The 110,340-nt window shown below is 37.9% G+C and overlaps 4 protein-coding genes across 4 annotated transcripts; 3 read left to right on the top strand and 1 right to left on the bottom strand.

Annotated features, from left to right (window-relative positions):
* Positions 1-3,336: 3,336 nt before the first annotated feature.
* LOC105037940 (subtilisin-like protease SBT3.9) lies at positions 3,337-6,727 on the top strand. Its single transcript, XM_010913575.3, has 3 exons — positions 3,337-3,671; positions 3,770-3,867; positions 6,399-6,727. Exons 1-3 carry the CDS (start codon positions 3,439-3,441, stop codon positions 6,494-6,496), a joined length of 429 nt encoding a protein of 142 aa, XP_010911877.2. The 5' UTR covers positions 3,337-3,438; the 3' UTR covers positions 6,497-6,727.
* Positions 6,728-52,508: 45,781 nt separating this feature from the next.
* Positions 52,509-54,873, top strand: LOC105037941 (subtilisin-like protease SBT3.17). The gene is given in 4 exon segments (XM_010913577.4): positions 52,509-52,539; positions 52,542-52,686; positions 52,774-52,871; positions 54,600-54,873. Coding segments are annotated over 4 exon segments (345 nt in total). The 5' UTR covers positions 52,509-52,523; the 3' UTR covers positions 54,686-54,873.
* A 2,191-nt stretch (positions 54,874-57,064) lies between these two features.
* On the top strand, positions 57,065-69,950 carry LOC140855625 (uncharacterized). Its single transcript, XM_073251806.1, has 6 exons — positions 57,065-57,401; positions 68,061-68,252; positions 68,336-68,580; positions 68,659-68,862; positions 69,412-69,771; positions 69,873-69,950. The coding sequence occupies exons 1-6, from the start codon at positions 57,065-57,067 to the stop codon at positions 69,948-69,950; spliced, it is 1,416 nt and encodes a 471-aa protein (XP_073107907.1).
* An 8,115-nt stretch (positions 69,951-78,065) lies between these two features.
* On the bottom strand, positions 78,066-101,489 carry LOC105037942 (DDB1- and CUL4-associated factor homolog 1). Its single transcript, XM_010913578.3, is given in 16 exon segments — positions 78,066-79,047; positions 90,394-92,014; positions 92,131-92,249; positions 92,514-92,624; positions 92,954-93,505; positions 93,618-93,797; positions 93,886-94,265; positions 94,268-94,484; positions 94,607-95,027; positions 95,129-95,226; positions 95,319-95,657; positions 95,659-96,223; positions 96,307-96,482; positions 96,605-96,721; positions 96,822-96,903; positions 101,119-101,489. Coding segments are annotated over 16 exon segments (5,913 nt in total). The 5' UTR covers positions 101,346-101,489; the 3' UTR covers positions 78,066-78,339.
* Positions 101,490-110,340: the final 8,851 nt, after the last annotated feature.

Genomic DNA, 110,340 nt, shown 5'->3' with positions numbered 1-110,340 from the left:
TTAGGGAAAAAAGCATGTATATTTAGTAAATTTATATGACGATTTTGCTCGATATCAGTTAGCATTGTTCAAAAGGAATATATGCATACCTTGATCGATTTTGTATCGATCCTTGTAGCTAGATGAATAAAATCCTATGCGCATTCAGAGGCACATAGATACAAAATGAATATTAAGATGCCATCATCATGGAGCTTCCTGTTGCTTCTTGATTTGTCATATATTCATCCTCAAGCAAGCTTTTGATTCTCATAGCTAGATGAATAGAATCCTATGTGCAATCATACACACACACATACAAAATGAATTAAGATGTCATCATCATGGAGCTTCCTTTTGCTTCTTGATTTGTCACTAATCACCCTCCAGCAAGGTTTTGGTAAATCAATGTACTTGATCAACAACCTATCTGTAATTAAATTTAATATTTAAAAGTAAAATAGAAATTATCAAATTTTATTTATTGCACATGTTTGTTTCATTTAACTTTGTATAGTAGTAGTTGTCTTTTATATTTCTAAATCTTGCTCTAAAGTTGCGCAAAAGAATGAATAAATATGCAGTGCACTAACCCATCAATTGTGACACCCCACCCTATACCCTCCTGCACTTGTGGGAATGACCACCCAAAATCTCTGTTGAATACGAAGGATGGATGGAGGAAGAAAGATGAATAAGGAAGGGACAGATGGATAGAAATAATTTTCTTCTCTATTTAATATAGGAGGAATGAAATGGAGGATGAATGATATTTATATAATATTTTTATTAGACTATCCTTTGATAAAAATATTATTATTATCAACTTATAATATTTATTTATATTAAAAAAGTAACAATATATAAATTTATAATCATTATAATCTATAATTATATAAAAAATTATATAAATATTTAATTTAATTTAATAAATAATTTAATAAATTAAATATTAATTAATATATATTAATTATATAAATAACTAATTAAATAATAATTTAATATAAAGAGTTAATTGATATTATATAAATATTAATTAAAAATAATAAATAAAAATAAAAAATAGAAGATAATTCTAATTATTTAATTATGATTATCAAAATTATGTATTAAAATTAACATAATTAGTGATAAATTTTAATAGTATATGATTAATAGTATATATAAAAATTTATATATAAATAATATGAATAAAAAAGTAAAAAAATATTATATTTTTGTTAAAAAATTAATAAGGGATAATTTTATTTAGGGCTGAGTAAATAACCGAAATCTGAAAAAACCCACCCAATTCAACCCAATAAACATCGATTTCAATCAGTTAAAAGTGGAATCGGGTTGGGATTTATGAAAAATCAATTTTTTACAATTGGATTCGGTTCCTACACTTTTAATCCATATAAAACTAAATCCAACCGATTTAATATTTCATAAACTTACTTTCATTTTAGGATGGCATCATTTAGACTTCAATACTTCGTTTAGACTTCATTCTAAAGATTTAGGTCTTTTTTGCGTTATATTGATAAAAAGAAAAAAGCTTAAGTGGATCAATATTGACCTTAAAATCAATATTAGGTCAATATTGAAGTCCAAACTAACACAATCCATCCGAATTCGCTATAAACCGTTCACTTTAGTTTCAAATGGTTTATATATGATAAATGGTCAGCAGCGGATTGAATATTCTTCAATCCGATTGGATTCAGTCGGATGAAATATTTTTCTCAACCCGATCGAATCCGATCCGTACTCAATCCTAATTTTATCAATATAAAAATTCATCTATCAATGCATGTCCATCATTCTTTGCATCATTCAAATTTGAAAGGATGTAAATTAGTGGATCAGGATGGATGAATAATCTTTCTTTTCCATCCATCTTTTTTATAACTTTTTAAACCAAATAGTGGATAAAAGTCATTTATTCTTTCAAGCTCATCTAGCTATTCTCTCATGATCCCAACCAAATATAAGGTAAAGGTCATAATATATTGTAAATATGTTGTATGTGTAGTGGTGGATGAAAGGTAGCTCAAATTAGGGGTGGCAAAATCTGATCCAAACTGACCAACCTATATGGATCTATTCAAAATAAGCAGATTTATGTTGGCCATTTTTTTTGTTTGGGTAGGAAACGGATTAACTCAAAACCAATCTATTTATAATTGGGTAGTTTTGGATTTAGTTCCCAACCTTGGTGGGTTGCCTAAACCAAAATATATCAGAAATATGTCAAATTTTCAAAGCGTATTTAAGATAGTAATATAACTAGCATGGAGTTGTGGAGCTATCATCCACAAAACAAATTCTTGTATCTTTAATTCTTGTTATTGCAACTTGAGTCAGTTCATTTTTTCTTTTTGTTTATGTTGATTTGGTATATAATTGTTGGCTATTAACCTTAGCAATTGATCAAGCTGCCGACCTTAGCATCGGTCTGAGTTGCCAACTTGAACTGTCATATTGATCTGAGTAAATTGACCAACCGGCAGCAATGCACTAGCATCTCAGATTTAAAGCACATTTAAAGTGGTTAAAGCCTATTAAACCGATGGTTATAATCTTGCGCACTTATAAGGCATGCTATGAGACAGTTATAATTTATCCCATACATGAAGTTGTTACTGTATAATTTAAGCAGCTAAGATCCGCCATGTGCGTAGGTAGTCATTGTGCACCAAGCGGTTAAAATGCATGACTATTTATTTTCCTTGGTAATCGACATCAACCTCATTTTATGTAAAGAACATATGAGCACTTCCAGATATGCGCACTAATTCTAACACCCTTGCACTCTTGATTTCTCAAATCTCTGCTATACCCCGAAATCCTTGTCTTAGATATCAAAGGATCCCCACCAAATAAACTCTGGCAAGTATTATTTTTCTATGGATGCCAAGTATGACTCCAGCATATTTCTACATCTGAGCATGGTCATAGTCCACCACTCACCACTTGTCAGCTCGTTTGATCTTTTTCATTTGGAGCTCGTCCAACATCTTCAGTTCAAAGCTTGCTCAAACTCTTCTGTTTGAATTTTGGCGGCGACAATTTTTTTTCTTTTTTATGGTAGATGATGACTTGCAAGTTAAATATAATTTTTTTGTGATGTTTGCATGCAATGTGTTGCTTAACTTTTCATTTATATATATAATTGATGAGCAAAAATATTAATGGGATGGTGAGTTTCGGGTATATATATAAAATAAAGATTGGGCATGAGTTTATATTATAAATAGATTGGGTTCGGGTGATAAGGGTTTTTTTTGGATCCAAACCCGTTTCAACCCGATCCGCCAACGGATCGCCGACCTACTCAAATTGTTATATGGGACGGCTCGGGGGACCCACCATATCTCACCGGAAGGTGACTATATCGCAATCCATCTCCGATCTCTTTTCCTTAGCGACGAAGAGAGCCTCTATAAAATCGAGGAAACTCCTGCGATAAAAGCCATGATGAAAACTCCGTCGATCCGCATCGTCTTCTTGCTTCCCGCATTCGTCTTCTTTCTGTTGGTCTCGGTTTTGATGGCGGAGGAACCCACGAAGATCCCCGACCAGGCCGCCGGCGAGGTCCCGGAGGAGGTGGGCGGCGATGCCGCTGTCCATATCGTCTACGTTGACCGACCGGAGACCGAGGAGGCCGAGGCCTTCCACATTCGGACTCTCGCTTCGGTCGTCGGCAGGTTTTGATTCGTGCCCTTCTGTCTCTTTCGATTTCTAGGGTTAGGGTTTCGGATTCGCGGTGTTAAGATATTCTTCATGTTTTTGTCGGGATCCTTAGTGAGGAGAAGGCGAAGGATGCGGTGATCTACCATTACACGCACGCTGCCAGCGGGTTCTCCGCCAAGCTCACTCCGAAGCAAGTCGAGGAATTGTCGAGTGAGTTCTCTTCTATCTTTCATCCGTGTTTTCCTTTTGCACGGTTGGTGTTGAATCTTTGTTAATTTTGTTAAAGCTGAGATTTTGATGGATTATTGCTCTTCTATTACGCCCGTCGAACGATCTATTGCTTAAATGATGAGTAGCTGGCCAATTCTAGCGCTTATGAGTAAAGTCATCCAATTACTAAAGGCAGCTTCATAAGTTTTAAATTGACGCATAATTTCTTTTACAATTACTAACCTAACGTAAAGGTCAATTTTTTTCCTTTTGTTTTTTGATATGCTGTTGTGGGAATCTATCCAATCATTTGTGGTGCTGAACTGGATTGCCCATAGATGAAAAGTTGAGCATCATGTTTATGGCAAGGTTTTCAAAATGTCCTGCGTGTTGGTTTAGGCCATGTGGATCTGATTTGTGTGACAAGCACTGATAGTGCTATTTTTTTTAGAGCTTGGAATCTCCTTGTTTGTCTCTTACCTCATACTGTTGTTGAAGGGAGACTACAGCATCTCTTTGATTCCAGTTCTTTGGCTTGAGAGCAGACCTGGAAAGCTTGGTAGACTTCTCTAGTTCATCCAAGTTAATACCTTTCTCATTTCTTCCATTTGTCTTGTTTCGCTTACAGCTATTAACAACATCCCTACTTGTGTTACTTAACGAGTTTTGTCTTGATGTCTTGGATCATTCATCATTAGATCTCGTGTTTACAAGGTGCTTTTACCACCATGGATCTTTCCTTGTTACTTCTGTTTTATTTCAGAGGAGGAATCCAATATTTGTTTTTGTCAAATTCTTATCACCAATTACATATTTCTATCTCGACTATTTTTTTTTTCCAGGATTCTTTCTTTCATTGCTTGTAGGGGTTTTGTGTTAATCTTTTTTAGGCTTATCTTGATTCTTGAGGACTGTTACTAGTGACTAGTCATCTTCCCTGTCTTCCATGTTTGATCTCATTTATGTTTGATACGTCTTTACTTGGCCTTCAGCAGGACCCCTATCATTTCTAGTTTTTTTATACAAGATATATATCTGATATGAATGTGTCTTAAAAAATGAAAACCTAGGCTCCCAAACCCATGCTAGGCTTATTGAGCATTCTGCAGTTTATGGGGTTTTCTGACCGATCTACTAGTTTAAGTGTGCTTGGAAGGGTTTTGGGCAAAGCAAGTTTTCCAACATTCTCAAATAAAGAAAACAGTTTGGGGGCTGGTTCAAATGATAAGTTACTCAGATCCTTTGGTTTACCTAACATTGCCTATATACATCACTTAAAACATGGACTTCGCTCTTACAATTAGACATAGTTCCTTAAGAAGATATTCTAGGATATTGAAAGGATTTCATTTAATTTGTAGATGCACATGCCCTTGATTACATACCAAAATTCATTTAACGTAGTTCTGTATGTTTTTTTTGGTACAACAGTTCTATATGTTTTTAAACAGTTGGTGTGCTAACAAGTATTGGTATGTATCATACACAATGATGCTATGGCAATACTGCTTAAATGTTGTAAATTACAGAAGAAAATGTAAGTTCCTTTTGTTTCTGTATTTGTGCGACATAAATTATCCCATGTTGTATGTAACTTAAAAGCCCCTGTTCTAGTTAAGCAGTGGGGTGGTCTTGAACAGTGGGGTGGTCTTTAAGAGATTGTGCTATTGGCAAGATTTACATTGGAAGTCCAATTCCCTAGTAATAATTTAAAGCTATCTACCTAAAAGCTGAATACTTTTTGTAAGCTGTGGATATCTCACAGTTTGAGTTGTTGTGCATCGAAAGTTAAGCTATGCCTCATAGTCAAAAGTCATACTGTTAGTACAGATGATATGGCTCTTAATCGGAAGTTGTAAAATAAGGTGTCCCTGGTCCTAGTTATAGGACAATCTTTAAGAAGAGACGGTCATTGAAGTGAAGGAAAACATGCTATAAAGAGATAGAAGTGATTCTTCTCAGAGATCTATCTGTTTTTCCCAGCTTTTATGTAAGTGTAAGCTACCAGGTGTTTCACATAATCTTGGTGTTTTCAAGTTGTGATTCTATATTTTATATACTTTACTATAAGAAATGAGAATTTTTCTTTTTTTATTTTCTTTCCAATAATATACTATTCCATGCCAATTCTTTTTTTGATGAAAACCATTCTATGTTAATTGATTGGTTTAAAGCTGTCATACTTTTATTTGATTTAAGAGCACCAGCTGCCATAAGACCGAAATCTCAATTATAAAAGTTGGACAAGTGAAATTTAACTTTTCTATGAGTGCATTTACTGGCAGTTTGTGCATGCACTGTACACGCTGTCAATGTTGCTCTAATGGAAAAGTTTGCACTACTGTGCAACTTTTGTGCGCTAGAAATGCATCAATGCCAGATTAAGATTATGGAATCTTAAGGCTGCTTTCTTGTGGTTTTCATCTGACTTTAGTGGTGCTCTTATTGGTAAATTTGCTTGGTACCTTTTGGGAGCTCCCTTCCCTGAATCATCTGATCATCTTTTTTTCAAATTTATTTTGGTTGTGCAGAGCAACCGGGAGTTCTTCAGGTTGTTCCTAGTCAGACCTATACTCTCTTTGGACCTGGGGGAACACGAGGCGCCGCCCGCACCATGGGCATCCTGTGAATCCCTGTTGCAGAGACAAGCCTCTCTCATCGAAATCTGAAGTGTTTCTCCGTGCTGTGCATAAATAAGATGGCTTTGGAAACCTTAAAATAAGGATGTAAAATCCATAGAGGTGACTTGTTACTAAGCAATGGATATCATCAGTACTTTCCAATTGCTGCGTGGGATGTGGTTTCTGGTTTGATATATGGAACTTATGATATATGAATATAATTTTGATTTTGAATTGAATCTGCACCAATCCAAAGTTTTATCTGAAAGAAATTGCTGGATTGCAAACTTTTCTGCAGGCCCAAGTACAAAGCAATGCATTTGCATTTTTGCACCTCACAGGTCTAAAAATTCTCTGTTATAAGTTACCACAATATACCGACATTTTATTACGGGCTATGGTTTCATGCTGCCCATGGAACTTGCAAGCCAGTTCTTCTTGCAATCAGATTCCCTAGGTGTTGTGTGTCCTTGATAGTCGAGCACGCAAAGAGTAGCATTAGGCCGAGGGTAAGATATAGCACAGATAATTGTTAGAGACTTTTCTGCGAACACGTTGGAGGTGCTTAGGGGTGCAAATGAAACGAGCTTGATCGAGCCTAGGTTGGTCGAGCTCGGTTTGAAACTAACTTCGAGCTTGAAATGCTTGTTTGAGTTTGGTTTGTTTACTACTATTTGGAGATCAGTTTGAGCCTAATTTCAAGTTAACTGAACATGAGCCTGACTGAGTGACTTGTAAATCTTTACTCAAGTTAGAATTTAATTCATACTTCAACCAAGCAAGCTTGCATTAAAGCTCGATTTCTAGCTTGTTTAATCTATGTTACTATTTAAAGGATTCAGACCTGAAAACATATGCCAATTAAACTCTTAATTATAAAGAAAAATTTCAGGAAAAAAAAGATTAATAAGATCAAGCGGTCAAGTCATCCGTCCAGCCATGATCTTGTTACTGACTTGAGCTGGTATGCCCTTCTCCCTTTGCTAACAAAATGTGTTGCATAAAATGTCATTGGTCTCATCTGATTTGATTAAGAAACAAAGGCATCATCAGTTCTTCAAAATGCCGTCCTTTGTAATAAGAGCAAGCAGCTCCCAGCAAAACACCATCACAGAGAAGCAGAGCATCCAAGGACGGGACCCGCAAGTTCTCCAACTAAAGGCCAAGCCACTGCAGAAACACTGGTATGAACTTATTTATCCGGTCACATTCCTTCCATCTTTGCCATCATAAAGTTAGTTTGGAGATTGTTCACATTGGCATTATGCAGATCCATACAGATATATATTTAGTCCACATCGATTATTTATTGAAAAGATCTTGAGTACTTATACAAACTAGAGAATCTAAATAATACCTTTCGACTAATCTTTTTGGGTGAAGTCCTGAATTGTTACAATCATCTAAATTGCCTCTCAATTGTTTGGCTAGGAAGTTTTTTCTTAGCCGAAGAAATCTAAGATGAAGCCTCTTGAATTCTCATGCTGATGAACATCATCCGGAAAAAGACACGGTTGGCTTCCTTGCCATTTATCATAAGATCATTAGAAAAAATTGTCTATCGATCTTTTTCATCTTCATCAAATGACCTCAGGCAAGAGTTCTATTGCATGTACCATTGTAGCAAGTTGTGTATGATCTTTAGGGGTCAGTATCACTGATGTTCAAACATTCTATAGTACATGTCCCTCCTGTCATGTGGAAAGATCTTCAGGTAACTCACAGAAAAATGATCAAAGGAGGACCAAGTCTTCACATAGATGGTTCGGGTAGATATAACATTTGGCTCAAATATGTCATGATCACTAGTTTGTGAAGACATACTCAGGGATGTTACCAAAAAAAAAAAGTTGGTCAAGGAAGGATTTATGCATTCATGAGACTAGTGAACTGGGGGTAGCCAAAATATATCCCAAGCATTCACTTGGAAATTTTAAAGCAGAAAAAGATATGCTTTAGGAAACCCTTTGGACCTATGATTATATTATGAAAAGAATGATTTTAAACTATATGAAACCCATTCCTAGTTTATCGACCTACCAGAGAATAAATTTTTCTCATTAGATATGCCCTTTCTCAGCAAACACTAAAGCCAAATACTAAGAACTTAGCGCTGTTTAAATACTAAGTTTACATGCTTTAGTTGTCCCATTATCCTTCCACATGAAAAGCTTATTGCCATATGAAAAGTGTCGCTTTTATTGAGTCTATGTATATACATGGTTACAGATTATTATAAAAGGTATGAGTGAAATATGTCTATTATCGAAAATATGGATAAGATATCACTATCACAAAAGATATGGGTGAGTTATGGCTATCACAAAAGATATGTTAGGTTAAAAAACTAGAAAACCAGAGGATATATGAAAATTAGATAAATACAAATATTAAGTAACCAAAAATATATATGCAGCTCAAGATTCCCCCTCAAGTTGGTGTATGAAGATTCGAAATGCCCAACTTGTCAAGTAAGAAGTGAAAACGTTCTTACCTCAAAGCCTTAGTGAAAATATTAGCAAGCTGTAGTGAAGAAGATACATGACGTGTGATCAGCTCCTTGGATTGAATACATTTTCGAATAAAGTGGTAGTCAATCTCAATGTGCTTCATTCGCTCATGGAAGACAGGGTTAGCAGCAATATGCAGTGCAGCTTGGTTGTCACAATACAATATAGCTGAACCATGATATAAGACAAGTAGATCATAGAGTAGCTGTCAAAGTCAAATCAACTCACTAGTAATGTTAGCCATGGCACAATACTCAACTTCAGCAGATGACCTAAAAATAACTATCTGTTTCTAGGATTGCCAACAGATGGGTGCATCATCTAAGTAAATAATATATCCAGGGGTGGAGCGGTGGGTCATTTGGCGGCCACCCCAATCAGCATCACAATAAGCTCGAAGGAAAAGATTGCTAGTCGACGGAAGAAAAATATCCTATCTTGAGGCTGACTAAAGATATTACAAGACTCGCATGGTAGCATCCAGATGTGACTAGTAGGGCTCATGTATGAACTGAGTGAGTATGTGCACTACATAGCTGATATCGGGGCACATGATGGTCAAGTACAATAGTAGGCCCACTAGTCGTCTATATTGCCTTGGATCTATGCACAAAGGACTAGATTCACCAGAAAGATGATGATGTTATTCCATAGGGAAAGAACATCGCCTAGAATCTAGCATCCCACACTCCTCCAGAATGTCAAGGTTATACTTCTGCTGACTGAGAACAATGTCAGAAGGGGATCATGCCACCTCGATCCCTAAAAAGTATGTTAGACTGCCCAGATCTTTAATACAAAATTTATCATCAAGATAGCGTTTAAGAAAAATAATCTTATCAGGAGCATTACCGGTCACAATTACATCATTGACATATATGAGAGCTGCAACAAAAGAAGTGCTATGACAAAATGTGAATAGAGAATAATCTACTTTTGATTGGCGAAAATCAATCTGGATCAAGGAGGCAGTGAACTTTTGGTACCAATTATGAGATGCTTGCCATAGCTCATACAGAGACTTACATAGCCAGCACACTCTAGTCTCCCCCGATCTAGCAAACACCCTGTGGAATCTTTATGCAGACTTCTTTCTTAAGATTTGCATGAAGAAAGGTATTATTAACATCCAACTGGTGCAACTTCCAATTGCGAATTGCCACTACTATCAACAAACAATACACAATGTTCAACTTGGCGACCGATGCAAATGTCTCATGAAAGTCTACACCTCGATCTGCGTGTACCCCTTTGCAAAGAGCTGGGCCTTATAACGCTCAATACTATCATCTAGTTTGTACTTTATCTTGTACAACCACTTGGAGCCAATGGCACCCTTGCCTCATGATAAAGGCTCAAGCATCCACATATTGTTCTGTTCTAGAGCTGCAATCTCTTTAGCCATTGTCTTCTGTTGGAATTTGGAGTTCGAAATATGCATATGTGTTTCAAAATTTAATTTTCTAAACACCGCAGCGGAGAATAAGATTAAAATAATTTTAATCTGAATTTTGCATGCATAAAGACATAAAATCATATAGATCTATTTCATATGCTGAAATTGATATATACTAAAATTTAAATTGTGATCAAATCACATACCTTTTTCGCAATCTCTTTCTTCAAATCTGGATCTGGAAGAGACGAGGCTCTTTGTTAGCCGCACAAGTGTTCGGCCTTGCGTATCCACTCGGAATCAGTCTGGAATAGCCCTCTAAGATCTAAATTTTGATTCTTCAAAATTTAGCCTGCTGAATCTGAATGAAGCCGGGATCGCGATCAACGTTTTATCTTTCTCCTTGATCCTTATCTTCTCTTCCTCTCTAGCCTTTCTCCTTGCCTTGTAGTGCTACAAGAGACCAACAACCAGTAGATAAAGGGCCGCCCAACACCTTAGGTGTGTGCAACACTTGGGACACGCATCCCAAGTATGGGGCGTGTATGGAATGCCCAAGGGAGAAGAAGAGAAAGGGAGAAGGAAGAGGGGTGTGGGGAGCTTTTTGGGCGTGGAGAGGGGAGGCTTGGATGGTCTTAGAACCTTAGGGGAGGTCCTCTTTTAAAGGCACAAAGATTGAATTCTATTTAATCATATAATATAAGTCCTACTTGCATTAGGATTTCTATTAACTTAAGTTATCTAACTTACATTAGGAAGCCCATTAGGCGCCAACTATTGGAGCCCTTGCACCCATAATCAGACACCCTCTTTTGCATCCAAGAGACACCCCATATGAGAACTAAAGGCCCTTTAATCAATGGACACATCCAAATTGAATAATTTAAAATGGTGCCCCATAATAATTATCAAGAAGATTCATAAGGGACTTGCACCCTTAATTTATGTGATCCATAACCTTAGACACCCAACAATTGGAGTCTCATGAATCTTATTTATGTAGATAATTAGCAGGTAATTAAGTTAGAATTAACTTATCAAATAAGTAATCCCAACGGAAAGAGAAATTGGGTCCAACCATATGCTAGCAAGGTTACCATGGACCCAATGGATTACTCTAAACCTAATTGACACTTCATAAGCTCAATTTTTTATTTCAGGTCTAATCTCTTTGTTGTGTGATCCCATAGGTTCAATTCTATCTGCTAGTGAGATATACAATGATCTCTATCATTATATCATTGAAACTTTTTTCAATGGTTGGAACAATTTCACTCTAACTCAGCAAGGATTGTTGATTTGGAACAATCTTAGTGAGCTCTCATAATCCACCAGTGACACCTAGCAGTATGTAGTGGTAATCTAGTAGAACTAAAATAAATCTCTAGGTATAGTTAACGTGTGATTTAGTCCCTCTATCGTGAGTCCTGACTAGATGACAGATCATGAATAAATCGTCAAATCTCAACATCAGTCATATGATAAATTTGATTAGCTTAAATCCAGATGTGATGTCTATGAAAATTTTTTTCATCAATTACTCTACTGTGGCCACAGATTCATGGACCTAGCTTCTCAAATCTTATAGGACTACTCCTCTCTATCAAAGTTGATAGATCCTATCTTGATGCGCATCCTACTCCTACAGTGGACCAACTGTCGCCAATATCTATTACAAGGGCTCATTGAGACTTATGTTTATGTGTCAATCAAACTCCAACAGCCTCACTGCGAGCAATAGTACTATCTCAAGTCAAAAGATCAGTCACACAATTACAGCATCGAGACAATCACTGACGATTGAATAGAAATTCAAGTGATCTCTCGTATGGTCACGCTCAGTGCTAGTTGTTCCCTAACAACCATCCATACTCATCATCTTGTGTCTTTAGACAGTAGATTAGAGACCCATCTATCCCGAAGAAAGTGATTTGTATGCTAGTCTATCCGGATCTGTCATCGTCCTCATAATGATCCTATGATCGGGAGCCTTTAGGAATTAAATACACGTCTCTAATTTTCAATACCTTGAGAGTATGTATCAAAACTAATTTCATGGACGATTCAAGGACACATTACACCTGAATGAAAAAAAATTATCTTTTTATTGATCATATCAATATATTAAGTATAAAATTATACTCTAGATTAATTATAATGTGTCTGCCATATTGGCTTCTAGGACATATATCTAACAATCTTCCATTTGGACTAAAGTCAATTGGTCATAAATCTAAGTCCCATCTTTTCAAGATAGACTTTCATTTTCGATTGGCTCAGCTGCTTAGTCAGTGGGTCTGCCACGTTATCCGCAGAGTCTACTCTTCGCACCTCGATATAAGATAGTCGCATATATCGGTGCTCTATGTGTTTGGACTTCTAGTGAAATCTTGGCTCCTTAGCAAGGGCTATGATGTCATTGTCTTTGCAATACTGTGTCATGGCATAACATCCAGTTCTACAACTAATATTAAAATCAAAATTCATCCTACACATCTATAACACACTCAGCCTTCGTTGATCGATTACTTAGAGCCCTTCTAGTAAATCGAACAAGAATACACCCTCGAATCGTAACTCAGAATCACCTTCAAAGACCAAGAATAGATCCTTAGTCCTTCTTAACTACTTAAGGATGTTCTCTATGTACAGCTTTTGTGATAGGTTAAGCATTCATTTAAGTCTATCCCTATAGACCTTTATTTCAAGAATATAGGATGCTTCCCCTAAGTCTTTCATGGAGAATTCTTTGGACAACCATCTTTTGACCATGGTCAGCATGGGAATGTCGTTCCCAATAAGGAGAATATCATCCATGTATAATATGAGGAAGGTGATCATGCTCCCACTAACCCTTTTGTATACACAAAGTTCCTCTTTATTTTTAATAAAATAAATGATTTGATTGCCTCATCAAAATGATGGTTCCAACTCCGAGAATCCTATTTTAATTTGTATATGGATGTTTGCAGCTTGCAGACTCTGTGATCACTATCACCAAACGTAAAACCCATAGGTTGCTCTATATAGATATCTTCTTCAAGATATATATTCAAGAAAGCAATTTTCACATCCATCTGTCAAATTTCATAATCGTAATAAGCTGCAACAGCAAGCAGAGTACGAATGGATTTCAGCATAGCTATGGGCAAAAAATTTTTTTGATAGTCAATGCCTTCACACTGACTATAATCTTTAGCCACAAGCCTAGTTTTATAAGTCTCTACCTTACCATCAGTACCTATCTTCCTTTTGTAGATCTATTTACACCCAATAAGTACAATGCCCTTTAGGTGGATCCACTAAAGTCCAGATTTGGTTTGAGTGCATTGAGTCAATTTCTGACTTTATTGCATCTAACAACTTCTCAAAATCGATGTCAGACATCGTCTTGTCAAAGGTATTAGGGTCATCAGTATGACCCTTATCTTCCATAAGGAACATTTCCTTCACTTTCTCCGTAAGCTTATCCATGTACCTTTCAGGAGGTTGGGAGATCCTACTAGATCTATGAAGTGGTAGAGGAACATCAACTACTAGCTCATGAATTACAAGTTCCTGAGGATCTATAGCTCTGGACTCTTCAGAGACCTCTTCGAGCTCTACTAACCTTCCACTGCCGTCATCCTGGATAAACTATTTTTTTAGGAATACGGTATTTCGACTCATAATCATATTGTGATCTTGTGAAAAGTAGAAGTAGTATCCCATAGATTCTTTTGGATACCCTATAAAATGAGCTATAATAAATCTATCCTCTAACTTTTTTGCTATTTGTCTCTTGACATAGGTCGGACATCTCTAAGTCTTAAAATAACCTAGACTCGACTTCTTACCAAATCATATCTCATACGGTGTGATAGGAACGGACCTTGAAGGAACCTTATTCAATAAGTGAATGGCAATTAACAAGGCATGTCTTCAAAAAAATAAAGGTAGATCAGTGAAGCTCATCATGGATCGGACCATATCCAATAGAGTCCTATTCTTCCTTTCGGATACTCCGTTGAGCTGAGGTGTTCTAGGAGGGATCCACTGAGAGACTATACTGTTGTTCTTAAGATATCTCAAAAACTTTCGACTTAAGTATTCACTTCCTCGATCAGATCAAAGAACTTTAATGGGTTTTTCCGTCTGCTTCTCTACTTCATGCCTGAATTCTTTGAACTTTTCAAAGACCTCAGACTTGTGTTTCATTAGATACACATACTCATACCTAGACAAATCATCGGTAAAGGTAATGAAGTAGGTGTAACCACCTCTGGCCTGCACATCAAATAGTCCACACACGTCGGTGTGTACCAGGGCAAGTAACTCTGTGGCCCTTTTCCCATGTCCTACAAAAGGTAACTTAGCCATCTTTCCTCGAAGGCAAGATTCACAAGCTAGATATGGCTCTAGGCAAAGAGAGCCAAGGATCCCATTCTTTTTCAGTTTGTTTATCCTGTCCTCTCCAATAGGACCTAGTCTATGGTGCCATAAGTACTTTTGGTTAATTTCATCTCTGGATCTCTTTTGACCTATGGTACTCACTATTTGCTCGTTTAAATTCACATTCGTATCAACATGCAAGTGATAAAGATTATCAACTAAAAGATCTCGTACAACTAATTTATTTCGTAAATAAATGGAACAAAAATCTTTATTGAAACTAATTTCAAAATCTTTCTATGCTAGCACAGACACGAAAATTAAATTTCGACTAGCTACAGGAACATAATAACAGTCTTTCAAATCTAATCTAACGTCAAACGATAATCGAAGAGGGTAAGTGCCAATGGCCTCTGTAGCAATCTTTGCTCCAGTGCCGACCCGAAGGATCATGTCACCTTCTCTCAACCTCCTACTTTCTATCAGACCCTGCATTGAGGTGCATATATGAGTACTCAAACCAGAATCCAATACCCAACTAGAAGTAGAAGAAACTGTAAGATTAGATTCAATTACGAGCATACCTTTAGAAGGTTTATCACCTTTTTTGATCTTTAGACTCTCCAAGTATTTTGGACAGTTCTTTCTTCAGTGGCCTTCAGCATGACAATAGAAATACTTTTTCTTTGCCTCGACTGTCTTTGGACCATCCTTCTTTGGCTTGCTCTCTTTTTTCTTCTTCTTTGCAAATTTAGCCTTCTTTCTTCCAACAGATTTTCTCTTGGAAGAAGAAATCCGCTCCACAACAAGAACAGAGCCCCTTGAACTCTTCAAAGTACCCTCCGTTGTCACTAACATATTGATAAGTTTGGAAATAGTGTAGTCAAGTTTGTTCATATAAAAATTCATGATGAATTGACTATATGAACTGGTAAGAAATTGAAGGATCAGATCCACCAGTAATTTTTTTTGCATACCCAACCTGAGCTTCCTAAGCTCCTTAATATCTTTGATCACTGTCATATAGTGCTCATGGACAGTCTGTCCTTCACGCATTTTCAGATTGAAGTCTCTTGGATACTTCGAAGTGCACAGTATGGCTCTGCTCACTATACAACTCTTGTAGGTGAGTAATCATGATCCGAATAGTGGACATATGCTCGTACTGGCTTTGCAACTCGTTTGACATAGACGCTAGCATATAGCACTTAACCCGATTATCTTCATCCGTCCACTTCTCAAAAGTAGTTCTCTGCTCAGCAGTAGGACAGTTTGGCAACACAACGGGATCCTGATTGAAAATATGACTTAACTTTTCTGAAGTCAGGACAATCCTAAGGTTTCTAAGTCAGTCTTTAAAATTATTACCGATCAAACGATTGGTTTCAAAGATGCGAGCTAGAGCGTTTGAGACTGACACAAGGTTTAATTGCAAGAGTAGAGATTCAAGTTAGACTTTTGTACTTAATTTTTTTAATTTACTTCTAGAGATTTTAAGATGCAAATAATGACTCCCACTAATTTTTCAGATCCCTCCACTCCCTGGGAAGAAAATGAAAATCCTAACGTGACAAAGGATTCCTAGTAGATGCTGCGGTCCCATCGATGACATGCACCTCACCTAACAGTTATTAATAACATGCACACCGATACGCGGGCAACTCTTTGCCTAGATGCTTCACTAAGCATGTTGCAGCTACTTGGTCTCTAAGTCATGTGGGCTCACCTAACAGTTATTGCCCATACTTTTTAGTTAAGCCTGACCCACCATTCATAAGCAGATGTAAGGCCGTCATTAGATCCATCATCTAACAGTTATTGGGTCCAACCCCATCCTTACCCTGGAGCAACTCTTTACTAATAGAGTGGTTGCGTGTTCTCGATGCAACTGAATCACTGTGACCAACCGAGAACAATCAACGTTGGTAACATGCCCGCCATCTACAATGGTGGAAGACCTATGGACTTAATATTTGTGGGGAGGTTTGGGTTTAGATTTCATCTAATCAGTCATCATATGACTGATCTAACAGGTATGGGCTAAACCAAAATGGCAACCTAATTCAAGATCCAATCTTCCAAATTGACCAGATAAGTGGAGAACGATGGGGTTCGCCCCGTTACCTCCCTTAGATACTAATGAATTGGTCAGATTGGCTAACGGAACTAATTAAATAACTACGTCTCATTAACTTGCCTTAGACACCAATAGGTCGATTGATCAGAATTGGTTAGCTCAAGCATATCGGGGTCAAATCAATGAGCCAAATTAGGTCCTTAGGTTAATCGATTCTACATATGAAACTCAATCGATTTGATCAACAATAATTATATGATCAAAATAAATTTTAAAATATAAAAATAATTTTCAAATTTTAATATTCAAACATATATCATATATGTGCATGTATAATTAGATCTAAATAAAATTTTAGATCTAAGCATGATATCATATATCTCATATATTAGTCATTAATAAGATTAAAAATAAATTTATGATCTAAATATGAAATCATATATTATATATATAAATTAAAATTTAGATAATAAAAAATTTTAAATTTCATGCATGCATCTATATTTCACATGAATATTAACTAGAACTCTTTCTGGATCAAAATTCAGATCTATGCATACAACAACATATCAACTATATATTCTAAAATTAAATCCAAAATTAAATTTCAGATTTGAAGATCCATCCATATATCTTATGTATTAAGAAAAAAATTAATTTTGAAATCTTTTCAAAAATATGTATATCGAAATTAGCATATAAAAATTCGTGGCTTTGATATCACTATTGAAATTTGGGATTTGAAGCATGCATATGTATTTCAAAACTTAATTTTCTAAATACCACAGTAGAGAATAAGATTAAAATAATTTTAATCTAAATTTTGCATGCATAAAAATATAAAACCATATGGATCTATTTCATATGCTGAAATTGATATATACTGAAATTTAAATTATGATCAAATCATATACCTTTTTCACAATCTCTTTCTTCAAATCTGGATTTGGAAGAGATGAGATTCTCTATTAGCTGCACAAGTATCCGACCTCTATGAGTATTCATTCAGGATCAGCCTGGAACAGCCCTCTAAGATCTAAATTTTGATTCTCCAAAATTCAGCCTGCTGAATCTGAACAAAGCCTGGATCGCGATCAACGTTTGATCTTTCTTCTTGATCCTTATCTTCTCTTTCTCTTTAGCTTTTCTCCTTACCTTGTAGTGCTACGAGAGACCAACAACCAGTAGATGAAGGGCCGCCCAACACCTTGGGCATGTGCAACACTTAGGATGTGCGTCCCAAGTATGGGGCGTGTATGGGACGCCCAAGGGAGAAGAAGAGAAAGGGAGAAGGAAGAGGGGCATGGGGAGCTTTTTGGATATGGAAAGGGGGAGGGTTGGATGGCCTTAGGACCTTAGGAGAGGTCCCCTTTTATAGGCATGAAAATTGAATCCTATTCAATCATATAATACACGTCCTACTTGCATTAGGATTTCTATTAACTTAAGTTATCCAACTTACATTAGGAAGCCCATTAGGTGCCAACTATTAGAGCCCTTGCATCCATAATTAGACATTCTCTTTTGCACTCAAGAGACACCCCATATGAGAACTAAAGGCCCTCTAATCAATGATAAGTCCAAATTGAACAATTCAAAGTGGTGCCCCATAATAACTTTCAAAGAGATTCATAAGGGACTCGCACCCTTAATTTATGTGATCCATAACCTTAAACATCCAACAATTGGAGTCTCATAAATCTTATTCATGCAGGTAATTAGCAGGTAATTAAGTTAGAATTAACTTATCAAATAAGTAATCTCAACGGAAAGAGGAATTGGGTCCAACCATATGCTAGCAAAGTTACCATGGACCTATTAGATTTCTCTAAACCCAATTGACATTTCATAAGCTCAATTTCTTATTCCAGACCGAATCCTTTTGTTGTGTGATCCCATAGGTTCAATTCTATCTGGTAGTAAGATATACAATGATATCTATCATTATATCATTGAAACTCTTTTCAATGGATTAGAATAATTTACTCTAACTCAGAAAGATTGTCGATCCAGAATAATCCTAGTGAGCTCTCACAATCCATCAATGACACCTAGCAGTATGTAGTGGCAACCCAGTAGAACTGAAATTAACATCTAGGTATAGTTAATGTGTGATTCAGTCTCTTTATCGTGAGTCCTGACTAGATGGCAGGTCATGGATAAATCGTCAAATCTCAACATCAGTCATATGATAGATTTGATTAGCTCAAGTCCAGATGTGATGTCTATGAAAATTTTTTTTCATCAATCACTCTACTGTGGCCACAGATTCATGGACTTAGCTTCTCAAATCCCATAAGACTACTCTCTCTATCAAGGTTGATAGATCCTATGTTGATGTGCATCCTACTCCTACAATAGACCAACTATCGTCAATATCAACTACAAAGGCTCATTGAGACCCATGTTTATGTGTCAATCAAACTCTAGCAGCCTCATTACGAGCAGTGGTACCATCTCAAGTCGAAGGACCAGTCACACAATTATAGCATCGAGACAATCACTGATGATTGAATAAAAATCTAAGTGATCTCTTGTATGATCACGCTCAGTTCTAGTTATTCTCTAACAACCACCCACACTCATCGTTCTGTGTTTCTATACAGTAGATTAGAGATCCATCTATCTCAAAGAAAGTGATTTGTACGCCAGTCTATCCAGATCTATCTTCGTCCTTATAATGATCCTATGATCGAAAGCCTTTAGAAATTAAATACAGGTCTCTAATTCTCAACACCTTGAGAGTATGTATCAAAACTAATTTCATAGATGATTCAAGGACACATTAAACTTGAATGAAAAAGAATTTATCCTTTTATTGATCATATCAATATATTAAGTACAAAATTGTGCCTAGATTAATTACAATATATCAGTCATATTGGCTTTAGGATATACATCTAACACCTTCTACTAGTGAAGGTGCTTGATTGCCTGTGCAAAACTCCTCGACTGATTGCCGACTATAATGGCTACAAGAAGAGCATTATGTGCATTAGAAAATCTATCAAAGACAAAAAAATGAGATAAAGGATATACCACGAAGTTAGCCGATATTGCAGGAGGGCGAGATGATGCGAGAGATAATGGTAATTCAAACTGCTATCCATCCAACTTCTTAGAGACTGTCCAAATTTGCTTTGATCCAATAGCAATATCATTTCCCTCTACACCCTGACTTTGCTTTTGTACTTCCTCAGTGTCATCTCCTGCATTGCTCAAGCCCAAATCAATCTTGGTGGGCTTGAATTAGTTGCTGGTTCATGTCGGTCTGGGGAGGCTCAGTAGCACCATTCTACAGTGGACCGACCCCATTGGGTTTCTGATGGATTGGCTCATCAAGACAAGAGCTAGACCTATATTCGTTCCCTGTGCTTGTGCTATCAGACAGGACTACAAGTGTGCTTCAGCTGTTAACGGATCAACCCACCCACTCTCCATGACTGGCCCAATAAGAACTCTCTCCCCCTTACCCGTATGCATAGTAGTCGCCACATAGGAGAATATCTGCTCATGGAATTGAACATCCCTAGTGAACATATTGTTCTCCTCTGTATATCATAAACCCTATAGTCTTTTGTCCATCGGATAATCCAAAAACACACCGAACCTAGCTCTCGGTCAAACTTGTTTTTATATCGTATATTGTCATAGATGTAGCATAAACAATCAAAAGCTCTCAAGTGATCATATAAGGGAGGTCATCTTAAGAGCATCTTATATAGGCTTTTGTTGCCTAAAAGCCTCATGAGAGTTCTATTAGTCAAATACACCGCTGCAAGAATGCAATCTCCCCAAAACCTAATTGGTAACCCAGCATGAAAATGCAAAGCTCTAGTACTTCCAATATATGCATGTGCTTATGCTATACTACCCCATTTTGTTGCGGTGTGTTGGTGCATGAAGTTTGGTGAATTATGCCATTTTCATAAAAAAATAATGGCATTTGAGTTAACAAAAACTCCATTTCATTATCACTACGAACCACCTTAACATGACTCCCAAATTGGGTCTTAACCAAGTTGCAAAAGTGAGTTAAGTAATAAAATATTTCGGACTTGTATTTCATCAAATAAACCCAAGTTGTGTGACTAAAATCAACAACAATAGATAAAAAATAATATGCTCCCAAAAATGAAGGTGTATTGTATGCTCCCTAAATGCCACAGTGAACTAACTCAAACAACTAGAACTTTTATTCTCTCTAATAGGAAAAGGTAGTCTACTTTGCTTGGCCCTATCGTAAGCATCACAGATACATGAATGTCTAGAATTAAATAAGGGAGACAAACTCAGAATGTGTGTTGAACGTTCCAATGTGCATGCCCCATGCGATGATGCCAAAGAATCACATTCTGTGTTCGATCCACTACACATGCCATCTCTTGCCTCTACATGAGCTTCAAACAGTACAATCTGTCTCGCTCTCTATCCACCCCAATCAGTCTTCTCATTGGTAATTCCTATATCACACAAAAGTTCGAAAAGAAAGTTAGTGCATGGTTGCTATTCTTTGTTAATTGAGTAATCGATAATAAATTACAGCAAAAATTGGGGGACCACAAGGACATCCTCCAGAGACAAATCATTGGTGATTTTAATTTTTCCAACACCATGAACAGGCTCTACGACACTACAACAAAACAGATTATTAGCGATAAAAAATTTTCGTCACTAATAATCGATTTTCGTCGCAAATAATATTAGCGATGAAATTTTGGTCACTAATATTTCGTCGTAAATAATTCCGTCGTTGATAATATTTTACGATGAAAAAAATTTCATCGCTAATAAAAGATGTTTACGATGAATATTTTTTATCGTTAAATCTAATCTAAAAAAAAAATATTTATGATGAAAAATTTTCATCACTATTATTTGCTAAAGTTTTAACGACAAAAATTTCCATCATAAAAAATTATTTTTGTAATAAAAATAATTCATCACTATTAATTTAATAAAAAAATTATTTAAAAAAAATTAAATAATATTAGCGATGAAAAAAATTTATCATAAATAATATTATTTGTGACGAATATTTTTTCATCACTGTTAATTATATATTTATTGGTAAATTAAATTATGTTAGTAAAATATTTTTAGCGATGAATATTTCATCAAAAATAATTCTATCACTAATAATTTAATCATATTTTTTAAAAAATTATGAATATATATTTTAAATTTATATGTATAATATTTTTTATAAATTAAAAAAATAAAAATAAAAAATTTATACAATAAACTGATAAATAAATTTTATTATTTTATTATATTAAATTAAAATTATAAAATATTTAAAATAAAAAAAATATATTAGTAAGCCATCAAATATCGATATCTGGAGAACGAGCTGGGGATAAAAAGTGCTCAACGGAGCTCAGACCGATGATGGAGCTCGAATCGATCTGCTGTTGCCTCATCAGCTGTATCGTCTGCTCCATCTGCGCCATCTACTCTATCATCTGGATCTAAAAGCGCTGATAGTCGTTGACGCATGCAGCCAACTCCTGAGCTCGCTGTCGATCCTCGACAGCCTGTTGTCAATCCTCGGCAGCCTGCCTCTGCACCTCCGTCAGTCGAGCCTCACACACAGAATGGATGTTCGCCCTAGGTATGCGTGAGGATGAAGGAGTAGTGATCCCATACCCTAAACTTCTAACATAACAGGATCTCGTATCGAGCACCCGATCACAGATCTCATCATCTGTGAGTGCGGCGAGCCCTTAGAGATAGGCTGGGATCTAATCTCTGTCATACGATCCTGAAAATTTAAAATTATAGTTATTTTAATTTTATAATAAAAATTAAATTATGAATAAAAAATAATTAAAAAAATTTACAAAGAGCTCCTGGCTCCCCATCGTCCACTCCCCCAACCATCGCTGGTGGATCCGCTGGTAGATATCGATCCTACAGGAAGCTCGCCACTCTCAGCATCTCTCTGCAATTTGAGAATTAATTAAAAAAATTTAAATAACTAAAGAATTATATGCTAAGTAGAAATTAAAAATTACCTACCATGTGCTCCATGTGACGAGCAAACGATCTCGAACCCCTACAATACGGCACGGTCTGTCTCGTCCGGTTCACCGCATTCTAGGCACATCGTCTTTGTAAAATTATTAGTAAAATTAGTAGATAAAAAATTTAATTTAAGAATAAATGATTAAGTCATTAAACTATAAAAAAAAATTTAGATGTGTAACTTGATATGTCGGATTCTCGTACTGTCGGCATATAGTAGTCCAATCATCTATGGTGATGCTGCCATAGGACTGCTGCCGCGCTGCCTTCTCTCCATGATCCTGCACCACCTGATACCAATGCTGATGCATGTGATGGCGATAGTCTTTAAAATGCAACGATAACTGAATGTTGATGGCTTGTCTCACACGATCCTCTTCAAAATCAGTGATATCAAATACACCCTATCGATAACAAATATTAGAAAAATACTATACAAATTAAATATTCACAATATAATTTATTTTACCTGTAAGTGGGTATAGAAAATCTCTCTCTGAGTCGGTGGAACATGACGCCAATCGAAGAGCATCACGGGGGCATAACTGCAGTATATGATGCCCAGCTCAGTCTGTCATGGGTCACACCATTCCTAATGGGTCTGGTGTAGCCGGTCGGTATCTCGATCTAGAGATACTATCCTGGGTGCTCGCATCTTCAATGCTCCAGAGTGAGGTTCTTCGATAGACCTCGCCCTCGCCTCACCATCGATGAGGACTCATCTGAAATAACAATAAATAAATCATTAGTATGATCCAAATAAAAGAATCAAATTTTATTATATATAAAGTGTAATGATTAATACCACTGGAATCTGCCTTACTTGGACTTGCCGGTGCAGGACCCTCTGACGGTGAAGTCGGTGCGACAACGAAGATCGATGGAGGTGCCTCAACCTCTGAGGCATCTGCAGGGAGCTGTGAACGCGAACGTCGTCATCTGTTTTCTGCTGTCATATCTGTAGGAATTGAGATACAAATAAATATAATGTTGAATAATAATAGTAGAAATCAAATAATATTTTAATAAATACAATTATATTGCATACCATTATTGAAAGATAAAATTAAATGAAGAATATAGATCTACTCATCAATATTCATTTCTTCCTCAATGTGTAGATCCTCATCCGAATCACAGTAATCGATATATGTATCATTTTCTATCTCATCATCATTTATGAACTGATCGTCGCCCTCCGACTCATCAAGATTAAATACAAAATCAGCTTCAACTTCATTGGATAGAAGATCAGACCTATTCAAAGGTGCCGTTACAAGTTCTTCATCAACCAAAAGCTCGGCTAATATTTGTTCTTCTTGCTGAAAAGCTTCTTCTTCATGTAAATCTGAATTTTCATCCATCTCTAATCAAGTTGGTATGTCATATACGCCTCTAGGTGTTATTTTTTATACAATATGCCAATTACCTCGATACTTTAGATCTTTCAAATATATTACTTATTTCGCTTGAGTTGCTAATATATACGGCTCATTTTAGTACTATATTCATGCAAGATTTACATTGATAAATTGTGAATCGATATGAATCCCGATCTTTTTATTACTAATATCCCACCATTCACATTGAAATAAAAATACAGAATTACTGGATCCATATTTTAGTTATATGATATCTACCAGTACATCATAATAATCAATCTCTTCTTCTCCTTCATATCCTATTGTAGCAATTTCACTATTCTGGGTTCGTCATTGCATCTCAAGCTTTTTTGTGTGAAATCTCATTCTTCCAATGATACAGGATATGTAGTGATTAACCCTTCGATCGGGATCACATGCTAAATTGTGCAACTCATCGGTCGCACCCACTTTTTTATTGAAATAATCAAGTTTCATCTACATCATAAGATAAAAAATTATGTTGGTTTAAATAATATTATTTATAAGCAAATAAATAATATATCACTAATATTACTTATAAGATCACCAAACTATTTTGCAAATTTTCTCCTATGTCGATCATCGGCATCCGTATTATTCTCTCTACATAGTACTCTTGTGCTCACCATAAAAAATTATGATTTTTAATTTTATATTGATATAAAATTTTTTTAAAAAATTAAATAGTATGGTAAGATGATATTTACTTAATAAAATCTTTAATTTCTTCATAATTATTTAGAACGTAAAAGTATGGTTTGGATAGCTCGTTTACGTCCATAAATTCATATCTCCTTGCATCAGTAGGTCGAACTGTTTGTTTAAATATAGACAATGTCGGTTCATTGTCACCTCATTCACGGTCTGCATTACAATCCTCACAATCTGCACGATTGAATCTTATTTCGATATCGTCAAGATACATCAAACAGAACGTGACACACTCAGTAGCTACATATGCTTTCACTATAGACCCTTCAGGCCTTGCTTTATTACGCACATATTTTTTTAAGGTACACAAAAATCTACAAAAAAAAATAAATTTAAATTTTAAAAATATATTTACATCTTATAATTGATATGACAAAGTATGTATAATTTTTTTTTCTTTCAATAGGATATATCTATCGATAATGTACCGGTCCGACCAAAAGAGCTTCCTTTGAAAGATGAACAGCCAGATGCACCATAACATTAAAAAATAATAGTAAAATTTTTTTTTCTAACTATAAAAAATGAGTACAATATCCTTCTCTAATCTCTCAAGTAAGTTAATCTTCAATTTTCGACAATACAGTTCTCAGAAGAACACTCTCAGCTCAATCATTGCAATTTGACCATCACCACCCATGCATGACCATAGGAAGCAAATGTTGCATCATCACATGAGAGTCATGACTTTTCATATCGGAGATATTGCCATCGTTGTTCCCAACACACCGCGATACATTTGAAGCGTATGCATAAGAAAACTTTATGATTTTGAACCATCCACATAATTTTTTTTTTCCTCTCCAAACAGTGAATAACATGTGGGTGGTATAAAAAATCTCTCACCTCACCGAACTAAATGCAACTCCGATCGGATTCTCATTTTTTGCAAATCAAGATGAGCTTTTGTACCATCTTTTTTTTTTCTGAAATATTCAATACAGTACCGATGATATTATCACAAATATTTTTTTCAATGTGCATTACATCCAGATTATAACGAAGTAATAGCTGCTTCCAATACAGTAGTTCAAAAAAATGCTTCACTTTGCCCAATTCAGCTTAGCTTCAGTATGCTTCCGCTTGCGAGTATCCGATATTTTTCTAAATTGGATATTTCCAATGACTTCAAGTTGTTCTAAAATTTTTGCTCCACTTAACTCCTTAGGTGGCGGACGTCAATCAGACTTACCATCAAAATATTGATTATAACGGATCCTCTAAGAATGATTAGCAGGAAGAAATCGTCGATGACCCATGAAACATATTTTTCGTCTGTGCTTTAAATATATAGAGGATGTATCTCTATTGCATATTGGACATGCAAGATATCCTTTGGTGCTCTATCTAGATAAATTTTTATATGTCGAAAAATTATTTATGGTCTATAGAATCGAAGCATGCAACTTAAAATTACTTCGACTCATAGAATCATATGTCTATACCTCGTTTTCTCATAACTCCTTCAGATCATCAAGTAAAGGTCGTAGATATACATCAATTTCATTACCTGGTGCTTTCGGATCCGAAATTAACAGTGACATAAAAATAAATAGTTCTTTCACGTATTTCCAAGGTGACACATTATATACAACTAGCATCACAGGCTACATGCTGTAAGAGGTACTCAGATTGCCAAAGGAATTAAATCTATCTGTCGCTAGAGCAGGTCGGATATTACGCGGGTCACTCGCAAAGTGCGGATGCTTTACATCGAAGTCTTTCCACACTAAAGAGTCGGCCGGATGGCTAAGTATGTTCTCCTTCGAAACTCGCTGCTCGTAATGCCATCTCATTTCTTCAGCTATCTTTATGGACATATACAACTTTTGAAGTCTTGGAATCAATGAAAAATATCTCAATATCTTTTGAGGTATCTTCTTTGCTTTCCTATTTCGATTTTGTATCTAGGCTCATCGTATTTCGGACATTCAGTTGCTTGTTCATTATCCTTATAAAATAATATGCAATCATTTTTGCAGACATGTATAGGAGTATAGCCAAGTCTCATTTTTCGCATGTATATTTTTGCTTCAGAATATGATTTTGGAAGTCTCTCTCCATTGGACAGAGCTGCTTTAATCAAAAATGGTTCACGATTTTAATATGAAGTAATTTTATTAAAAACTCTAACTTAAAAAATTTTATACAATTTGGATAGAATGGCTCTCGTGAATTTCTTACAAGCTTTACAAACTATTCAGAAGTCCCTTCTACCTCAAGCCGGATGTTATGCTCATGATCAGAATTGCTTTCAGATACAGCAGTATTCATGCGTACATTTGAACAAGCATCTTGATGTAAATCATCTAACAATTCTTCAATACCACTATATTCGACAGGTCCAGCACCATCAGTACTATCATCTTCAGTATCGTCATCGTCGCACACCACTTCATTCAGATCACCCTCCCCATACCATATTCAACAAGTATACTTCTTATCCATACCATATTATAGCAGATGCTCCTCAACAAGTGTTATGTGACAATATATCATATTGACACATCTCTTACATGGATACTTTATCCGACTAGCACTATCAGTTTTATGCCGTGCAAAGTTAATGAAATCTCGAACTCCTTTTCGATATTCAGGCAAAAAAATACCTCTAGCATTCATCCAACTTTTGTTGATATTCATCTAACAAGAAACACAAAATTATTAACAATAAAAATAAAGTTTAGTGGTATTCTGGATCCCGATATGAATTTCAGACTGAATCGCATTTCGAATTCCAGCTAAAATCTCGATCCGGATCCAGATCACTTGATACAAAATGCATGATCCTATCCTTTTCAAATCATTACTAACATGTGTGGCTCTATCCCTTTCAAAAAAATAATAATTTTATTATTGTTATTAGTGAATATTTCACCTCATTTTCATGAAAATTACAGCAGCATCTCCCCATGGTTCTCCAAGTATACGATGTGGATATGGTGCCTACGCACCCTATCCACCATATATCCGGAGAACAATAGACAGATAACTACTGAATACCACATAATAAAATGAAGTATCAACTATTAACAATAATAATATTATTATTTTTTCAAAAAATTTAAATACGGGACATCCAAGTTTCGATCTCGATGAAAATCGAAACTTGAACGAAAATCTATGGCTCAATGTAATTTAAATACCATCTTTGAACGTGCATTCGAAGATGAATTTCTAATTTATCAAAAAAGAATAACTTCGTATTAAAATTTTTTCATTAAAAATTTCAATAATTTTTTTTAAAATAAAAATATTTTTTATTTATAATTTTAGCAGCATACAAAATAGCACATAAAATAATTTAATTATAACAAATAATAGCAATGTACATTGTGTTAGTGAAAAAATAATTAAATAATTTCAGCAGTAACATTAAAAAATAATATGCAACAATTATAATAATTTTAGCATCATATTTCATTCTCATGAAGACCTAACCTGACCCACCCCATCCCAACCCCACCTGCCATAGCCCGGCCCAGCACGGACCGGACCAAACCCGACCCGACCCGACCCGACCCACCCCGACTCCACCCAACCCACCCCAGCCCGGCCCGACCCGCCCCATCCCGCCTCGAACCAGAACCGACCCAGCTCGGACACTACCATCCCGACCCGACCCGCCCCAGCCCGACCGGACCCAACCCGGCTTCACCCGACAAGGCCCAGCCCAACCCGACCCTGACCCGACCCGCCCCTCCTCTGCTCCACCGTCCCCAGCCCCAACCCGACCCTACCCGGCTCCACCCGACCCGCACCAGCTTGACCCGACACTGCCCTACCCGCCCCATCCCAGCCCGAATCGAAACCGACCAGGCCCGGACCCTACCATCCCCGACCCGCCCCAGCCCGATCCGACCCTACCCGGCTCCACCCGACCCGACCCTCCCTGACCTGCCCCGCACCGACTCCACCATCCTCGGCCCCAACATGACCAGACCCGGCTCCACACGACCCGCGCTAACCGACCGGACCCGGCCTGACAGGCCCCATCCAGGCCCGACCCACCCCAACCCAGGCCTGACCCATCTGAACCCACACGTGCCGGGCCCGCAGGCCACGGGTGCCTGACCCCTCATCCTTGGCACAGTTGCGCCCTGGCTCGCCATTACCGGCTCCGACTCTGGCCCGCCGGCCTCTCCCTGGCCCGCCGGCCTCGGCACAACCGCTACCCGACCCCATCCCGGCTTGCCATCGCTGGCTCTGGCTCCAGCCCGACGGCCCCGGCCCGCTGTCGTCGTCCCCAGCATGCCTCGGCACGCCCCGGCACGCAGGCCCCATGTGGTTGCGGCCTGCCGTCCCGACCCAGGTGTGCCATCCTCGGCACGCCCGCCCCGTGTCGTTCCCCATCCCAGTCCCCAGCTCGAACTCACCCAAAAAAAAAAGAAGAGTTGACGTCGCAGGCTCCGGCTCCAGCTCACCGGCCCATCGTCGCCATCCCCGGCCCGCCATCACCATCGCCGTCGCGGCCCGCAGGCCCCACGTGGCCTTGGCTCGCCATCGCCATCGCATGCCGTCGCCGTCGTGGCTCGCAAGCCCCATATGGCTGTGGTCCACTATCCCTGGCACGTCGGTCCCGGCATGTTCCCCGTCCCCGACCGAAACCCACCCAAAAAAGAAAAACAGAGATGAAGTCGACTCACCTCGATGGTGGCGACGGCGGAGGAAACCGGGATGATAGAGGAAACCGGAGGCGTGCAGGACATCGAGGGGGGGAGGAAGCTCGCGGGAGGGGGAGGAAGCAGGACTGCCCCGAGGGGGAACACGGAAGAAAAATGGATTTCCGATGGGATTTGATGGGATGCGGGGTATTAGCGATATAAATTTTTGTCGCTAATAATCAATTTTTATCGTAAATAATTCGAATAAAAAATATTTATGATGAAAAATTAATTTTTATTGCTAATAATTTTCATCAAAAAAAAATTTCACTAAAAAATTCAGTCCCGAAAAAATATTATTGATGACAAAAATTTTCTATTTCATCGCTAATTACGTAATTAGAGATGAAAATTTTTTCTGTCGCTAATAATTAATAAAAAATAATTTTTTATTTAAAAAAATTTCTCCCGACCAAGTCTTGTTCACCGTATTATTTTCTTCTATTCATTTTTCATTCATCTCTTAGCCACAATAATGAAATAATATATGTATATATGCGTGTGTATGTGTGTGTGTATATATATATAGCTGATGTAGTAAATATATCAATTTTTCAGAATATTTTAGTAATGAAATGGATGAACTATGTTAAGAATAAAAACTTACAACAATTCTGCCGCTTCTCATTGACAGTCATCTCGACAAAGCATGGGTGATGCAATGCAAGCATCCACTCCTAAAGGGCCTATACCACCACCTATTATAGAGGACTCGTAATTATTCAATGACCTGATTCGACAGGTCCAAGCATTAACCAACACCGTCCAGTATTTATAGCAAACCATAAAGCAATGACAACCTCCATAACATGCTCCTCAAACTGTGCCCTCTCTGTGTAGCCAGCAAAACTACTTCTAGAGAATCCCCCTCGAGGTGCGCATCATTCTGTCCTGATCAATCGACAATCACCGTCCCATCAGGATCAGACATGAAGAATAATACCAACATTCTTCAATCTCCTCCAATGGAGATTCGACCTTGGGCTACTCTCCGTGCCTCACAAAATTTCGTCGGGAGGAGGACCTCGATCAAAAGGTCCGAAAGATCGAACGTCATCTAGGTTAGATTCAAATGGACAGCCAAAGGAATGACGACATCCTCAGCCTCAATTTCCAACCATCTTTCTCTTGATTCATCCTCCAAGAATTGATTTTGGATTGGTTCAAGATGCCGCAGATAAAGTCTTACAAAAATTGAGGATTAGGGATATCTTAATATTCTACATACTTTTCTTATGCACATATTATTTTTTAAAAATTATTTAATATTTATTTTTATAAATATAAAAAAATTACTATAATATATCTAAACATCCTTCAATAAAAAAATTTTTATTACTAATAATCTATAATTTATAAATTTTTAAAATTTTTTATTTTTTTAAATATTAACGATGAAATTTCTTATTGTAAATAGTGATTATTTATGATGAAAATATATTTTTCATCGTAAATACATGTTATTTACAACAGAAATAGAGTTTTCATCTCAAATAATTTATAATTTTTGAATTTTTATTTTATTTTATTTTTTTATTTATTAGAATGAAATTTTTTTATCATAAATAATAGAGTATTTATGATAAAAATTGAGTTTTTATTGCTAATATTCAATTATTGATGATATTAAATTTTTATCATAAATAATTTATAATTTTTAAATTTTTTTATTTTTTTCATGTATTAGCAATGAAAATATTACGTCGTAAATACTAAAGTATTTATGATAGAAAATTAATTTTTATCATAAATATACAAGTATTTGTGATGTAATATTTTTATTACAAATAATCTATAATTTTTAATTTTTTTTATTTTTTTACATATATTAGCGATAAAAATTTTCATCATAAATAAAATATATTTGTGATAAAATTTTATTTTCATCACCAATAGTCCATCATTTATGATGTAATATTTTTATCATCAATAATCTATAATTTTTGAATTTTTAAAATTTTTTATTTTTTTTAAATAGTAGTGACGAAAATTTTTCATCGTAAATACTTAAGTATTTATGATAGAACATAAATTTGAATTAGAAATACATCTGTATTTGTGAAGTAATATATTTATCATAAATAATCTATAATTTTAAATTTTAAATTTTTTTATTTTTTTCATATATTAGCGATGAAAAATTTTATTGTAAATAATATTAATTTATGATGAAATTGTAGTTTTCATCATCAATACTCTATTATTTATAATGTAATATTTTTGTCACAAATAATCTTTAATTGTTGAATTTTTAAAATTTTTATTTTTTTAAATATTAGTGTCGAAAAGTTTTCATCGTAAATAACATGTATTTGCGATAAAAATTTAATTTTTATTGTAAATACTTTCATTATTTATGATGAAATTATTTTTATCATCAATATTTAAAAATTAAAATTAAAATAAATATTTTATTATTTATGATGATTAATTTCATCGTAAATAATATGTATTTACGATAAAATTTTATTTTCATTGTAAATATGAAGAAATTTATGATGAAAACATAGTTTCATCAGAAATAAATAATTATTAATGATGAATTTTTTTTTCATAGTAAATATTCTTATTTGCGATGAAATATATTTTCATCGTAAATAAATTCATCGTAAAAAATGACATTTCTTGTAGTGCGACCCTATATGGAATGCACATAGGTGGCATAGATCTCAATTTCACATTGCTCACCAATGAATCAATTGAGTAAGTGATATGCGCTGAAGCCCCTAAGTCGATTATCCACAAATTTGCAAAATTAAACACCTTACTAGTGAAGTTTATTGGGCTAGCTGGACCTTATCCTAGCAGACTTAATAGCTGATCATATTGCACTGCACTAAGGCTTGAAATAGGAGATTGCACTCCTGAATCCGCTCCATCACTGCAATGAAGGCCAGGCTCTCCTGCACTTGGATTGGTCCTACTGCCATGGCTCTCGGCCACCTGACTCACCCTTGGGCATCCGTTTCCACCCAAGTGGATAGCCCACCAGCTCAAAACACTTTTCTTTGTTGTGGTCCACTTTCTTACAGTGTTCATATATTGGTCTATTTGAGCTAATGGATCGGTTGCCTTGTCCAGCTCCTTTCTCAGTATCTTTGTCGTTCGAGCTACTAAAGCTAGAGTTTTCTAGTATTTTGGCTAGTAGTGCCACTGCATCTACCGTAGGATTTCGAGATACCACAATTTTTCATTATTTTTCTTCTTCATTGGCGATAGAGAAGGCACGATCGAGACTCAGTCATGGATCTGTGTTTAGAATTTGGAAGCATATGGTATTAAAAGTACTATCAAGTCCCATAAGAAAATTATAGACTTTCTCCCTCTCGCACATGTCCTGGCATCTCTTTGACATATTACATATACATTTACCACATCTACACTGAGGGATGGGATTGAATGTCTACAACTCATCCCATAATCCTTTTAACTCTGAATAATATGCTGCCACCTGAGCCTTCTCTTGCTGCAATAATGAGATTGCCCATCTAATTTGATAAATCCTCGATGCATTACCTTTCAAGTAGCATTCTTCAAGGTCGAACCAAATGTCCTTGGCACTCTTTGCATATCGAGCGCTTTCAAGGAGTTCTTTCGACATAGAGTTTTTGAGCCATGACTTGACCATGACGTCACAATGCACCCAGTTTTTCAAATTCGGTGAGTCATTTTTTGATCTTGAGATTGTGCCATCCACAAATCCCATTTTGTTCTTCGCATTCAAGGCATCTTCCATGTCTTGCCTCCACATATAGTAGTTTTCTCTAGTTAGTAACGTCGTCACAAATACCTACCCCAGATTATCCGACGGGTGCACATAGAAGGGTGAATTGAAATCCATCAATCTCGTCTGGTTCATGACCGTGTCTTTGCTTCCTACAGCCTCACCAAGAGTCCCGACTCTGTTGGTTTTCAATCCTTCAGTCTCAGCAGCTTCTGTGGCTCTGATCTTCTGCACTTCGCTCATGTTGATAGTGATAGTGATAGAGGTCACGACGGGATGGTTTGCGCTTTAGGATTTCTGGCTATCAAAGATAAATCTGCTTTGATACCATGAAAAGTTTATCACCACATGAAAAGCATTGCTTTCATTGAGTCTATGTATATATATATGATTATAGACTACTACAAAAGATTTGGATGAGATATAGTTATCACAAAAGATATAGATGAGATATAGCTATCACAAAAGATATGGGTGAGATATGGCTGTTACAAAAGATATGTTAGGCTAAAAAAATTAGAAAATCAGAGGATATATGAAAAATTAGATAAATAAATATTAAGTAATAAAAAATATATGTGCAGCTTAAGATTCCACATGTTTATTTTCTCTGTGAACAACCTAATTAACCATGATCATAACCCTTTCTCACTAAAAGTTGCACATCAAATTATAAATATTTAAACTCAACATCTACTGGAAAATAGTAAAATTAACTTGTAAATAATAAACAAATCATGAAATCTACAACATAACATAGAAGAATCAGTCTTGAGATAAAAGCATACCTAACTTCAAACAAATATTCGAAAGTGAGGACATTTTCTTTTCTTTCCTGCTTCACTGTCATCCATGTAAATGAGCAACAATTTGATAACAAGGAGCCCTAGCATGTGGATCCTATGTCATAAAATAATAGAAAGAAGGTAGCATACTTATCCGAGGAACCCACGAGATGTTGAAATCTCTATGGAAAGATTTTAATTTAGACTTTTCCTCCCCAAAAAGCAAGACAAATCAGTAAATGACAAGCTAATTGTATTTACATGACTGGATCTTGAATTAATCATACGAACTAACTGTTCATTGGATTATATAGTATTGATGCAGCATATTGCGCACACCACTATCATTATCGTTGGCATACAAATGATAGGCCACCCACCATAGGTGAATGGCATTAATTTTTTTATCTTTCTAATACTCTATTCTCCTTTATCATAGAACTTGGGAAGTTCCAGTATTTGAAGTAGATCATAGAGCTTTTCTAAAAATCAAAATTGTTATTACTATAGCTTTGCCCCCCTTTGATACTGCACTATTTACTCCCCATAATGAAAAGCTAAAGTCAATCTATTGAAAGAAGATCTCTTACTGGAACAAAAGTCACATAGGGCGGGCATCATGTCATGTTTCTTTCTCTCTCATCTTAAAAAAGAAATCTAGAAGTCAAATAGGAACAAATTTTCTCCTACTAACATATATAGTTAGTTAATTCCATAACTAAAAAAATATAACAATTACATGCCACCAGCATAGCATCAGAACACCCCATCCTATGTATAACAGATATATAACTCACTACTACAAAAAAAGATTATGGTAGCAGTTATACGACAGTGGTTTCGAAAACCGCTGTCATAGAACCTCAAATAACTACTACGATAAGTCAAACCTACAGCAATGGTTCATAATAACTACAGCCGTAGGTGGATCTATGGCAGTAGTTATTGTAACCACTGCCATAGGTGGAACCGTTGCCATAGGTCGACCTACCGCAACGGTTGATGATAACTGCTGCATAGGTCTACCTACGACAGTGGTTATAAGTAACCATTGACCTACCATAGTGTTACATATAACTGCTGTCTTGGTTACAAGTAACCGTCGACCTATAGTAGTGGTTATTTGTTACTGCTGCGGTAGATAAAAATTTTATCGTCCCATAACTTTTAGTCCAGAGGTCAAATTTCAATAAATTTTTTTTTGATTTCATATAACTTTTCAAGATTTACGTGGCTACAATGATAATTTTATAAAAAAAATATTATTTTATCTCTTAAATTAGAGTTTTAAAAAAATTTAATAGATACTTACAAATAATTTTGGATGATTACTTGAACTTGTAATAGTGAAACCAAATTTTAAGCATATCTTCATCGTTCATTATATAAATAATTATCATTAGAATATCCTCACAAAAAATTATCTCGATCCAATAGCCCTACCTTTATCAATCATTAAAATTTATTTTCAACTGTCACGAATGACCGCATGATGATCTGATAGATAGAGACTATCGATAGGTTTAAAAATTTATGATAAAGATCTTGATGATATTTGTAGCACATTATCAAAATTTTACTTCAATCGAACATCATTAGGATGGTTAATTTAGCACAGAATGATTTTGGCTATTAAATAAAAAATAAGTGATCACATGGCCAATCGACGTCCGATTGAGATGATTTTTTGGATAAATGATCCTTATTAGTACTTTAATCATTTATATGGTGGTGATCATAAAATTCAAACTATGCATATATGTTGAAATCTATTAGAGCACATCTTACAAAAGCACAAATATAATTACTTAAAGAATTTAAGAAGGAGTAATAAGCGATATATAGTTTTAGATCGTTCATACATGTATAGTTTGAATTTGATGATCATCACCATATAAATAATTAAAGTTACAGCAAAGATCATTTCTCTAAAAATTTGCCTTAATCGGACATCATTTCAACTTTTGATCAGTGATTTTTCATTTAACAGTCAAAATTCTGTACTAAATTGGCCATGATCATGATGTCTGATTGAAGTAAAATTTTAATAGTGTACTACAAATATCATCAAAATCATCGTCGTAAATTTTTGGACCCATCAGTGGTCACTATCTATCAGATCATCACATGATCGTTCGTAGCCATCGAAATTAAATTTTAATGATCGACATATTTAGGGCTGCCAGATCGAGGCAATGTTTTGTGACAATATTCTAACGATAATTATTTAGATAATGAATGATAAAAATATACTTTAAATTTAAAATTATATCATATTTAAAAAAAATAAAAAAAATTATATTCTGCTTCTATAGCAGCGATTGCGCAATAACACTATTATAGGTCTACGACAGTGGTTTACTAACTGTTACCATATTTTAACCTATGGAAGCGGTTATCATGAACCACTGCCATAGATTGACCTACGAGTGTTGTTACTGAGAATTGCTGCCATAGGCGACCTACAGCAGCGGTTATCTATAACCACTGCGATAGGTTCAAAATATGGTTTGTGATAGTCCCACATCGATTGTGGAAGAAATGAATGACTTGTATATAATTATTTAAGGGCTTAAGCATTCTGTGATCTCTCTCTATCTGGGCCTTATCGCCACCGCCCGCACACCCGCTGCTGCTGTGCTGCACCGTCGATCCACGCCGCTCGCCGCCACCACCGCCGTGGGCCTGCCGTTGGTGTTGGCCGCCGCCACCCCCTCCCATCGATCAGCCACCATCTTTTATTGATCGACCATTTTGATAGGTCAAAGGCTACGACTGCGGTTGCTACAACCGCTGCCGTAGATTTAACTAGGGCAGTGGTTTGTCAGCCACTGTCGTAGATTTAAAGCAGCAGTTGGACAACTGCTGCCATATCTCAATGGCAATGGTTGCTATAGTAGCGGTTTCAAAGCCGCTGCCTTACAATATCTATGGCAGCAGTTAATACAACCACTGCGTATCCTAAAAAAATACTGCCATAGCCTACGGCGACGGTCACAGTAACAGCGGTTGGCATAACCATTGCCGTAATCTATGGCAGTAGTTTTTTGGACTATAGTAGTAGTTTTCAACCGCTATCATAGCTCTATTTTATAGTAGTGACTGTTGGTATACTAAACCGACCTCGTGCAACGTGGCAACATCTCATGTGATCACCAAATTATGTACCGATCTCAAATTATAGTTACAGTGAGTTAAACTTGTTATACAAGCAACAGAATCGCATTTTTACCTATCTGAAGGAAGGTATATTGATAATACTAATATCTGAAACATCAGAGCTTCAGGTGAGCTAATGATCGATCTTATCTAGTGCACATCAGTTTGTAGTCGATGTCAACTTCTACATTACCTACAACAATCATCTTGTGGAGTTTGTCTACAATCTCTACAACAAAGCCATAGTTGGCTACGATCTCATACACAGCTTGTAGATACAGCTAAGTATGATCTCTTTTTCAGCTCATACGTACAGCTATACTCTAGCTCATTTACAACTGGCTATAATCGTGTAACAAACTCTTCTAATAGCCTAACAAACTCTGTAACGGCCTCATCAATCCCTCTATAAATAGAGGGCTAAGGATCTTTGATGGTAAGTTCTAAATCCTAACTCCAAAGCTAGAGTGAGACTATGCTAGTGAAAACTTTGCCAATTTTTGAATAAGAACTCTAGTTCCTACTCAGTCTAATTTCTCTAGTTCCATGCAAATCCTCTTCTTGTGCTCTACTACTCTTTTCATCTACTGTTCTCTGCCTCAAGATTGATTTAAGCATTGGAGGGTCAAGAACCGAAAGATCCCCATCCAGTTTTTGACTTATTTTGCAAATTTTCTCGAAAGCATTTTCGATCGGACTGCTACCGACCTCCAGCTCGACTTCATCCGATCTGCCCCAGTCTCAGATTTTGAGTCTTGTAGCAATGGATTGGCACTAGAGGAGGGCCTCTGACTGATTTCTTATAGAAAAATGGTCAGAGCACGAGCACTAAATAATTCTTTGGCATTTCTGTCTTCTTCGGATGTCCTGCTAGAACCTTCTCAGCAACAACCAGTTGTTGATCCTCAACAATTTTTTCTGCTCGTTCGACAAGTTCAAACTCTAACAGCGACTGTTCAACAACTTTAAAAGATTGAGGAGCGACATCAAAAAGAAACTTTCCTCTGAAAGTTGTGTCTCAACACAGCCATCAATCAGCCCATCAAGATGAACACCACATTGATGATGAGGTTGATGGTGAATCTGCTCTCAATAATATAAAATCTCAAAGAGGAGATGATCTGGAGCATAAGATTTAAGATCTTGAGAAGTGTTCGATAGAGATTCAGATAGGAGATCGATCTTAAAATAAAGATAGTATTAACTTCTGATCTTCTTTCTCTAAAAAATTCTGAATGAGACATTTCAAATCTGTTCAAGATGCTCACTATTGAATCCTTCGATGGCTCCACCAATCTAATAGATCATATTGAGAGCTACACAGCTCTCATGGCCTTACAGGGGGCTTCTGATGTTCTACTATACATTACCTTCTCAGCTACCCTCAAGAAAGCAGTGAGGGTATAATTTTTTGGACTCCTACAAGGATCCATCTCTTCTTTTGAGCAGCTAGGAAGGCTGTTCGTTATCTACTTCGATACTAACTGACCTCACTTGAAGCATACGGACAGTCTATTCTCTATCAAGCAACAGAGGGAGAAGACCTCAGAAAATATGTGACTTGTTTCAATACAGCCACCCTAGAAGTAAAAAACTTCAATGAGACGGTCATCATGTCTGCCTTAAAGAAGATACTTCGGAGCAATCATCTGATCTTCTCTTTGAATAAAAATTTTTAAATACCTATGATGAGATGCTCGATCGAGTACCAAAATATACTCTGACTGAGGAAGAAGCCATCACCAATCAGGCTAATAAAAATAATAATAATAATGAGAAGAAGCGATCGAGAGAGGATAATGGGGCTTTATAGAGCAAGGGCTTTGACCGACCTCAAAAAAATCTAAGGTCAAGAAGCCCACCTCGATGCTTTGATTCCTACATCCTTTGTCAGCCCCTCGAGCACAATTCTGATGAAAATTGAGGAAGAGGGATATCTCTGAAGCCAAAACCAATGAAGGTCCCACCAGTAAAGAGATAAAAGAAAGTACTGTCATTTTCATCGAGATCACGATCATGATACCAAGGAGTGTAGGTAACTACGAGATGAGATAGAGGCTCTAGTGCATCGAGGCTACCTTGGCAAATTCATGAGGCCAACCAAAGCCATTGAATATTCGCCTCAAACAGAAGAGAATCCTGAGAATCACAATCGACCAACTATTGGGGTCATCAATATGATATCCAACATACTACAGAATACTACTGATCCATCCTCTAAGAGGTAGAAGATTGAAGATATTATCTCCTTTTTGGAGGATGATGTAAAGGGGATCCAAACCATTCATGATGATGTTGTTGTCGTTTTCATAACAATAATAAAATATGATACAAAAAAAATTCTGGTTGATAATGGAAGCTCTATCGATGTATTGTTCTACGATGTATTCTCAAAAATGAATTTAGCACATCAGCTGAAGCAGGTTGGTACTCCGCTCATTGGATTCTCAAAAAATTCAGTAGCTGTTGAAGGAGAAATTACTCTACCAGTTACAATGGGGTAGGAACCAAAGCAGTCAATGGTATAGCTTATCTTTTTTATGGTTAAAGTTTTATCTGCTTATAATGCTATTCTTGACTGATCTGGTCATAATGCTCTTAAAGCTATTATCTCCACATAACACCTATTGGTGCAATTTCTAACTAAAAAAAAATTGAAGAAATGCACGAAGATCAGATAGTAGCTCGGTAATGTTTCATGATTGCCTCCAAGATGAAGCAACCCTCAAAAAATATGTCTGTTGAAGTACCAGATTCAATAGATGAGGTCAAAAAAAATTGAGGTGAGCCTACTAAAAAATTAAAAATTATTTCGTTAGGAGATGATCCAGAAAAAATCGTTCAAATTGGATCAAATCTTAAATCCAATCAGAGGGGCAAAATAATCAAGTTTCTTCGAGCAAATATCGACGTCTTCGCTTAGTTGGCTTCCGATATGCCTGATATTCCTACTAATGTAATTATTCATAGACTGAATGTTAATCCAAAGTTTAAACTGGTTCAACAGAAAAAGAGGAGTTTTGCTTTAGAAAGACAAAAGATAATTGATGAGAAAGTTGATAAACTTCTAAAGGCAGGATTTATCAGAGAAGCTAATGGCAAGTGGATAGCTAATGTTGTCATGGTCAAGAAGGCTAATGACAAGTGAAGAATATGTATTGACTATGTCGACCTCAACAAAATTTGCCCAAAGGGCAATTTTCCTCTACCAAGAATTAATCAGCTAGTAGATGCCACTTCGGATCGTAAACTCAATTTTATGGATGATTTCTCAAGATATAACCAGATCAAAATGGCTCCAGAGGATGAAGAAGATATAGCCTTCATTACCGACAGTGGTTTGTATTGTTATAAAATAATACCTTTTGGTCTTAAAAATATAGGTACAACATATCAGTGCCTTGTCAACAAAATCTTCAAGCATCAAATTGATCGAAATATGAAAGTTTATATTGATGATATGCTAGTAAAGAGCCCGAAGGAAGATCGGCATATTACCGATCTGAAAGAAGCATTTGGAGAGCTCAGAAAGCATCAGATGAAGCTTAATCCGAATAAATGTGCTTTCAAAGTAACCTCAAGTAAGTTCTTTGATTTTTTTATTAACCAAAGAGAAATAGAAGTCAATCTTGAAAAAATTCGAGCATTGTTGGAGATGAAGTGTCCGACGACTATCAGAGAAATCTAACAGCTCACTGGGTGAGTAGCAGCCCTCAATCAATTCATTTCTAAATTGGCTGAAAGGTATCTTCCATTCTTCAAGACACTAAGACAGATTAAAAATTTCAACTGGATAGAGGAATGCTAAAGTGCTTTTGATGATTTAAAGAAATATCTTGGCTCTGCACCTCTTCTCTCAAAATCAGTTGAAGGAGAAGAATTATATATATATATATATATATATGTCTCACCTAATGCTGTTAGCTCGGTTCTTATTCAAGAAGACAGAGATATTCAAAGATCGATTTATTATACAAGCAAATTGTTGCGGGATGCCCAGACCTAATACAAAAAAACCAAAAAGATGATATATGCATTGATCACATCAGTCTGACGACTTTAGTCATATTTTAAAGCTCATACATTTATAGTATTGACCAACCAGCCGCTGAGATCGGTATTACAGCAAGTTGACACATTGGGTTGGATTGCTAAATGGACAATAGAACTCAATGAGTTTGATATTCAATACCGATCTCGATCTGCTATAAAAGGTCAAGTAGTAGCTGATTTCATTATGGAATACACTATTCCTGATGATGGATCAACTTCAAAAAATCTTAAAAACATCATTAAGATTCATTGTGGATCCTACATATAGATGGAGCTTCAAATTCTTAGAAAAATGGTGCTGATTTAATTCTAGCGAGTCCTGAAGGATTTATTATTGAGCAAACCCTAAGGTTCAATTTCAACACTTCTAATAATGGTATTGAATATGAAGCTCTGACTGTGGGATTAAAGATGGCGAAAGAGCTTGAAGTCAAAAAGCTAAAGATTTTTACCAATTCACTGCTTGTCATCAAATAGGTACGAGATCAATTTAAGGCTAAAGACTCTATAATGGCTCAATATTTGCAAAATATAAGGAAATTATCTAAAAATTTTGAGAAGCTTGAAGTCCTACAAATCTCAAGATTAGAAAATGTCCGAGCTGATGCCTTGTCACATCTTGCTACATCGGAATTTTCAGAACTTAATTAGAAAGTTTTGATCGAGCAGTTAGAGAAGCTTAGTATTGAAATTTTTTTATATTTCAGGTCGGTCATGAACCAAGCTGGATTGACCCTATTGTGGACTATATAACAAAGAAAATTTTAACTGATGACCCAATTAAAGCTAGAAGCATCAAAAGATAAGCTCCATGGTATGTTCTTTAGGGGGATCAGTTATATAAAAGATCTTATTTACTTCCTCTACTTCAGTGTTTGAAACTATCCAAAGTTGATTATGTACTTCAGAAAGTATACGAATGAATATATGGAAATCACTTGAGGGATAGATCACTCACCTACAAAGTAATTCGACAAGATTATTATGGACTGACCATCCAAAAGGATGCAGCCGATCTTATTAACAAATGCGATCAATGTCATAGGTATGCCAATTCCAACATCAGCTTGCTACTGAACTCATTTCTATTACTGCACCGTAGCCCTTTGTAATTTGGAGAATGGATATATTGGGGCCTTTCCCAGTGGCAACAGGTCAAAAGAAGTTTTTGGTGGTAGCTATTGACTACTTTACTAAGTGAGTGGAGGCAAAACCTCTGGCTCAAATTACTAAAAAAAAGATACAAAATTTTGTCTGAAAATCAATAATATGCCTATTTGATTTACCTTGGATAATTATTATCAATGGTCCGCAGTTTGATAATCTCAAGTTCAAAGAATTCTGTTCCAAACTATATATTGATTATCGACTTATTTTTATTGGGTATCTACAGTCGAATGATGAAGCTGAGGTCACGAATAGAATTGTCCTTCAAGGATTAAAGACAAGGCTTGCAGAAGCGAGAAATTATAGGCTGAAGAACTTTATAGTGTTCTGTGGGCCTACAGAACCATATATCGAACTCCAACTGGACAAACTCCTTTTAAACTTACCTTTGGAGCTGAAGCTATAATTGCAGTTAAAATTGGCTTACCATCTAATAAGGTAAGCAAGTTTTATGAGGCAATAAATTTTGATTGATTGAAAATCGATCTGGATCTTCTTAAAGAGACAAGAGAGCAAGCCCATATCAGAATTGCTGCCTATAAACAGAGAGCTGCTAAGTACTATAATGCTTGGGTAAAACTAAAGTCGCTTAAAAAAGGTGATCTCATCCTGAGATGAGTTGAAGTTTCCAAGCCAAATGAACAAGGTAAACTTGCTCCAAATTGAGAAGGATCTTATCGAATCACAGATGTTATTCGTCCGGAAGCTTATAGAATTGAAAACCTGGATGGATCTTCTATTTCTCATACTTGGAATTCTGAAAATCTTAAAAAGTGTTATCAATAAAAATACTCCAAAGAGCTCATTCTTGCACATCATATATTGTATGAGAAAATAAAAAAATTTGACCTCCAGATCGATAAGCCCTGCAGGGCCAAGATGAAGATAAGATTTTCTGATTGATGAAAATTTGATCTCTGATCAATAAGTTCTGAAGGGAAAAGATAGAGACAAGATCTTCTGATCAATGAAAATTCGATCTCTGGATCGGTAAGCCCCGAAGGGTCAAGATAGAGATTAGATCTCTTAATCGATAAAAATCTGATCTTCGGATCGATAAGCCCTGAAGGATCAAGATAGAGATAAGATCACTTAATTGATGAAAATTCGATCTTCGAAGGATCAAGATGGAGACAAGATAGAGATTAGATCTCTTAATTGATAAAAATTTGATCTTCGGATCGATAAGCCTCGATGGATCAAGATGGAGATAAGATCACTTAATTGATGAAAATTTAATCTCTGAATTGGTAAGCCCTGAAGGGTCAAGATAGAGATAAGATCTTCTGATCGATGAAAATTTGATCTCCAGATCTGTAAGCTCCGAAGGGCCAAGATGGAGATCAGATCTCCTGATCGATGAAAATTCAATCTCCGATCGGTAAGCCTCGAAGGGCAAAGATGAAGATAAGATCTCCTAATCTGTGAAAAGCCAATCTTCTAATCAATTAAAATCCAATCTTCGGATTGAGCTTAAGCCCTAAAGGGCCAAGATGGAGATAAGATCTATTAATCGATCTCCAGATCAAGCCTACGTCGGACAAAAGCTGAAGAAAATATTTGATCTTCCGATCAGATGCTGAAGTCACAACTAAAATAGAATACCGATCTCCAGATTGAGATTTTATTCCATTGAAAATCTGATCTATTCAAAACTATATCGGATGAAGAATACCGATCTCTGGATGGAGATTATCTTTTTCTATTGACAATCTATTCAAATTTGCATTGGATAATGAATACCAATCTTCGGATCGAGCCTATGTCAATCTGATTTTTAGATCAAATGAATATATCTAGAAGTCAAGATCAAATAACAATCTCAAAATTGAGATCGAATTTTTAGGTTTTGATAAGAACCTAATCTATTCAGGGCCATATCAAACAAAGGCACATTTGAACCCTAACTTTAAATCAATTATTAACTGATAAGATTTTTTGTTAATTATTTACTTCGATTGAACTATGATCCTACAAGTTATATATATAAAGTTTTTTTACTTTATAAAAATCTGTCCAAGTGATAGAAATGTATATTTCGGATCCAAACACATCAGAAATTCTACTTTTATTAATTTGGAAGAAAAATTCATTAAGAAAAGATCTTCATCGGGTCCTTACATTTCAAAAAGACCCACATCAGATCATTGCAGATCAAAAAGACCCATATTGGGTCAATACATCCAAAAGAAAACAAAAGTTACAGGATAACGACAGGAGCATCGGAGTTCTTTGGAGCTGTCCCTTCTTTAATTTGTTTCGGCTCCTTAACAGCCTCAACAATAGAGGACTCCATAGACATGACTTCGGTATTAGAGACTTCGGTCATAGTTGTAGGCACCACTGAGATAGGCTCTACAATAGTGACCTCGGTAACATATCGATCTACCTTCTTAACTTATTTTTCAGATACTTCGACAGACGGTTCGAGCTCCCCTTGAATACCTATTTCAATGGCGATCTTTGGAGTCACCTTAGACATGTCAACTTCGAAAAATAACTTCTTGATCAGATTCTGACATTGATAGAATTCAAAGTTGTATGCCCCCTCAGAACTCTCAGTCACCTTATCCTGAAACTCTTTGGAGGCCTTATATTGCTCTATTACCTTAGCCGCTTTATCTTGCTCTTATCTAACTTACTTTTTAAGAGCTTCAATAGTCTTCTCATGGATCTCATTGACCTTTATCACCTTCTGAAGTCTCAGCTCCAGCTCCTTATTCTTCTTAGTCCATTCATGTAGCTTGAAGATACGCATCTCCTGTTCATTTATTTTATACTAAAGGTCCAAAAGATTTTGATACCTTTTCCTTCAGCATGGTCATCTTCTCATCCAGTTATTTTTTTGAGTCCTTCCGCATGCTTGGACTTCTTTTCGGCTTTCTTTTCGACCGCTTTTTTCTGCTCCTCAATGACCAGCATATTATCATCTATGTCCCTTTTATTCTCTACAAGCGAAGTCATGTTCTCATACATGACCTGAAAGTTAACAGCAACCCGCACAGAGGAATAATAGATCAATTAAATATCGATAAAAGAGAGAGAGAGAGAGAGAGAGAAACTTACATGCATGAGATACTCAAAGCCATGATTCATAATCTATTTAATTTATTCTTTCAGCATGCCTGCATACCGACCTTCGGCAACACTGAAGTAAGAAGTTCGTGACCAAGTTGAGGTCGCTCCAACAAAGACGTCCATCCGACGCTGTCTCCTTCAGTCGAAGTTGATGATGCCATGACGGAGGTAGATTTCTGACTTGATTTTAGAAGTGCAGGATGAGCATTGTCCTTTTTTCATGATTTTCTCACATCGATTGGTGGGCGAGGTGAAGGTTCGGATGATGGTGCCTGAGATGGATTGCTTTGTGCTACTCTTGGAGAGTCATCTTTCCCCGAAGTGGATGGGGATGGAGTGGCTAAAGAAGATCGAAAAGATACCCGAGCTGCAAGAGGATCCACACCTTTAATTCTCTTCAGTGCAGGGGCAGAAGAGGCTTGCTTTGGATCCTCCTTCTTTGCTTCTGTCAGCTTCTTCGGGTTGAACCTTATTTCTGTACAAAAAAACAGCATACTTAGAAAAAGTAAGAAGATGCAAAAGAAAGAAAGTCAAAGGAGAAATACATCGATCTTATCCCGAGGAGAGTACAGGCTGATACCAGCATCATACAATGTCTGATCATCGATAAGCTCTGATAGCTTGGGCACTACCGTGGGAATAAAAAAATGTGTGAGCCTTCTCATCTCTGGAGAGAATTTCATAATGGAAGTTCCACTTAGTGTTTGAATGCCCTCAGGAAGATCTAAAACCCCATGGGATGAGAGCTTGGATAAAAAAGAAACGGTATTTGCAGCTGTGAACGGAGGAAGGAAAACCATGTCCGAATTTATAATTTTTCTAAGGGGAAAAATACCATCAACCTTTCTTATACGGATGTTTCTTTAGAACTATTAAAGACCTAAAGAGAGAAATCCTAAGCTCTATGTGTCGAAAGTTACACATTATTATGAACACTATGATCATACTAATGGCATTTGGGGTCACTTGAGTAGGATGATTTTATAAAAATAAAAAATATTACAAAGAAAAAGGTACAGTAAAAATCAAAGTCTAGATCAAAGGACTTCATCATAAAAAGATATGCAGCCTTCTGGGGTTTAAAAAATTCGACCTTCTGGACCAGGCACCAACATCTCGTACTCATCAGAGATGTCATACTTTTTTCAAAAAGTCATCAGGTTCTCCTCAATCAGAATAGATTCCTCCATTTTTGAACCGAAGTAGTCCAAGAGACCGCATACAGGAGATTCTGCACGTTGTTCTAGACTCCTATCATCTACGGGATCGATATTGAAGTTTTTCTGAGGACTTTTTATCTCAAAATCTAACAAAGATCGAGTCAATCGAATCCTTGGATCACCTACAACCTCCTTTCCCTTATCACCTCGAGTGGACATGTTTTCCTAGAGATTTTTCTAAAAAAAATGAAAGGGGAAAAACTTGAAGAACGGAGAAAGAAAGGAGAACTGAAGCAGAAAGGCTTTACGTAAGAAAATTCTGATGAGACTCTCCTAGAGATGAAAAAGAACTCTTCTTCTCCACCTTCTAGTGAACTCTTCGTTATCTTCAACGACCATTGAACACGAGAGACCTCTGGAGAAAAATCGACAGCACCTCCATAGGAAATAGTGAAGGTGAATAGTTGTTCTGAAATGAAAATCTTTTATAGACAAATCAACATTCAGATGGACTGATCCTATCATCGATTTGTGACATTTGATGCTAATCTAACAGTTTTGTCAGCCGATGGTTCGGCATAACTTTATCAGATTTTGCCACATCGGACTGATCTGCGGTCAAACTGATTAATTAATCAGGTGCTGACAAATGGTAGATATCTATTTGATGTTTTTGAAACCATTTTTTCAAATAACGATGGCGAAAAGATCTGCCATATCATTTCTAGAAAGGACGGACATCTCTTCATTTTCAGTCAATTAATAAATTTTGACATTATCAAGGTACGACGTATTTATTTCTGACGGTGAAAATTGACAGATGTTTCTACTTTCCATATCGATTTGATAATTGTCGCTCCATACATAGAAAGTGGAGAGACAAATGTTGGTGCACTAAACTGACCTCGTGCCATGTGACAACATTGCATGTGATCACTGAATTATCAATCTCAAATTATAGTTGCAGTAAGTTAAATATACAAGCGATAGAATTAGATTTTTACCAATCTTAAGAAAGGTACATCGATAATACTAATATCTAAAATATCAAGAGCTTCAGATGAGCTAATGATCAATCTCATCTGGTGCACATCGGTTTGTAGCCGATGTCAGCTCATACATTATCTATAGCAATCATCTTGTGGAGTTTGTCTGCAATATCTACAACTAAGTCATAGCTGGTCACGATCTCATATACAGTTGATATATACAACTAAGTATGATCTCATTTTCAGCTCACACATACAGCTATACTCTGGCTCATTTACAGCTGGCTATAACTGCCTAACGAAATCCTCTAATGGCCTAACAAACTCTATAATGGTCTCATCAACTTGTCTATAAATAGAGAGTCAGGGATCCTCTGATCGTAAGTTCTGAATCCTAATTTCAAAACTAAAGTGAGACTATACCAATGGAAACTTTGCCAGTTCTTGAATAAGGACTTTGATTTCTACTTAGTCCAATTTTTCTGGTTCTATGCAAACTCTCTTCTTGTGCTCTACTACTCTTTTTTACTTACTATTCTCGGGCTCAAGACTGACTTAAGCATCGAAGAGTCAAGAACTGGAGAACCTCCATCCGATTTTTTACTTATTTTGTTGATTTTTTTGAGATATTTCAGATCGGACTACTACCGACCTCCAGCACGATTTTGTCCGATCTGTCCTAGTTTCAGATTTTAAGTCTCACAGCAACAATAACTAAAAAATAATATTTAAATACTGCCCAAAAATTTATCCGATAGTGTCCTTACTTTTAGGAAAAATATTTGTTCGACAGCATTATTATATTCACATAACAATACGAACAAATATTTGGACTATATTTAAATAGGCCAAGGTATGGAAATTTGTTCGGCAACGCCCTTATGTTTAATTACTTTCCATTCGATACTGTATAACTTGATCTTAGCTCCAGGCAACATCTTTATTTTTAAAAAAATAAATAAATAAATAATAGATTATTTAGGACTTATCAAGGATTGAGATAATGAATCTAAATGTAGATTTAAGAAGAGGAAAAAGACCTATCGATGGATGAAAAGGACCGATGTCTTTACATTGGTAGGAGAGAAAAGAACTTGGGAGCGAGGAAGATTTGACGAAAAAGAAAGAGAACATGGACGATCTCTCTTTACGGATGGAGACCCTTGGCGTATCAATTTTTTTCTTTTTATATTTTTTAACTTCATGGAATTGACAGACATATTAATAGGAGTCCTATCTCTATTTGATTCCGGAGCTTTTTTTTAAGATGAGAGAAAAAAGAAATGTGGCATGATATGGTGTCTATCCCATATGATCATCTATCGTGCCCACCTCATATGATATTTGTTTCTTTTAGTCAGCCATTTTCATTATTGGCTAACTTACATCTCTTTTACTTTCAAAATTACAAATTAAGTATTGGAAAAATTATGCTTTCACTCCCTCGACTTTGGCCCCTTTCCAATTAAGTAGTTCCTCTTTCAGAATCAAGTATGGGCCACCCACCTACCAAATCTCTCTCTCTCTCTCTCTCTCACAAACACACACAATTTGTGAACTAATGTCACAATATCATTAGGCTAACTCAAGCTGGTCCAAGGGCTCTTGAGCTTAAACAACATAAATGTTGCACAATGGACTACAGAAGCCCGTGGAGTAGACAAACTCGTCATCTAAGGACCAAGTAATAATCTCCAACAGACAAATTCAAATAAATTAACATAGAACCATGTCGAACCAACATATAAAACAGTTCCAATCCATGCTGACATGCAAAAAAGAGAGATCAACTTTTAAATTAGACCGAACCTCTATTCAATCAAAATAGGGCGCTACATAAGATTGCACAGCTGATTGTCTTAGATTTTCTCAATAATTTTATTTTAGAGCTCGGGTTCTCTGTACCATACGATGTGGTACCAGCGCATCGTTCATCATGCGATGGACAGCTGCATACGGATGTATGTTCGTTGCTGTGGTCGTGTGCAACCGTCCATCGTGGATGAACAGAATATCTGTGCATCTCATAGTGTGATGTACAGCAGAAGATCTGCTGATTTATTTTATTTCATGCATTAATAATAAGTAGTTGTTACTACCGCTGCCAGAAAGCGGTGGCGCAACCCGCGTTGCAGGGATTTCGCCGCTTTTGTGAGTTTCCATGAGAATCTTAAGGAAGATGGTGCCGCAAGGAACCTGAGGAAGGATTCTGGCTTACCAACCCGAACCAGAATCTCCACTCACTTTCATCCATGTCTCGCCATGAGAGCAACAGGAATCATGAGCGGAGACTTGAATTAGTGGAAAAGTTAATGATGGCTTTCAGCACATAAGTGAAGGGGCCTGTCGTTAGCTTGATTGTTTCTGGAATTACAGAGAGGTCTTCACAGAAGAAGTGAATATTAAAATTGCTTAGATCCTCCCAACATAGGTTGCATCTACTGGCTTGGTGCAGAATGCTAAGATTGGGGCTGTAGCCTCCATATTCTAACTATTGCTGCAAGACTCCAATTCAAGATGGAGTGGATTTGGTTGGTCACCTTCCAACCTAGATGGTGGTGTCCATTCGAGGACTGGAGCTCCTTGAAAAAGCTGAAAAGGAAGTTCACTTTTGTCAGAGATCCTTCGGTGGGGATGATTAAGTCAGCTGGAGCTAAAGAACAGTAAAAAAAAGATAATGAGAGTGAGAAAGTGGATCTATTCTCTTCAAGAGAAAAACTTATTTGAAAATCTCCTGTGCCCTCTTTATATGGGGGGTAGTCTCGTATGTTTCCTCCAAACTTGGTAACGAAAGTAGAAAGTCAATATCCACGATCGCGAGAAGCATGGGTAGTGGCTTATGGGCATTATTTATATAAAATTAGCTCATGTGCTCATAATTAAAGAAAACCATATGAGATTCTAAGAGATTTCTCGGGATCAATTTTTAATTTTATAACGACCTATTAGCTTAGAGCTTCATCTATTGTCATCGGCATAGTTTCAATTTTAAGGCCGTGTCTTATCTGCACCATACCTGCAGCCATTTATTATCCATAAAATTTATCGTATCATCCGGTTAACTATCCACCCCTCTTGAGTTGAGAAATTATTACATATACCATGTCTAATGGACCAATTAAAATTCCGAAGCATATGTACGGTGGATAACAAGCATCCTTAATTTGATCTTGAATTTTTAACACAAGGGTCCGTTTGGTCGGAGTGAATCTGATATGAAAAAATAAATTTCATATCAGATTACTATATTTGGTGTGGAAAATAGAAGAGAGATGGTAAAAAAATTGATGGATTTTATATTTATTTTTTGGAGAAAAAAGATAAAATAAATGCTATGAGAATTGGTATTTGGTAAGTTTTGAGTAATGATAATCTATATTTGATAAAAATATTTTTAATAAAATATATATATAATTATTAAATTTATTTTAATATTTTTTTTAAATTCATTCAATAAAAAATTTTTGTCAAGAAATTAAGATGTAAAAGATATTATGTAAAGAGATATATAATCATAGTCATTATAACAAACTAATTTGAGATGATAATATTACCATAGTATAAAAAAATTATTTTTTATTAATTGATATATTTATAAATTTGACTATATTGCTATATAGGATTATTTTCAATCAAATATGATAATCTTTTTTTTCATGTTATTTTTTAAAATAATTTTTCTGCCAATTAAATATACTAAAAATAATTTTTTATAATTATTTTTTAGATAAATAATTTTTAAAAATTATCAAATTATATCTTAATTTGATATATCCCAATCAAGAGAACTCAACGGATGATACGGAGAGTGACAATTAGATTGGCCGACTAGACCTGATCCGTCTAATAATTATAATAATTATACCTCGCAGGGACGACTGGTAGCCGCCTCTGTTTTTGGAAAATTTTAGTTAAATTTTCGTCAGCCACGGCGCGGTCCCAGACTTTGCTGGCATAGTTGACAATGTCAATGTGGTTGCTTCGCCTGGACTCTTCCCTCTCCCTCTCGCCACCTGTTCGACGAGACGCCACCTTTCTCTCTCTCTCTCTCTCTCTATATATATATATATATATATATATTATTTCATGCATTTGTTGGTGGGCAAAGAACGCAAGCAAATTGAAATAAACTGGGCAGACCAAAGCCCATGGTTGATCGTCTAATTGACTCCTCTTGATCGGCACATGATATGAAACCTACAGGCCAAGTAACCATGCATGGACATCATATGCTTTCAACTTTCATACGATCTCTCTCTTCCAGTCGTAAGCTTAAGACGTGTCAAATTTAGATTAATTGTTATACTATGTTCTCACATTAAGCAACTCAAGCCGTGCACCCAATGCATTAATGCACACCTTTCTTGACCGAGAGATCTCAACATATAGACAACGAGCATTAATCGATCACTGACATATGAAAGGAGCTACTTCATCGAAGGTCGACCTCCTCTAGAAGGTTCAATATATACCCGGTATATATCTTTTTGCAAACAATTTTTATTCTGCGACTAGACAACGATGTCCCAACGTTTGATGGAAAGAAGTCATGACCGGTCTACCATTCCACGTCACACACTCTCTCTCTTATTCAATTCAAATTAGTTGGAGGTGGTTGCACTCAACCCCAAACCGCGCAAAGGAGCATCTACGAAACCAAAAGCTCTATATAAACCAAGAAGCCACCTCATTTGAGGCATCATTAAACTGCACCATCTTGAGTTCATATTGTCTCATCCCTCTCTTTATTGATCTATTCTAATGGCTGAAGAAAACAGTGCCAGATGCCCGGCCGCAGCTCGTCCACCGCCGGCGAGGCAGCCAAGGATGATGATGCCACCGTTCGAATCGTTTATACGGACGTGCCTGAGGGCGAGGATCCTGAGGCCTTTGACCTCCGGACCGTTGCCGCAGTCCTTGGCAGGTCACCACTCTCTCTCTCTCTCTCTCTCTCTCTCTCTCTCTCTCTCTCTGTGGTATCTCTAAAGACGTTATATGTGATCGTTTGCAGTGAGGAGGCCGCGAAGGAGGCTTTGATCTACCACTACAAGGAGGCAGCAAGCGGGTTCGCCGCCAAGCTGACTTCAAAGCAAGCCCAAGAATTGTCGAGTGAGTTAATTCATTTCTTTTGTTTTCTTTTCCCTCTGAAGTATTCTTAGGATTCAGATGCTTCATTTTTTATGCATTTTGGGTGCTGGGTAAAAAAAGGAGGTAGCAGAACGCTTTTATTTGTTGTTTGTTTACATAATAAGTTTAATTATTTATTTATATATTGGTGAAACGGATGCGTTACATTAAAGTAAACATGAATATTTACATTCTAAAAATCAAAAAATTAAATATCTAAAAATTAAATAAATAAATCAACCATAAATTTTTATAATATTAATTCTGAATATTCAGTCATGCCATCCAATCAGTAACATTATTAGCCTCCCCAAGTAATGTATTTTTTTAATACTTTATGAATATATTTTGATAACATGCAGTTTATGTTATGTCCATGTTTTAAGCATTGATTTTCGTGTACTTTTAAAATTGTGCTTTTGAATTGCCAATTTGACCGTTTGGTTGTGTTTGCGTATTTAATATTCAAGACTTTTCAACGTAAGAACTCTTCAGCGTCACGGAAGTTCATATCTCGGCTCTTGACCATCTATTGTTGGTGAAGCTTGACACCGGCTTTTATATATATATATATATATATATATATATATATATATATATATATATATATATATATATATATATATATATATATATATATATATCTTAAAACTGCAAATTAATTCAAGATTCTTTGAAATAATTAGTTTTCGTCAATTTATTATAAATTGAAATTCATTCTTTTTATTTTTTTTTTTTAAATTTTTGGGTAGAGTTTGAAATTCCTTCTTTGATATGACTCCTTTGAGTATAAAACGTGGATATTGTAGTCTCCACAACCATATTTTTTTCGTTTATTTTTCATATTTTTCTTTTTCGGTCAAATATTTTTCTTTATTTAATTTCCAAAGTGGCCTGTTCCTTTTGGGACAATAGGAGGTTGTCATGTTGAACTTTTGCCGTTAATTTTTCCTCTTTTTCTCGTCCATGCTGAATAGATTTGTAGAGATATTATTGGTTGCATAGCTGAAATGAGTGATATAGAAAGCACGTTATACCTTAACAACTCAATCTATATTGAGAAAAATATAAAAATAGTCTTTTATGGATTTTATAAATTTTTTTATTTATTAAATTATAAATAATTGAACTGTTCAAGCATAGTTTTTTATTGGAAATGCACCATCTTAGAGAAATCTAGAATTTTTGATTACCAATTATGGGGGGTGTGACTAATGATACAAACCTAATTCACAATTCATTTTATTCAAATCATTCGAAACTTGGCATTAACTTAATTTTCAATAACAAAAAAGCATCGTTTTGGTGTCGAAATATGAATTTGGTGGCATTTTCATGAAAATTGTTAGATATGTTTTGCAATTAATGCTTTAAGCCTCTAATTTGAAATTATCCCTTGGATGATCATATTGGCAATTCTCAATGTTCTGGGATATGATTATCTCAGTCTATATCAGTTTATGAGGGCTGCCTTTTGCACATTAAAACTGAAGGAAGAAGAAAAAATGAAAAGCCTCTAATTTGTAATCCATTGTTTTGGTTGCTCATAGCACAACCTCAAGTTTTATTGTTAAAATTCACTCTTTTGCCAATTTTATCCTTATTGTTCCAGTTTTGCATGGCACCTCTTGAGAGGCATTAATTAATATCTTTTGTAATTATTGTTCTGAAACCTCTAATTCTTCTTGAATTCATTTGGTAATTGTGCAGAGCAACCAGGGATTCTTCAAGTTGTGCCAAGTCGCACCCTCCAGCTTAATGAACCTGCCACGGTCCAGACAATCGGCGTTCTGTGAACGTTCTTGGTGGAGAAGGCTCTAGCTTTGGGCATTATACTAACTTTTTATTCAGCATTATTCCTGCATTGTATAGTATTAAGCAGCAGAGATCTATGTATTTATTTATGTGAATGTTCGTGAATATGAGATGGTACTTGGTGTGACTTATTTGAATTGATTCATATATTAATCTTATTTTGGTTTGAGAGCAGTGTAGATTTTACACTAGGAATCTCTAGGTAGAACATATTGCTGGGATACATATTTTGATGCCACAAGTCCTGGAGTTTTGAAGAAATATTGGTATTTATTAATGCATAAAATCCATTATCGTTTTCCCTTCACATCCCAGTACAAGGATCATACATATATGCTCTATTAAGATACTCCTATACATGGTTAATGGATATCAACTGGTGTTGTTGGTAAAGTCATCAGACTGCAATACCCAACAACGAGCATTTGAATCCCACTGATCAGAAGGTGGCTGGGTGGGAGATAACCCTACCTCTTTAAAGAAAGAAAGAGAACAAGCATTGTTGCACTTGCAACAATGTATACTTGGAATTGGAGTTCAGTTGGGCTGAACCAAGTTGAGTAGCTAGAGCCTTAAACTTATATACACACACGCACGCACACTAGGCTAAACTTATGAGCTTTCGAATCAAATATTTTGCTATTCAAGTTTGATTCAAAAAATTGTTTGAGCTACTCGACATAGCAATAATCAAGTTGAGTTGGATTTGGATTCAAGTTGAGCTCCAACAGCTTGCAAGCTACTTCACTTATTTGCACCTTTCTTTGGAATTAAATGTTTTGTGCACTTTCATTATGATAGCTTTTAATGATATCTTACTCCTAGCAAAAGCCTCCACTCTACCAACAAGCATAATTTTCAATGCCACAACTTCTCTACTTGAGACCCAATATAAGCAAATAAGCAAACCGAAAATATATATACATGCATTTCAGCTCCACTATCTACCAATCTACCAAAATGTATATAGCATACGTGGTTGCTTTTGTTGTGGTCGCTAATCCTTCTTGTTGACACGTTTTCAAGGAGGCAAAACATAGATCAAGATAATCCTACAAAAAATAGTATGATCATAGGAAATAGAAAAATAATAATCAGAAAGAGAGCTAGAAAAGAACTTGGAGGGGTTAAAAATTGTTAATTTTTTAGGAAAATACCTTGCTAGTTTTCAGTATATTCTCTACAGAAATTTGCATCCCTTTTAATAACTTCCATCACCATTTTTTTTTTGGTGACAGAAAATGAGGCAATTCACTACAAATGAATGGAAGAAATTCCCTCTACACTATCTCTACTGAAGTTTGCCAAGATAGGAATAATTGCCATCACCATTACTTTCAATAAGTAGAGAAATGATCATAAAAAAAAAAGTCAGAAACTGAAATTGATTTCAAAATTATGAATCTTCGTAAACAAATGTTAGTCAATATGGTTTGTATTTGATTGTAAAATATGCATTAATTATTTATTAGAGAAAAATAGATTTTGAGATACAGTGTAGCATAAATAGTCTAAAAAAAATTTTTCAAAAAAAAAAAAAAATTATATGTATACCTTCCCAAATATTCAAATTTGCATAAATATCTTTTCAAAATTGATATCTGCATGTATACCCTCATAAAATATCTTTTTTTTGCATATATACCCATATCATCTAATACCGTTAAAAATTAACGATTTAAAATTAAAATGATTAAAATATCTTTATGGATAAATGTGTAAAAAAAAATTATAAAGATATATATGTAAATAGTAATTTTATAAAAATATTTATGTAAATTTAAATATTTAAAAAGATATTATATATATATATAAATTTAAAAATAAAAGCCTATTCGTATTATTGAAGAACCAAAGCTAAATAGATCTCTGCCGATTAAATGAGTCAATATGGCCAGGTCAAGCCCATAAGGCATCGATACAAAAGCCCAACCAAATTACTTGTTGCCTAACATTATGTAGTAAGTAAACTATGGGATTTGTATTTGGGTCGGGTACATATAATAATTAAAACAATGTTATTATTATGTCATCAAATCAAGTTAGATTCAGGTAAGGTGATCTTTTAATAGAATTAAACCTCAAGCTAAAAAATTACATGATTCTTTCTTTGGATCCACATTCGACCAATAGATTAAATGGCTCCCACTGATAGGCTAAAGAGGATCCAACCATGGGACCATAGCCAGCCCTTGGTTCTCAAAAGCTTGTATAGAAGCAATTTTTTCCAGAGCAATATTAACATATTTTTATTATTATTGACCTATTAAATCCCATGACTAGTTAATAAATTATTTGTTAAAATTTAATATCTCGAGATTCGATCCACATTGAGCCCACAGTGAGGTTCGCGACGAAAAATGGAGTTCAACGAGACCAAGAACATCCCAAACGGAGTTCGGACGGAGAAGATACGTGCTTTTGAAGTTGGCATGCAACTCGAAGCGATAGAGGACCGTTGGCGGTCGGCGAAGCGGTGGCGGTGCGGCCGTAGGCGGTGGGATGCGGCCAGCGTGCATCAGCACGCGGGCCAGGCGTGCAAGGTGCGGCCTAGCGTGGGGCGTGCGGCCCAAGCGCGGGTGTGCGGCCCGGCCCAGGCGCACACGCGGGGCACGGCCCGGGCCCAGGTGCCCGGTGCAGATGCGACCCAGGCCCACACGCGTAGACCTGCGCAAGCCCAGGCGCCGCTGGAGCCTGGTTTTCTCGGTCCATGGTGTGGTCCACGGCCCAGAGCGTGGATCGTGTGGGCATTTTCCATCCATTTTTTGCGATCCACGGTACTATTTCATGGATCGGAGTGCGATCGAATGGCGTAGGTGGCTCCCGATCTTGATCCAACGGTCTGTGGCCTTAATTGGATTGGTTTAGGAGTCCTTAAGCTATCCTAATTGGGTTTTTAGCCTATAAATAGGCCTGTGCATGAACAGAGAGGGGTGTGGTGGCTTTGGCTTGGTTTTTTCACGGGAGAGGACCCGTGATCTCGCGTGGGTGCGGAAAATCGAGAAAGTCTAAAGCGAGAGAGAGAAGGAGCAGGCACTGTAAGCTGAGAGAGAAGGAGCAGGGCTTCTAGATAGCTGATAGCGGTCGTTTCAGAAGTTCAGGAGGGTCTTCCAAGAGAGAGAGCTTTTTTGTGAGGGAAACTTTCTGTGAGAGAGAAATTGGGTGTATGAAGGTTGAGGGTGAGATCTTCTCTTGTAAAATTTCTTTTTCATAGTGAAGTTTCCATGTCCCGTGGAGGCGAGCTCTTTTGTGGCTTATCCATGTATTTTGATTATTTTTGTTTTGTTTCTTCTTTCTTCCTGCTGCATCGCGCAGTACCGAAAAGATCTTGGGAGGTGGTGTCCTGGCTAGACATCCACCCAACAAGTGTTATCAGAGTAAGGTGGTACAAAGATGCAGATTACAACGGTGGTGAGCAAGACTGAAGATGGAGAAGACAGAAACAATCAAGATGGAGATCAATAGTTTGATGGAAAGAGCAATTTCTCCTTGTGGTAGGCAAGAGTGAAGGACGTGCTCATCCAACAAGGATTGATCGATGCTCTCTTGTGCGAGGAGAAGCCAACCACCATAGAGGTGCGGAATTGAAAATGGCTACAGATGCAGGTGGTGAGTACCATCTGTATGTACCTAGCGGATGAGGTGGTGATCCATGTGCTGAGCGAGACTTCTCCGATGGTGCTGTGATCAAAGCTCGAGGAGTTGTATATGGCGAAGTCTCTCACCAATACTCTTTTCCTCTAGAAGCAGTTTTACCAACTGTGGATGGCTGAGGGACAGAGCGTGCAGGAGCATCTTAGTCACTTCTAGAAGATCCTCACCGACCTCTTCAACGTTGGTGAAAATATTGAGGAGAAGATCAGGGCGCTGTTTTGCTAGCATCGCTTCCCCCTTCGTACGAGTCCGTGGTGACTGCTCTTCTAGTGGGGAAGAGCACCATCAAGATGGACGAGGTCACCATAGCGATACTCCAGGATGAGGTTCTCAAGAGGGAGAACCCAGCTTCGAGCTTAGGTGGTAGTAGCTCAGCTTTGATGGCTTCTGGAGGAGTAGGAGGTGATATACGGAGCGATAGAAGATCGCGATGAGGGTGGTCCAAGTTCAGGAGGGACTTGAGCAAAGCCAGGTGTTATCGGTGTGAGGAGTTGGGGCATCTAGCCAGAGATTGTCCTCAACTCAAAAATCAGACGGTGGCTGCTGTAGCGACGGCTGGCAGCGATTCAGATGAAGATGTCCTGGAGATATCTGTCGAGGTATCTACTTTTTCTCAGTAGTGGATATTAGATTCGGCATGCACCCATCACGTATGTTGCAAAAAAGAGCAGTTTGACTCTTTGGAAAACAGTGAGGATACTGTATATCTGCCGGATAGATCGAGCTATGCGATCAGAGGCATTGGGACGGTCAGCTGGAGAACACATGACGGTGTAGTGAGGAGATTGGGGGAGGTCTGATACATACCTGATTTCAGATGAAATCTTATCTCACTGAGCATACTGGATTCGAGAGGCTACAGGACGGTAGCTGGTGGAGGAATCCTCAGGGTGCTACGCGGTGATAGGATTGTGCTGGAGGGGAAGAAGGAGGGCAGAGGATATTATTACTCGGCAGGGAGTCTAGTGCGAGGTGGAGCTTCGGGAGCCAAGTGGAGCCCAGAGCGAGGTGGAGCTCTAGGTGGAGGTGGATCGGGCATGAGATAAGAGACTCGGGAGGATGAGAGGCGACGTCGCAAAGTGAGATTCCTATTGCCGAAGGACGATGCCCCGAGTAGGTCTCAGGTCAAGAGGAGCACAGTATATGATGGAGATGGGATCGAGCAACCTGCTAGACTCCCATGTTTGCCATCCATGATCAACAGGCGATTGCCCCAGGGCATGGGGATGAGGAGATCCAGAAGCTCTTGGAGTTAAGAGGAGGTCGAATATCGAGTCGAGGTGGAGATTGTTAAGATTTGATGCCTCGAGATTCGATTCATATTGACCCACAATGAGATTTGCGATGAAAAATGGAGTTCAACGAGACCAATAACACCCCAAACGAAGCTCGGACGGAAAAGATACGTTCTTTTGAAGTCGACACGCAACTCAAGGCACGTGCGCGGGGTGCGGCCCGAGCCCAGACGCCCGGTGTGGGAGTGGCCCAGGCCCACTCACGCGGGCTGGCCCAGGCCCAAGTGCCGCTGGGGCCTAGTTTTCCCGATCCACCATGGACCGGGTGGTCCACGGCCCAGCACGTGGACCGCATAGGCATTTTCCATCCATTTCTCGTGGTCCACGGTACTATTCTATAGATCGGAGTGCGATCAGATGGTGTGGGTGGCTCTCGATCTTGATCTAACGATCTGTGGTTTTAATTAGGTTGGTTTAGGAGTCCTTAAGCTATCCTAATTGAATTTTTAGACTATAAATAGGTTTGTGCATGAACAGAGACGGGTGTGGTGGCTTTGGCTTGGTTTTTCCACAGGAGAGGACCCATGATCTCGCATGGGCACGAAAAATTGAGAAAACTCGAAGAGAGAAAAGGAGCAGATGCTGTAAGCTGAGAGAGAAGGAGCAGGGCTCCTGAACAACTGACAGCGGTCGTGTCAGGAGTTCAGGGGATCTTCCAAGAGAGAGAACTTTTTTATGAGAGGAACTTTCTGTGAGAGAGAAATTAGATGTACGAGGGTTGAGAGTGAGATTTTCTCTTATAATTTTTTTTTTTCATAGTGAAATTTGCATACTCAGTGGAGGTGAGCTTTTTTGCGGCTGATCCACATATTTTGATTATTTTTATTTTATTTCTTCTTTTTTCCTACTGCATCGTGCAGTACCGAAAAGGTCTTGGGAGGTGACACTATAAGAAAATACTAAATTACCGATTTTTTTTTGCCGACACTTTTGGAAAGCGTCGGCAGGTTGCGCTGACCTGCCGACGCTTTTAAAAAGCGTCGTTTGTTAACGACGCTTAAAAGCGTCGTAACATTTGAGCACTGTCAACGCCGACGCTTTTAGCAAAAGCGTCGTTAAATAAAGAAAATACCGACGCTTTTTAACGATGCTAAAAAGCGTCGGTAGGTTCGTTTAATACCCCCCTCCTCCCGTGCCCTAATCTATCTACTGCCGCCCCTTTAATTTCCACCTATTCCTCCGCAGACCCCGGCCCATCTCCGCCGCCGGCACCGCACCCACCGTCCACGCGCACCCGCCGTCCACACCTCACCTCCGTCCGCTGCTCCCCTCTGCTGCCGCATCCGTCGACGCCGCACCCGCGCGGTCCAAGCCATACGTCGTCCGCTCTCCTGGAAGCAGCCACCCGACCGGCCTTCCTCCTCCTCCTTCCCTGTTCGGCTGCTCCAAGCTTCCCACCATCCCACTTCGCCATTCGGCCACCCCAAGCCTCCCATCCGACTCCTGAAGAATCTAAAAACTAGAGGAAAATCGAAGGGAAACAAAGCCTGCTCGACCGCTCCACAAAAATTTTGAAAGGTAAAATGTTTTCCCCATTTCACTTATTTTTCTTTTCATTCATTCTTCTTTTCAGAGATCTGATAGGAAGGAGAACACCTGAGAGAGGGAGAGAGGGAGTTCTTAGGTTTCAGTTGGGGTTTGTGTGAGGGGTTTCTAAGGTTTCGTTGAGGGGAAGGCAAACACCTAAGAGAGAGTGGAGCGGAGGGGTTTCTTTGTTTCCGGTTGGTGGGAGTTGTGGTGGTTTGAGTTGGTCCCTTGAGAGTTTAATCATCGTAGAAGAGATCTTGAGGGAAGGAGAAAACCTGAGAGATGGCATTTGGTTCTGTTTATGGTTGGTGTTTTTATTTATTTATTTATTTTTTGGGGTATGTGCCATGCTTAACATGATGTTGCATTTTGTACATTTGGATGGTGTTCTGTTCACATGAATCTGAATATGATACCAAATCCATGGTGTTGCATTTTTGCTTGCACACTTTCTTTCCTCTGCATATGTGCACTAGGCCATGCAAGAGAGAATGGACGAGCAATTGATGCATTCTGTGTGAGTAGCTCAGCATAATAGCTTAATTATATAATAGCGGGTTTTTGTTGGATTTTTGGGATGCAAGCTTGAAATTGTTAGCAGCTTTGATTGTCGTAGAGCCGGTAGATTTAGCATGGATCACCCTGGAGCCTGTAAGCTACAGGGATAGAGACCTAATGTTATCGTCGACTTGTATGCGCATGAGCTTGCTTACTTCAACTGTCCCTATTGGACTGATGATTTGGGTTGAATTCATGGAATGCTTCTGATCTTTCCATATTCTCGATTCTTGGGTTATTATATACTTGCTGGAGATCAGCTGGTGTAGAGGGTTTGGAACATGAACTTTTTAGGTTTGGAAATGTAAATGGCTGATTTTGATTTCGATATTATACGTATTTGGAGGAATTATTAGAATGATCAGGTCCGATGGACCAATCTAATTGTCACTCACCATAATATTACTTCTTGTGTGTATACTCTTTAAGATTAAAACAAGGATGACAATTCATCCTGTTATCCACCATACATTTGCCCCAGGCTTTGAATCGGTCCACTGGGGATATCCATCTAATAATTTCTACGTGTTATGAATTATTTTTTCATTTTTTGGGGTGTCAGTTTTCCATCTTTTCTTGTGGGTTTTAAAAGTTCCCAACGTGGACTTTGTTGCAGCTGACTAGGTGTTGTCCATATGAAATAATTTCCAGCTTAGATTTAATCTCAAATGGTTTTCCCAAAGTCTTTCCCCAAGGCCTTTAACCTCAAGTAGAAAGGCCTTCTTTTTGGGCAAAAAGAAAACAACTTTCTTCATGCTTTATGGTGTCTCCTGTATGTTGACGGTATAAAATATTCGGTTTCATATGTTTGATTGGAATTCTAGATACATCATCATTCTCTATCAAATTCAATATTATTTTGAGTTATTATTCTGACTTTTAGAAATAGTGTTATATGTAATTAACTGCATTTTGTTTTTGAGAAATTAGCTGTATATGATGTCGCCATTATTTGTTATTTCTGATCATGTTGACGGTGGTAATGATCATTTTTGTGCAGCGATAAAATATTTATAATTTAGTGAAAATAGTAGATTGTTCAAAGGAGGAATCAGTTTTTGAAGATATGCCACCACCATCAGGACTTGAACTTCAACCTAGCTCTTACCAAAAATATAAAAATAAAAGAAATATTATACACAGGAGTGGTGCCAACCAACAAAGCTAATATATTATAGCTCTTGATGATAGAATTAATCATATACATATAGAAAACTAGCACCAATTAAATATATGCTAATTAGATTTCGATTTTATTTGGCCTAGATAGAGGATAAAATGACATGATTTGGAAAATTAATTATAAAAATTGGCTTAACTACATAAAACACTGAGTAGGTCACTATCTGGTTGGTGTAATAAGTTTTTCATGATCTAAAAAGAGGGGTGAAAAAGAATAGAAAACCAGCACATGATAGCACATAACCAGAATAATATTGAGATTTTTTAAAGATAATGACAAATAAATAAAAAATCTAATATCGAATGATGGTTGGTTCATATGTACTTGTGGAGCGAACGTATAAGTCATGATCATCTTCATCCACACCTCTCCTAAATTATCAAATATGGTAAACATGTATAGCATAAAATAAATGATATAGAGCTAGATCAATTTACAACCACACCCTCTTAGTATCTCTCTATGAGGTTCACCCGAAAATATATAGTACACCCGAAAATATATAGTACAATTAATTAAGGTTGTGATACATGGTTGATGAATGGATAATTTCATAGTTTCATGAATCCTGATTGATTGCTTATCTGACATGTGGCGCTCGTTATGTGGCTGGACCCTGATATCGTGTGGCCTACGTTATCCTTATCTTCGTGACTGATGAAGACTAAGCATCTGGATTAAGCTGGGCTAAGTTTCTTTGTCCACTACTCTCCAAGTTAATATCAGGTATTAAATCAAGTTAATTATGAATTAATTTTAAAAAAAATTGCATTGCATAGAAACATAGACCCGTCTTTTGATTAATGTACATATTCTATTGTATCCGTACATTTATTTATTTTTGTACGGATAAAAGAATTATGTACATTGATCAATTGATTGTCCAGTATGGACAGTTTAAAAAATATGAGTAATTCTATAGGTCATTACCATAATCAAATGGTATGCTGAGGGTTCAGAAAAAATTTGGATGGTATTTTCCTTTTGTTCTTCCTATACGGAAGAACTAAGGGAAAATGCTGCCGAAATTTTTTTTGGCTCTTGTTGCATATCATTTGATTTCTGTAATTGACCTATAGAATTAATGCATTTTCTGAATGGGATAGGACCTTCTTTACCTATTAGTTGATGATAGCAAGCATTTACTATGTAAACTTTATCTAGCTGTTATTTTTTTAGATTTTATGAAATGACTGATATTTTTTACTCCTTGCATTAATATAGATTGTATAATTTTTTTTATTTTTAGATAAATTGCAAGTTTGGTCATTTTTATCCTACAATGGACAAAAGTTGGATAAATAAACCAAGAAATAGTAAAGAATATTTAGATGGAGTTCATGATTTCATTAAATTTGGTATGGAGAAAAGTAGTTTGAATGGAAAGATTTTATGTCCATGTCGGAAATGTGTAAATAGTTCTTCTTTAGATCCACAAAATATTGAAGAACATTTGGTATGGAATGGTTTTTTAAGAGGTTATACCGACTGAATTTTTCATGGAGAATCTATGTTGCCATCATCATATAACCAACCCCTGACTCATTTTGGATCCACTAGCCTACAAGATAATTCTGCAAGAGATGATGATATAAGGGGTTTGATCACAGATGCTTTTGGATTTGATGTTCAAAATTTAGGAGAATCCAGTAGTATACAAGAAACAGTTGGGATGTTTGATGGATGTACGCATACGGAACGTATGCATGTTGAGGAGCCCATACATACATCTAATAATGAGACAGCTCGTTATCACACCTTAATGAAAGATGCAGACGAAGAATTATATCCGGGTTGTACGAAATTTTTTAAGATTTCTTTTCTTGTACATTTATTTCATATAAAATATTTGAATGGATGGTCTAGAAAGAGTTTTACCATGCTGCTCAAGTTATTAAAGGATGCATTTTCAGAAAGCACTCGTTTACCACCATCGTATTATGAAGCCAAGAAAGTAGTAAAGGAATTGGATCTTGGATATGAAAAGATTCATAGTTATCCGAAAGATTGTATGTTATATCGAGGTGAAAACTCTAATCAAGAGTCATGCAATGTATGTGGATCTTCAAGATGGATAACACAAAAAGAAGATCGAGATGATGTACTGAATGAATTGGATGCAACGCGGAGTAAAAAAAAACCGACCAAAGTATTGCGTTACTTTCCTCTTATACCTAGATTGAAAAGGATTTATGCATCATCAAAAATAGCTTCATCAATGAAATGGCATCATTAAGGACGTACAAAGGATAGAATGTTGAGACATCCAGCAGATAGTCTTCAATGGAAAGCATTTGATGATAGACATCCTGATTTTGCCTCTGATGTTCGCAGTGTTAGGTTTGGCTTAGCTTCTGATGGCTTCAATCCATTTCGGACCCTGAGTTCTACCTACAGCACTTGGCCAGTCATTTTGATACCTTACAATTTGCCACCGTGGATGTGCATGAAACAATCATCACTTATCTTGTCAATGGTTATTCCAGGAGATAAAGGTCCACGCAATGATATTGATATTTTTCTACAGCCTTTAATAGAGGAATTGAAACAGTTGTGGGAGGGTGTTGATGCATTTGATGCTTCCAACAGCCAAACATTTAAACTACGGGCAGCTTTGTTATGGACTATTAATGATTTTCCAGCATATGCCAATTTATCTGGCTAGAGTACAAAGGGACGGGTCGCATGTCCTTGTTGTGGAGATTCAACACATTCAATTTGGTTAAAACATGGAGGTAAATTTTGTTACATGGGACATCGTCGATGGTTGGAAGCAAATCATCCGTTTCGATTTCAGAAAGATTTGTTTGATGGTACTATAGAATTAGGATGTGCCCCTATTCCACCTTCTGGAACTGATGTTCATAGACAAATGGATGGCATCAATTACAGCTATGGTAAGCACTCAAAGTCCTCTAAAAAAAGAGGAAGGGATGATGTTGAAAGCTCAGTGCACGAAGGGTTACCAGAGGAAGTCAGTATCAGTACTATAGATGCAGAGGTGTTTCAAGATCCAGACAATTATTTCGAGGATGAAAATGAGAAAGACACACAGATAGCATCTACACAACAGCCAAGTAAACATTTATGGAAAAAATGAAGTATCTTTTTTGACTTACCTTATTGGAAACATAATCTTATTCGGCACAATCTTGATGTCATGCATATAGAGAAGAATGTTTGCGATAATTTACTTGGAACATTTTTAAACCTTGATGGAAAGAGCAAAGATAACATGAAGGCACGTCTTGATTTAAAAGAAATGGGTATCCGACAGGAATTTCATCCTAAAATGCTTGCTAATGATAGAATTTATGTACCTCCTGCATGTTACACAATGTCTGCTCGAGAAAAGGATAATTTTTTGGGAGTTTTGAAAAGTATCAAAGTACCCGATGGATATGCATCAAATATTTCACGATGTGTGCATCTAAAGGATCGAAAATTTTCAAATCTTAAAAGTCATGATGGTCACATATTGATGCAAGATATTTTTCCAATAGCTTTAAGATCGTCATTGCCGAAACAAGTTGTTACAATTGTACTTCGATTATCGTCATTCTTTAAGGCATTATGTTCCAAAGTTATTGATCCTCGAAAACTTGATCAGTTAGAATCCGATATTGCAAATACACTTTGCCAGATGGAAAAGATTTTTCCTCCTAGATTTTTCACTATTATGGTACATCTGCTCATTCACCTAGCTTCAGAAGTTAAAGTTGGTGGACCGGTACATTATAGATGGATGTATCCTATTGAGAGGTATTATTGCAAACCTTAAATCTTTTGATAATTTTATTAGAAACAACAGCATACTGATATTTTAATAAATATTTAATTCTTGAAGGTATCTTGTGCGTCTTAAAGATTATGTGCGAAATAGAGCCTATCCCGAAGGCTCGATTGCTGAAGCATATATTGCGGATGAATGTTTGACATTTTGTTCAAGATATCTTCAAGGTGTAGAGACTATTTTTAGTCGACCTCAACGGCATAATGACTTTGTGAAGAATACAGAACTGTATAAGTTCTTAACTGCTGAAAAATTTTTGGGAAGAGCTGAAAGTATTGTACTTGATCAAAAATTCTTAGCACAAGCATATCGTTATGTGTTACTTCATAGTGACATAATATCTGATCATCGCAGGTTAGTATATTTAAGGAATGACATCAAAATTTAAATTTTATATTAGATATAATGTTCTAAATGATATATTTATATTTTATGCAGTGAATTTTTAATTTATCAGAGATGAGCCAATGATAACATTCGTCCTAATGCAAGGATTGAACAGCGATGGTTGGTCGAGTTATTCCCTATGTGGCTTTCGAATCAGGTGTGATTTATATTTAATTATGGGATATATTAATTTTTGATACATATTTAATATCAGATAACTCAACAGTACTTCGTCATATCATTTTTTTTAGGTATCAAAGATGATGGAGACAAATAATTCAGATGAACTAATAGCTCTTGCTCGAGGACCTAACAAGATTGTGAATAGATATAACGGTTTCATAATTAATGGCTTTAAATTTCATACTAGAAAACGAAAGAAATTTAGAAAAACATAGAATAGCGGTGTTATGGTGGAAGCGGATGGAAAATCCTATTATGGTGCACTTAAAGATATCTATGAGTTGGATTATTATGGAAAATTTAAAGTAGTACTGTTTAGATGTGATTGGATAGACATAAACTCACCAAGGGGTTTGAAACAAGATGCAAATGGATTTACACTTGTAAATTTTTCAAGGTTGATATATACTGGTGTGTTATTGAAGGATGACCCATTCATTTTTTCATCTCAAGCTCGTCAAGTATTTTATGTACAAGACGCAAAAGATAAAGATTGGTTTACTGTCATCAAAACAAAACCTAGAGATTTATATGATATGGGAAACCAAGTGGAGGATGATGACGATGACACTTATACACAATGTATGCCCTACAATTTTGTGCCAGCTGATGATTTAAATGCTACGACGACATTGGTTAGAACAGAATTTGAAGAAAACACTACTGTTTGATTGTTACTAGTAATAATTATTTATGATGTATATATTTTGCATTAATTATTTGTTATTTTACTCCATATATTAACTGATTCTACCTTTTATTTATATAAATGCTAGGTGATATCATGCGTCGCAGGGGACGATATGCTGGTGTGCAGTTCCAGTTTTCACAGACAGAGGCCGGTACGTCTTCTTCAGCACAGCAGCCTGAGGCCAGTTCAGCTGCACAGCATTCTGAGCCCTGTCCTTCATCATCAGCACAGCACGATCCTCCTGTTCATCAGCCAGATGATGAGATACACGTGCAGGGTATATATTGTCTTTCATGTAATTTTTTTTTATTTCATTTTATGTATATTTATGATATAGTTACTTTTATGTATTTTTTGCAGACGGATCCGGGAGAGTACGCCCCAGACGTGGATCCACAGTAGTACGAGATGTGTGGCAGATGCGTGAGGGCGAGAGGATTGTTGTGGAGTGCAATCAGCTAGGTCAGCCAATTAAGAAAGCTGCCTGCTTATTGACTTCATTTTTGGGGACTGTTGCTCGGAGGCCTCAGCTATGTCCGTTGGGCTATGCAAAATGGAATGACATGCTTCCAACGTACAAAGTTGAGCTCCTCCGAGTTATAGAGGTAATGAATTGATGTTCATACTGTATATTAATTGTTAATCATTTATATAATTTATTTCATTTAACTTTTTTTTTATAGAGCAAGTTTGTTCTCCCTCCATCCACTTATGATTTTATAATGATGTCTCTCAACCGCAAATGGAAAGAATATAGAGCACAATTGAAGAAGGACTATATGAGACAGGGTATGACAGAGGAGGAGGTTGCTAGGAATTGTCCTCCTGATGTATCCCCTCATCAGTGGATGGAGTTGGTTCATTATTGGTTCTCCGAGAGGGCACAGGTATATTATCTGCTTATTATCTTTTTTTTCTAAATATTTTATAAAAATATTGTTTTTATTATATATTATATATATAACAAGTTCTTTACTTTATTTTACAGACTTATTCTGCTATTGGTAGAGCTGCACGAGCAGCTCAGTCTGTTCCTCATACATCAGGGTCGAAGAGTTATGCACGACTCCGACAGGAGTTTGTATGTTCCTTAAACTTTCATAATTAACTTTTAATTTTTATGTTGAAATATTTATATAACTAATATCATTATGTATCATGGACCATGTCTGTATCATGATACTCATATATTTTTTTAAATTATTATAACTGTTTGCTTAAAATTAAAATTATTTGTGTAGGTGGATGAGCATGGGAGGGAACCCAGACAAGTGGAGTTTTATCGGATGACTCATACTCATCAGGATGGTATTTTTGTTCGAGATGAGTTGAGAGATTTATATGTACGGCATTATTAATATTCTATTTTTTGCAATGATTTAAATTTAATTTTGTTAGCTATTAATGTATAACTCTTATTTTTAAAAAAAATACAGGAGAGGGCTACATCTCTCATTGCGGAGCGTGACGACGAGTCCGCAGCATCTACGCAGCAGAGTCGTATCGAGGTCGAGGTGTTCACAGAGTTGATGGGACCAGAGCGCTACGGCCGAGTGAGGGGTTATGGAGTAGGAGTCACCCCCACTCAGTTATCTGAGGTTAGTAGATATACGCAGCATGCTGCAGCAGATGCTCAGGATTCACGCGTTCGCAGACTCGAGGCGGAGATACAGGAGATTAGACAGAGTCGTGCCGCTGAGATGGAGGAGATGCGACAGAGCCGTGCCGAGATGCAGGCCATGAGGGGACAGATTGATCGCCTTACATCTTTATTAGAGATGTATGGTCCATCTCAGGTAAACACATATTATTAAATATATATTTTTGTATTAATTTAATAATTTATATATTTTTATTTATAGATATGCAAATCATGCTTTTGATATGTTTCTTGTAGGCTCCTGGCACATCAGGCACCCGTCAAGACAGCGGCACGTCACGTGGAGACAACGACGACCATCCACCTGCAGATTGACATTATTTTATTTTTATTGTATTCTTATATTTATTTATATTACTCTTGATTGTAATGGACGATTAGTATTTTATTTTTATTTATATAAAATAATATCTTTTGGTTTGGTTAAATTTGCTATTTAAGTTTGCTTTTGGTGTGAATGGTGGTGATTGTACAGGTGTGAATAGTGGTGATTGTACAGATTTATGTTAAAATAATTGATATAATTTTGTACAGGAATGTATGTATTCTTTTTTTTGTATATAAAACCTGTATTTTTTTTTCTCTTAAAACTTTTAACGACGCTTATAAGCGTCGTTAAAGACAAAAAAGCTGACGCTTCGAAAAGCGTCTTGGTAGAGTGGAGGGCGCGGAGTCATTAACGACGCTAAAAAGCGCCGTTAAAATTAAATTTTGCGACGCTTTAAAGCATTGTTAGAAATATGTTTAACGACGCTTATAAGCGTCGTTAAAACAAGTTTAATGACACTTATAAGCGCCGTTATAATTTAATTTTACGACGCTTTAAAGCGTCGTTAAAAAATAACGATGCTTTTAAAAAGCATCGGCGCTTTTCATCTCCACTCTTACATAGGCGACGCTTTGGCGATGCTTTTTGAAACATCGTAAAGCTTAATGGCGATGCTTATTAGCGTCGTAAAATAATCTTAATAGCGTCGTTAATGACCATTTTCACTGTAGTGTGATATCTTGACCAGACATCTATCCAATATTATTCTTCTCTAGAAACTTAGAGATCAATCAATTAAAATTATTTATCTTTAGAATTAGAAAAGTGGAAGTTGAATGTGATTGGAGCAGCGAATAATTTGTGAGAGAATCTGAAAAGAATTTGCATGATTAAAAGCATTTGAAAAATTGCTAGAACAAATATCCTTCATGCATGAATATGCTAACTTGCTCTCGTGTATGCTATCCATATTTAAAGACATATAATTATATTATTGTTTTAGCTAAAATACTTGTTGCTTTAAAATTTTATTTGAATTTGAAGTACATGAGAAGAAAGTACATATATTTAATAGGATAACTTTTAGATCCTTCCGCTGTAACTACAATCATCTAAGCAAGAAGCTCCAATTGAAATTCTTGCCCTAATAAAAATGGTGTTCCACCTGAAGCAGGTCACTTGCATGGGAGATGTATACTTAAATCCTTTTGGTTCAGTGGGTGTATGATATTTTACCATCAATTATTTGCAAGGTTTCAACTTAAGAATGAGTACATTAACATATTATTCTATCCTTCCAAAAATATAGTTAAACATATTATGCTATATATCTTCATAAATGTCCACTTATCAATGCAATTCTTATTCCAAAAATTGTTTGGAGTAGAATACAAATCATATTAGATCTTCACAAAAAAAGAAAAAAGAAACATAGCTTTGAAATATGTTAAAATGATTCCATATATCCTTTGTGGCCACAAGTTTGAGAAAAGTGGTGCATATTAGGCCTAGTATAAGTTGACTCATTTCCTAGTAATTTAAACTTTTGGGGGCTGGTAAATAAAACATATACTTGTGAAGGGCAAGAAGAAGGGCAAGAATGGTTTTGATCCCAGAAGAAGAAGCATCCATCACTATGATTATTTCTGAAAAATTTTTATTTCTAACTAGTAAAACTCTTATTTCTCTTCTTTAGATATGTGATAAACTATTTATATTATAGTTTTGCTTAAAAATAGAATAGTTCTAGCGCATTTAGAGCTCCTCATTCCAAGGCCTGTTACATAAGTGCACCATAACAAGTGTAGGCTTAGGATCATGAATGAAAGCTCGAATACTAGTTCATGTTATGATTCCTTTCTCTCTCTCTGAGCATCCTTGTTCTTCCTGGATGTTTTAGGTAGAGTCGACTCCTCCTTGTCTCAAAAAAGAAAAAAAAAAAAAGTAATTTTGTTATACCAGTAAAAATTTTGTGAACAGATGATATTAGATTTACTGGGCAAATTATGGAGAACTCATCCACTTCAAGGTGTGGTCACTTTCAACATGGCTTAAACCCCAATATTTTGTATGTGATTACAACTTGACATGTCCATGTAGAAAAAAATGGACACCTTACAAATGGCATGGAGGACCCAATACCAATTCTCACTTGTTGCTTCACCAAGCTCCCAACCGAGATGGAAACCAGGTGTCTTGACTTTTCTGGAACAAAGAATATATACAACTTGTTCAATGATAAAGTCCCCACAATTTGATATTATATAAAAAGCAACAAGCAGCAGCTTCCACGTCCATTTCATCATACGTTTCTCAAAAAAAAAAAAAAAAAAAGAAAGGAAAAAAAAAAGGAAAAAAGTCCATTTCATACTTCGAAATAAAAGAAGGCTCATTGCATCAACCATCCTAAAGTCGAGTCTCCAAGCATCCATGAATGGGAAATGTCCCATTCTGGTTGTTTCAGCTTAGCGTTCAGTGGCTGGCCCCTCCGTCATTGTAGGATCACCTCAACTCATCCTTGTTACTTGTATCAAGTTGGCCGTCGGTACAAAAAAAATAAACATCAAGTATCTCATATTATCATATATATATAGCATCATTTGATCGATCCTCTTCTGCAGAACCATTTTTTTCTTGGTCCCAACTCAATACCAAGCAGGTCTGAACTAATTGAACACTTGTGTGATACATTCCTTGAATAGACTTGCCATGAAGGACATATATAATTCTAAGTTGGATATTATCCTTTTTCTGCAAGATAACCTGTGGGAAAAGTGTTGCTAAATTTATCCTTTCAGCTATTTTAGCAATGAAACTGCTAAAGTCAATATAGCCTTTTACAGTAAAACTAGAAATCCTATTTCTTATATATAGATGAATGGTGACAATTGATTTGAGCTCCATATTTTTGCTCGGCAAGTGATGTTGATATATAATAATTAATCTTAGCTCCAGGAACCCATATTTTTAATAAGCCTACGAGAATTGTTAATAGCATTAAGTCAGCCTGCTCCTTAGCTGCAATTATCTATCTCCATCAGATCATATCACAGCCTAGAGTCATGCTCATGTCATACCTAACAAGAAGTTTCCAAGAAATGAGACAGAAGGAACTTGCTGAAAAACAGAATGTGAATGATACTAACACCAAAATAACTTAGGAAGAAACAATAAAGCACTATGTTTTTTTTTTTTTTAACATTTTAATATGTGTTGAATTTGCAAAAGCTAAAATTAATTTCCTTTTAAAAAAATGAATACATAGCCAATTATTTAAAGAAAATGTAAAAGTCACTGATCAAGTCAAATAGTTTGGGAAAGACTTTCCAATGTTTAAATGTTCAACCTTCCCTAAACAAAAGACGATTGTTGATTGCTGGCTATAATCTAATTTGTAAGATTGATATATATCTATGACTAGTTCTTGCTACTGTATTTGATACTTAATGTATGCCCATGTTGGATACAGAAAAAAAACCCACCGCTAAACTAGACCGGGCGACATTAATCATGTCATGAAAGCCTTTCATGTTAAATATTGCAAGTCCATTCTTTTTCGAAAAAAAATTGCATCCCTCTTGGTTTGGTTTCATTGCTTTGCTTTCATTCCATGGCATGGAGAAATAAGTCAAGTGCACTAGAGAAGAAAGATTATGATATCTTGGAATATTCTTAGCAATTGAATCATATACATCTATCTTTCTTCTCCTGCATCAAAATTCCTAAGTTGAGATACTACCTGGTATCACGAGAAAAACAACTAAGCTTGGTGACCAACTTCTCATATCCATATTGCACAACCCACTAATCATAATACCATTATATACGTCAAATTAAGTTGAGATACTACCTGGTATCATAAGACAAATAGCTGAGCTTGATGACCAATTCTCATATCCATATTGCACAACCTATACTAATCAAAATATGATTATATACATCAAATTATATAAATATATTAGCCCTTCCCCCCTCCTCCGGTCAAGAAGGATTTTGTGCGCACGGTCTTTCCATTCGAGGTATTATCCGTTTGATCTATATTAGGTGCTGCATGTTTTGTCCATGTCAGGGTACTTTCACTGGGAGGAGAGAATATTCCATCCTATGTAAGTCCTCTTGACTCATAACCGATGTAGGACTAAAGGTATTGTCCTTCCAACAGAAATGAGATAACTGCAATCCCTGCATCACGTTCCGGTGATCTTATCCCAAGCTGAGCTCTATACAAACGAGAAGGCCCGGTGCTGAGAGGCACCAAGATAATTCCCTCCAGCCTTCCTCTTCTCTCCTTACCATTTGTCTCAGTCCTTTCCAATCTCTATTGGATGGCCAACGTAACACCAACCATTTTGGCCCCACTGCTGGCGAGGAGACGGAGGGCAACGCCTCTGTCCAAATCGTCTATGTGGAGGAGCCCGAGGGTGAGGAGCCTGAGGCTTTCCATCTCCAAAGCCTCGGTCCTCGGCAGGTTGGCTCTCTCTCTATCTCTCTCTGGGTTTAGAGTTGTGAAACTTGAAGACAATGTTATGATTGGTTTGCAGCGAGGAGGCAGCAAAGGAAGCTCTGCTCTCCAACTACACCCATGCAGCAAGAGGGTTCCCTGCCAAGCTCACTCCCGAGCAGGTGCAAGAGCTGTCAAGTGAGTCATTATGGCTTCTTCTCTTTCTTCTCCTCCTCTTTTTTTCTTTGTTTTTGTTGAGATGAAGTTAATTTGAGAAGTAACCTGACCAGATCCGACGCAAAGTTTGTGGGTCTAGGCTGGGTATAATCGAACTTTGACTTGAGTTATATAAGATATATGTCCAACCATTCCATGCATTAAAATGGTGCATATTTAAAGAGGCTTGGAGTTGATTAGTATTATTTGCAACCATAGTTTTTGAAGCTTCTAATCATTTTTGCAATTAAATTGGTTGTGCAGAGCTACCAGGTGTTCTTCAGATCGTGCCCAGCAAGACCATCCAGCTCCATGGAACCAACATTATCTGAACCCTTGTATCGGAGACAATCTATAGATGTTAGATGTTAAAATTAAGGATGTGAAATCCATAGTTGCTTTGTAGTACCAAGCAGAAGATTTCTATATGTCTAAGTAAATCCAGGTGGTGCTTACTATGGTTCTGGTGTGGTGTATGGAATTAAATTGATAAATACCCCGTTTCATTTTAATGGCTAATTTTATACTGACAAGCTTTAGTTAAAACTTAAAGATGTTGCATTTTTTTTTCCTGCATATGGAGTGCGTGTAATTTGATACAAGTCCTATAGCGCCTCTTTTTTTTTTTTTTTTTTTTTTGTGCAAGCAGACGGTCACACCATTCTAGTATAAGAGTAGCCTATTAAATCAAGGTACAAAAGATCCAACGGTCTGATAGCATATATCAGCCTGTCTCCAAACTTAATTCCTAAAGTGTCCTGTCACATAAGAAACAACCCAATCTGTCGTGCTATTCGTCTCCTGATAAACATGCTGAATCGATACCACGGCAAAATAATGTAAAGAATCCAGATGATACAAAGGAGTAGATGTACCTCCAACTGCTTCGTGCTACATATATCCATCCAATGACAGTAGTAGAGTCTCTTTCAATGAAGATCCTCTCTGTTTGTAACTTCTATCTGACAAAAATGATACCTTCCCAGATGGCCTAAAGCTCAACTTCGAGGACTGAAGACTCAAAAAGATGTGAACCTCCAACTGTCAGCAATCTAGCATCAGGGCCTTATATGACAAATCCCGCTCCGCCCCTGCCATCCATGATATTACCATCGAAATTCACCTTGATAAACCTAAGGGAGGGAGCTCCCAGTAAATAAAAATAGCTCTCTGGGTCACTGTAAAAGCAATATGAGAGTCTCAGAAATTGGGATTATCAAGTGATGGATCAGTAACATCGAATTGGTAATACTTCGTAGCCAAGCAGGTAGCTCCTTCAGCACTCAGTGAAGAGATACCATCTCACCCTCAAAAATCAAGCTGTTTTATTAAAAAGCCAAATTTGATAGGCGACGTAAGTTATCCGACCCCCCTTGATGGAAGCCGCCTTCTCCGACATCCTTTGACGGACTGCGCTAAGGAAACACTCCAGCCACGGGTCACGACTCGCCTCCCATGGTTGGCTGCCTGTCCATCTTCAAATCAACCTCACCTTCGAACAACGTAAAATAACATACTCCATTATCTCATCCTCCAATCTGCACATCGAACATGAAGCTAGAATCTCCATACCCCTCGCTCTGAGAAGGGTGCAAGTCGAAAGCCTGTCCTAAGCAAGCTTCCAGAGAAAGAACTACACTCTAGGATGGGCGGCCACTCTCCAAATCCAAGCAGCCTCAATCTTTCTGTCCATCACCGGCCTATACATCTCAGATAGATCCCTCAAAGGAACTCTAGGACAACAAGATCGAACCCCACACTCTTAAATCCTGATTGGGATGAATCGAAATTTGAGCAGTGAGGATCCGATCAATAAGCGGACGCCAAAAAGATGAGTGATCTTATGGACTCTTTCACCCCTGATAGCAATCATGAGCAGGTTGCAAACATGTATATAACCTTCCATCTCACTGCTAACATAAGTCAGCCAACAGAAGAGGGGAGGGCTCGAAATCCAAGCATCTTGACTCACATCCGCTGAAGTCCCATCTCCAATCAAACATCTGACTTGTGCCACAACATCGAGCCCACAAGCACAAATCTCTTTACAAAGGAAAGAGCAACCACGGAAAGTCTGAATCTGAGGCCCTGACTCCATGCCCTGTATCGGCCCTCATTATCCTACTTTATGAATAATCAGGCTGGATAAGAAATCTAACAGTATGTCTAGGATTAAGGCCTCTTTCCTGACCAACAGAGACTGAATCCCAGACCTCTATCCCTTACAGGCTGACAGACCGTCTCCTAAGATAATAGGTAGATCCGATAACCATAATGCCCGTTATAGGTCTTGGGATCATCTTCATGTACTCTATTTCCAATGAGGAATATTTTCTCTATATTCTCTATAATGATATCTAAGTATCTCTCAGAAGGACGAGAAATCCTATTAGATCTACGAGGTGGGGGAGGAAATGTGTGTATTGGCTCAGCTTGAATAGATTCCATGAGTTTTGAGACTCGTTGTTCTTAAGAGATTTTCTTTTTGAACCCAATCTGTCTCTCACTACTTCCATCTTAGATGAATTTTTTTCAAGAAAGATGGCATAGTCTCATAATGAACTTCATCTGGAATGCTTCAACTCACGGGATTTCAAAATAGAAAAATCATGCCCTAATCTCACAGAAAATTTCGAACCGCTGCTCTAGCTCTCTAAGATAAGAAGCCGGCACAATTGTATTCATCAGGAGATACTACAGGATGGAGCCAAGTTCCAATCACTCTATAGCCTGGAAGAAATGTGTGGGTTTCTTTAAGTATAAGATTTGCTATTAGTAGGTAAGTATTCTTACGGTTAATATCAGCTTACTTTTATACCAAAATAAAATTCTAATAATTGGTAACTATTGGTTTATCTTTATTTATTTTAATTTGAGTTGAATTCATAACTATTTGAATTATATAATCTTCAATTATTAACATTAATAACCGATCCAAAGTAATTTAATTATAATTCATTTTATGATGAGCAGAAGTGAAAAATTCATATTCTTCGGCCATTGATAAGCAATTTGTGTCTCTATATATCAAACACATGATTTTAGAAAACGGCAATCTTGTCTTTAAAATCAAAGGGTTTATCGAGTCCCCTAGCACTATCTAAGATTATCTTGATATATCATAGAAAAATCATCTTAAGGAATCCGATTCCGCAAAATGGCTCATACAATATAAATTCCAATCGTCACTTTTAGCACAGATAAATTTAACTCAATCTAAGGCTGCTACCGATCGTTTTGCCTTTTTCTCGCTTCACCATGCTTGATCATACCACGCATCAAACAGCTTAGCAGCCTCTCATAACGGAAGGAAAAGTATTGTTACACGATACTGGAAAACCAATTTCATTTTCCTGACATCGCCCGTAATTACTTACCAGCTTCATCTTCTCCCAGCCCTGAACCCAGAAGAACAGCCCATACGTAGTCCAACGAGCGATCCTACCTCACCACCCAACGCTACAATATTACGATGGACAACTTCTTTGACTGAACATATCAAAACTTAAATAAAGGAGCAAGAAAATAACATTGATATAATATTAAGCCACAGATACAAAGAATTGCACGATGGGAACTTATTCTTTGCCACCGGCCAAACAGATGGAAAAAAAAACGTTCACTCCACCTCTTTTCTCCACCATTCCTGAACCCCCTCTACTTACATGCCCACGTTGCCTCGATGATTTTTTACCACTCCCTACTCCCTTAAAAATCAGGAAATTAATAATTACATGTAGGATTCAAAATTCAATTTCACAAGCCTGGCGCTGAAACAATTAGAACCCAAAAGCATTGGCAGCAAAATCCTCTTCTCCACTGCTGAGAGATTCCAGCACCTCGCTGTCATCTTCATCTCCCTCATCACCCTCAGCCATGATTTCCAGCAAACCATGCCCCCCTTCCAAGTCCAAATCATCAACATCATCAAAATTAAAATCCCTATCCTCATCGAGCTCATACCCACTGTCAATATCATCCTCATCATTACTCATGTCATCTGAGTCTGTGCCACCATCATCATCCAAATCAGCTCCAAGGATCGGTTCCACATCTGCCTCTGATTCATCATTATCCTCCTCCTCTGTGTCAACCCCATCATCGGGGTCAGAGTCATCATCGGTGGGTCGTTTCCTCCCAACCTCAAACAGCCGTGCAGAGGAGTGCATCTCGTCATGGTCATCCATGGTAAGCACTCCAACAAAAGAATCAGTGGGATCGGTAGCAAAGTCAAGGACGCAGCGGTCTACTTGGACTGTAGCAATATCAGAGTAGCTCACAGCATCGATGGTGCGGAAAGCAGAAAACAGAGGGTGACGTACACGGCGCGTGAGAACAGCTGACATGATGTCCTCTGGATTTCGCCTGAGAATTGCATATATGACATCACCACCTCCATTGAATGTAATCACCGTTTGGTCCAGAGAGGGCACACTTCTCAGAAGCTTGAACTTCCGGAGATCCCACACCTCTGAATTTATAATAGCCTACACAAGTTAAAAATAAATAAGTTTTACCGTACAAACTTCCAGAGATCCCACACGTTTAAAAATATAATCTACTCGCAGCACCTTCCAGATTAGCATGTTTCAGAGTTTGGCTGCCAAGAATTGGATGTTTGAAACTCGAGAAAGTCTAGAAAAGTAATATATCTCGTGTATTATAGCATTCAAGGGACCGTCTTTAAGAGATTCGGATTACAGATATATGAATTAACAGTATTCTAACTTGCCCAATATATATAGAACAAGAGGCCATCCAGAACAAAATGTTATAAACATAATCAACAAGTAATTTCTGAGTAGCAGTGTTGTTTGTAACTATTTTCATCATTTCACAAGCTATTTAGCAAATCTTGCATGGGAATGCAACCTCAGTCACAAGTAAACAATAAACGTCCAGACACAAATTTCTTTTATTATCAATATACTTCCATCACATATGCAGAGAGATAGATAACTAGGAAACTGCCTGTCATTTAAAAAGTTGATTGAGTTCTAATGATTGAATAAAAATAAGTATACATTGTTCAACTTCAGAAAGAAATCATTTTGCATGTTATAAAGGGAACAGATTCAAATACATCTGACAAAAAATGATGAAGTACAACTGATGCAAAACAATGAAGGCATAGAAGCAAATGCACCAAACAGAAACTTCAGTCGTGAGTCCTGTCATGAAGCAACAGGAAAATGCCGATACATGTAGGCGCTAACTGCTAACCTACAGGGTTTTTCTATTCTTTCTTCTTTGGTGGAAAATTTAGAAGGTTGACACCAAGAGTCATCTAGTTGGGAAAATACAAAAGGATATCAGGGATATAAGATAAACAAACTTTATACCAGATAGTTTTAATTTTGGGTAGGTCTAGTTGGGATAGACCCTTATCTTTGTTCTGACAAATGAGGTTATCCCAAGTAATAACTACAGCTTTGTTGTTATTTTGTTTGGATGCTAGCCTGGGATAATAAAATGCCATTTGTACGTCGTACAAGCATAGAAAAAAGGTTATTTTTCTAATTGGGCAATTTTGCCATTTTTCTATAGTCATATTAGCTACCAATATTTCATCTGAATATAATATTACCATGCTAAAATTAATACACATAATGTATTAATATTATGTATGTATGTATGTATATAATATTACCATACTAAAATTAAAACACAATGTATTAATATTGACATACTAATACAATTTAAATATCAATATTTTATTTATTAATATTAATAGAGTATTATATTAATAAATTATATTAACAGACATATGTACCAGTATAATATTATATTATAAGTCAACTAGGCTCTGATCATCTAGATTGTAAGTCAGATCTAGTCAGGTGTAATTGGAAGCTGGGTATCTAATGCTGATGAACCATGCCATGCCATTATACAAAATCTGTACCTCTAACCTGTTTGCACGCTCATTGTGGTCAAAAACAGAGTTTAAAATAACATAATTCAATGGCCAGTTTTAATCTCTTGATGGCCAGGGCTCCATAACAGATGCGTTTGTTTTCAATTTGCTAAGATCATTGCATCTGACCCCCATCCTTCGATTTTGCCCAACCAAATCCAACATGAACCATATCAACCACATCCTAGCGTACCTCATCATACTGTAATAATACAAAATATTAGCAAATTAATATTATACAAATATAATTACATAATATCAATAAAATATTAATAGATTGACAATCATATAAATACCAACAGTGTTGTAGTATTATATTCAAGGAAGAATAGGCCATAGGCAGATTGGTCTTTTGTGCACTTTATTCCATTTAAACACGTTATTCCCTAGTTCCAGGCAAACCTGGTATATATATATACCTCGAACCCTACTTTGGCTGAATTGTCAGAACATAGCAAAATATATGGGATAAAATTAGGAAGTTTTTTCAGTCAATGTAACATGAGTTCACCTCATAGCCAAACTCTTCCATGTAGGATGTTGCACCAATGCCAAAGTCGCATTCAAACCCATCATATCTGTTGTATCCAACAGATCAGTTTACCTAAAACCACACAATTAACTATTTTGTCCATTTCTAACTCATTAGAAATGTATGTTATATAACACAATAACGAAATAGGAATATGCAAGTAATTATACCCGACGAGTGTGGTCCTGCTCGACAAATTAAACATGCGACATCCACTTGCTCAAGAGCTGCTCCCAACTCACACTTCATGATTCTATAGGTTGACCAATTAATATTCACTGCTTGTCTTAGAACTAGCTGGCATGCAGCAGATTAAACTTGAATCAGAACTATCATAGCAGTCTTAGTGCTATACAGTTTGGTCACCACGCTTTTTCTGAAGAAGGGAGACAGAAAAAGGGAGGGGGGATGCAGCAGGGGATGCAAGCACTTGAAAAATTTGAGATTTCACAGGGCCAGCGACCAAAGACTTACTTGTAAATGTCTATGTCATCTTCTGAGACAATCTGAGTTATGAAATCCACTCTAGTCAGTACTTTTTCAAATTCAGACCTTTCAGAGGCGGAGCATATTCCAGTTGAAATAAGATATGACAGAAAAAACTGAACAGACTTTGCCGACGCAAGTGGCTTGAAGTTTCATCAAACAGAATGACCAAAATGAAATGTTCCCATCTCGGATTTGGACCTTTCCAAAATTTGGGATGATTTTGGATTTCAAGGATCTGGTTTCTTTTTTGTGTTGATCTTGCTCTTGGGTGATGAATTAATTCCCCAGAATCATATCTAGCAAGAGTAAACCTGAATCTTGCTGAAATTGAAATTAAATCAAATTATTGGAACTTGATCACTAGAACTATTGGAATTAGGAATAAGCACATAGAAGCATATAGAACTATGACCAAGCACATAGAAGTATCATTCAGCAATAAGCGTGAAGGGTGATACCAAGGTCCGCTGTACCGGTACCGGTGTGCGTATCGACATCAGGCCAGTATGGTACGGTACCATACCATACCGACACACGATAAACTCCAACGTACCGGTCCGGTACCAGTACAATTTTTTTTCTTTTTTTTTTGATCTCCAAATTATTAATTCATAATTATAACCCCAAAATTATATTATATTGCATATTATTGATATATTTGGGTTCAATTTTTGAGTTCGGTAGCGGTACAGGGACTCTTGATCCAAAATTCTAAATATATATTTACTTACATTATATTATAACTCTAGTGTTCTAAAATTAAAAAGAAAATATATAAATGTGCATTAAAATGTATCTAAACTTTTAAAATACAAAGCACAAAAAATGATATACTAACCTCAAGATCTGCTCTATATTTAATATCTTGTCGAGTGTCTGTGACGCTCGTAGATATCTGGATCATTGGCATACTTTGGAGGAACATCAGTCCATCTCTCTAACCAAGACGCACTGTACTCCTGAATATTCATCCCATAAGGCATCCTCTCTAGATTGTAAGATATCTTAGATCTCTCACTCAAATTCTGTCTCTGAGAAGTATCCTCGGGATGATGATATGGCTGTGGAGGAGCCCATTCAAATATGTCGGTAACAAAATCTGATCCGTAAAATACTCCAGACTGCATAGGGTCGTAACCACTAGAAGACGATACCTCGGATGCACCATATCCATATGGATCATAAGGTGGCTGCGGATAATAGGATCTATAATGCGAGGATGATCCTGATATATTCATGAATTCTACTCTACGTGTAAGATCGTCTGCAGCTGCATCGTGTGCTAGACGACCTCTAGGAGCCCATCGTCTATATGAAATCAGCTCCCCACGATCTCTACCGACTCGTCCACCATGGTCCCTATCTTGTGTGGCATGTATAAACTGAGACTCATCAGTGAATCGAATATCACCCTGCGGTTGTGTCTCATAAGCAGAAGTCTCCTGTCCTCCAGTTCTTTCCTGATCATCAGATCTATGACTACTACTACTAGTATCATCATCATTCTCCCTGATCTCCGAATCTGAGCCAGATAGCTCGTATACTCTCGAAAGTGGTGCACGTGCAACTGTCTTTTCTTCCCCCCTTGTACCCCTTTGTGACTAAGTTATCTGTGATTGGGAGGATGGATTTTTGTTACTGACTGCCGACCTCGTCTAAATATTTATCGCTCAAACCTCTGCGAGAATGTATTGAACATCGAGTCATATGATGAATGAGTCTCCTGTGTCCCCTCAGGCTGTGACTAATCAGCTGGAACCTTATATGAAATATTTTTTACTGCCCATTGCCCTCGATCCACTCTGATCTCCCTAGCTGCCACACTAGCTGATCGTGGAGGGGACCCCGACTCATCGAGCTCTGACTCCTGTTGCTGACCTGCAAGCCATCCGATGATCGGATTGTCGTCCTCGTCAGCATAATCATCTAGTGTCAGATCCGTGTACTTCAGTTGTACTTTCTCCTGAATGCATTTTAACTTCAATCTCTGATTATAATGAACATATACAAGATCATTGAGGTACTTTTGTATCAGACAATTTTTTTGTTTACTGTGGATAAGGACGAAAGTCGACCAATTGCGCTCAGCTACTAGTAAAGATCGTCTGGGAAAGAATATGGACAGCCACACCTCTCAAATGTTCTGCGGCCATTCCAAAACGAATCCACCATTCAGCTGCAAAAATAAAATTACATATCAAATTTTATGATATTATTAAGCATTTGATGTCAATCTATGTTGCTCATTATTGATATGTAATTTACCTGGATTCATCTGTTTTTTGCTGACGACAGCTGATGAGACTCCAAAGCTACTGATCCCTCTTTAAACTGTTTCGTCTGTAAAAAAAATATATTTATTAAATTTATGAATATATCGTTGAATACAGATCGAATTCAGTTGAATAATCACATCTATTTTAAACTAGCATACCTCTTGCAGACACAAAGATGCGATTTCTGGATCGGACATCATCTTATATATCGCATTACGAAGAGCAGCAAAAAGCTTGTTATCCATATCTATCCCAGAAATGATATATTGAAATCTCGAATTTAAATAATAAGCTACAGATAAATTTCATAATTGATTAAGTATATTTTTACAAATATAAAAAAAAATTAAAATATTCTTGAATCTGTGCTTACCGGCTAGATGCAAATCTCTACCCATCTAATAGTCCCAACGACGCTCAAAGATATTAACGAATTCTTGATCATGCTTTGAATCATTCTCACTGATCTGTTTCTTTGCCCTCTTTATCATGTAATATAAAAGCCCATCTGGGGGTATCTTTCACTATCCACGATACGAAGCACCTCATATAATGGCTTAATAGCCTTCATTATCTTATCAGCCCGCTGCCAGAATGATTGACTCGTCATCAAGTTTCCACATGACTTCCATCAGTGCCGGCCCTCGCATATCTGCTCTCCTGCCACTCAGCACTGACAAACATCTGACGTAAGGCTGCTTTCTTCTGAAGAAGACTATCAAATGCTATGTAGTTGGTAGCAAATCGTGTGATATCCGATTTAAGATCTTCTCCCAGTATACGTCCGCATCAATGAAAGGATCCATGTGTGATTGTAGATGAATCTAGTAAAATCTGGACAATCTCCACTACTTGCTGCACCTACGAATCTTTTCAATATCCATCAATATAAGATCAATGCAATGTAAGCATATGAGATCCAGTATATCTGCGATCCTGCTCCATCAGCAACTCTCCGACAGCCTTATATTGTGGCCCATTATCTGTGATAACTTGCACGACATACTGCTCACCCACTGAATCAATCACCTCCATCAGACCAAAGATATATGCAGCATCATGCATCTTATCTGAAGCATCAATTGATTTGTGAAAAAATATTTTTCCATTACAGTATGTTAAAAAATTAATGATGCTTCGTCTAGTAGACCGGTCCAACCATCACACATTACTGTCAGTCTGTATGTAGACCATTTATTCTTGTAAGAAGCAATCATCTCTATAGATCCTCCTTGTTACTGTCACGAAGCTGACCATAGATGTCCTTAGTCCTGACGGATCTACACCCTGATCGACAACCTCTATAGCTGAAATGACAGATCAATAGTAAGAATTGTCTGTTGCATTTGCTGAAATATGACTGAAATAAAATCATAATCCAATAGCTCGCCATATATCTTTCTTCTTATCCTTTTTCACCATAATATCAATCCTCTGTTGCTTTGAATCCTTGCTGAAAAAAGCACGTAGATCCAAATCATGGATGGTGGCTCCTGTTAAAATATCTCTAGAAGACCCTACTGCCAATAGCTCCAACAAAGATGACATGCTGTCTACTCCCTCTACCACCGAACTCTCTGACTGAGATAGTCCTCCTGAACTCGAATTCTCCCCACTGATCGCTGATGCAGACCCTGATTCATAGCATGATGGTCCAAATCGTTCTGTATACCTGGCCATCTCCTCCTATCGGTATTGATCAGCCAAGCTCGCCTAAATGGTGCCTCAATTTGTGCCTCATCATTGGAGTGGAAGTCGCCTCTGACTCTCTAGAGTGATAGGAAGATGGCTCTGTAGCTCGACGGTCTACTTCCGTCTTCTTCTGCTTTGCCTTTCCTTCGCTGCTTTCGAATCAGCGAAGTGCTTCTTCATCAACTGTCGGACCTCCTGTGGATATTTCCACACATGGACACATCAAGATAACCACCAGTCAGGTGCTGGTTCAACCTAGTCATCCTCCTTTGAACTCTGTATTACACCATTTGCATTTCAATGATATCAGCCGAGAGCATTTTGCCATGATCCCAATCAATGTCACGCTCTGAATTTTTCTTCTTACTCATTTCTGCAAGTATAACAAAACACGACAGTTTAATAATTATTAAAAAATATTATATATAAATTCAAAAAAAATTTCAATAATAATTTTAAAACTCATAAATTCAAAAAAAATATGTTATATGCTTCAAATAATATTTTTGAATTAACAATAATATAATACTAATTTTATATATTTTTTATTTGATAATATTTTTTATTATTTAAATAATTATAAAAATATTTTTTAATTTTAAAAATTTCAAAAAAAATCCAAGTTAGGTTTAAGTAACTTAATCATTCTAAACATGATTCTGAAACTCTGATTTTTTATTTTTTGAATTTATTTTTTTAATATTTTTTTATAAATAAATATATACATATTTAAAATATATATAATAATGAAAATCAACGATTTTACTGTCATCATGTAGATCTTTCAAAGATCTATCACATATGATCAAATCATACCAAAATCACAAAATTTTGACATGATTTCTCTTATTTTCATACATCTTATTTTCTTATCCTTTTTTTAACAACAAAAATATAAAATATAAAATATTTACTAAAAGAATAATACATTACTTTTCTTCCAGCCAAAAATCACGTCTCCTCGAACCAGTGCTGCAATTTGATAGAATTTTTTTTTCTAATTTTTTTCGCATATCGTCGAACGCCTAAGAGCTCGGGAGTTCTCTGAGAGAGCTCTCGGGTCTCTCAGACAAAGCATCTGGGCTGTCACTAAATGACAGCCCAGACCCCACCACACCTCCCCCACCCCCCATTGATTTATGTCGGTACGGTTCAGTTCAACGCCAAACCGAACCGTACCGTACCGAGCCATATCGCCCAGTTTCGGGCGGTATGGCCGACCGAACCGTCCGGTTCGGACGGTTCGGACCTATTTTTCGAAAAAAATGGCCGAAGTAGATCGACTGGCCACCATCCGGTTCGGTACACCCATACCAGGTGGTTCGATAAACCCCGTACCGGACGATTCAGTCCGATACGGCATTCCTTGGGTGATACATTTGTCCAAAATAAAGCCGGTGGAGGTATATCAAGATTGAAGGGTGATACACTTGTCCAAAATAAAGCCTGCAAGATGGTGGAGGTATATCAAGGTTGGACAACAAAGCGAGTCACTTATGGCCCTGCTAAGTCGAGTCAAAACTAAGGCTACCAAGTCAAAAGTGTAGACAATTTGGCTACTACAAAAAAATTGAATGAAACATGATGAGTTTTGCCACTCTTTCAGGACAACTCAAATCGGCGAGCCAAAAAAGATGACTGATTCATGTTCTCTGTTTTTGTCTCACAAGGCCATGACTTGGCCGAGTTAGACCAAGTTGTCACTCAAGTAGACCGAGTTGTCACTGAGTTTGTCACGGGGTTATACAATGACAACAGTATTGATGACAAACAAGAGCATAAAGACATGATTGTGGGAGTTGGGGGTCAACCAAGTGATACGAAAACAGGATCCTATTCCTCTACCAACAACAACTACAGAAGACTGGATTTTTTGTCTGAAAGACTAGAGCAAGAAGATGAATACTTTGATGTTTTTTCTGTTATTAATTCGAAGTTTATATATGTTATGGACTAAATTACTTGAACATGATTAATTCTGATAACCTGGAATGTTGGATGACCATTGTGGTAATGCTAGTCTCCCAATTGGTTTTACATATAGATATCACTATTGAATCAATAAAAACTATATATTCCTCCTCATTCCGAAAGGATTAGAATATATTAAATTTAAATTTAATTGTAGATGTTTAGATCAGTCCAATAATTTAATTATTAAAAGGTGTTATATATATAATAATGTATGCATGTATGAAGTACATGGCTTGCCCTAGTTGCCAAGTTGACTTGTCCAAGTTCAAAACTTAGTAGAAGGCAAGTCAAGTCTGAGTCATGAGTATTCCAACCTTGGGGTATACATCTTCTACACTCCAAAGCTGACATATTTTTTAAAAACGACTCATGGTTTTCATGACATAGATTTTACCTCAATATGATTTCATTTCTGAGAAATTTACATCATCAAAATCGTAAGTCATTTTTAAAAATATATTAGCTTTTGAGATAGAAAATATATAATTTCATTTCTTCTATGGGTGAGCCTTGGTGCCATGATAAAATTGCTCGAATTACTACCCGAGTGTTATGGGTTTGAAACACGGAAATAGACTTTTCATACATGGGGATAAGGTTGCACACATATGACCCTCCTTGGAACTTGCAATGGTGGGAGGCTCATGCATTGGGCCACCCTATAATTTCATCCCTTCTCTCTAGCTTTTTTCTTGTACCACCTACCTTAATTTAACTTTAAATACTATCATGCTTCTTATCAATGGACAAAGATGAAAAAAACCATATAGATGCATATATACGATAATTATAATTCACAGGTGGAAAAAGAACACTTTACAACACCTACAAAATTTAATGATGGGATTTGCAAATAAAAATACAAATTATTGGAATTAATTTACAAATTTGAAAATGCTTATAATCAAAAGTTCATGTACATTGGAAACCTTTTTTATTCATCAAGTTGTCCCAAATTAACAGTTATTTGCAATGGAAAAAAATTGCTTTTTGGCAACTTGATGCTTAAGCAGTAAAGCAGTAGATTTCCAAAACATGATTCTTTGCTAGTAGACATCTTTAGCTTTCTAAATCATACCAAACAGTTAATATCTACATTATAGGAATCCCCATGATCAAGGTTGTCAAAATGCCAAGGTAGTGGCACCATGAAACTAGGTAGAAGGCTTAGGCAGCCAAGAACACACTCAAGAGTAGGAGAGAGTATATGCGCATAGTTCATATCAAATACTTGAAAAAAATCATATTCATAAATGACAAGTTGTTAACTACTTAAGCTATTAATATTATGATTAAACTAAGGTTTTATGTCCCCACAGGACAAGGAGTGTCCCGACCGTCCCGTCCCGTTCCTATAAGAAAACGAGATCGGGATGGGGTCGGGACTCTGAAATCTATCCATGCAGGAAAAGAAGAAGAAAGAGGAAAGAAAGAAAGAAAGATGAAGAAAGAGAAAAGTGAAAGGAAAGAAAAAGAAAAATGAAAGAATGAAGGGAAGGGAGAAGAAAGAAAGGAAGGAAAAAGGAAGAAAAAAAAAAGAAAGAATAAGAAAAAGAGGAAAAAAAAAGGGATGACAAAAAGAAGGAAGAAAAAGAAAGAAAGAAATGTAAAAGAAAAAGAAAAAAAAGAAAGGAAGGAAGAAAAAGAAGAGGGGAGACATGGAGAATATCTATCGGGATGCATGACCGAGACAGCTATCAGGATGGGATGGGACAGTAGGATGTCCTGCTCCATGGAGATACCGAGACACCTCCATTCCATGGGATTTAAAACCTTGGATTAAACATCCAGTAGGGTCTTCAAGAACATATACAAAAAACAAAAGCAGTGCAAGGGAGATTGATGGACAGTTGTCATTCTGTGGACGAGAAACATCAAATATGGACTGCTTTGATCTTGAGTAGCCACTAAAGCATTTGATATATGCACTCCCAGGACAAATACATTCCATGGCTCATTGAATACACCCAGACTTATCAACTAGCAAATAAAATACATCAAGAAAGATGGCTAGAATTTTCTGTGATCAATAATATCATAAGTAGGTGCCTATCTCATAAAATAGCATCCTAAAATCAGGTGCCTGACTAGGCACCAACCTACGTGCTCAGGGAGCTACCTCCCCTCACAGCTTGTAAAGCACCAGTTGCCTAGGTAGTGGTTTGCCCATGAGCCTAGGCAGCCACATGCAACAACCTTGCCCATGTTTGAATTTGGAAGCGGATGAAACTCTTTCCACCCTACATGTATTAGAACCATTCCATCTATACAGCTCTATCAAAAAGGTCTAAGAATTAAAAAACAATGATGGGCCATTTAAATTGAAGATCCACACTGTTGATCATGATCTATGAATTCCTAGAAACAAAAGGTCATCGGCATTAGTGATCTCTTATTTAAGCAAGTGAACGGAAAAATGGATGGTACCAATTGTGCTAGTGTGTTAAAAATGTGATAGACATATAAATCGAAAATCAACTCCATCAATATAATCTACACATCCTAATACATAAACATATTGAAATTCCATACATTTGATGCTTAAGACAAAGTAAAACATGTTGCCATTAGTCTACTTTTGGACCGGCTAAATGTACAGGTACTAGACCATCAGAACCTTAAATATCTGGTTTCTAGGCATTTTTCTTTCATATATCATGATCAAAGCTGCAGTTCACCGATTTGGATCACCCAATTTTGATTTTCGAATAACTGAATCTTTTACTAGAAGTTAAGCACGTAAGTCTGTAGTCCAACTCTCTCTATACATATACACACACAAACACATGTAAATATGTATTATGTATACAAAAGAAGCCAACTAAAATACGCAATCATATATATTTATGTCAAATATATGCAACGACAGGCTAATTAATTAAATGAACGCATGCATGCATGTGCATCTTAGTATAAGACTTGCTACTAAAGGTGGCTAAGAGTAGGCTCACACCTCATTCCCAGCAGGATGAAATCCACCTCCACCATAGTCTGTGAACTGGTCAAATCGATGAACAGCAACTGCACTCCGCCTATCCCACAAGACTCCGTTCCATAATAACATTGTATCCGAAGGACTGAAATGTATAAGAGACTGTGCATGCCCTCGTACAGGGGCAGTATGGCTATTTGAGCTATCAGGGAGACTCAGCTCCATATTGCAGGTCTGCACATCATATAGAAGAACCTCACGACGAGACGTGTCTGATGAAAGGGCTGCAAAAATGGTCCCTGAGTTACTAAAACGTGCAGCCTTGCATCCTTCAAATGAATGCAATGCCCCACCAGAGATGTTGGTGGCATCCCATAACCTTACGTCATATAAGCCTGAAGAAAGGACCAGCTGACTTCCACCAGATAAGGCTGATTGAACAAGAGTAACAGGAGTTTGGTGGCATGCCTGACTATCCAATACATTTCCATTAATTGCATCAAATATCTTTAGCTCACTAGAGTGGCACCCAATTGCAATACGAGAAGAATCTCCCAGAAAAGTGATGCATGTTAATAGGGCAGTATCATCTCTGCATGTCCGACATGGCCTGAACCTGCTGTAGATAAATTGACGGTCTCTACGGCTGGCATGGATCCCACCATAATGTTTCCTAAATTCACAGGTGCTTACCCTCGCTGTCACATTTGCAGGCGCATTCAGGTCTCGGCTAGGTTCTGGACACACATGTGGGTGCAAGAGAGAGAGTGGTGGCAGCGTGGTTATTGGAGCAGGACACTGCCGATGCTGGTGCTTCAAGTATTGCACAACCAAAGAGTCAAGCGTCATCCGTTCAACATTTCCAGATTGAGAGTCAGCTGGCAGACCAAGATAGGACATTGGTGTTGTTGGTGCCCCAGAAGTGCTCTGGTACTGAAAATCATCTGAAATGTCCCCAAGGCCACTGCTCAATGTTGTCCGACTAAAAGGAACTCGAGGAGTACAACTTGCGACAGGAGATAGACCTGCCATATTTGTTGGCAGACAAATTCTACGACCAGAATTTGGTGTCTGACTAACTGGAGACTGAAGTGCAATCTCTGTTGTTGCAAGCCGCTTTGCTGGTGACGAGGAAAACAATTCCTTCAATTCCATTAATTTTCGTTTCATCGGTAACAAAATTGGTGTTTTAAATGCGGGTTCCGCATCTGTACTGGACTTCAGAACAGACACAGATGGAGCTTCAGCTCTCCCATTAGGTGTAGATGGACTTTTTAAGGCACTGGATGTTTTATTAGTGACGGATGAATGTGATGGAGGCTGACTTTTTCCCTGTGAGAAACTGGAGGAGAATACCAGCGATTTCTTCTTCAACAAAGGCATAGCTGAATCAGACTTTAGACCAGAATCCTCTTCTCGTGGGGCCATCTTTACTATCTCTGAGAGAAAGCCACAGAGTGCACGGCCAGATGGCCACTGAAGTTGTACATTTGAAGTTTCTTGGACCGAAGTTTGGTGAAGTGGAGGTGTCAACACTCCCAATGATGGCAGAGGTGTCAAGTCAGCCTCCTTCTGTAGCAAAGCAGCAGTAGCTGTTAACCCAGATGCCTGGAGATGTTCATGAATCAACAGTAACAGCTCCCTGTACCCCACCAAAAAAAAAAGAAAAAGAAAAAGAAAAAATCATATGAGAACAGATTGCTACATTTTATAACCTTTCAAAAGACCTTCTTTGCATATAAAAGATGTTGCAGAGACCTGGAATGATAAGTAATAGGAGTAGCTGCAGCTATTGCAGCTCTTTCAATGCGCCTCAGTGTAGGAGCAGCAGCATCAGTGGCTGCCAAGGAGCTTGCCCGCCCAGAATTTGTTACGATCTGTAATATTCATTGATATCAAGTAAACCAAGAACACTTAAATAGGAAAACAAGACAATGTATCAATAACAGTCAGCAAAACCACAAGAAAATATACAAGAACTAAAGACCGCACAACAACATTCAGACAAAAATAAGCTCACTTTTAGCTACACAATATATATGTGTTGGGGTGGGGGAGGGTGTGGGGGGGGTGTGTGTGGGTGTCCGTGCATGCCCCATAAATGTTCAGATGACTGCAAGGGTCAGTCTTCTTTTACTTACGGCAATCAACTCGATGGCCACTTGGGCCAGCTCAGTCTGCCACCTGCCCTGCCCGGTTCCAGATGCCTGACTGCCAGAATCTCGAATAAGCTCTGACAGCTTCTTCCCCACCTGAAATATTGGAAAAATAGTGATACAGATCAACCAACCACTCTACCTATATTGAAAACATCCATGTAATTTGTCTGACAAAATAAAAGGCAGAGAGAGAGAGAGAACCAATAGACAAAAGAACACTAGGAAAAAAAACAAGCTAGATAAGATCCCAGTTCTAAAACAAATATTTGTCAACCAATAAGCCACATGTATGACCTGAACTACGTGATACAAATTAGAAAATAAGTTGCATATTCTCATGTAGTGTAAACACAAGTAATACCCAAAACCGGTTAAACCTTTGGTATCAAACATCAGATGCAAGACACTAATTAGTAAATTACCTGCAGCTTTGTCAGTATATGTGCAATTGTTTCATCTCTAGCTAGGCCAAGCAAGACACGGCATGCCAGAGCCCTAATGCAGTCAAGAGAAGCAGGAGGTGTGATCATCCGAGGGTGAAGAAGATGCAAAAGAACCTTTATACCATTGTTTGCCCTGACAGCTTCCCTTGCCTGATGATATCCTTGTTCCAGTTGAGCAGCAAGACCGGCACAACCAGCACCAGGCCCTAAAGATATTCTCCGGTCTCCAACTACACCTGACGAGACAGGTGTTTGTGAATTATTACCTTGAAATGGTGTACTTAGTGGTGCTGCACTTCTTTCGGCCAAGTTTGATTCCCCATTGCACTCCCGAGACTCGTTCTGAACAGCTGATGGGACACTACGATCTGAGACATATCTCTCAGAATGCCTCTCCCTATTCTCTGAGGGACCATTTAATGTTTGAGCTGAAGCAGACTGTTGACCTTGTGCAGGAACAGGGAGTTTATTACTAATCGAAGGAGGAGGGCATACCAGATTTACCAAGACATTTAATGCTGGCTGGATCACCTGGCAAACACACAAAAAATAATGAAAAATAAGCTAAATGTATTTTAAAAATTGTGTAAGCATGATGCTGATTTCCAAGACTACTGCAATGAGTCATGAAATCCTACTGTACCTCAGGATCTACATAGCCAGCACCATTGGCAGCATCCAAGATGACTGCCATGCCTACACGGGCATTGCTCAAAGTAGCATTAACAATTAGTTTCCGGCTGTAGGGTACAAATGTGACAACATGAAGAACACCCAATGCATATTGTGCCAAATCATGCAGATACCGTTCAACAGGTGGTGCCTGTAAAGACACATCATATTAGGTCCTATCACTTCAGAAATTACGATTGAGAAGGATCAAAATAAAAAGCAAGCAACCATACTTGTACCTGACACAATTCCAACATGGTTATATGCCCATTGGAGGCTAAGAACTTATCCACCACAGGCCAACGAGCTCTCACAAATGCAGGCCCGAGCTTCCTGTCACGCTGTATCTGGAGAAACACTGAATCCATAGCCTCATTGCTGATGTCCAGTGGTTTATATGCAGCCCTTGCACTTGGATTACTCCGGGCTACACCACGACTACTTTTATTTGGACGAAGAGAATCCACAAGCAAGAGAAGATGGGCTCTGAAATACTGACGTAATGCAACACAAGTATGATAAGCAATCTGCTTTTCTGATGTTGTGAGGACTTCTGCAGGGGATCGACCATTTCGGATATTTACATTTGGCATACCTAATGTTCCAGAGTTCCCACCGATCTAATGGATGCAGCACCATGTAACAGATTTAACATTTTCTGTAGACCCTCTTGTGTGTCAAAGGAATCCAAGACTGCTCTGAAGACAAATGCAGAAGCGAAAAAAATAGCTGCATTTTTTCTAGCTTGATCTACAGAGCACTCTAGAAGTTGAAGTGCTAAATCAACCACCTGATTCACCACGTTGGATGGAAGAGCACAAACACGTTCCATAACACCCTGCACATGTTTTTATGAGAATTATGATCTCTAAGCAATGACAGATGGTACATGTAAAATAATTAAGGTGAAGAAAACTCGGAGAACATGAGCTTCCAATATCAAATATACTTCGCCATTACCTGAAGAGTACCAATGGTAAATAAGCAAGATGAAAGACCAAAGAAGTTCTGTGAGACTCTACGAACAGAGAGAAGTTTTTGTATGCCACCACGATCCACAAATAATGCAGCAAATTTCCGATGAGCAGCTAGGGCACAAATTAGTTTCAGAACTTCAGGCAACAATGCTAAATGATCAGGTGCCTCTTCTTTAAAATTGCGTTGCAACAAGGCAAGGCAGACATCAACACCCTTCTCATGCAGAATGGGTCCCAAAGCCTCAACATATTCTCCCAAAATTTCAAGACACTGAATGCAGTATTTTTCTCTAAGCTGTGCAAGAGATTCACCATCCAAAATAATGAAATCTTCCAGTTCCTCATCCTCTTTGGGTACTACAGCTTTTGCATCCATCAAATCCTCGTCAACCTTGCCACAACTCCTGAAAAAAACCACAAGATCCCACCATTCAACAAAAAGAACTTAATGCATGAAACATCCAATGAGTTAGAAGTGACTGAGAGGAAAGCAAAGTGAAGTTACCGCGAGACCTCAGTTGCTATTGCAGCATCCACAACAGTAGATGCAGCTTCAGAAGCAGCGAAAACTGCAGCTTCTTCGTCACTAGTATTTTTCCAAACCTATAAAAAAAAAAAGAGAGCAGTTAGTATATCGGTACTGTTGGCGGGAAAACACAGTAAAATCTAAGCTTCGATCAAAGAATATAGACTACCTCCAATGCAGCAGTCTGGACAAGTTCAGCTGCTGCATCACCTGCAGCTTTGATTGCCTCAGCAGGTGCATTAGCTGCTCTAGCTTCTGCTTCCGCAGCTCTTGTTGCTTTCTTTACCATTTCAGATATATCCCTTGAGCCAACATTGCACTCTCTAAATCTATCATCATTATCCTCTCCCACAACAAAAGCATCACCATCAATCCCTCTTGCATTCTCTTTCATATCAACCACTTTTTTGATCTCTTCATTTTTTGGTATATTCCTATCACAGGAACCCCAAACAATTCCACCTGATTGTAATCGAGAACTAGGAGATGGAATAATCAATTTATTTTCTAAGGACCTTCATTAGACATTCCTTTCCCTCTGGTCCTTGACCATTCCATGTTGAACCTTGCCTTGATGAGTCATCCCTCACATTTTCATCGGCATCTTCATCTCTTGAAGACCTGTCTGCAACATGTCTATCACCATATTTTGACTTCCCATCAAGCAAACTTCTCTTCTGACATCCATCACATGAAAGATTGGCGTCTTCTTCAACCATGTCACATGTACCAACAACTTCTGATGAAGAATCAGTGAGTTCAGATTTCAATGACTCACCATCATCTGGCCAACACACTTCTCCATGCACTTGCCTGATAGCAATATTTCTATCAGCACTTGCATCACCCAGAAAAGCTTCATCTGCAATCCTTGGACTATCTAAATGAGACGTATCGATAACCTGTCGTGATCTGCCTCTGTTTTCTTCTCTACTTTTTGTAGGCCTAGCCTCTGTTGGAAAACTAGCATCCCTTTGACTAGAACTGGCCTCTCCAAGGACTCTGATGCGCAAATAATGCATAAGTTTTGCTGACAAACCTGATGTTAAGATATCTTCTACCACTTGAGCACCCCTGAAAAAATCATCATGAAAAGAATAAAATCACGCAAAAAGGCAAAGGTAACAGCTTAGAATACAGTCAATCAAGTCACATACCCGGTCAGTGATATAGCAAGAAGCCCAGTAGCATAAGTCCTCCGCATTTCAGAATCTGTAGGCTTGTTACTCCCCAATTCTTGACTCCAATTGTACTCATCACCAGAAATTACAGGATCCTCCATCACCCAAGTTTTAATATTGTCCAGGACAGCATCATCAAAAACATGAGGATACTGCAGAAGGATTAGACGCAGATTATCCACCACGGGTAACCAAAAGCGAGCAGACTTGCACAGATATTCAAGATTGAACAATATGGAAATTAATTAGCAATCAAACAAAATAATTAGCTAACCATCCAAGCTAAAGAGCAGCTGAGAAGTATTCTCGCAGCAGCTGAATGAATGGTGACAGAGTATGTACTTTCTGACAAAAACTTTGATGATATAGCCTCATAAAATTCATCATTTTCCTGAGCAGAACAAACACAGGTTTATAGGATAAAAAAAGCATTTAGAATAAGAAAAGTAAGTAATGTAGAATGCAAGTGAAATGCAGATGAAGACACATACCCGCACTAAGTTACACAGCCTTCCGATACTATGAGATGCCCGAGCATTGTTAAAAGATGAACTCCCAGACTCTTGCACATATCTGATTCAGATAACATGGACAAAGAAAAGGGGAAAAAAACATTATGAGCTCAGGAGAAGATGGAACTGGTATTAGCATGAGACACTTCGAAATTTATGTAAGTAAAATAAAAGGATTCTATCTTCCTCATTCTGGTTACAATTTCAGGTGGAGTGATAAAGCAGATGATCTTAGTATCTCACACTTAGGTGGATTTTCTAAGCCCTGATAAAATGTGTGATTATATGGGATTTCTGCTGATGTTCAAATCTTTTACTATGATAAAATGTAATAGTGCTTTTATGTGATAGTATGGGATTTCTGCTGATGTTTAATTATTTTATTCTCAATAAATGCATCATGATCATTCGGATTTTGATTGGATTAGGAGGGTGCCAGAGAGCATAATAATAAGGACAAAGAATATTTGCTAAGCTATTTCACAAGCTCCTTCAAATATAATGCTAACTAATCAATTAGCAATTCAAGCAACAAAAAAGAGGAGTTTTCATTCTATTCAAATGCACAGTCAATTAACGAATGCCACAGCAATTATAGAAAAATCAACAAAATATTAGCTAAGAATAAATGAGGCTGATCAATTGAAAGATAATTACTGCAACGTAGACAAAGGTGGAAGATCATAATCACTTAGGAGAAATGATGGCTACAGAAAGTTAGAGCACTAAGTATTCTATAAAAAGTGCATAAACAATAAACCGAACTCATTAATTTTATCAAACATAAGGTCAGAAAGATCTTAAGGTTATAGACTCAGGTATATGCCTCAGGTGCAAGCGTGGATCTAAATACTGAATCCTTGTGACATCAAATAGTGTATTATTAGGGAACCATACCCTAGTGCCATAAAATCCTTTTGAGACAATGGAATGGAATACCCAAGAATCAGTTTCTTGCCTACCAAAAATGTGGAATCATCTTAGGAACAAGACGGAATCATGTGACACCTTAACACCCAAGTGGAATGCCTATTATAACATAGTTTTCTTTTTTCAAAAATATATATAGACTCTAATGTTTTAAAAATACATTATTTTATTATTAATTGATATCTACAAAAGAGGTATTTGGTGCGTGGTGGGTACAACTGATTAGGAAACAGTATGAATAGATGGTTGTGATCTCCTTAATCAGTTACACATCAACAATAGATTTCAGGCCTTTGGATTGGTAAAGCATTAACCAGGAGAAGAATTGAGTCCTTTCTCACATGATCAGTTTTATAACATTCAGTTTAGTTTGAGCTCTTTATGACATGGAGTGTTCGTGACAATTTAGGGTTCATTTGTGAACATCTTTAGGTACAAGGACCATACTGCTAAACAGGGATTTTGTTTCTCTTTACAGAGTGCCTAATCTACCAACAGAAGGGTTGATGATTGCAGGCTATATAAATAAGGGACGTTCTTTCTCCATCTGATTTTCCTCTTCATGCAAGGCCTACGACAGAAAATCTGGATTATTCTCTCCCACCCAACCCCCCCCCCCCACCCAACCCCCCATTCCACTGCAGTTTTTTTCCCTTTCCCTCGCTGGTGGACCCAAAGACACAATCCAACCACCCTGCATGGCCGGTAAACCCTAGCCACAGACTAGCACAAAGAGTCCAGCTAGCCACTTCTTAGGTGGGCCCTCATCTCCCAAAGTGCCAAATATCCTTCTTCCTTTCTCAGTTACAATGCATGCTACTTCCTTCTCAGTTAAAATGCATGATCAATCTGATGGTTTGTTACCAGCCAATCGTCACTTAACCTCTAAGAAACAACCACTTTACATTTTCAACCAATAATCCCTTTCTCCTTGACCTTCCCAGCTTCTGCTTCAGATTATGATCAAACCTTAATCAGCTCCAAGAAATCCATTTTTCGTCCAAATCTGCACCTAAAGTTCTCCTCTTCTGTACATTCTAAGGACCAGTCATATCCATTTTAGTCACTTTATCATCTCCCAATCCCAGTCAAGAGAATCTTGTAATTCATAAAGTAGTTGATTTTTTTTTTTTTTTTAAAGACAAAGGGGTATTCCAGATCATCAACAAGTCTTTAACAATTCTTTGCATGCTCTAAGGAAATCTATGAAGAATAAGACACTAATCATAAAGTTGTGGCTTCTTAAACTTGGATTTGTTGGACAATAAAGTAGATATTACTTTTACTTGCTTGGTTTTCTAAAATTTAGGTGACCCTTACAGATTTCAACTACATCGGTAGCTCAGAAACAAGTCTATATCTTTTAGTGATGTGGGTTTTCATAAGCATCAGAAAATAAGTGGTAGCAAGAAAAGTGCACAAGAAGTATACAATGAGTAGTGTTTTAAACAGCCGCTGCAGGTCATGTGTAATCAAGGGACTGCAGAGCATATATGCAATATGCAGGCTACATATACAGGCACATATGCAGTTATTTTTTTTAATGTTCAAAACAAATATAATATATTTTCAGATAAAAAACAACAGAAATAATAGTAACATTTTTTATAAATAATATCAATATCAGTAATAAATCGAATTAAAGATTAATGCTTATTACTTAGTATAAAATACTAATTGCAATGGCTATAATACAAATGAAACTAATATTTGATCTGACCATTAGTCTGCATGCTCCATCTGTATTGGCTCATATAAGAGCGTACCATACATTTGGCCCCATAATGCTAATTGGGCCACATATGCAAGCATACAATTCTAACAGAGCCACATATATATCTGCATAGTGCTAAATGGCAAACTTTTCAGCATGTAATCAGTATGACCACATAAAATAACTAGATATAGGCAACGCAATGCGGTCAAAGGACTGCATTTGCTGTGCAGCCTCATGCACCATATTTTAAAACAGTGATACTGTGGAAACAATAAAGGTGTCCACCACAACCGATTCATAAGATCTGGATACAAGGGGCATATATACCTAAATATATCGATATGAACATACATATAGTCAAGCTAGAATCATACAACTGTCCTAGCATTGCTATATCACAAGTTCACATGTTAGGCACAAGGATAACACTTCAACAAAGACATATCTCCAAATCATTAAAAACAGCTAAATTTATATTGTCAATCCACAAAAATAGCTTGCATCATCTAGATGGCAGTATTGAATGCAACAGCTTTCCAAATGAAACCAAGTGCCCATTCTACACAAACAAGGAACATTATTTCAGAATAAAACTTAAGAATTCAAAAAGGCTCACGCAAGTCTCTAGCATAAAGGCAACTGCCAAAAGGTGGGGTGCACCAAACTGACTAGCTCACTCAAGCCCAGAGGCAAGCAGTCATGTGGGAGCAAATGATAGTCAAATTTTGAACCAGCCAAAAACACCTTACTGAAATTGGAAATCCAATCCAACAGTTAAAAACAATAAGAGTAAGAGAGTGCTGATGCGATGGCAGTAAGATACTCCAATATGTACCATTTTCCAAATTCCCAGTCATCAATATTACTCCGCCAAAACACAATTCCTTTAATTAAATAAACACAAACGAACAGATAGGCATGCAGCGGTTTGTCAAAATTCCACGTTAGGCCATTCAAAGCACTAATGTTTAGAACTGTTAGTTGGGTGGTTCTGGCACTCGGTCATTCTTCCTTGCAGATGAGGAGTATATTACCAGCAGTTAGACAGAAACCACACACATGCAGTTCAACTTAAAATTAAGCCTAGCAACTAATTACAACGAGCATGCTTGTTTTACAAATAGAAAGGATGGGGATCCAGCCTAACATTATCGCCCCTGCATGGATACTAAACGATATTGCCGTTTACAAAAATCAATCTTTCCCCAGTTCTGCCAAAGAACAATCAACATGGGCATCAGCTTTCACGAGAAGAGACATTATGTGAGATCGTAAATGAGGCAAAATAACCTTTTTTTAAAAAAAAGTTACAAATCTCATGGTCCCATAACCCCTAAACTAATCCTCCAGCTTCCACTACCTAAGACTGGGAAAAGATAACAGCACAGCAAGAAAGCGGCAAGACAAGTTCTCAAAAAAAAGAAACAAGCAAAGAAGAAGCCCATTGATAACGAAGGCAATAGATCATCAATCAGCGGAAAACCCCTAGTATTATCAAACCAAGCTACCACCAACTCCCCGGCTCGAAAACCCTGGGTATGCCAAAATACAACCGAAACCTTAGAATTGGAATCCAGGTCCTAGAATTACGGGGCGCACAAACTGTATCGGAAAACAGAAAGCAAATACCTAGATTCTTGGGCCTCAAGCATGGTGGCGAGGGTGTGGAGCAGCCTAGGGTTAGGATTCGCTTGGGAGGCGACGATCTTGGAGATCAGCTTCTGCGCCTGGGTGAGCAAGGCCTCATCCTCGTTCTCCCCCCTCGCCTCCTCCGATAACGCCGCCGCTTCCGCCGCCTCCACCGTCTCCGCCACGACCGCCGCCGCTGCCGCCTCGGAACTGGCGCCTTCCTCCATCGATGCCTCCTCCTAGTGTTCGAGGGCTTCTTCTTCTTCTTTCTTCCGCAGAAGTGATCGAGATCGAAAGAAAACGGCGTGACAGAGAGGATGAAACGTAGGCTGATAATAAGAACACGCAATGGAGAGCAAGGGAAAGAAGGTGACGAAGGACGCAAAAAGCGAGGATTGGGGGGGAGTTAACCTGGGCCAAGTTACGTTATCCCGTCGGAGCATCTCATATTTCAGCATTAGCGCTCATCTTAGATCGACACGTTCTTTATTGAGCAATTTATGACCGTTAAATGGGAAGCTAGATATATTACGTTGTTCCGGGGGATATTGCAATGGGGAATGGTGCAACCGCGCAACCCCCAGGCCTCGATTCTAGAAAATTTTTTTTTTTTTTTTTTTTTTTTGACAAAAAGACTACTAACATTATCAAGAGAATTAAAAAATAAAAAATTTTAAAATAATTCAGAGACCACCATAGAACCTCATCCGAATGCTCAGTAACATAGACTGCTATCCAATTTACTGCAGTATTTATCTCTTGATAGATATATTTGATGGCCAGAGCACCGCATCCGCCCAACAAGATCGTACTGCCATGCAAAAGAGGGTGAGTGACTCCACCACAAGCACGACTCTCTAATCAGCTCATCGTACTGGCCGAATCACCTTCAATAATAAACTGTCTAGCCCCCAAGATCCGTCTAGAAAATACGATTCCTGTCCAAGCCGCACGGAACTCAGCACCAGAAGCCGAAAGCTCAAAAAGATGGTTTCCTCCAACTACCACTAACCTGGAGTCGGGCCTATGGATCATGAATCTTGCCCCGCCATGTCAGCCTTGAACACTTCCATAAAAATTTACTTTCAGATACATGCAGCGGAGGTAGGGGCTCCCAAGAAATAAACACCCGATGATTGCTACATGAGCAGAAGGAGAGCCTCAGGTCTTCGGAGATGTAAAGGTCACTTCAGAAAGCTCCGCCTTCATGATCAAAGCTCTCTCCAAAATGAATTTTACAAAGCACCATCTAGACTTGAACACCAAGCTATTTCTAACCAACGAGATATGAAGAGCCACATAGGCCACATGGATGCCAACCACTCTAGACATGTCTCCACTGGTGCTGCACTCCAGAAGCTCCAAAACTGTGCGGGTCCAGTCCTCCGTCTGAACAATTTGCTAGAGCAATCCTCCTAAGGACAAAACAAGCTTTGCCGTCGGACATCGAAATAGAATATGCTCCAGGGTCTCCTCCTCCCAATCGCAGCAGGGACATGCCAATGGGATGTTTATGCCCCTAACTCGTAAGAGAGATGTGGTCGGGGGCCGATTCCAAACCACCTTCTAGAGGAAGAGACTCACCCTCGGGTGGACTCCAATCCTCCAGATCCATCCAAAATCTTTACACCTATCCAGATCCCTACAGTAGTGCCAATAAAGATCAGTCGTCACGGTCCTCGATATGCAGGAGTGTCTCCAAATCCTAATATCCTATTTGCTGTGAAGAGGGATCATCAAGGACATCACCCACTCCACCAAATGTTCCCAAACAACCGGGACACAACCTCTCAATTCCACCCTTTGCCGTTAGCATGGAGGAGATCCGCTATCCTTAATGAATCTACAGTAATCTCAAAGCTGATGAAGGTTGGCTAACGACTCAAGGCTAGGTCTCTAACCCCCACATCATGCAACACACTCACCGACCTCAACTGAGGAATGACATCAAAGGCACATGTGCGTATCTCCCTCCAAAGGAAAGAGGCACCTCGATTGGGTTGGATCTCACCGTCAATAGTCTAAAGACCATACATAGCCCTCATGATAGTACTCTATAAGATATTAAAGCTGAGGAATAATCACATTAGATGTCTCGCAATGAGGGCCTCTCTCCTACTCGCCAAAGACTGGACACCAAATCTGCCATCTCTGATAGGTTGACACACCACGTCCCAGGCCAATAGATAAACACTGCCCCTACCACCCAAGCGAGACCCCCACAAGAAATATAGAAAGAACTACTTTAGTTTCACCACCATAGATCTGGGAAGGATGGTATGAGAAAATAGATAAACAGATATGGAGCTAAAAATAAACTTGACCAGAGTGACTCGATCCATCATCGATAAGGTATAAAGCGCCTTTGGGCTACATCATTTGTGCGGGAAATGGTGGTACTGCCACTGTCAGGATGACGCATTGGGCCAGCCAGCAATAGTTGGAAGACTGTGGCTGGCATTGATTGGTTAGAAGATTTAAGGAAACGGTGGGCCAGTCGGAGCCTCCATGGTGTTGTCGAGTTTCAAGTTAATGGTGAACATGGGGTGCCCGCATATATTTCAAGTAGGACTAAAATCGGATTAGATACCGATTAAATATCAAGGTATCCATATCTATATCTATATTTGTTTGATTTGACAAATACAAATATGGATACAGATATTATTTAGATATAAAAATTTATATTTATATTTATTTTAGACGGATATGAATATAATTTGAATACTGAAAGTATGGATACAATTACGAATATAAATTTGATAATTAAACTTTAGGATTACAGAATCAAAAAAAATACTAAATAGATAATAAATTAAATTAATAATATATTTATATAGTTGTATATATATTTTTAAAATCAATAAATTTTATATAAAATTATAAAGAGTTATGGATAGATTTGGATATTTGAATATAAATAAAATAATTATTTATTCATATCTATATCTATTTTTTTATTGATATAAATATTAATTAAATTTTTAAATTTTTATTTAAATTTAAATTAATTTGGATATAAAAATAGACGTGGACAGGTGTTAAATATATCACTTTCACCCCTTAGCTTCAGACGATGGCAGCTCATGGGCTTCGTTGTACTACTCTGATGGCGTTAATCACGTGCAATGCACGAGAGATGACGGAAAGGTGGAGTGTCACTTGGTAAGTAATGAGAAGTGGATTAGACAGCAAGAATTGGAGTTGCATGGCTTATAGAAATAATACCTGTCTTGGCTTATAGTAGAAGTCGGCATCCGAGGAAAGCGTGTGGATTCATCAGTTTCCTGTAGGTAATACTTTCAATTTCTGCATCATTTTTAATGAAAAGGTCATAAAATTTTGCCAACCAAATGCATGAACAATCAAAAAAATTCTTTTAACTCAAACACAACCATCGACGCATCGAAAACTATCATATTATCTATATTTATTTTTCACATATACTGTTCTATGCTAAAAGCTGGTCAACAACGAGCTAAGAGAGCATAAAAAATCTAAATTTGTTGTGCTTAAATTTTACTTGCTTGTCTAAGTTTGGCAATCAGCCGCGGGAGATTCCAATACTCCTAGAATTTTTATACTTCTGATCCTTCGAGTAAGCAAAATAAAAAACTCATGCTATATTTAAAAAAATTACTTTTACTGTCAGTATTAGAGCCTCTCTTTTACACATATAGGCCTAGTACCACCTCTAGGTCACGCACCCTTTGCTTTAGTTTTGATGCCCTTATCTCTCTCATCCGTCACACCCTCCCTCAAAAAGCAATTCATTATGATAAAAACCAAGACTCACAAATTTGGTATCAGGATCAATATTGATCAGTCAGCAATACGGATCGGTATAGATCCATATCAGATCAAACCAACATAAATCGATACAGACAAAGAAAATGAATCGAGAGGAAAAAAAGAGAGAGACAAAAAATGAGGAGGGAAGAAAGAAAATGAGGGAGCAAAAGATGTCAGAGAGACCGTTGGATGGCCTCCAGCTGTCCATTGTAGCCCCTAGACGCATACTCCATGCCTGCAGTGCCACGGATGTGAAATAAGGGCGATGCCCCTATTTATGATTTTTTAAAAAAAAATACAAAAAATGATGAACTTTATAAATTCAATACCAACTTCACTATTCATCGGTATTTTTAAAAAAAAATATCACAGCCGCACTCCATCTGTGTGGTTTCCGCCGCTTAGTGGCCACTATGGCTATTCGGTAAACTCCACTGATCTTTTCGCCAGCTGCACCTCCCTCTGATATGTTACTCCCTCCTTTCTCTTTTTCTCACTCATTTAAAAATTTTATTGTGCGACATCGAGCCGCGGAGGCTTCTGCAGCTCTCTGACAGCTGCAGTGGGCCACCGTCGGTCTCCGACGATGTCGTGTTCCCTCTTCCTCTCCTCCTCTCTCTCTTCGTCTCTTTTCTTCTCTCTCTTCCAATGTATCATTCTCCTCAATCAAATCGTCTCGGCTTAACATGGGGTGTATTGATCGATTCGAATTGGTATAGAATTCACTGATAAAAATTAAGGCTCACATTTACAAAGAAGTTATTTATCTCATTTGTTTCCAACGTATCAGCCAAGCCTTAACCCCTCTGCCCTCCTCCCATGAAACAAAAGAGACAAGTCACAGGAGGAATAAACAAAACCCTACAGTAACTGCTGTTTTTTTTTTTTTTTAATGGTCATCCCAATGGTGCTTTCTTTGACATCACTCCCTGCCTGCTCCATGCCTTGATCAAATTATGATACAATTGGGAGAGCAGAAAGTCAAGAGAATGTCAGGGGTCGACTGGTTTAACCTTCACAGGTGCAAGGTGGAGATCCAATTACACATGTAATAAAAAATATTAAAGCTATGTTGGAGAAGAAATAGATATTCACAAACCATATGGGGTTTTATATGGACCTCATTGTTCTTGCCCTGAGAAAATTTAAGCTTATGGCGGGACTGGTTGGGCTTTGGTGGACATGTAAACCTTTGGCATCGAGCTTAGCCTGGTTTGTAACTAGTTTGTCTTAATTGATCCCAAGATTATCTCCTCATAAGAAGAGATTTCACAACAAATTAAGTTGCAGATATTGGCTTCAATGATCCCAAGTCTATCTCTCCCAAGATCCTCAAGACAACAAATAATTATAAATTGCATAAATACAGGTGACAATGATTTCCCCAAGTCCTTAATAGCTACAGATTAATAGAATATTGCTGCAATGAATCAAAATTCAAAGCTTAAAAAATTCGAGAAAACCATGTATACATGATTTTTTTTTTTGGTAGAAAATAAGGCTGTATTAACCATGCATAAAAAGTGCTATACAGAGGATTAAGAGAGTACCCAACCGAATTTACAGTAGCAGTGTGATCAAAACTACAGAAACCCAAAAGCTTCCCAACCCCAACATGATTAGAGAGATTACATAAAAACCTGAAGAAGCGCATAAGTAAATAACAAGAAAACGGACCCAAAAATCCAGCTGATTTCTGTTGAGAGCTCTGTAATGTGAAGATAAATGATTGACAGTAGAGATGCATTGAGGAGCTGATCAGAGGTGTGGAGTAACCACAGCAGCCCCTGTCAGAATAGTAACATAGGAACAGGCACATGAAGACTAACAGGAACTTAGTCAAGTTCTCCCCATGGCAACTCATACCATCTTTCCAGCTGTAAGGATGCACTTGAGAATTGAGGAAACAATTGTGAAATGGCCAGCCATAAGCAGTAAGAGAAGATATATGTAAATCTGAGACCCTAAAGATCAGGTCGAAGAACACCCACAGTAACCATGTTAAATATAAATCTCCATAGAAATGCGGTAGAAACAGCAAAGTAAGAGTATAATTGATCCAGCACATAGATACATTCTGATGAAGGTGCAAATTGTCATTGGATTTGGAGAAGACCGTATTCACTGATGTTGGGTATAAAATACCCCCCCGGCCGAAGTTTGTAAAAGATCAATCCTTTCGGGGCTTCTCCGGCTTCCGACCTCGTGTGGCGTCTCTCTGAACCCCCCGACCGTCCAAGCTTCCGGACATCTCCGACAATGAGCTTCTCCATCCATCTACCGTGCCCTCCAAAGGCTCTCCAGGCCTCACTGTCAGCCGACCTTCTACAGTGACCAACTATTCTCCAAACTCCTTCCGGACTCCGTCAATATCCGAGCTTCTTCGACAACGAGGTTTCTACAGAAATCGGACTCCATCCGAGTATCTATGGCGGTCGACCGCCTTCAAGATTCTAACCGAACTCTTGTGAGAGCCGAACTTCTACTACGAGTGGTCTACTCCAAATTTCTACTACGAGCGGTCTACTCCGAACTCTTACAGCGAGCAGTCTACTCCGAACTTCTACTGCGAGCGGTCTACTCCGAATTCCTACAGCGAGCGATCTGCTCCGAACTCTTACAGTGGGAGGTAGACTTCAGCCGAGCTTCTTCGTAGCCGGATCCCAGACGAGCTTCTACAGCTGGACAGGACCCACCGGCCAGATCGCTACTCCTAGCTCCCACGACAACCGATCTTCGATCGAGCTTCTACAATAAGCAGTCTCCTTTCAGCCTTCTGCAAGAACCAGACCTCGACCGAACTTCCATAGCGAATGGATATCGGACGAGCTTCTACGACGGACGGACTCCGACAGCTGGATTCTTACAACGATCGATCGCCTCCGACGTATGCCGAACCTCCCCAGCACCATTCGAAGTCCATCGCCGGCCGACCCTCCGCCAGATCCTTCATGAAACCGAACTTCTCCGACGGATAATCTTCAGACGAGCATCCACATCAAGCGAATCTCAGACGGACTTCTCTAGCAATCAGATTCCTACCGGACTTCACCAACGGAAAGTCTCCATCCGAGCTTCTATAGCAGGTGACTCCCACCTGTAGTATCAGTGCCTAAGGTATCCGACAACAGTAGACTTGTTAGCAGCCTCGGAGACATCCGAGCTTCTCCCAGATCGACGGGATAGAGAGCCATCCCGCTCCATTAGATGTCTCAGCCGAGCTCCAGCCGACAGATCCGAACTCTTTGGCAAGTCACGATAATGGCCACTACCCTGCTCCACTCTCTGCAACGGATTCCACGTGGCTCCGCTACTCTTTGGCAAGTCGCGACAACGGACACCACTCTACTCTCCGTAACAAACTCCATGTGGCTCTGAACGATCCCTGACGCCACTACTCTCTATAATAAACTCTCGACGGCTCTGAACAGCCCACTACCAGGCGATTACAGACGTCGCTGTCAATTAGTTACGCACTCCATCTATAAAAAGGGACCCCCAAATACGTTCTTCTCTAAGCTCAAAAATTCTATCTCAAAACTCTGCTAAATTTTTCACTCGAGCACTCCATTTCAGTTGAAGCAGAGTACTGACTTGAATGTCGGAGGGTCTTGCCGGAGTACCCCCAACTCCGGTTTAGGCTTCCCTTGCAGGTCCCGGCGGCGGCCGCGGTCATCTCAACTCCAGCAACTCCGGCTTTGGCGGAATTCTGCACCAACAGAATTGACGCTAGAGGAAGGGGCTGTGTCTTCACAGTGCCCTTGTTCTTGAAGGAGTGCTTAATGGGACTGCCTCCAGTCATCTCCTCCGACGTTCTCCTCTCCTTCTCCTATTAGATCTCCACCTGATGCCTCCTCGAAAGGCATCCACCAGACGATCCACGGCCTCCGCAGCCAGATCTCAGGCTCCGACCTCGCCTCCAGTTTTTCAGGCTCCTCCTCCTCCGGCAACGACGGTCGGTATGGAGCAGTTCGACCTGCTGGTTAAGTAGGTCAGAGGCCTCACTGAAGCAGTGCAGGCCATGCAGCAACAGCATCAACAGTTGCAGGTGTCAGTGCGGTTGGAAAGAGCTTCGTCGGAGCTCCAAGATCCGACAGTGGGGCGGGCCACTTGGGCCAGTCGTCCTGTCTTCCCCGGTAAGGAGAATCCGAGGGTGGAGAGCCCCGGGTCTGATCACGATTCCACTCCCGAAGGATCCCTACCTCCACTCTACCAGAAGACCCTCGAGACTCGCAGTCGAGAGGACCTCCTGGATCGAAGGCTCCAGGAGATGAACCGACGGATCGAAGAGCTCCACCACGCTCCCCCTACTTATGGTGAGGACATCTGCACTGACCCTCCTTTCTCTCAAATGATCATGCAGGAATCGATCCCGCCAAACTTCAAGCTCCCCCAATTCGAAAGCTACGACGGAACCTCGGATTCGGTTGACCACCTAGAGGCCTTTCGGATAATGATGCTGCTCCATGGCGCACCAGACGTCATCCTGTGCCGAGCTTTTCCATCCACTCTGAAGGAAGCAGCAAGGAATTGGTACTCAGCATTGAAGCCGGGTACCATCTTTTCCTTTGACCAGACGAGCCACCAGTTTGCGGCTCATTTTGTTAGCAGTCGGTGTCTCCGGAGAGGCTCGGAGTCCCTCATCAACATCAAGCAAAGGGAGGGGGAATCCATCCAAGCTTACGTCAACTGTTTCAACGTCGCCGCGTTGGAGGTCCGGAACTTGGACCAATCGGTCGCGATGACCGTCCTGAAGAGCGATCTTCAGAAGAACGATCTTTTATTTTTCCTGAAAAAGAAGTATCCCAGAGACTTTGCTAATTTGCTGGCTCGGGCCGAAGGATATGTCCGAGCAGAAAAAGCCTTCAAGATGAAGAACGAGGAGACCGCGAAGGAGTGGCAGGCGGGAGACTCAAGCAAGCCCGCAGTTGAAAAAGGGCCGAGTGAAGCTCGGCCACATTCTCGAACTCCTCCTAGACACAGGCATGTTCGGACTCCTCCCCGAGCTTGTAAGCAGAGAAGCCCGGACCGCAGAGTTCGGCGGAGCTCTCCCCTCGAAAGATTCCACAGTTACGCCCCTCTCAATACGTCGAAAACTCAAGTGCTGATGGAGGTTAGGGAGCAGCTGCCAAGGCCGGAAAGGATGCACTCACACCCCAGAAAGTGCAACCCGAACAAACTCTACCTCTATCACCGTGACCACGGCCACGACACGAAAGAATGCATTCAGCTCCGAGATGAAATCGAAGAGCTCATCAGGCGAAATCGGCTCGACAGATTCATTCGATGCCGACCTGAAGATAGGGAAGACCGGCCTAGGGCCCTGCCGCAGCCGGAGCTGCCAAGGAGGGAAGAGCAACCTGAAAATCGGCCTCCAATTGAGATTATCAACTCCATCTCAGGAGGACCCCGACGGAGAGCAGACCTTTC

This window comes from Elaeis guineensis, chromosome 1 (genome assembly GCF_000442705.2).
Source record: "Elaeis guineensis isolate ETL-2024a chromosome 1, EG11, whole genome shotgun sequence".
Classification (NCBI taxonomy): domain Eukaryota; kingdom Viridiplantae; phylum Streptophyta; class Magnoliopsida; order Arecales; family Arecaceae; genus Elaeis; species Elaeis guineensis.
This window is presented reverse-complemented; position numbering and strand designations above follow the sequence as displayed.

What these genes read in the sequence shown, in the direction of transcription:
- LOC105037940 (XM_010913575.3), top strand. Translation starts at nt 3,439, where the DNA reads ATGATGAAAACTCCGTCGATCCGCATCGTCTTCTTGCTTCCCGCATTC. An exon ending in CTCGCTTCGGTCGTCGGCAG is followed by an intron (nt 3,672 to 3,769) that starts GTTTTGATTCGT and finishes CGGGATCCTTAG; the next exon opens with TGAGGAGAAGGCGAAGGATG. An exon ending in GCAAGTCGAGGAATTGTCGA is followed by an intron (nt 3,868 to 6,398) that starts GTGAGTTCTCTT and finishes TTGGTTGTGCAG; the next exon opens with AGCAACCGGGAGTTCTTCAG.
- LOC140855625 (XM_073251806.1), top strand. Translation starts at nt 57,065, where the DNA reads ATGGAGTTCAACGAGACCAAGAACATCCCAAACGGAGTTCGGACGGAG. An exon ending in AGCTCCTCCGAGTTATAGAG is followed by an intron (nt 68,581 to 68,658) that starts GTAATGAATTGA and finishes TTTTTTTTATAG; the next exon opens with AGCAAGTTTGTTCTCCCTCC. An exon ending in AGATGTATGGTCCATCTCAG is followed by an intron (nt 69,772 to 69,872) that starts GTAAACACATAT and finishes TGTTTCTTGTAG; the next exon opens with GCTCCTGGCACATCAGGCAC.